Source organism: Myotis yumanensis, unplaced genomic scaffold (assembly GCF_028538775.1).
Source record: "Myotis yumanensis isolate MYYU_CA2020_CCGP unplaced genomic scaffold, mMyoYum1.0.hap1 SCAF_9, whole genome shotgun sequence".
NCBI classification, from domain to species: domain Eukaryota; kingdom Metazoa; phylum Chordata; class Mammalia; order Chiroptera; family Vespertilionidae; genus Myotis; species Myotis yumanensis.
Genome location: NW_027223760.1, coordinates 79,018,575 through 79,162,753, shown reverse-complemented (window position 1 = coordinate 79,162,753; position 144,179 = coordinate 79,018,575). Strand labels below are relative to the sequence as shown.

The following is a 144,179-nucleotide window of genomic DNA, read 5'->3' as shown; positions in this document are numbered from 1 at the left end:
TCCCATTGATTAAATAAAAGACTGCATTTTATTTACCCAGTCAGCCACTGATGGACATGTGGGTTGTTTAGGACACAGATTTTTTGAGTAAATATTCACTTTAAATTCTAAAGCCACTTCCGCAGGAGGAAGACCCTAAATAACCTAAAACTGCGTAGTGTGCAACATTAAGGCCACCTTTGACAACCTGAAGGCAACTCAGTATATTTGGAAAAAGAAATCACCTTTTTACACATGCAAAATGCCCCAACGTTTCCAGATGACAGCACATAGGGGAGCTCTTGGAACCCATTGGGTTAAGGCCAAAGTTGGCTGAGTTGTGCCATTTGCACCAAAGAGCCAAAGGGCAGTAGAACTCTCCTGGCCATTCACATGGGACTGAGGGCCTGGAAGGAGCGTTGGGAGTCGTGAGTCCTGCCTTGCGATCCTAGTCCAGGTCTGCGGCTGTGGGAGGGGCAGACAGCGGTTTTCCAGAGAGTCAGGGAGGTGGGGCCAAGAGTCAGGGAGGGGGGAGCCTGCCTCCCTGCAGGGGCTCAGATACCTGTCTGTCCCAGGGCACACACGTGGAGAGACACTGATTTGGGTATTAAGTGGCAGGTATACTGCCCTACTAGTGTAGTCTCTGCAAATTGCTTGTAAACGTTTTCCCAATGGAGGCATGTTTATTATTTGTCTTACTTCTATTTGGACCACCGGTATGTTTTGAAAATCTTGAATTACTAAATTTCTAGTTGATTAGATGATGGATAAAAGGGACTCTATTGTAGAAAGGGAGTAATAGATGCTTCTCATTTAAAGAAAAAAAAATTCTACATGGTATTTATTTTTCCAGTGGCTAACTTGTACTTCTCAATTTTACCAGTAAACATATGTGAGAAGGAAGACTCGTACGTGCTGGGACTTGTGGTCACTCAAGGACTGAGGATTCTCTAGGGTCTAATTTGCTACATTCCATCCTGTGAGAGAGAGACCCCCGGGGTAATGTTGCAGCAGGAGCCACAGAGGTGTGGCAGCCATGTGGCCGGTGTCAGTGGTCGAGAGAGGGTTTTGAATCACAGCCTGGGGATACTAAACCAGCTCTTTAGTGTCCCCCGGAGGCATCCTAACCGAGCCAGAGCACACAGCTAGAAAATACAGCCCCTCCCGGAGTCTGCATTAAAATACACAACTAGACCCACCCAGGCAGCGGGCTTTCCAAGATCCAGAACCTTCCAGAACTTAAATTCCCAGAGCTCAGTGTAACCTTCTCTTGTCTTCTATCTCCTCACCTACAAAGCACACATACCACCCACCCTGTCCTGACTTGGGTCTTCATCCAAATGCATCCAGACCTGCCAAGTCCTTGGCATTTTCCCCAAACACCAAAGTTCCTAATATGTCTCCACACACTGTATTGAAAAGATAAACTACTGATGTTATTCAATGATCCTTGAGGCACCTTGGGTGGCAGAGTCTGTCCTCAGAGTTCAAAGGGTAGAGAGTACGGGGTCTTTAAGCAACATTGTGAACATTTCAGCTGAACCCAAGCTGTCTCTTCAGGAGAGAGCTGCCTGGGACTGGGCAGCAGCCAGTGGTCAGCAGTGCTAACGCCATGAGCTATGGTTGCCGGCACCCCCTTTTGTCCTTTAAAATAAACCCTTAAAACCAAGTTCCAGTGAGGGATTTTACCCAGAGCAGGGGTGGGAAATGAAAGCCCGAGGGCCCTATAAGGCCTGAGAAACCATTTGGTCTGGCTCTGCCAACGCATTAGGGGTGAGTTAATTAAATGTTTGACCAAATACTAGTATAGCAGGCTGATTTTTAAGTTGATAATTTTGTATGGCCTGAGAGGGATGGCCCTTGGCAGGAACAAGGCTCCCTACCCTTGACCTAGAGCAGCGGTTCCCAACCTGTGGCTCACGACCCCTTTGACAGTCTAACAACCCTTTCACAGGGGTTGCCTAAGACCATCCTGCAAATCAGATATTTACATTACGATTCATACCAGTAGCAACGTTACAGTTATGAAGTAGCAACGCAAATAATTTTATGGTTGGGTCACAACATGAGGAACTGTATTTAAAGGGCCAGAAGGTTGAGAACCACTGACATAGAGGGTGAGCAGTCGGTGGTCTTTGCTGGTGATTGCCTTGAGTTATCAAGTTCCAAAATAAAGGAAGCTGGGCAGGAAGGTCAGTATTAGGCTTGGGAGTCTCCTCTGCAGACTGCTCGTTAGTTCTTCCTTCCAGGGGGACCAGAAAGGCATTTCCACCTTCGTCTTTCTCCCTGAGGCTCGGGTGTCTCAGGATAAATAGGAGCAGAAAGAGCGTGGCCCAGCTTCCTCATGGAGGAATGGGCCAGCTGCCCTGCCCTGGTATTTACAACGTGGTCTCTTTCCTTCCGTGACTCTGGGGAGTGTTACATGAAGTCCCATCATATGCCATTCTCATTTTTACTCTGCTTACGCCTTTCTCATTGTAGTAAAGGACCCAGCCCCTAATCACACCATTGCTACTCGCTAGAAATATTAATGACGATGATAATAATGGCGATGTGGCTACCACATACTGTCCATCTGCTACGTGCCCATCCCTGTACCTTGAGCAGCACAGGCCTCATCTCCCCGAGAACACGAGGCTGGACCCGACTGCCTGCGCTTGTGGTGTGACGAGCAGCGGGGAAGCCACAGCAGAGTGTTAGCGAGTGTCCATACCGTCTGTTGTTACCACTTGGAGAACTTGGATCGAGAAAGGGGCAACCTCTTGGATGGCTTTGAGGTAGACCTACTCCATCGTGGCCACCCTGATGTGACTGCCCCCTCTGCTGACCCCACCTGCCAGCACACACTGCAGTGTTGTTCCCAGCCTCATGGGGACTCTAGTGGGTCTGGATCTGCCCTTTGGGGGAATGACCAGAACAAGACTAACAGTTAAAGAAAACAAAAGCGGCCTGAGCCAGAGGGAAGCCATCACTTCCTGAGCTCCTGCTCTGCCTGGCGAGGGACTGACATGGGCCTGCGGCTCCCTCCCTGCAGCCCAGTCCTTCCTTGGAAAATAGAATAAGATCAATGAAATGAGGCAGCACACCGGCAGGCATTAACAAATAACATGACACTCCATTTAAAAACGGAGGGTACTTCAGTTTCCTGTAAAGCCCAGGACACGCCTTTCCTGGCCACACCGACACCAGATACAGCGCTCGGAAGCCCTCCCTCCACATGTGATGAAGCTGGCTGTGCTCGCATCACTCCGTCAGGCTCAGAGGTGGTGGTCTGGCCCCAGGAGCCGCATCCTGCCTGCTGCCCGGCCCGCAGTGGCGGGGTCTTTGTGCCCCCGGCCTGGCCCGGACACTGGACAGAGGCCTGCGCAGGGGGAGCGCAGGTGGCTTCTGGCGCAGACGTCCTGTAACCTGCCTGGCCTGGCCCGGCCTCCTGGGCTTCTCCGTGGCAGCCCCTCGCCCCTGTCACCACAGCCTTCCTGCCCGGGCGGACAGAGCATCCGTCATGAAGGCCCAGCGAGGCTCAGTCACCTCCACCACCGGGCCCTGGCCTCCCTGCCCCAGGGCTGTGCAACTGGAGGCACGTAGCAGATGGACAGTAAGTGGTCTTCACAATCGTCATTGAGGGTTCGCTAGGCTGGCTAGGGAGGGACTTTTACAATTAAAATAAAACAACAACACAAGAAAACAGTCGTCAAAGAACAAGCCTGTAGGGTCCGGAGGGACTCCCAGGGTAGCTAATTGGGAAAACCATTTGCCCCCTCAAGCGTCCCTCCCCCACCGCCGCCTTATCCAGGAGCAGCCGCCCTATCTGTGCATGGCGACCGTGGAAAATGCGCCCGGGCGACTCTGTGGGAAAGATAGGCAAGGCTCCTAAAAAATCTTCTCGGGGGCTTATCACCTTCTTCTGGCTCCACCGCGGGCTCGGGCCCGGCCTGGAGGAAACTGCCTGTCTGTGAGCCTAGACAGGGTCTCATCAACAACTGATAAGGCCTCTGGAACGAGCAGGCGCTGTGGGCTCCTCGTTCCCAAATGCCAGAGACGTTTGTCGAAACATACAGGGTCCAGTGACCTCTGTGCAGGAGGCCGAGGGTGGCCCTGCCCCCACCTGGGAAAGGAGAAAAGCTAGAGGTCACTGTGCAGGCCAGGGGACTGGTGTCAGCTGGGACCTCCGTGCGCTGGCCATGCTGAAATGCCAGATGCACTGATCACAACATAAGCTCCAATCTGGTCAGATTCTACACAACCACAAGTCTCCTGGGATCAGAATTCCTGCAGCCCTGTGTGAAGCAATGGATATGACAATGGCAGCCTCCCGGACTGGGAGATCTTGAAGTTCCCTTCCCAATTGCATGGCTTCACTCAACAAGGCACCGACTGGAAAGGAGGACATCTGATGTCCTATTCCAGCCCTGCCCTTTGACTAGACCCCAACACTAGATAAGTCTGTTTCCCCAGGAAAATGCAAATATTTGCTCAGACTGGCTCTTGTTATGTGAACAAGATTTATAAATAAATGGTAGAACACTATATAAATAAAGTAGTTTTGTTAAAAATACACTCCTTCAGGGGCGAGTGCCCTTATGCCCTCTGATCCCCTGAAAATCACTCGTTCCCACTTAGCATAGCATTCCTATTGAGCGGAAGTATGTGCAATGGAAAGTCACAAAGAAAAGACGGCTCTCACACAGAGAACCGTGAGGTCAGACATGCACTGTAACAAACATGGAGACAGGTAACTGGACGTGGAGGCGGAGCTGCAGCCAGCATTGTCTGAAGGCCTTCTTCGTGAGGTGGGGTGCCAGGCAGATACAGGGCTACCGTGAGCCCCAAAGGCCCACAGACACTCAGCAGCAGAGCCAAGAGGTGGTAGCTACTCCAAGACCCAGCCTTGGTGGCTGGAAGTGCTCAGTCTCGCCATTGACTGGTGGTGACTCTTTCTTTGATCTTTCCACTTCCGCTCTGAAATCACTTCCCCAGGTCTTTCCACAGTTGGCTAAGGCCTAATTGCTGCAATAAATCTCTTCCATAACTCGGTGGTTCTGCCTTCCTGGTGGAATCCTGACTGACAGAGGCCAGAGACATCTCAGAAGGCTGGTGCCAACAGGGACCTTCCATGGGATTGCGAGACAGACTGCGGGACACCAGTTACATTTGGATTTCAGAGAAATAACAAATGATTTTTTAACATAAGTCTGTCCTCAATATGGAATGGGATATACTTATATAAAAAAATTTGTTGTTTCCCTATAATGCAAATTGAACTAGACATTATATAAACATATATATTTATATATTTTTAAACAATATATATATTTTGCCCACTCCCCCTTAAATTTGTAAAGTTTACCTGATTCAGTCTCCTAACTTACAGAGAACGAATCCAGGACATGGCTATGCTCACCTGTCCTGATAGTGGCAGAACCTTGGGAAGAGCCAGGATGTGTTTCCCCATTGCATTGAGGAGAAAGCTGATATCGGGACTGGAGGTTCGCTGTTCTGGTCACAACTGCCCAGGTGAGAGGCATTGAATTTAGTGGATTTGGTAGCATATGTGGAGATGGTTCTGAGACGGGCGCCCTGTGTGGCAATGCAGAGGAAGTTTCTTGGACAAATACTTTGAATTTTGGGTTGCATGTGTGTATATATCAATTATATTTGCTAAGGACCTCAGTTGCCAGAATTTCTAAGACTAGAAGTTTTGTCACAAGTTTCTTGTGTTAATAAAGGGTCACAGAAGGGAACTGTGGGAAGGCAGACCAGCCCTCAGTGTGTTGAATGGCTACCTTGGTCATGCCTTGCATCCCTATTAGCATTGGCTACTTTCAGGAGAACAAGGCACCAGGAGAAGGGAGGAAGGAAAGAAAACACAGAGAGAGAAGGAAGGAATAGGTTACTAAATGGGATAATAAATGAAGAGCTGGATTTACTAAGATGCAAATAACAGATAGAAGATTCTATTTATGATAGTAGCCTCTTATAAAAATTGGGGAGGGGGATGAAGGAGGCAGGGGTAGGAGCAAATGAAAACAAGGATTCTGGTGTCAAGACCCTCCTTGTGGAGTTCAGACTAAGCAGGTCACTGAATGCTTTCTTTGCACACAGACATCCCACCTTTACATAGTTTAACTATTTTAAAATAGTAAAGGTTAACTATGAAGGGAAGTAGGCATTGTCAGGTGTATGTGGAAAGGAGGCTTGCTGTCTCATTCCCCACTTTGTGAAGTATGAAGAGTAATAACCATAATTACTAATCATCAACTGTGCATCAGGAACTCTGATCCTTCTAAATGACATTTATAGTGGGACATTCTGTCAAGTAAGTGTTTAGTCAAAATCTGGGGGTCACAGTGAGGAAAGATTACATCCAAGTCAAGTAGACCCTATCATTCACGGATTCTACATTCAGGAATGCATGTACCTGCTGTAATTTATTTGTAACCCCCAATCCACACTCACGCTTTCATGGTGATCCATGGGCACGTGTGACAAAAAGTTCACGTCCCTTCCATGTGCATGCATTCCCAGCTGACAACAAGCCGACATTGCCTTCTTTCAGCTCCCATACTGTCAATAGGAGTCCTTTCTGTGGGCTATTTAGTGCCATGCTTTTCACAATTTTCTGCTTTTTTGTTGGTGGTTTCATTGCTTAAAATGTATGTCTCATGTTCCTAAGTGCGGTGTGCCTTAAAGAGAAAAAAATTTTTCTCTTTCCTAAAAACTTCATTAAATGTATTGGAGTGACATTGGTTAATACAATTATATAGGTATCAAGTGTACAATTCTGTGACACATCATCTGTATATTGCATTGTGTGCTCACTACCCAAAGTCAAGTCTTCTTCCATCACCATATATTTGACCCCTTACCCTTTTCTACCTTCCCTCGACCCTCTTTCCCTCTGGTAACCACCATACAAACTAAGCTTTTTTCAATCATAAGTTATAGTTCTGTTGGCCGTGAGTTCAATGTCAACGTTATATTAAATAAGGTGTCTTCAAGCAGAAACGCACATTAAACAAGGCTGTATATTGATTAGTTGGTGAAAACGTTTTGACCAGAGGCTCATAGGAACCTCGCCTGGTACTTCCCCTAGGAGCAATCATTCAGAATTAATTAATTCAGGGGTCACAGCAGCTTTCTAGGATATAACGAAGACCAATAATGAGAATCGACTGCATAACATAACAAAGAACTTCAGAGTAGATTTTAAGCAATTCAGTTACTTAAAGTTTCCCCACCATGCTCACCCCGGGAACTTTCCTCTTCAGCTTCCCACCGCCAGCTCTTTCCCTGGGCTGTTTCCCTCTAATCTCGGTCCCCCTCCTCCTCCCTTTTCCATGTTCTGGGACCTGCTCTCCTTCTGGAGACTGTTCTGGAACCCAAGCCTGGATGTGTGGGGCAGAAGGGCCCATTTCTCTCTCCCTCCTTGGACCTCAGGTCACGCTCTCTGGGTCTTTTTTATTTTATTTTATTTATTTATTTTTTTTACAACAAAATGGTCCTTTAAGGCTTTACACAAAACAAAGAGATTTTCTCCTGACAAATTCTACCCACTTTGCAATGAACCTTTTTATGTCAAACACACATGCACGTGTCTATTTTTTTATGCTATCGGATGAGCCCACTGATGATACTGTGGGCACAATTACACCTCAGGTTTTACTTGGAAATAAACTTTCAAGGAGCCCATTCAGTCAACTTTGTACTTTTCCAGGGAGAAGAGAAAAGGCAGCGAGGTGGTAAGAATTAGAGAGCCTCATTTTCACATCAACACCTATTTTGAAAGGAGGCAGAAGAGGTGATTTAGACAAGGTGATTTTGCCCCGGGCAAGCCATGGGAGTAGCTGATTGGATACTTTTGTTTGTCTTGTTTTTCTGAACTAGTCCTGTCACCTAAGAAAAAGTTCACAGTCCCTATCAGGGCCCTTTTATGTCATCGCCAAACCGCTCCTGCCTCCATAGGAAAACTGAAGCAGGACTCCAGTCTGCTGTACAGACATGACCTCACAGGGTCTCAGATACAGGCCTCATTTGGGGTGAAATGATATTTTTTCTTTTGTGTCTTGCCACATGAGAAATCTGCTCTTAGAATGCAAGCGAGAAGACTGTCTGCTACTTCTTATTAGTGTGACTCCTAAGAGACCTGAGAAAACACGATTACAGCCATTGTTCAACAAAGAAAAACACTGGGTTTAAACACAGTAAATGCAGTGGGTTAGGCCATGTTCACTCCTTTTAATAATGTAAAAAGAGCCCAGCCGGTGGTTCAGCGTCAGCCCAGGAACTAAGAGGTCACCGGTTTGATTCCCAGTCAGCGCACATGCCCGGGTTGTGGGCTTGATCCTCAGTCAGGGGCGTGTAGCAGGCAGCTGATTGATGTTTCTATCTCTCTATCCCTCTCCTTTCCTCTCTCTGTAAAATCAACAAAAACATATTTTTTTAAAAAAGTAAAAAGAGGGTGAAGAGAATTGACCGGTAAGAGAGCAGCTGAATATTATGAATGAGACATGTCTCAATATACACAGCTACGGCGTCTGATTTTTTTCTAATTGAGTATTTCTCTGCCTTTGGTTCTGTAGTCACTGGAGTGTCCTCCGCTCTGCCTTTTCGGTTATGACGGGAAGCTCTGTGGGACTGTTGAGGTCCTGTGTAAGCCAGGGGCAGAGTAGAAGATAAGTCAGAAGTCTATGGGTTCACTGACATTTTGCAGTAGTCTTTCCTGGGAGGAAAATACACATTTTCCTACAACTTGTTTATCAGTTTTTATTTTAAAAATAAATTCTTTGATATTGAAGAATCGCAGAAAATTCCAGTGGGAGGAACCACAGGCTCAAAATAGATTGTGCTGGGCATGGAGCTCAGCAGGCCCTATGACAGATCGTGTAATAGAAGACAGAAGGGTTTGCTAATTGGGCTGGGAATTCCCGAGGGAGAGGAGTTGGTGACTCTGAAGTGATTTGGGAGAGAGTAACATGTTCACGTCAGAATTAAAGAAACTATGGAGCAGCATATAATGGTTTTGGAGATCATCAGTTTTGCATATGTTTAGTTGGGTGCTATTTTTTGGCAACAGCTGCTATTTTTTGCTTTAATAAATACAAATTATTTCAAAAGTTCTTTATCAACTATCTGTAGTGAGTGCACAGTGTATTTAGTTTGGGCATATTTGTGTATAAGAGTGTGTAGGAGGACGTGTAAATGACAAAAAAACAACCACTCAGCAATCTGTCTTCATTCAAAGTAAATTCTAGCTGGATTTTAAAATAATTCTAAATATACTAGAAATGGAATTCTAGCTCAGCATAGTGTTAGCTGATAACTCTGTTTTTAATATTATCTAACTTCTCAATAAATTGAATAGGAATATCAGAAAAATGAAGAAATGATACTGGTAAGAATGGTGAAATGATACTGCACTTTATACTACCCCAGACTCAGAGACTCCAAAATGTGCCAGAAACTTTCCTTCAGCGACTGAACACAGCTGGACTGCTCTTCCCTTCTGCCTGCAGCGCCCTCTCTGTCTGACACCTTCCTTCAGTCATAGAGCAAATGACAGGTGTCATCAGGTGGAAAGCACAGGTAGCAAACTTTCATTGGAGCATCGTACATGAGATAGGTAACCACCCTGAGAAACCACTATCAATATTCACAAACGTAGGGAAAACGCTGCTAGCATGGGAATTATGCTTCAGGCATCTCATAAGTTCAGGGCACCAGACAGGTGGACATCAGACACAGGGAACGGTGCAGAAAAGAGACACCTTAATTGAAAACCTAGGGATTAGATTGGGAACTGTGCACGTCCATTACTGTAGACTGAAAGGGGAATTAGGTGATCACATAAGCAGGGAAAAGGCAGGGCCAAGGGCTAGTCACACGTCCAATGTCTAGAAAGAGGTCATCTTCCTCACAATTCGTTCATTTCACAAATGTCCAGTAAGTCCCTATTGTATACCAGGCCCTGTTCTAGGCAATGAACTGAGTGAAGAGAAGAAAATCAATATGTTTATTTCTTTAAAGCACTGTAAAGCAAAGGAAAGAAAACAATGCAATAATGACTCAGAAGAAAAGTAGATACCTAGGAAATATCTACTGTAAACTTCAAAATAAAATTTCAGAAAATGAACTGGCATGTTCAGAAGAGTACAAGGGGAAATCACCTCAAGAAATAGGAACAAATCTATTTCAAAAAATTCAATAACAGGAGAATAAAATGAGCTAAAAAGTAATAAAATCAGGTATTACAGACTGCAGAGAAATAATGAAAAAAGTCAATACATATACAGAATAGGGAATCGAAAATCACCATTTGGATAATAGTACTTAACAAAGGAGCGATCATAACTATTACATAACCAAAAAGTTACATAAAGCAATAATCAAATATATCAAATAATATAACTTTTCTGAGCTGAAGAAAGACTTGGAGATTAAATGAACTGACTGCCATCTAGGTAAAAACTATCAAAAATTGGCCCACGCTTCTTGGAAAAATATTGAACTACAAAAATAAAGAAAAAAAAACTGCCATTATTAGGAGAAAAAAATTAGTTTCCTATGGTAGAACACAAACAAGGGTAGCCTCAGACACTTCTACATATCTAATTCTAGATGACATGAAAGCACACCTACAGATTTTCGAAGGAAAAATGTTATAACCTAAGAATTTTATACCTAGTTAAGTTGGCTTTCATGTATGACCAATGGAGAAGATTTTTCAGGGAGACGGGTTCAAAAATGATATAACATATGTATTATTTTTCTTGAAAATAATTGGTTGGAGACAAACTACCAACATTTAAGCATTGAAACAAAATTAAGTGATTAAGAATGGAGATGTGATAGTGTAACAATTAAAATAGTGATGCCCAAGTAGAGGAAAAGAAACAATAAAGACAAGAGCAGAATTTAATAAAATTAAAAAGCGAAAAACAATAGAGAACATCAATTAAAACCAAAAGCTGATTCTTTGAAACAATAATTATATTTGTAAAATATAGATAAGTTCACAAAGGAGAAGATAAAGAAAATACTAATTACTAACATTAGAAATTAAAGAGGGAATATCAATACAGACTTCATAACATTAAAGGGATAATATAGGAATATTATAACAACCTGATGAAGAAAAGTTTAACAACTTAGATGAAATGGTCTAAATCCTTGGAAGACACAAACTACCAAGACTCTTCCACAAAAATACAGATAATCTGACTAGTCTTATATCTCTTAAAGAAATTGAAAATTTGGTTTAAACTCTTTCCAAAATAAAAGATCCAGCATATATGGCTTCATTAATATATTCTAACAAAGATTGAAAGAAATTCCACACACTGTCTTCCAGAAAATAGAAGAAAACATGGCCCAAGTCATTTCATGCAGCCAGCGCTAACCTGGTACCTAACAAGACAGATAACCCAAGAAAGAAAACTAAGGGCCTATGTCCCTTATGAATACAGACATAAATCTTTAAGAAAACATTACCAAGTCCATTCTAGCAACATACAAAAGGAAATGCATCACAATAAATGGGTTTTATTACAGAAATACAAGGCAGGTTTAACATTAAAAAATCAATCAATATAATCTACCATATAAACTGACTAAAGAATAAAAAGCACATGATCATATTTCAATGGATGCAGAAAAAGCATTTGACAAACTTCAACACACACAAAAAAGATGCCAGAACTAATAAATGAGTTTAGCAAGATCACAGGATACAAGGTCAGGATACAAAATCAATTGTATTTCTCTGTATTAGTAATCAACACCTGGAAACTGAAACAATTTTAAATGCCATTTAAGTAGTTTGAAAAAAGAGAAACACTTCGGTATAAACCTAACAGAATGTGTAGGATCTGTATCTTAAAAACTACAAAATTCAGATGAAATATCAAAAAAGACTTAAGATAAAGAATACCTGAAATTTATAGCAAACATTATAATAATGAACAAGAACCATTTTTCTCAAAGTTAGAAGACAATAATGCTCATTATTACCAATATTAATGCTGTATTCAAAATTATAGCCTGTCAAAGGCTGGGTTCTTTGGAAGCGAATGCCAAGCTGTAGGTGTGGTGTACAAGATGTCTTTTAGGGGTCACACTCTCTGTGCTGGGCAGCTTGTCCTTCCCCACAAAACCTCTGGATGGTGCATTTCCATGTCTACAGCAGCATCAAACTTTTTTCAGTAAAGAGCCAGATAGTAAATATTTTAGGTATTATCTGCTAAGAGACAACCTAAAGAACATTATGTAGGCACTTATATAACAACCATTTTAAAATGTAAAAACCAGTCTTGGCTCATGGGTCACACAAAAATAGGTGGTGGCTGAATTAAGATTATGGGGTCATAGTTTGCTGATCCTCATTCTATGACATAACAATAAGAGAAGAAAAAGAAATAATAATCACAAATGTTGAAAGGAGGAGGAAAAATTATAATTATTTCTGATAATGTGATTGTGTTTCAGGGAAAATCCAAGGAGCTAACTATTTAAATTTTAGAATTCAGAAATATGGATAATTATAAAGTACTCACAAATTATAAAATACCATTAAACATGACATAGATCTATTTAAAGCCAGTGGGTCCCAAATTTTAAAGTACATCTTCTGGGAGGCTTTTTTAAATGCAGATTTGGGGCTCCTACCCCAGATTTTCTAATTCAAGAGCTCTGGGTTGAGGTCCAATGATCTATATTAAAAACAAGCCCTCTGGTTGATCCCAATATAAATGGTCAACGTATTTGTTTTAAACTTTCATATTAATCTCTTCTAATTTAATGTTCCTCAGCCTTTTGGGGGCTTAAGATACCTGTGAGAATTATATAAAAGTTATGGACACCCCACCTCCTACTTCACCTATACACAAAGGAGTGAAATCGGGGAATTTTGAAGGGCAGAGAAGAGTCAGCATAGAGAACTAGCCCACACAGAGCTGGTCTTTCTGTGCAGACCAATTTGGATCTTCAGGAGTCAGCTTTCTGTACCTTCTCACCTCAACACATTTCCTGATCACCCGCCCATCTGCCAACTCACCACCACCACCACCACCACCATCCACAACCACAGTCTCTCTGTCCACCTTGTGTCTTACAGTTAACTTCCTCTGTATGTACCTAGGGTATGTGCAGCCAGTGAGCAGAAGGTCCAGGAGGAGGAGGAAGTGGCAAATACAACTGGGAATCTTATAAGGTTGGAAACAGAACGTCAGGGGAAAGGTTTTGAACTTTATTCTAAAAATAATGTAGAACACGTAAATGATGGGGGGCTTGGGGGAAGTAGAATGACAAAAAGAGAGTTTCTATGTCAATGCAATGTCTTTTTAACTGAGTACAGGGACATTTGCATGTTTTTTATGATTATGACTTAGGACTTCCTTCACATCATCTCACAGTTGACTGAACACTCCCCTCTGACCTCTCCCTCCTCGGGGACCAACTCAGGTTTAATGGAAGCTTTTGTCTCTATCTCTGCCTTTGACAGCTGGGAGATTAGCGGGGACTGGGCTAATTAGTATTTAACTGTTCCCTAATGTTCCAGTGGGTTTGTCAATCACAATCTAGTTTAAAATGATTTAAAAGTTTTCAAAATCTTGAAAAGGGATGCTGTGTCAGGACTGATTGGATTTCCTTACAGGATGGAAGGCAGAATCAGATTCATGTGGCGATCCTGTCGGTCACATTCCCTAGCAAAACCATAGTTTGAATTGGAAATATGCCACAGTCCTCCTTAGGGGCAGGGGCCACAGCGGAACGAGAGTAAAGAGTGAATTGAAAGGTCTCCATGGAGACATGAGAGCTCATGGGTTTCTGTCTAAACTAGCCCCCAATGACATGCTGTCACATGCTTCCTGGTGGCTTAGGAGACACAGGAGGAGATAGGCCTCTTTATGTGACATTAGCCCCTGAAGTTCACTAGAAGGTACCATCCAACTTGATGGCCTACTTTTATGCACTCGGCAGTCAGCCATTCAATAAAAACTTTCCCTTATTTGTGTGCCTGGCAGTGACCTAGTGCTGAGAATACGGAGATAGAATGGACGCTGAGTGCTCACTAAAGGTCCCTGCCCTAGTGCTCAGCTAATGTTGGTTTTATTCCAACTTGGTTTAAAAGGAGGAAAAGTGAGCTCTGAAGTCAAACACACTTGGGTTCCCACCCCAGATCTGCCACTCATTCGCTATGTAAGCTTGGGCGAGTCACTTTAAACGCTCTGAGCTCTGGGTTCATCATGATAAAATGAAGGCAGTAATGACCTCCCAGTGCTCGAATGCCTGATGCATAGAGGCTGCTCAGTAGACAGAGGCTCTGCCTCCTCCGTTCCTCTCTCACACACCTACAGACATGCAGAGGACCTGAGTCCGGCCTGTCAGCTGCCCTCTCCTGTCCCCGGGGGAGGAGACACCAGAGACAGGATCTTCTGAGTGGGCCAAAACCAGTCAGATGGAGAGTCCAGGTTCTGAAAGGGGAAAGGCAGAGAAGGAAGGTCAAGGTGTAAGTCAAGAGAACACAAGCCAGAAAAACAAGAATATAGTGAGGGGGGCATGGGAGACAGAAACTAGGGATATTCCTGCCACAATGAAACAGGAAATGATGTCCCACAGGGTGAGGAAAGTCTAATTTTGAAATATTAAGGGGCACTATTAAGCAATAGATTATATTTTAAAAGCCTGGTCCTCACTCATGAAATGGATCTGATGTTAAACATAATTTGTAGGTATAAGCCTGGGAGGTAGCTGAGTGGCCCAAACATAAAAGCGTCTAAAGGTGGTATCTAGGACCTGGTGAACTTGAAGAAGTCTGCCAACAGCATGGACAATAAGTAATTTACTCTGTGAACATATTAATCTCTGATATTTGGTTGCAAGGAACAGCAACCCACACAAAGGAATCCAAGTAAAAGTGAAGTTATGGAAAGCATGCAGCTGGCAATTTTATGGCCACATAAGACCAGGGTAGACTTGGATGATCTCTCTGGGAACCCACAAAGCCTGGACCTTGTCAGCAAGGAAGGAGGCTGCTCCCTCATCTCACATTTCTGCTTCTCTCTGCTTCATTTCCTGCCTCCCTCTACACATTGCCTTTTCTTCGTTCTCCTAACTTGTGAGCTTGTTCTTAACCTTAACTCTACGCAGCATATCAATGACATGGTGATGACTCAGACTCTGACTCCACAAGTCTTTTCAGTTCAACTGTCCATATATTACAACAGTGATTTCCAAGTCTCTTAGTTAAATTCTGGAGGTTGAAAATCATCTCAGCTCAAGCCCAGCCTAAGGATTGTTTTCCTGAGGTGGTGATTACTAGCAGTCTACTGCTGTGACTGCAAGGTAGGGCAGGGTCTCAGAGCTCTGTGGGTAATTGAACCTTCTCCTATCCTAAATTCATGGTAGTAGAAACAAGCTAAGTTCAAGACTCATAGCTGGATAGCTCCCATAACCACCAGGACTGTTACCATCACCACCATCACTGTTACACCTACCACAACCACTACCATCATTTTTCTATCACTACAACCACCCACACCGTGATCACCCCTATAACCACAGCCACCATCACCACCACCTGCATCCTCAACACCACTGTTATCACCATCACCAACATCTCCACCACAATAGTTTGCTACTATCACCACCATGACTACCACTCCCTCCATCATTAAAACCATCCACACCTTCACCATCATCATCACACAACCACTACTACCATCATCACCATCTCTAGCACCACCATCACTGCTGCTGACACCACCTCCATCACTACGACCACTATGCCTGTCAACATCACCACCGGCACAACCACCTCCACTGCTTTGTCCCACCCCCATCACAGTCAGCACCTCTAACACCATTATTACTTTCACCTTCAACGTTACTATCAGCACTACAACTGTCATCTTCCTTCATCACCACTACCAACATCACTACCACCATCATCATTGCCACCACCGCTACCCCTACCTGTAAAACCTAGACTGGGAAACAAGAATTGTACTGTAGACAGCCTACTCTTAGTAGAAAGAAGGTTGAAAGAGGGGAGGTGCCTATGAATTTTCTAATTCCACCTGTGCCCATAAATCTCCATAGTTATCTAGCTCTGAAAACTTACAGGCATCTTGTCCCCCTACCCAATCAGTCACCAAGTACTACAGATTCTTATTTCTAATTTGCCCCTATCTCTTCCTACTTTCCCATTTCTGCTGCCATCATCCCTCATTTCACAAATGGATGGTGACTGCTGTTTCCTACCTGGCCCTCTGCCTCCAGTCTATCTCCCTCCAAAGCACATCTCATGTCCTGCCAAATGAATCTTTCTAAAATATTGATTTAATTGCTTTTCTACTCTTCTCAGAACAGCCAATTTTTTCCCATCCAGAACTAAAAGCTCTGGATCCAGATTACTTTTTATGTCTTATTTTCTGTTACTCCCCCTAGAACTTTGGAATTCTGCTTGGCCAACATGTTCATTCTTTTTCAAACCTAACACAGTCTTACCTATCCCCATTGTCACATGACTGCTCCAATGTGTCCTCAGCTCTGTCTTCTACAATCCTCTGTTTATGTATAAATTCTACTTATTTTTCAAAACTGGGCTTAAACATATTCCATGGCATTTAAGGAATTCATATATATATATATATATATATATATATATATATATATATATATTTCAGAGAGGAAGGGAGAGAGAGAGAGAGAAATATCAATGTTGAGAGAGAATCATCAATTGGCTGCCTCCTGCATGCCCCCCACTAGGGATCGAGCCCACAACCCGGGCATGTGCCCTTGACTGGAATCGAACCGGGGACCCTTCAGTCTGCAGGCTGACACTCTATCCACAGAGCCAAACCAGCTAGAACAGGAATTCTTCTTAAGCACATTAAAAGACTTGGCTGCAGGATGGCAGACTAAATCCCCATCTCCATCTCCTTAGCCCTAAGAAAAATGATGGTAAAGCAACTAAAAGGCATATACCTACCATAGCCAGTGCCTAGAAGGCTACTAGCTAACAGATCAGAGAATTGAACAAGTTTCCAGGTGACAGAATGTGAATGCAGGGGCATCCGAGGCTGGAAGCAGAGCAGGGGAAAGAGTGACCTTGAGGAACTGGGGGTATTGGAAGCAGCAGAAGCCAGAGCCTCTGGACTCTGGGGAGCACATACACACAAGAGTGGAAATAAGAAGCAGGGCTGGAGACCAGGGAATGAAAGAAGGGTCTATAAACAAAATAGGAAATGCCTCCATCCTTGTTCGACACTCAGGCAAGCCGCCATTATTCCCCAGCCAAAAAGCAAAGTCATTTTTCTAAAAAAGAAAGAAAAAAGTTACAATATGCTTGAAGTAAATTAAAGCAACTACTGTAGGGATTACAGTAGCAGCCGTCCTCCTGGCTTCGGGCAGGCCTTTAGCATAATAGTTAGCTTCCCACCTTTTCACCTCAAAGAGATGCCTGACGATAGCAAGCCCACGCGGTGAAAGGAGAATTCTGATTCACCTTCCCAATCCACACTCTTGAATATCAACAGACACTCAAAGGTATTCAAAGGTATTCAAGCATAATAAGATGTATATTAAGACATTTTAGGAAAAACAGCAATTTGAAAGAGAAAGTCCAAGAGAGACTGAATAGGACATAATTTATCCTTGAATTAAGTCTTCTCACTATAGGAAGCATCTGAGCCTTTCCATGTAGCTCCCTTGCCCCCACCTACCCCTGAGAGAACTGCCCTTGCGGAGGCATCCACTGGTGTGCAATGAGACCACTGGCTCAGTGAGGAGAGGGTATCAACACTGTCGCATAGAGTGGGGTGTGGTCTCTCCTCCTTGATGTTCAGAAAGTAACACCACATTTTGCTTATGTGGTGTTCAGGAGAAATTTTTTTCTGGCTTGAGTATCGGGAATAGCTTCCATCAAATTGTTTCATTCTCCTGTTACTAACATTGAGCTGAGTAACTGGTCTGGTTTCCATGTTCGTGTTGGTTACTAGGAAGCTGAGGGCTAAATCTGGGTTAGCACAGCATTCAGGATAAAAGCAGATGTCTCACTCCAGAGAACCACGGCTTCACCACGAACCAGCTAAAATGGCCCAGTTTTCATAAAGAGCTTAGAACAGTGGCTGGTACATATTAGAGTTTAACAAAATAAATTCTTCAATATCCATTTTTGTATTAGCCTCACTCATAGCTCCTCGTATGTCCTTACCTTTGTTTTACCCTTTTTCTTTGTCACCTGATTTCACCATTTCAATGGTTAATATGCCATTGCAAATACATAGCTATGTTTTTTTTTAAAACTTCTCTTGTTGGACCTTTAGGTTGTTAGTAACACTTCCCTGTTGTATATTTCATTAGAGATGGCATCTTTGTGCATCATATCTTTATATTTCTGGTATTTCCTGGGAGTAGAATGCTGGGGATTGGGATTACTGTGTCAAAGGGAATGAATGCATAGGAGGCTTTCGATTAGCATTGCCAAAAGTTTTATCTGTTTAATATTCTATCAGCAATAAATAAATGTGCTGATTTCATCACATTACCATCAAGATCGAGAATTATCTTTTAAAAATCACATAAAAATCAGAGGTTATTATTTTTTTTAAGACTTTCCTCTCGTGTGGTCAGTGTTGGTCCTCAACTTTGGAAATTCCAAGTATCCAGAACTTTCTTTTGCTCACCTAAGAAGCTATGTGTAATTCAAGAGTACTTCCAAAGAGCAGGGAACTTAAAGACAATGTTATCAATTGGCTGTTTATATGTACTACTATATAACATTTGTGTGCTATTATTTTCTGACATTACTATTAGCATTTCGGGGGTGGGGGTTGGAATGGCACTAATGGTATAACACTCCACCAGATGAATACTTCGCATTTTACTTGTCATTTCCATGTTGTTAGTCAGTTTATCCAGATTGTTGCTATTATAAATAACACTTCAATAGACATCTTTGTGCATAAAGCTCTTCCACTCCGTCTTCTACTTCATCACACCTCCCATCAGGTTGTTGGTTTTGAAATGTCACAGGTTTGCCCTGGCTGGCATTATTAAGTGGTTAGAGCATCAGCCTGTGCACCGGAGGGTCTCGAGTTCGATTCCCGGTCAAGGGCACATATGTAAATGAGCCCCGGTCGGGTTGCATGTGAGAGGCAACCAATCGATGTGTTTCTGTCACATCAATGTTTCTCTCTCTGTGTTCTCTCTCTCTCTCTCTCTCTCTCTCTCTCTCTCTCTCTCTCTCTCCCCTTCCTTCCTCCTCCTTCCACTTTCTCTAAAATCAATGGGGCAAAAAAATCCTTACTCCTTGGATGAGTTATAAAAAATAAGAAAGAAGTGTCATGGGCATTTTGGGAGTATGCCTAAGAGGGAGTTGAGTGATTTTGTTTGTATAATGGCACGTGGTTTTTCTTAAAGAGAGCCCCTACACATTGTACACATTTTCAAGCCTCCCAATACCTGCATCTGCTCCTGAATTTCTGCTTAAGATAGGTGAGTTGGAAAATGCCAGGATCCATAAACTAAACTCTGGAGTTCGTATTCCCAGCCTAGCAAAGTTGGTTTTGAGAAAAGTCAAGAGCTTTGCTGTGGACCAGCTCTTGGGTGCAAGAGCAGGATAAACGCTCTTAAAGCTTTATTTGTTGAAAGCTGGCTTTCCTGGACAGATGGAAAAGTCTGCCAGAGGCGGGCCTCGAAGAGGAAGGGAGAGGCTCCATCAGGATCCTTGCTCCGGATTCCAAGAACAGGATCCAAGTTCCTTTCATCTGGGAGGCTGTGCTCACAGCCTGCGACACCACCCCTATGATCGGCCTGAAGGCAGGGCTCACAGAGGCACCATGGCAGGGCCAGGATTCAGTGGCACCCAGACGCCAAATCGACATCAGAGAATTGCCCTGAGGTGGCTGGGATGCTCAAGGCCCAGGATAAGTCAACTGACACTTATCAACTCCATCCTTTAGGCCTTGATTATGGAAAAGGAGTGAAGAGATGAAAATATTATGTTCTCACAAGCAACCCTATCCCCCATCCAAAGCCTTTTGTTTTCCCTTTGCTCTTGTAAAAAAGTAGGTATGGGATAATGACAGAATAAAGAAGAGAAAGTGAGGCCCTGTAGGAGTGCAAGGCTGGAGAGAGGTACTTAAAGCTGGTCAATGGGCAAACATATGTCCATGTGTCATTTCTTACTGTTCCCTCCTGTGGTTTTGATTTAGGATTCTGAACCATTGGGACAGGTCTTGCTCCTTCACAGAATCCCATCTTTGATGTTGGGAGAAAAAGACCATAAAAGAAAGATAGAATTTGAGGTTGAAGGGGAAGAGTAGTGAGGGGAATAAGAGGAGGCTGAGGGCTTGGGAAAGAGATCATGGTCTTCACAGGGTACAGTCAGAAAGCCGCAACCTCAGACTCTTGAGTTTTGAGTCTTACAGTAAAGCGAGGAGAGACTTCAGGTCTTTTAAGACAGAACTTGGCATATGCAATAATCGTCAGTGAGCCCCTGCCCCTGCCCTCAAGGGCTGGGCTGCAACACTCCAACGCCATGTCTAAGGGGAATCTCACCCCAGACTTGAAGGACGCTAAATTTCTCCTAGTCCTTGGAATGTAATTACCATTAAGGTTGAAAAATGAGGGCGATGAACAGCGGTGGCAGGGTTTTTCAAGTTTACATAAACACTGGCTGAGCAGAGACGGCTGGAACATTGGAATCAAAGCATCCTTGTCACATCAGTGCTTTAAATCTCTAAGCAACTCCTGGAAGATCATCTGGTCTCTGGGAACACAGCAGCTGATAAAAGGCCCCTCTAAGCTCACCGCTTATCTGCTCCCACAGGCACAGCCTGCCCTAACGCTGCGTGCAGGGGAACCCAGCCAGTGGTGCCTGAGAAGCGCCTTCAAGCCACAAGACAGGGCAGACTGCTGGGGCGGTTCCTGCAGGTGTACTGGGCTCAGGACAGACTGCACACTGTAGGTTCTCTAGGTTAGGTCACAGGTTAATCCCCTCCTGCGCCACATTTCTTATACACGGTCAGATGAGCTCCCAGGGCTACAGAATAGCCTGTAGAACTTTAACTATGGATCAAAAACAGGTGAAGACTTTCATTTCAATATGGCGGGCTAAGCACACACATTTACCTCCTCTCTGTCAAAATCTACTTGAAATGACCCGAAGTACATAATTAAAAAAATAAATTCATAACAACCTGAGAAACAGGATATAATCAGTAGATCATAAATATTTTGGGGACTTTCTAGAAGTTAAAAAGCTAATAAGATCAGATTAATTAAGAAACCAGAGCAGAAAAAGCTACAACACAAAACAGAAGTGGAAAAAGGGTACTTCTGAAAAGAGAGCTGTTCTTCCCAAGAGTCTAGAATCTTCCAACTCAGAGAATACAAATACAGAACTGGAGGAAGCCCTGGCCATAGGACATCCTCAGGACAATTAAAAAAGGAACTGTCTGCTGAGCAGCTGGGTCTGTTGTCCCCTCCACCCCTGCGTGTGAACAGGCTGCCATGGTGTCTGCCTCCAGGACAAAGCCTTGGGAACACTTCCCATGGTGATAAGTCCCCCTTTGGAACTCTGGGGAGAGGGTGTACTAATATTTTTTTTTTTTCAGTTAAGAGAGAGAAGTAGAACAGAGCTCCAGAAAATTCTAGTCCTACATAATGGTCATGCAGGGAACATGGGTATGGAAATGGAGAAACTTCCAGGAACAAAAACACTAAAGTACTCTATCTAGTAGCAGGTAAAGTCTTCTTTCCTTTGACAAGCTATGGGACCCCCACTTGTCTTCCTCCTCTGCTCTAAAGAGAAATATTCCCATAGGCAAGCCCAGCAACAGTCATGTCTTCCACTCAGGGGAGAAACCTGTTATGGAAACAGATGTGCACGAAAAGGGAAAATCCACACCAACTCGACCACCCATCATCCTAGTCTTTCATTTATAAGTGCCAATGAGCAATTAAAGGCCACCAGACATTTGACAAAAACCAAAAGTAACAGTGAAAGAGCCAAGATAAATAGACAGCATGATCAATGTTAAGGAGAACAAAAGATATGAAAAATGGAAAAGAAACTTTAAAATTTTAATTAGCATCCTCCCAAGAGGATATTTCATTCATGAAATAGGAACAAGATGCTATGGGTGACAAAGCTCTGAGATACCTTTAGAATATCTAAATTTACAAATAGTAGACTCAATTGTGCTTCCATTGGTTTGGTTATTTGAGTAATTTTAATTGTATTAATTTTTTTTTTCTTGTGAGGAGGTCAACCCATTGTTTATCCTTGAATCTTTTAGTAATGGGACTCTGATAGATATTTAAGGACCCCGAGTCCCATCCTGTAAAACATCCAATGCCTTGTCCCCTTCCTGTTACTGATTTATCACAAGTATTATTATCCCAACAAGCTCATGATCGATAGGAACATCTTCATTTGTGTGTAAATGACATCCGTCCTCTGGGGCCAGTGCTTTCTCTCACTCCTACACCTGCAGGGACATAAAGAGATTAAGTGGGTCTTCTCAGTACATCCCATGAAATATTGATCAAAGGTCTAGTTGAAATAAGTGTATTAATGTAGACTTAAAGCACTCAAGTGAGCAAGAACACCCCGAGGGGAAACATCTCTACAGAGCAAGTGAGACAAAAATTGGATACTTTGGAAATGGTGAGAATGTTCCTGGGTACACAGATCCCTTCTGCAATGTCACACAGCAAAGTAGGACTTTTATCAAATGATCCCAGTGATAAAAGCCTGGCTCTTGGAGGGAGAGCTAAGGTGTAAGAGGAGAGGGGGTGTTAAAAATGGCATAAATAGGAGGCAAGCAATGACATCATAAATTCTTTCTCATCAAACTCACTTAAAATCATGAATCTTTTCCCCCTCCCTTTTTATTTTATCTCATTGCCATTCCCACCCAATATAAGTAAGAATGAGCCATCGTTTTCTGAGGGAAAAAGTATGAAGGAAAAGGATTCACACCAGTCCTGGGGGACCTGAATGGCCTGCAATTCACCGCCTACATTTAGTTTCTTTGGGGAAAATCATAGACTTAGCTTTTTGCTGTGGTTTTGGGGGTAAACTTACTCTCTTTTTTAGAAACCAGGAAGGCCATGTATATTTCTTTTATATAGAAATTATAGATTGAGTGAATGTAGGAGCTGGAAGAGATCTTATAGAACTGCCAATCCTTTTAATTGTTCAGATCTAAAGGAAAAGACTTATCTGGGGACTCACAGTGTTAGTGGCAGAGCCCAGGCTAGATCCTGGATTTCTGAACATCTACCAGTATCCCCATCATTTAACAGAATCCTTTCTCTATCCCAGGATATAAGGGACATCAAAGATGAACAAGAGGCAGGCTTGTTCATGGTGCTCAGGGCCCATGTGCAAGAGTTAGACACATCAACAGGCACAACAGGACATAAGTAGTACAGTTGAGATGACACAGGGAGCTCTATCAGCCCTAAGTATCAGCTACAATGTGAAACACTGGAATCATGCCATCAGATTTTCCAAGCTGGCATGGGGAAATGTTGTCATCCTTGGTTCCTGGATCGATGCTCAACCGCTGAGCCACACCTGGCTGGACTTTTTTCTTTCTTTGTTTTTTAACTTTTAAAAAACATATGTTTGTTTGTTTTTTATTTCAGAGAGGAAGGGAGAGGGAGAGAGAGATAGAAACATCAATGATGAGAGAGAATCATTGATTGGCTGCCTCCTGCATGCCCCCCAATGGGGATCGAGCCTACAACCTGGGCATGTGCCCTTGTCCAGAATTGAACCCAGGACCTTTCGGTCCACAGGCTGATGCTCTATCCACTGGGCCAAACTGGCTAGGGCAATGTTGTCATCCTTAAGAAGGAAATTTTCCTTGGATAAACACTTCTCTCCTGCATCCCTGCCCCATCTCTGCACAGAAGGCTGAGAATCTGCACATGGCCACTTCGCTCCCAGTCACTGGGATCCGAGGAGGAACGGAACACCCCTCAGGGCATCCTGGATGTCTGGGCAGTCTGGCCCTGCCATTTGTCCTGTAAGGAGCCAGGGCGGGTGGGGCTGAGCTGACTGGCCAGGCGGGGCACTCCTGCCTCCTGCTTCATGTGCTCCCTCAGATAACATGGATCTCAGAAAGAAAGCGGAATGCCTCAGAGGACCCTGTCTGTCTTGTGACTGGCCTGGGTACCACCTGGAGACACAGGGAAGGACTTTCCAGCCAGTAACTACCAACCAGTCTGACTGTCTAGAACCCCAAAGCCAACGTAGTCAATCAGGTCTAAATTTATTTATTTATTTATTTAATGAATTTAGTCATGTTACTCTATTATAATACCTCTTACTGGATAAAATGAATATCATTTATTTTACATATACATTTTTATTGATTTTTTTAACAAAGGCATCATGGATTTTCAATGGGGAAAGAAAAATCTTTTCAACAAATGGTTCTGGAATAACTGATAAACTAAGCTGGATAAAAGGAACCTCAGTCACTACTTCATACCACACACAAGGTTTAATTCAAGATGGACTGTAGACCTTCATGTAAAAGCCAGCATTTTAGAGCTTCCAAAGAAAACGTAAAAGAATATCTTCCTGAGTGTAAGCAAAATTTTCTTAGATGGGACATGGAAAACGGTACTTATAAAAGAAAAAAATAAAGATAAATTAGACTTTATAAAATTTAAATCTTCCGTTCATTAAAGAAACCATTAAGAAAATAAATAGGCAAGCTACAGGGTAGGAAAAAATGTTCGCAATTCATGTATCTGACAAAAGATGTATATCCAGGCTACATGGAGAATTCTCACAAATCAATAACAGAAAGATAAACAGCCCACGTTTTAAAAGATGGGCAAAAGATTTGAACAGACAACTCATCAAAGAAGATATATGAACGGCGAATAAGCACACGAAAATGTGCTCAATATTATTCGTCACCAGGGAAAGACATTAAAACTGCAGTGTGATGCCGTGCCACACCCATGCAAATGGCTACAATTAAAAGCCCCCAACGATGGGCAGGATGTGGAGCAACTTGATTTCTCTTAGATCACTGGTTGTAAACTTTTGGGTTTGTTGATCCTCCCTATTGGATCTGTGTTTTCTATTTTATTAATTTCTGTTTTCACATTTATTTATTTCCTTCTTTTTATTTGAATTTATTTTGATGTTCTTTTCCCACTTCAAATTCACGTTGGTTTGGGTCAAACTGCTTCCCAATGCCCTCTGAAAAGAATGTTGTGGTTTCCGGAGAAAGCCAATTACAAGTTGTCTACCTGGGAACTGAACAGGTCAGCTGGTTCAACTCAAGTTAAAAGTGTTCATCAAGAATGTTATTCTTTCCCAAAATAGTTCTATTATTCTAAGAAAGTAGGGTAAAATAAGCGATATAAGAAGACTAAAAGTAAATTATCCTCACCTCAGTCTGAAAAAAATAACAAGGACTGCCCCTCCCCCCCCCCCCCCCCAAAAAAAAATCCCACAGTAAACATCACTAAAAAGCTCAAATTCCCAACTAAGAAAGAGAATGCATCCTTTGGGCACAACAGGTATATCAATGAGTCTACCACAGTGACCTAAAGGAGGAAGCATTCTACCTACCACCCCATGAACCTGAACATGAGATTATTTTGGGACTCATTTGTGAATTTATGGAGACAAGTGACCCACAGTTTAATATGAATTCAGTGTTCAATCTACAGGCCAGATTGTCAAGTGGAATAGCATCCACCTATTGCCTTCTTAATCGTTTTCTAAGCTAATGATAAGAATAAAAGGAATCACTAAAAGCAGATGAGACTGTCTTTTCCAAACAGAATGAGTCATTTCCCTTGACTCCTGATAAATGTCTAGAGGTGCCTAAATATTGCTAAAGTCCTCCACGTCTTCTAAGCAACCCAAAATATAAGCACAGTTCTTTCACATTGGATAACTGCCCAACTACCCATCAGCTGTAGCTGAAGAAATAAAAATCTATGCTACGGAAAGAGAAGCTGAGAAACTCTTAAGATGACCATGTCCACAGCTTCTCACTTAAGCTTTGAAAAGTTAAGTTCCCTTCTCCTGGAGGTATTCAGTAAGAAAACATTCCTTGGGTGTCTGTAAAGATAAATAATTTCTGCCTAAAGGATGATATATAATTGAAAGTAAGGACAGAACATTAGAAATCTTGTTTTCAGCTTTGTCACCACCAAATCACAGCATCAGTGTATTAGTCAGTAGAGTTCCACTAGCTGCTGTAAAAAACAACTCCCAAAATCTTAGTAGCCTAGTTTTCTTGGCTACATATTTCTCGGCACTATATTTCTCGGTTATGTCACAGTCCAATCAGGTGTGTAGCCATCAATGTGATACTTTAGGGATACTAATTCATTTTATCTTTAGGGATGCCACTTCTTCCATCTTCTAAGATATCCCGAGTCTACCACAGGATCCTTAACATTCAAATAATGAATGAGAGAAGAGGACTGTACCAGGCTTAGAATGGCACACATCACTTGTGCTCACATCCCATGGGTAGTCACATAACTCTGACCTAAGCACAAGTTTGGTAAATGCAGTCTTCCTAGGGACCCAGGACAAGGAAGTGAGACAGAAGAGCTCCTAGGCAGTCTGGCAGAGTGAGAAAGCACATCATTCAAGCACTCTGGCACTCACTTTATAATGATATATAAAACTAGAGGCCCAATGCATGAAATTTGTGCAAGAGTAGGCCTTCCTTCCCCTGGCTGCCGGCACTGGCTTCCCTCTGGCACCCGGGACCCGGGCTTCCCTTGCAGCCCCGGGTTCGTCCGGAAGGTCGTCCAGTCTAATTAGCATGTTACACTTTTATTATTATAAATGAGCTGGTGGAGCAATAGGATATCTAAGTTCACCCCCCAGTTCTGGTATTCTGTGACTTTCAAATAGGACAGTAGCCTTAGCTTGATTTCACAGACACGGTCTGCCCATAAGAAGTGTATTACCACTTTGCTATTATCTAGACTTTTCTCCCTCTTCTTCTTCTTCTTCTTTTACTTTTTCTTTTTCTTCATGATTCTGGGAAGCATGGTGGTCAGCATGGGAGCATGGGGGCTGGGCTTTAAAAAAATACGTTTGTATTGATTTTTTAGAGAGAATGGGAGACAAAGAGTGAGGTAGAAATATCAATGAGAGAGAAACATCCATTAGCTGCTCCTACATGCCCCCTACTGGGGATTGAGCCCACAACCCGGGCATACACCCTGACCAGAAATTGAATTGAACCAGTGACCTCTTGGTGCACGGATCAGCACTCAACCACTGAGCCACACAGGCTGGGCAAGACTTTTCTTCTTGATACGGCATTTTATTATCTTTAGCACTTTAAACGATGCCCCCCCAAAGTGAGGGAATGGACATGATAAAGCTGCCTGAGCTATCAACAGTGGATCTGGGTCCCTGCTAGCCCTAATATTCCAGGACCCATCGAGTCACGCTCCTCCCTTAGCAGAGAAGCTGTCCGAGAATTCCTGGGATTGGAAAAACCATGGGGGTGCTTCCCCGTGGCTTCAGCCATCACATAGGCTGAGCCACATGGTTGTTGCTGCAGCTGTAAGAGAAATTAAGAGGCTAATGATGTTACTGCACTTAATGTATGTGTTTTGCTGAAGATTTCCAAAGCCTGGTTGGCAAACATCGCTGAAATGAGCATAAATTAAGACTCAATCATGGATGTGTATCTGAGCATGACTATCAAGATGTGAATAAGCATTTAAATCAGTAATAAATTTGAAATAAACTGGTTAGCTATCATGTAAATCAGCCCAAGTCCCTTTCCCTTGGTGTCTTATTCTCTTTGCTTTGTTTTCCATTAAGATAAGAGATATAGAGTATCAGTCCTCCTGATTTTTTCCACTTTACTTTATCATAATAATTAGTCCAGCTCTATTGTTAACATATTCTGAAAGTCAATCTGAGGAAAGTTTAGATAAGACACCACATTTTTTAGCTGGTATCTGGTGACAAGAAACAGGTAAATGCATTTGCTACTTGGAGATCAGATGCGAGGTTTTCACAGCTAGAACTGTAAATGTGTGTCAGAAAAAGAAGTTTGATATATAAATATTTTATTAAGTGGTTAATAAAGGGGCATTTTGGGAAAGGTAACTGCTAACATATCTCTTAAAAAACCCTTTTATAATTGTCTCATTTTATAATTAGGCCTTAAAAAAACAACTCTTTTTATAACAGTAGTTGTTCCTACAGCTAATGTATATAAACTAAGATTTTCTTTACAAGATCCTCTCCAGGTATTGTGCCACGTTTCCTGCTCTTGGCCTGGTTCTCACCGTATCCTACTACCTCTCTGTTTCACATGATCCTGTAACAGCCTCCCTCCACCGACCCAGTAGGGTTGGCACTGTACTAGTCTGTTAGGGCTAACAAAATATTACAGACTAGGGTGGCTTAAACAACAGGTTTATTTTCTCATAATTCTGGAGGCTAGAAGTTCAAGATCAAGGTGCTAGCAGATGTGGTTTCTTCTGAGGCCTCTCTCCTTGGCTTGCAGACAGCTGCCTTCTCGCCGTTTCCTCACACGGTCTTACTTCTGTGTGCTCATGTCTGCAGCCAATCTCTCCTCATAAGGACACAAATCATTTTGGATTAGGACCCAACCAGATGACCTTATTTTACCTTAATTACCTCTTTGAAGGCCCTAACTCCAAATAGAGTCACATCTGAAGTCATGGTAATTAGCACTTTAACATATGAATCTTGGGAGGGCACAATTCGGCCTATAACAGGTGCCATTCCTGTGTCTAAGTGCCCTGTGTCTCTCTCAGTCTTGGTGTGCATGCCGCTGTGTATATGCAAATGTCATACGTGTCTCCCCTACTAATTTGTGGACAGTTTGGGAACAGGAAAGGTGTTTGTGTTACTATTAAATAGTACAGCTCCTAGGATACCGTGGAAGCTCAATGTTGAGTGCATAGGTTATGAAGTCAGAGGACCCCACTCGGAGCCTGTGGTCTCATTTGCCAGCTGTGCGGTTGGTCGCTGAGACACATGGGAATAATGGGCACCTCCCCTGATTTTGGTGCAAATTCAATGAAATATGTCCCTGGCAAAGTGCCTAGCACATAAAGGAGCTCCATAAATGTTAATTGAATCTGAGGTTGTATCTTCTTCCAAGATGTCTATAAAAAACTAATTAATAGCAGTAATTACAAATGCTTAGTAATTAAATTGCTTTTAGAAACAATAATAATGAGGCATGCTAACCCAGACCATATATTATGTAAAGGATTTGCCATCAACAACAATAGTCCATAAATTTTATCTCACAGGCTGAATCCAGTTCCAAATCTAGGTAATTAAAAGCCTTTTAGCCAAGGACTCTGTTTCTTCCTGGCGTGCCATGGAGGATGCTGTGTGACACTTCTTGGGCAAAATAATGAATAAAATGATGCCCCCTAAGGGGTTGGGTCTGTCGCATTTTTCTCAGGACATTCTAGACCTGGGTGCTGCCATGGGCAAAGGACATTTTGAAACTTTGATGCTATTCAAGGAAGTGATTCCACTCTAGTTTCAGTCAAAGGGACGTGTTTAGGGTCAAGACAGATAAGGCTCAGGCACAGCAAAAATCTCTGGAGATACCAAAATCTCTCTGCCCCATTATGTGTGAGTTATCTGTTGTCCCAGCAATGCTGTGTAACAAACCCACCCACCCCTGCCACTCAGATCTCCAACTGTGGGGAGTGTCCTGATTTATGACCTCGGCTGCTGCCCTTGTGGATCCATCCCCATGTCAATGAGGCCACCCTTCCACTGACGGGCCACAGTGGGGCACTAAGGCAGGCCTACTTCCGTAACATGTGGGGTTCCTTTCACAAAGACGTTGGCTCAAAGACTCCCCATCAGGCCGTCCAGGACTTCCTTAGCCCTGTGCTACAGTCTGAGACTCTACCTATGCAAGCCTTCCTTCCCCGTTTCTTCCATAGAGGTCTCAGTCCGAAGGCTTCCCCCACCTTCTCCGGCTCCCTCTTCTATTATTCTCCAACAGCATCTCACCCAGTAAATCTCCTGGACATCGAATTCCATGTTGGCATCTGCTTCTCAAGGGACTGAACTAGAACACACTCCAAAGTTTAAGCACTTAAAACAATGGTCATTTTCCCCCTCCTAAGGCTACAGAGCGCTACTTCTGGCCGGAGTCATCCCAGTTAGTGGCAGGTGATCTGGGCACAGCCTGAGCCAGGATGGTCTCCGCTGAGGGTCCTCCCCTTGCTCATGTGCTCGCTCTTCCTCCCACTGCGCACATGGCGTTCTCTCAAGAGCATAAGTGCTCAGGCCTCTGGAGATCTGGGCTTGGAACTGACATAAACTCACTTCCGCTGCCTTCAGTTAGCCAAGCCAGTCAAAGGAGCCCAGACGCAAGGGTGGGGAACAGAGCCCACCGATAGGAGGAACCTTGCCAAGGGCCGGGCTGTAGGGAGGAGTGAAGAATTGCAGCCATTCTCGCCATCGGTCTCTCACACCCTATCTCCCCGTTAGCCCCGTTAGCACATGGCCATGCTGTGCCCATAACTGCGCTGGCCGCTGGAGAACTATCCAGGCCACTTGGCCTCTGCGTGGGGCTTAGCTGCCCGTCCCAGAGGGAGGCCACAGTCTCCTGGGCGGGACTCCAGCTGCCATGAGCCGCGTTAAACACCCTGAGAAGCCCCTCCTAGCGGCCCAGTCCTCCTCGTGGGGAACTGGGAAAGGTTTGCTCTGAGTGCACCGAGGGGTCTCTCTGTCTGTTCCCTGTCGGCCCGCATCAGCTTCAGGTCAGGAATGCTCAAGAAAGCCGGGCACGTCGCATTGAACTCAACCTTACTCTTCCGAGGAGCGAACGGACAATTAGGAGCAGGACCTGCATCAAAAAAGAGCAACCCAGCATGGAGCCCGTCTAATTAGTCATATGAACGGAGCGCTTCCCCTCCGCTTCCTCTGGAACGTACGCTTGTCAGGTCTCATAAGGCAGGCCCTGCCCCGACAGCCACTGAAGGGCCTGGGTGCCGGCAGCTTGGCAGGAGCAACACAGGCGCCCCTCTCGAGGCACCAACGTCCCTCCGAACGTCCCGATAGGTGTCCTCTGGCCGCTTCAGCTGCAAACGAAGTGGTGGAGGGAGGCTTTTAATTGTGCCGCCAAGATGGACCCACGAAGGCAAGCAAGCCGCTGCCTCTGGTTCAAACGCCGACCTTCTTAATACCTCTCCTCGCGTTAATGGGAAACTGAGCACCATGAAGGATTCAAGGTGAAGGCCGGACATGCTCCGCTAATCCCGGGGGCTGGACTGTTTAGGCTTCTGCACTTTACAGTTTTCTTCCCCCAAAGAGTGTGTGCCACAGAGGTCACCGGCCTGTCATCAGAACAGATTAGAGGAGACGTCCACCCGCACCTTGCTGCAGGCTGGACAGAGACCCTCCTGCTGTGGAGGCGCGTCCAGCCCAGACCCTGGGAGGGCCAGCTCTCCCGGGTGTGTATTTAGTACCTCGTTCCTGCTTGGACCCTCACCGCAGGCTGGCCTGGCTTTCCACCTTGTGGCTGCCTTGCATTCCCGGCAAGTGCTGGCTTTGGGGCAAACCACACCTCTCTCTGCAGGCAGCTCCTGGCCAGGGCCCACCGTGACCATGTGACTAGGAATGTGATCCCAGTGGCTTAGTGTCCTGTTTGGCGAGCCTGACCATCTGCCTGAAGTGGCCTCTCTATTGTAGCCGCATACACACAAGCGTGCTTTTATTTCCTCACCAGATGGTTAAGCAAAGATGCACACGGCGTGTCCGTGCCCAATAGTCCGGAGCACGAGGGAGCAGCACTTCCTCCCGATGCCCTTCACCTGCCCAGCTCTCTCGCTCTCATCTGAGAAAGAACCTCTTGTTTCATCAACAGGCTGGCTTCGTTGCTTCGCTGGGTTAGGAACTCCTACCCACTCTTCAAAACCTTCACTTAGGAAGCCTTCCCGGGCAACGTTCCCACACCCCCCGCCCCCATCCTTTGGGACAGGGGTGGGGAACCTTTCCCTGCCAAGGGCCACTTGGATGTTTATAACACCATTCACGGGCCATACAACATTATCAACTTAAAAATCAGCTGCTACATTTGGTCAGATATTTAATTAACTCACCCCTAATGCCTTGGTAGGGCCAGACCAAATGATTTTGTGGGCCTTATACGGCCCCTGGGCCCGAGGTTCCCCACCCCTGCTCTAGGACATATGACCTTGCTGTGACCATTTCCTTTCACACCCAACTCACCTGTGTGCCCGGAGACCAAGCCTCCGTTGAAGTAGCTGCATACCCTGGACACATGGAGGTGCTCACCATTGCCCAGGAAGGAAGGAAGGAAGGAAGGAAGGAAGGAAGGAAGGAAGGAAGGAAGGAAGGGAAACTGACTTCATTACTACTCCAGAAGCTGAGGCTCAGAGGAGAAAGAGGGAAATGGACCGTGACTGGGTGGTAAAATGGTCATGTAACTATGACAGCCTCAACAAACCTACTTACACCTTCCAAAGTACTTTTTGTTAGAATTTATCATTTTCAAAGGGGAATTTTATATCCTCTATTTCACTTGTATCTCACAAAGGTACCACAGTTAACAAGAAGGGGGAAAATACCGTGCAGAATGCCTTTTGAAATTGAAATGTCTGCGGCTCACAGACCTGCGGAGCTGACCCAGGAGTCCAGAGAAATCGGTCGCTGACTCCTAGTCTGGCAGGCTCTTCACTCCACTTTGCTGCTTTATCTTGGAAATGTAAACAGATCCCAAATTCGTTTGGTTTCTGTTTTAAAACAACACCTTGTGAAGGGCCCCAGGTGGTTATTTTTATCGGTGTAAAATCACTAATGTAAAATAAGACTTGCAATTGGCCTCAGTGATTCTCTTTCTGAAGCAATAGTTAAGTGGTTATGTCCCTTTTAAGAGGGCCAGTCTGTGTACTTAACAAATCCACGTCATTTATTCTGAGAGGTCTAAGGGGGTTTTCATTTCCAGGGTTCTTTTACTCTGGAGCCCTTCAAACTGGAAGGCTAACCACTCTGCATTATGGGAAGTCGTGAGTCAAGAAGGAAGGGCTCTCCGTATCCCCCACCCCAACCCTGACAAGGTAGATATCTGGGGTGGTTGTTGTGGGTTTGTGTTATTTAAGGAAAACATTGCTTTTCCCTATCACCATGACGGTTAAATAAGAGTTTATTTAAGAACATTTGAGATAGCCCTTCTAAAAAATCATCATTATTCACTTTAACCTACTGGTCAAAGAGTTGATCAAATTGGAATCATCTAGAACAGTGGTTCTCAATCTTCCTAATGCCGCGACCCTTTAATACAGTTCCTCATGTTGTGGTGACCCCCAATTTCATTGTTAAAAATTGAACATAATTAAAGCATAGTGATTAATCACAAAAACAGTATGTAATTATATATGTGTTTTCCAATGGTCTTAGGCGACCCCTGTGAAAGGGTCATTCGACCCCCAAAGGGGTTGCGACCCACAGGTTGAGAACCGCTGATCTAGAAGTTTGGCTTGGATTGGAGGATCTGCTCCTTAGCTTACATTTCTTAGAAAAGATTTCATCTTTTTCTACAAAATTTTGCTACTTTTAATGAAAGCAAAAATACCCAGCAGGGTCCACTGTGAAGCAGCTAAAACTTGAGTTAATGATAGATCAGCAGCTCCTCCAGATGCCCTGGACTTCACAGCCTTCGAATGGAATATTCACTTCCACTCGCCTCCTTGTTCCCGGTGGCCAATCCCTCTCCCAGAGCCGAGGGTCCTGGCAGGCCTGGATTATATGACCAAGTGCACAGATTGGATTAGGAAGGCAGCTTTGAGTCATTAGCAAGTAAGAAAAAGAAGAACACAAATGGTGCTTTTCCACTCAGGTGACCCACAGTGTCCTGAGTGCTGATTGAACAGTGTGGGTGACATGGCTCATATCACCATGCAGATCCACCACTCAATCAGGGGCCAGACTGTCCTGTTTCTACAGCCCCCAAAGCCCCACCGTTCTGGGCTCTCAGGATGCTGCTCCTTGCTGTCCAGGACCCGAGTTTTGATTCACAATCTGTGAGCCCCGAAGCTCACGTCTGGCCAACGTACCCCCTTCCTCTTTTCTTTCTTGGCTCTAATATAAAAGCTGCGTGTTTTGGAAGGTTCTTTCTTTGAAAGTTCACTAAAGTTAGAGACAAAGATAAAACATTCAAGATGGATGTCCATCAGGGAAAGAAAGAAGGGAAGAAGAAAAGAGGAAGTCAACAGAAAAAGGGTTTAATGGGTTTTCTAGACAGTTTGTCTTGCTACTATATACAGAATAGATAAAAACCCAACCCTGCTCTTTAAACCTATCTGAGCATAGATAGATCCTGCAGGTCATAAACGCTAAGTGAGGAATGGAGGGTGGTACCAGTTGGTTAGCAATCTGTATCCCTAAATCGCTGCCTTCGTGTGAAATCAACATGCTATAAACAGCATTCGCTCCTCCTTTACCAGTCACCTGTTGGAGATTAGCCAACAACAACAAAAAAATAGTCTTTATTCTACAATAATTAGATGATTCCTGGCATTTAAAATATATAGTATCATCCTTTGCTGAACAAAAAAAAAGACCAAAGTCGCACCAGCTCTGAGGGCAATTGTTTGGCTAATACCCAGCCCTCAGTGAATCTGTCACTGCATCTGCTAAAGCATCTCGATCAAGGGTTCTCTAAGAATCCGCCTGCAAAAATGATTCTAATTCACGTGGGGGTGGAGCAAGTGAGGTGTCCACCGAGGTTTCTTCTATAGAAGATCCAGAGGAAAATGACTGGAAACTCCTCCAAAAGTCAGACTCTCTGCATTTTTTGTTGTTGTTGTTATTAATCCTCACCCGAAGATACTTTTTCCATTGCTTTTCAGAGAGAGTGGAAAGGAGGGAGGGAGAGACGAGAGAGAGAGAGAGAAAGAAAGAAAGAAACATCGATGTGAGAGAGAGACATCGATTTGGTTGCCTTCAGCACGGGGCCCCGAACCGGCCAGGAATCAAACCTGCATCCCAGGTACATGCCCTTGACTGGAATCAAACCTGCAACTCTTGGGTGCAAGGGTGGAACTCTAACCGCTGAGCAACATGGGCTAGGGTAGATTCTGTATTGTAACAAGTCACCCTCCCAGGTGCTTTGTATGCAAATTAAGAGAGGAAGGGACAGCACACTTTTTGGGTAAAGAGCCAACTAATAAATATTTCAGGCTCTGCAGGCCACGTGGTCTCTGTCCAGCTCCTCCGCTCCGCCTCGGTACTGTGAAAGCACCAATAAACCTGGGGTCTGCAACGGATGGTCCGTGGGCCACTTCTGGCCAGTCACCTATTTTTATACAGCCCACTAGCCAAAAAAAAAAAAGAAAAGAAAAAAGATCTTTACATTTTTAAATGGTTCAATACAAATTAAAGCATAATATTTTGTGACATGTGAAAACTGTATGAACTTCAAATTTCAGCGTGCATAAATAAAAAGTTATCAGAACCCAGCCACATTGGTTTGTTTACGTATTGTCGGTGGCTGTTATGATGTTACAATGGCAGAGTTGAATAATCGTGACAGAGACCATATGGCCTGCAAGCCTAAATATTTACCGTCTGACCCTTTGCAGAAAAAATTGGCCACCCCCTGCAATAAAACTTTGTGGGCACTGAAATTAGAATTTCAAATAATTTTCTCATTATAAAATACTATTCCTCTTTCGGTTTCCCCCTCCAACCATTTGAAAATGTAAAGGCCATTCTTAGCTCTCGGAATGTACAAAAACAGGCACCCTCTGAAGCGAGCTGGGTTCTGCAAAGCTTCATTTGGGGAACACAGTCCAGGTTTCCTAAAAGGAAAAAAAATCTTCTCAGGCAAGGTTTCCCAAGCTCGAGTATGGCCAGTAGTCATCTCATTTTTCCTTAATGAAGTCACCCCTTTCCTGGTCTCCATCGCATGGTTTGGGAGGACTCCCACACCCCCCAACTCCAGGTAGGAGCCCCGAGTTGGTTAAGCCAATCAGTGTACTTGAATCCTTTGATCATAGTTTTGGGTTCAAGGCACATGATCTTTAAACCAGGGCCAATGAGATGTCAAGACCTTTCCTGGGCTCCTTGCCCTGCAGGTGCAGCTGAAGGAGAGAGACTGTTTCCTAATGGGCACAAACAAAGAAGGATGTCACCACCAGGAGACCTACTGATTGTCCTCTTGTGACCCCAGGGGAAAGCTCGCCCCAAAATAGGAACAACACCAAGAAGCCAGAGATAAGAACTACAGATTTCCTTTGCATCCTGGATCACAAGTTTCCTGAAACTATACCTAAACTATTATGTGGGTGGGCCAACAAATTCCCTTTTGCCCGACCATGTATCACTAACATTATCTATATTAATAAAAGGGTAATATGCTAATTAGACCAGATGTCTTCCAAACATCCTTCCTGACATCCTTCTGGACAAAGCCACGGTGGTGGGGGCTGAGGCAGAGGCGGTTAGGGGCGATCAGGCAGCCAGGCAGGCAGAGAGGTTAGGGGCGATCAGGCAGGCAGGCAGGCAGGTCAGTGGTTAGAAGCCAGCGGTCCCAGATTGTGAGAGGGTGCAGGCTGGGCTGAGGAACTCCCCCAACCCACCACCTCCCCCTCCCCCGCACAATTTCATTCACAGGGCCTCTAGTACAATATAAAAAGCATGCAATCGTTTTACAAAAAGAGAACTGTGGCATAAAGGAGAGTGACAGACAACAAGTCACCCTGAGCAGTAGAGGCCCTCCGATCCCTGCGAGGGATTTATTGTCACCCCTGCTGCTGGAAGCGGAGAGCTGGCTGGCGTGTTCTGTTTGTTTCTGGACTCACCCAGTTGCCACTGGCTGTGAAATGTTTGTAGAGTAGCAAAGAGTGGGGGCTAAAATCCGGGAGATGGGGGCGTAGGAGCCTTGGAGAAAAACAGACAAGAATTCAAACCTGTCCTCCACCACCTATTAGCTGTGTGCTTTATAGGAAGTTACATAACCTCTCTGCGCCTTACTTCCTATCTGTAAAATGGGGGGGGGGGGGGCGGTGTAAAATAAGATAATATACGTAGGGTGCAGATCAAGTAACCGTTCTTATGAGCCATCTGCCTTCCCTGTCAGAGGAAGATGTCCTTCTGGGCTTTTGGGGGAGCTGGAGGGCTGGGGCCGGAGCTGGCTCACATGGAGCACAGTCCTTCAGGATTGGGCTGTGTGCCCAGCACATCCCACTTAAGGACCATTCGCAAACATTCACTACTTAGAAGGTCACTTTAATAATTAGTCTTGCTTTGCTAATTACACTTTACTGATTAGAAAGGACCGACGACCAAGGGTTGACAATACTGGGGTTGCTGTGAGCGCTAATCTTTTAGCAGCCAGGACCCAAATAATGGTGACTGATTTTGCTGTTGAGCTTTTATCTTTAAATGCACTGTGTCAATAGGGCATTGTGATGAGAATGCAAAGAGGAAGCCCTGGAGGCCAGGGGGATTCACACTCCCTCCCCAGCATTCCCAGGCTTGACATTCAGCTCTAAACCTGAGCCCCTGGATCCAGTATCCCTGAGAATCAGGAGACAGTAGCCAGCTTCTAGGGAGTTGTTTTTTGTTTTATTAAAATCTGAAGTCTGTGGTTTGTAAAAACATTTTACTAGTAAACATTAGCATTAGCCTGTGCTTATGGAGAGCCTGCTCTGGGCTCAGCATCTACATCGATGTGCACAAGAGTGATGAATGCGGGCGCTAGTGTTCTGTCCATTTTACAGGTACGGCCAACGAGGCACAGAGACGAAGTGGCAGAGTCAAACTCCAACCCAGTCTGTCGTGAATACAACCAGCAGTTCTGTAAGGGATCTTTGGGCCTCTCTGAACTATTCAACCTTGTTCCCTCTCTTTACCTCTTTTTTAATAATGATAATAATAATAATAATAATAATAAACAGCCTTTAAAAAGGCAGACGCAATTCTAGTGGAATAATAGCAGTAACACCATGTATGCCTGTGAGGTAATCCGCATAGCGCTTAATGTGCATCATTTTAGTTCATTTTCATGACAGTCATACGTGCCCATTTTACAGATGAGAAACTGAGGCTCGGAGAAGTTCAGTGATTTGCTCCAACGCCACAGAGATAGTAAGGGTCAAACTGGGAGCCAGGAAATAAAAGTGTAGTAAACTGGCAGCCAGAGAAAGGCCGGGCTGAACCGGCCCGAGCCGAGCCGCGCCCCAGAAGCGCTGCAGCTGCGGCCCCGGCAGGCGCGGCCCGGGGACCCCGCCCCCACCCTGCCCCGTGCTAATGGGGGTAGAGCTCGGCGGCGCCATCCTGCAAGCCGCGTCTGATAATCGCCCTGATTACAGGGCAGGACGGCCAGGGAAGGCTGCCGCCAGCGCCACCGTCCCCGCCGGCTGAGCCGGGTCCAGGCGCAGGCGGGGCTCTGACTCGGACATCTGCGTCCCAGCCCCGGGGCGGGGGCCGGAGCCCAGGGTACCACCTCCGGCCTCGGGTCCTGGGTGGGAGCCTCGTGTGTCCGTAAGGCGGCCCGCCTGTCTCGAGCGGAGAAATGGGTTTGGGTCTGCCTCTCCGAAAATGCAGTCTTTCCAAGAGACCCCAGGCGTCGCCCCGGGAAGAGTCTTTGGGGTCGGATACCCCTGTAGAGTCACCAAGTGGGGCAGGAGGTGGAGCCTGCGGAGGGCGCCGTGGTCCCCTTGGCCTCTCCAAGGTGCAGGTCTGGGACCCACGCTGGCTGCTGGGATGGGGTGGGCTGGTGGGAGGGCACAGCGGACCCCAGACTAGAGGCGGGAGTGCTCTTTGCAAGCCCTGGAGACGCATCCCCGCCGCCTGGTTGCGGGAAGGATCCGCTTCCTGCCGTGGCATCGCCCCAACTGCCGAGGTCGCTCCTCCCAGCGCGCTCACCGTTCAGCCTCCCCCTTCACAGCTGGGGAAACTGAGGCTTAGAGCAGACCACACAGCTCCGGGGCCCATGGCCAGCAAAGGGCAAATCTGACTTCGAACCTCGAAAACCTGGCAGTCTGGCAGTCTGCCTCCAGAACTTGGGGGTCCTCAGGCAGTGCGCCTCACAGACTCCCACCAACTGGCCATGATCCCCAGGCCGACGCTGTCTCTAACTGCCTAGCAGCCTCCGTGGCTGCAACCTGCAGATGACTCGGTAGTTAACACCATTAAAGAAAAAAAAAATCTACAAAGGCCGCCTGCGCCTGCGGTCCTTGGAGACACGGAAGGACCTTCTCTAGGCTGGCGGTCCAGGAGGCTGCACGGTGCCCAGTTTGGAGGCATAAAGTCCCTGGTTCTGCTGGGCAGACAACAAAAAACGTGCACGTGTTTCCTGCCTCTGGGGCTGCGGTTTACAAACAGACCCAGAAAATTCAGCCCTCTCCACTGCCTCTGCTTCCAGAACAGCAAACCAAGCAAGTCAGTGCTGGAATTCGATGTGTGGGGGGAGGTTAAGTTAGCCTTCAGAGCCTCATTTTCTGCAGCTTTAAACATGCACATGCTAATGCAACCCGACTGACACTATTACCAACGTTACGTTATATATTTCTTGGAAAGCGAAGCGCAGCGCTTGGCACGCATTAAGTGCGAAATGGCTCTGTGTAATACACTGAAAACTAGCATCCAGAACCTGAGATGTACTCAAAGCGCCTTCAAACTACGTGAGTTCACAGGAGAAAAGGCCAAGGAGAGGCCGGCTGTGGGCCTCCAGCCTTTCCAGCGAGTGTTCGCAGCGGAGGCCGGTTGGAACGCGGGCTAGGACCTGGACCCTCCTCGCCATGGCACGTGAGGCCCTGAGTGGGACCCAGAGCAGCCCACAGCCCCAGAAAGCTGTTCCTGACATTCCCAGAGCGTGGAAACTGGAGCTGTTGGACACACTTCTTGGTCAGATCTAATCTGTATCAGCCCTAGATCACAAAGGGGTTTCTTCCCAAGTTCCAGGGTTCGTTGACCTCACGGGGGACATTACTCCATTAATCTTCACAACAAACTCTTGATGTAGGTATTGTCCTCAGTAACCATATTTTACAGATGTGGAAACTGAGCCAGCACAGCTTGCTCCAAACCGGTGTTTCAGATTCCAGACCCGAACACCTTCTTTTGCAAGGCTTTTTATTCCTTATTAGTTCTGTCTTATTTGTACTTAACACTGAGCCATGATGCCCCTACATCCCAAGAGTTCTTTTAGCTCAGTGTTGAGGAGAATGGATGTGTATGTTTTTTATATCCGTGCTATTTTATCCATCTCCAGCTGGGCTTTGAGTCCTTGTCGGGCAGGGATGATCATATGCAACTTATCCAACCACATCCCCACCCAATATGCCAGTGCCTGGTCTAGAAGGAATGAATGCCCCACATAGGCTGAGTTTGCTATGTCTGCTCCTTGTTTTCCCAAGTCTTTGTCACAATCTCTCTTTCTTGTGGTTTTTACAGGCTTGCTAGTGTCTCCCACCAGAAGGTGAGTTGCACAAGCAGGAAGTTTAGGGTTCTGGTGGCTGGTCAGTTCCTGGGACTCAGCACAGTACCCGGCCCAGAGCGAGCACCAGATGACACTGGATGAATGAGCAAATACTCTGCACTCTCTGCCTTTTGTTTGGTGCCTATGTCCTTGTTCCCTTGTGCAGTACATGCTTCAAGTCCTCTGGGAGCATGCTGGCTTTGGGAATAGGCGCCCAAGCCCTTCCTGGGTATATTTTGCCCTGGGCAGGGAATAAGATGAGCTTTCCTGGTGGCTTCTGGGGTGACTCACAATGGGAGCTGGCGGCAGAGAGCTTGGAGGGCTACTTCTTGTCTGTGTCTTCCTCACCTTGATCGTCTAAACCTCTGGATAGGCATGGATGGTTTGTAACCAAACAGCTCCAGGCCAGCTCCTGAAGACCCAAGGCAGAGGTGCCCCAGCAATCACCCGAGAGGACAGGGGCAGCTGGCTGGTGGAAGGCTGGGCCATCTTCCCCACCCAGCCATCGCTAAGTATAACTAGGTGACACCTCCAAAACTAGCGCTACTTGTGGGAGGCAGGGCACTGCTGGCAAGACAGCTGTGGCTGCTCTTCTCCGCAGTCCTCTCATTTCGTTTTGAGTTCGTTTTTAAACGTCTATGAACCTGCAGCTCAGGAAGCATGCTGGCGGCCTGTCTGGCTGCAGCGGCTCCATCCCGGCAGGCCCCATGGGGCGGGGGAGGGGGGGGTGGATGCTGGGCACTCACATTCATCCTCTGTCCGCTTCCCTCCTACTCATGGGAGTTCTCGCTTCACCGGGTCAGTGCGCCTGGGTCATGGCAGAAGTGAAGCTTGGAAGCTAGAAATTTGCGTTGGAATCCCTGCTGTAACGCTTATCATCAACGTAATTTCGATCAAATTCTAAACCTTGCTGATGGGGCCGGGACTAGGGTGAGAGCCCAAAATTTAAGGGGGCGCCAAAAAAATAAATATTATTTAATTAACAATTAAATAATATTTTATTTAAGTAATTGAATATTTTATTTAAGTAATAAATAATATTTTATTTAATTAAGTAATAATTAAATAGTATTTTAATGCAGTAATTTTAAAAAGCAAAACTCATGCAACAAATTCACGACAGAAAAAACGATCTAAGCTTTCATTAGAGACAGGGCAGGGGCGTTGGTAGGGGGAGGTGAGGCAGGGAGATCCCTAGAGGAGGGTCGGAGAGGGAAGGCGGGCGCAGCGTGGAGGAGGAGGGAGGGCGAGCTGCGGGGAGAGCGGTCAGCATCCCTCGCTCACAGGGTCAGAGCTCTGTCTTTGTTGCTCTTGGGATGGCGCTGCGAGGTTTACACCCCATGGGCTGTAGCGCGCCGGTCCTTCCCGGGTCAGAAAGCCTGCGGGCCGGGCGGTCCCCGCAGCCGCGAGCTCCCGGGAAGAACCGGACCGGGAAGCAGTGTTCGCGGGGTGGAGCGGGAGGGTCGCAGCCAGAGGGAGCATCGGGGATGGAGGCTGTGGGGCCCAGCGCGCCTGCCCTCTGCCCCCAGGCCCAGGACTGCCTGCCTGTGGACACGGGAGGAGGGCGGGGGGCTGGGGGTGGCGGGGAGGACGTCGCAGTACCCGGGCTGCGGCCACCAGTGACCTTTTCCCTCACCCCCTGAGGACACGGTCCTGGGCCTGGGTGTGACCTGCCTTGGCCCGCATGGCATCCCTTTCCTGGGCCCGATGGCTGGGCGCCAATGTGAGGACGCGCGCACACAGGCCCCTGCGACGGTCAGAGGACACATGCGGCCGCGGAGGAGCTGGTCTTGGCCTCGCCCTTGCACCCGGGCGCTGGGCTCAGACGCCAGGCTTGCTGCGGGGCTACAGGGGGGCGCGGCTCCGGGGCCGCTTGGGGGTCAAGAAAACGTAACCTCTTTAGGGGGTAGGGTGTGCGTTCGCGCCTGGTCCCCAGCTCCTGCGAGGAAAGGCTGTGCCCGCCCTCTCTGCGCACCGTGACATCGAGGCCGCGCCACCTTGTTCTCCCCCTGGCGCGGGGACGCGCTGCCCTCGGCCCCAAGGGGACCTGCGGAGCCGCCTGCGAGAGGCTGCGGCCCCCCCCCCCCCACACTGCCCCCCGGACTTCGGGAGTCTTTCCCCAGCGGCACACCGAACTGAGAAATCCCCAAATCCCAAGGCCCATCACTGTGCCTTTAAAAGAAATATATATTTTTTAAAATATATTTTATTGATTTTTTAGAGAGAGGAAGGGAGAGGGATAGAGAGTTAGAAACCCAAACCGGCCAGGGCAGAAATATATTTTTTTATGATTGATTTCACAGAGGAAGGGAGAGGGAGAGAGAGAGAAACATCAGTGATGAGAGAACCATTGATAGGCTGCCTCCTGCACGCCCCACACTGGGGATGGCGCCCGCAACAGGGCAGGTGCCCTGACCCTTGAACCATGAGCTCCTGGTTTGTAGCTGATGCTCAACCGCTGAGCCACAGGTGGGGCCGTCACTGTGCTTTTCAGCTGCCCGCCTGCTGAGAAACCGTCTCCTTCCCCCTTCGGTCTGGCGCTCACCCAACAGTGCAGGATGCCCTCTGGGCCTTCACCTGGTCCCACTGCCCCAGTGCAGCCCTCGCTCCCAGTGCCCGCGGGACGTCAGCGACAGTAGCGGACGGTCCCTGTCCTGTCAGCCCCGGCTCTGCTTTAGCTACAGTTAAGCGAGGGACACTGGCCAACAGCGGGAAACCTCTTACTTCCAGGGCAGCTCCGGAGTGGACTGACTTTTGAGCTGCGGAATCTGCAAATGAGAATTGGGAAGGGCGGCGTGCAGAAGGCATCCCCAGCCCTCCGTATAATGGAAGTCCGTATGATCAAACTCAGACCTATAACCAGCAGTTTAAATTCCTAGCCTCCCAAGTTCAACGGGACTTAAATAATGCTCCCTTACCACCCAGTGACCCCAATTCTCTGCGCCCGTTTCCAAAACTGTCTACAGCTCTGCGATTGATCGCAAAATTGCAGTTCAAAAATTAAGTGTAATAAAATTCTGTACTTAATGTTTTACTTAAATTGGGGTCACTGTTCGGTGTAGGCGCTTCATGCGCGTTACCTCATCAACCCGCAGCGCCGTTTTTCTGGGCAGGAATAAATTGTTGGTCCTATTTTATTTTTTTAAATATTTTATTGATTTTTTTACAGAGAGGAAGGGAGAGGGATAGAGAGTTAGAAACATCGATCAGCTAGCTCCACTGGGTATGTGCCCGCAACCAAGGTACATGCCCTTGACTGGAATTGAACCTGGGACTCTTCAGTCTGAAGGCTGCTGCTCTATCCACTAAGCCAATCCGGTTAGGGCTGTTGGCCCTATTTTAATGTAAGTGAGGAAACGGAGGCTTTGAGAGCTTTCGGGAACCCACACAAAGTCTCGGGGCTCACACGGGCTACAGGCAAGACAAGGTCTCCTGGAGTCCAAGGCACTTGCTGATGTCCACAGTAGCGCCCACGTCTGCTCTGTCCTAGGCCTGAGATGGGCCTGGAGGGAAGCGTTAATGGTGTTGCTTCCTTCCAGTCTCTTTGGTGGCTTCACCTGTTAACCTGCCCTAAGGGAGGGGGTGGGGTAGAGGGCCTCCGAATTCAGCGCTCACATCTCTGAGGCACCTCCTGACAGCAGCTCTCTGCCGGCACCGCCTGGTTTTTATAATGCCGTATTGATTTGCAAAGGCAATAAATCTACGGAAGGGACCCTGTGCCCCCGATAATTACGTTGTAGTGTATACATTTTACTGCGGTGATTTCAGCGCCAGCAAGATGCATAGCTTGTTAGGCGGCCCCAAACAGCTCACCTCTGGTGCCCAGCTCCATTTCAAGCGGCCTTCTCCGTTCCTCTGGTCTGCTGGGCTGCACCTGCCCCTGAGTGCCCGCTGAGCTTCTTTCTTCTTCTTCCCCTTTTACCTGCAATAGGATGGAGAGCCAGAGTCCCCTGCCTACAGGAGACCCAGAGCTGGCCAAGACTGGGGCAGCTTTCCCCGCCTCGGCCAATTTTTCTACAAATGCCCCTTTCATGACATTACTCAAACTACAGTCTGATCCATTAAGACAACTAAGAAAAAATACAGCATTCCCTGTGTGCAGAAAAAGCAATGGCAAGTTTTATTTAAATTGAGGTAAAATAAGTTTTTGAAAACTAAAACCAGCAGAGCACCTATTAAGTTCTACACTAATCCTGACATCACCCCCCCCCCTAAAAAAAACACCCAGGCACACCCCCCCCCTTCCCCACCACCACTAAGTCTTCCTTCCTGGTCAAACTCTAAGCATTTGAGGCAGGAAAGGAGCCAGTGTGCACCTTGCATTCGAAAGAGGGAAGTGTCACTCTTGTATTGAGGTGGGATTGGGGGGGGCGGGGGAGACTTTAATAACTGAAGGGTCTGGGTTGTCCCCAAACAGCAATGGACCAAAGACTCAAGAATGGAAACAGGTCGTTGGGCGCCCGGTTGGCTTAGTCTCTTTCTGACGGCGGCGGTTTCGTCGGAAAGCCTTCTGCTCTCAGCCTGCGTTAGCCCTACTGCCGACCTCGCAGGAACAGCCCAGAGCGGCGGCAGCGGCGGGGAGCAGGACCCAGGACCGCGGCGTGGAGTGCGGGTCCCGGGCTCCAATGAGCGCTTAGCCCGCTGGGCCGACTGCGCGGGCGACCCGCCCTGCGCCGCGCCAGACCCGGGCGTTCTCTCTCCAAAGACAAGAGAGAGGACGGCGGAGCCCCTTCCACGCAGAAGCCGGTGTTTGATGAACTCCCCGAACATGCAGCAGGCACACTTTGTCCGTGGGGGCTGATTGCAGAAACCGTGTCCCAGTCACCTCCGCGCAGCACCTGGTTAGAAACGACTGACGCGCGATGACAGGACCGGCTGAACCCGCGACTGTCCCAGGTGGCGTCGTTTCACTTTCCCAAATGTTCTCCAGCTTTGACTTTCCGCGTCCCCACGGGCTGATTTCAGCAGCCAGGGAGGGGAGATGCGGTGAGGAAAGTAAAAGGTGGTGGGAAATAGGGGATGTTTTCCTTTTTCCCGTTAAGACCCACCAAGAGGCTCTTACTCGCCAGACTGGCTGAAAAGGAGCGCAAATATTTACATGTGCAGCCTGGGTGTTGTCAGCCTGAGTTTACCCGGCTCCACTCCGAGGGGAGCGGATTACCCTGCGAATTCGGAGAATTTGAGTTATTTAAGCTGAGCAAGGCCGACACGACGACCCCTCCCCCCCCCCCCCCCCCCCCCCCGGCCCCAGGCCATGGGAAGTCCGGTCGCCGCCGAGTCTGCGGGGGCAGAGGTCCCGCGTCAGCCGCTCCCGCGCGCTGTGAGCCCGCGCTCTCCCGCCGCGCCTCCCGGGTCCCCGCAGGGGCCGCGCCCCGTACAGCCTTCGCCCCGCCTTCCCAGAGGTCGGAGCCCCGTCTTCCCGAGTCCCTCGCCCGAACGGGAACCCCGGGGGAGAGGCACCCCGCTGTGCAGCACAAACCCTGGCGGCTCCCAGCACCCTCTCAGCGCACCTTCGCCGGGCTGCGCCCCGCAGCCCCACTGCCAAGCAGCCAGTTATTGGAGACCAACCAGTCCCGGGACCCAGCCCTGGGGGGACCGGGAGAAGGGGTCTGGCCCGTGGGCACCAGCTCTCCGCGCCGCTCTCCTCTTTCCTTAGCGTTTCCAGACGCTCTTTGGGAACTTCGAGCGGCGGTGAGACAGATCCTTGGCCCCGGGGCGCAGCGAGAGCTCCCTGGTCGCCCTCCGGTCTAGGTTCACGCGCGGCGCCCCTCCCGGGATCTCGGATCTTAGGTCGCGAAAAAAGGCCCCCTCGCGACAGCGCGCACCTCCCTCTCGCCCCCCGACCAGCTGGGTGGTGGCACCCCTGGTCCCCAAAGGGTGCCAGGTTGGCGGCGGGTGCGGCGCCCCGGGCGCGCCCTCCCCGCTCGTCGGCCCCGCCCCGCCCCCGGCGGCGGCAGCAGGAAGCGGTGACGTGGGGCGGCGCTGACTGGCTGCCGGTCACCGGGGTCGGCGCCGCCAGCAGATTAAGGCTCGGGGCTGCGGGCACCGCGCGCAGTGTCCTCGGGGCTGCGCCGCGCGGCGATCCGGCTCCCTGCTGTCGCGCCCTGTCTCGGGCTCCTGCCGCTGGGCCCCCGCCGGCTGTCCCCGCGGGGGACAGGGAGGAAGCCGCGGAGGGGGTGCTGCGGCCCCTGGGTTTTGCGCAGCGGGGGCGCGTCCCCCGCTCCCGGAGGCGCAGTCTGTGGTCCCGCCGCGCGCCGGTGCCTGCGCGCCGGGAGGAGCCCGCGGTCCCTCTCCGTCCTCTCCGGCGGGTTCGAAGGCTCGGGGGCTCCAGCCCTTCGCGGCGGGGGAGTGGGGAGGCCGGTGGGCGCTCTCGGGGGGTTGGGACGGACTCACCTGGAGTCCCCGGCGGCGCTGCGATTGCACTCGGAAACTTGGCGCCGCGTTTCGGTCTTTGTCTCCCCGGTGGAGCTGGACGGCACTTCGGCCAGCCCCGTCCCCGGGCAGGACCGCGTCCTGGGGGCCATGGAGTTCACGGCGTCGCCCAAGCCCCAGCTCTCCTCCCGGGCCAACGCCTTCTCCATCGCGGCGCTCATGTCCAGCGGCGGCTCCAAGGAGAAGGAGGCCACGGAAAACACCATCAAACCCCTGGGTAAGTCGGCTGCCTCGCCGCCCGCCGTGGGCAGAGGCGGGGAGCTGCGCGTCCGTCCGCCCCGCTGTCCCGGGCTGCGGGGGGGCCCCGGAGGGTGACCCTCAGGCCACAGGCCCTAAATCGGGGGTGAGAGGTTTTTTCCTTTAAGGCCCACGTTTTCTTTGGGAGCTTCCGAGTCTGAAACAAGCGGGTTCGCATCTCGTTCAGGCGGTAGGCGCTTTCCCTCTTCGCCTGGAATCCCAGGAGGAGTGGGTGTGGGTGGATAACTGTTGGGATAACGACACTGAAGGATATATTATAATAAAAGTCATTTTCAAAGACACTTAACACCTGCTTGTGCAGTTGAATCCAAGGAGACTGCGCTCGACTTCACAAGAAACTAGTTTAATTTTGTTTTCCTCCCGACTGGGTAGGCTTAGTTCTTAAACAGGGTTAGTTCTTAAAACCACAGTCAGGGGCTGGAGGGGAAGCCAGTTCCCCCTGCCTGAGCCATTTTCTTCACAGAAGTTCTAGACTTATCAATAAGACATCATTTTATAAGTGCAGGCATTTCAGTAGAGGTTGGCAAAAACATCAGCCAGTCACCATTTCCCAAATTCCTCAACTTTTAGCTATACTGTTTATCCAGCAACCTTTACCATTTATAGAAGACTCTGGGCCGGGAGGACAGGGAGGAAAGGGATTATGTTCCCCTGAGCACAAGTGAATTATGTGGGGAAGAAACTGCCAGAGGTGTGGTTCACTGTCCCTTTACAAATGAGAAAGAAGTCTTCTCAGTGTCACCTCTTGGGGCCCCAGGAAATAATTATTTCATATCCCGACCAGCTGGGAGCCCTAAAACTGTGAAAAACATCCAATAGCAAACGGGATAATATTTTTCTTTTAACCCTCCCAATTTTTTCCTCCCTCCCCCCCTCCATTTTTCCCAACAATTTAACATCTCACATCCAAAACAACAACAATAATATGAAAGATGAAGCCCTAGAGATGAAACACAAGGGGCCTGGACAGAAGAAAAGAGAGAATTAAAACCCCTGTAGCCACTCAGAACTAAGGAAGAAGAAACCGGAAGGGCTCCAGAAAACATAACGTCAAAAAGTCTCTCCTCCGAGGCTCTCGCTTTTCCCTGGCTTTTCCCACCCACCCTCCCATCTAAACCTAAACCTGCCAAAGGAATGGAAACAACCAATCAAACAAACCCAGGCCGCGCAGGAAAAAAAAAATCAACCACCAATTCTAAAGTTTGGTTGTGGGACTTGCTAACGGTACCCACTCCTGTTTGGGGGCTCCCGGATTCTTCCTCGCTGCCCCTATCACCGTTTGGTAGCCAGCAGGAAAAGACCATTTCAGGTTAAAATTCCTCCCAGAAGGACAGGCAGCAGCCTGGGAAACAAGCCGGCTTCAGCGCCACTGTCCTCTCAGCATTGCCTCCTTGTCTATTTATTTTCCTGAGGAAAAGCACCGATCTACATTCTAAACGCTGCCCAGCTCACAGAGCCACCACCCCCTCCCTCACCACACACCCCGTCCATGGCTAAGCAGCCTCCTGGAGGAACCAGAAGTCATTCGGGTCCCTTTTAGGGGTCAGTTCCACAGAGCACAATTAGTGACTGTGTAAGCCATGGACTCCAGGCAAGAGCAAGACGGAAGGTTCTGTTGAGAGGGAATACGGTATGAAACCCTACTGAGCTGTTGAAGCCAGGGTGGAGGCCAAAAGTGTCTCCCAACTGCCCATTGAAACACTTTAAGTCTATTTAGAAGCATAGCCTCGGACTTTTCCTTTAAAAAAGCTTTTTTTTTGAGATATAATTGACGTCTGACATTGTGCGAAAGCATTTCCCTGTGGTTTTCTTCTTCTTCCGCTTCCTCCACGTCCCAGCCCTGACGCACTGGTTAGTCCGAGGCTGAGGGAGTTTGCGTTTTTCAATGGTCAGAAAATAAGAAAATTCCCAAGGCTCCCTCTTAATTCCCTGTGAAGACATTATGTGAATGAGCCTCTGAAAATATTCTTAGAGGATAAGATTTTCCCCATAGCATGGGTCTCTTGTTTTCCATTTGAAAATATAGGGATAAGATAAATAATTGGATGATTTTTAATTTAAAACGTTCCTAGGAGTTGGATTGTTATTGTAAAAGAAGAAAAGGTAAAAATGCTCTATTTGCTGCCCTAAGTCAAGGAGAAATACAGACAAAACATTTTATAGACGCGTCTACGATGTACGTACCTACATTTAGAACTGGTTTCAGTTCCTTGGGGGCACTTAGAATAGAGTTGTTGGGCGGTCAGTTTCACATAGCAGATTCAAGTAGTTTCTCTTTTTTTAAGGGATGCAAGATAATTGGGATAATTACAAAAGTCCCCCTGTATTCCATCAAAGTGACTGGTGGAGTCCCAGGCCCTTATCAGCTGTGGGGGGAAATGTTTGGTTCCTGGTAGTGGTATTCCCGCCTCCTGGTGGATGGCAAAGCCTCCTTCCTACTTTAATGTGCCTGCTAGCCTGGGTTTCCGGTTGGTTTCCTCAATTCTAACACCTTTTTTTTTGTCCAGAAATGGCCCAGAGCGCACACTCCTGTGATTTAACCAGCGAAATGCTAGCCTTTCGTAAGATCTCAGGCTGGGAGGGACATCGCGCACATGCTCTCATCCAGTGGTTCTCAACCTTCTGGCCCTTTAAATACAGTTCCTCATGTTTTGACCCACCTATAAAATTATTTGCGTTGCTATTTCATAACTGTAATGTTGCTACTGTTATGAATCATAATGTAAATATCTGATATGCAGGATGGTCTTAGGCGACCCCTGTGAAAGGGTCGGTCGACTGCCAAAGGGTTCGAGACCCACAGGTTGAGAACCGCTGCTCTAATCTAACATGCTGAGGCCTATAAATGAGCCAGGCAGAGAAGTGAAATGACTTGATTTTTTATTTTTAACCGCCTCTCCACTCCCACCCACGTTTCCTTCTTCTATGGAGAGGGGCTTTGAGAGGAAGGGGCTCATCTCTTCACTCCCTGGCTCTCCCTGGACAGAAGTCTCTCTCGGTTGTCCAAGGGGCAGCCCTGGCACCAGCTCCCACAGGCTGTGAAGTGTAGGACTTGGGAGGGATGCAAACAGGAGCCCTTGCTTTTTATCCATCGTGGTCACCCCTTTCCGGCCCTCACATGTCTATTCTCCCGTGTGGGCTTGAGTCATGGTGGTAACAGCCATGCCTCTGGAACTCACTCACTCGGTCCAGTAAGCGAGCAGCGGGCACGCCACTCCACGGAACCGCGTGCTTGGTTTATATCAGGTGGGTTCTCAGCAGACTTCCTGGAGTTTCTGAGCTTAACTTTTCCAAGGTCAAATCTGGGTCTCTGTTTCAGTTGTGCGGCTCTCCTTCCTGCATCTTTGCTCACAGCATTAGCTGTCACGGTCCATTCTCTTGCAGAACAATTTGTGGAGAAGTCATCCTGCGCCCAGCCCCTGGGCGAACTCACCAGCCTGGATGCTCACGGGGAGTTTGGCGGCAGCGGAGGCGGCGGCAGCCCCGCGTCCTCCTCGCTGTGCACCGAGCCGCTGATCCCCACCACCCCCATCATCCCCAGCGAGGAAATGGCTAAGATCGCCTGCAGCCTGGAGACCAAGGAGCTCTGGGACAAATTCCACGAGCTGGGCACAGAGATGATCATCACCAAGTCTGGCAGGTAGGGGGCCTTGTCGGGAGGAGCGGGTGGGCGAGTGCTCCCTGGGCGGCTTGGGGGCGTTTCCTGGAGCTGGGTGAATCCCTGCGGGTTCAGAGCGCAGAGAGGAAGTTGCTTCGCTCAGGGAGGGCTTCTTCCCGCAGGCTTACTGTGGAAAGTGCTGCTCAGAGAATCCCCAGGCTTTTGCTTTCTCAAGATCTGGCCGTGGGAAACCCCACCTCGGTCTTGATGAGAAGGGCACACAGGGGCCAGGAATGTCTGCCCCCCCGCAGGCCGGGAGGGTTTGGGGGTGCAGGCTCGGCATCTGGAGGGAGTCCAGGGTGCAGGGAGGCGGCTGAGTGCTGCAAGGGAGGCAGGTAGCTTCCTGTAAATGGACCTCAATCTTCAGAAGCCTCCAGTTCCCACTGAAGGAAAAGTAAAACCTGGGCGGCAGGATGAGGTTTGTAAGGATGGCACTCTGGGGAGGAGGGCGCTGAGGCCCTTGGTGCCTCTGCCAGGCAGGCTCCGGGCGGAGGGAAGCCAGGCTCTGGAGGTCGGTGGCCCTGGGCTCCAGCTCTCAGGACGCTGGGAAATACAGGCAAGGCCCCCCAAGCCCAGGCTGAGAATCCTGCTCCGCTCTCTGGGGCAGGAGCGAGTTTTCTCCCACCCCAGGGAGTTGCAGGGCTGGGTCGCTCTAGAGACCCTGGGTCAGAGCCCAATGGGCTCGCTGAAAAGCTAGGCTTTTCCGTAATCACAGACCTTGGGCGTCCAAAACGAAACGAAACACAACTTTCCCCAGCCATGAGACTCCTGTAAAGTTATCTAGCATGTAGGTCTCCAAATTCACGTCTCTGGCTTTACAGGAAGCAGAAAGGGTTTGGGGGCCTCTGGGAGTTGGGGGGGGGGCGGTCTTACCCTTCCCTTCCCTCTAACTCAGCGGCTCTTCGGGCTGTGCGAGCTCAGGCCCGGTCCTCTCTGTCTCTGTGTCAGGAGGATGTTCCCTACTATCCGCGTGTCGTTTTCCGGCGTGGATCCCGAGGCCAAGTACATAGTCCTGATGGACATCGTGCCCGTGGACAACAAGAGGTACCGCTACGCCTACCACCGCTCCTCCTGGCTGGTGGCTGGCAAGGCGGACCCACCGCTGCCGGCCAGGTTTGTGCCTCCAGACGTTTGCCTGTGAACCCTACTAGCAGAGTGCCTCCTGCCCTGGCGGTTTGAATGTTGAGCAGGTCTGTTTTTAAAGCTCTGAGCTCTGGTAGGATTCCCAGCACAGACACTCTGGGATCGACTATACAAAACACCAGCCAGTCTCTGAGAAAGGCAGCGTTTGTGCCTTTTCCTCTTAATTCATGTCAGAGTTTCCTCAAGTGGCAGTTGGAGTATTCGTTAGAAATCTGGGCCCACTTCATATGCCACTCATCATTTCTAGTAGGAAGTGGCTGTCCTAAAAAAAAAAAAAAAAAAAAAAATATCCAGTTTTTAACCCCTAGAGTGCCGGGGAGCGCCATCGCGCTCCTCCTGTCTTTCGCCACAAGTGCCAGAGCGCTATTAAAGCTTCGGAATGGCGCCCAGTTCTAAGTCTGCTTTTATTAGTGATGATGATATTGCTAAATATGTCAATCTAGTAAAGGTTTCCTTAAGTTTTTGAATATGTAACTTCATTTACTTGCGATTCATAATTTTTTCCCTAAACTGCTGTAAAATCAGCAAAAATGTCTTGGCAATTTTAGCACAGTTCCTAGGATATTGGCTGGCACTCAAAGGGTTAAAAAGTGCATTTTGGAAAAGGGGTTACTTATAGTAAATATTTGTTCACAATACAGTTATATCTGCACGTAAGAAATATCATTCTGGTCAAATGTGGTTGTTTTTGTCCAGAAAGGGTTCAGAGATTTTAAGTTGAAAATTTAAGTGGATGAATGTAATTCAACATCAGGTTAGCTTTTTTTTTTTTTTTTTACATGAAACATTACTCAATTGGGATATTAGGGATCATACATGTTTACTTTTGTGCTTTCATTGGTAATAATGTTTTCCCAGTAGAACCCTGTTTAAAATATCACACAGGTAAACCGTTATTATTGCTGCTTTGCCCAATTGAGCTTTGGGGGGTTGGGCAGGGGGGTCGGACCTCCTGTTCACATACTTGCTTCTGTGAACAATTAACAGCTATAGCGATAGGCTGCGTAGTGATAGTCTTAATACAAAGGATACCAGCTGACTTACACTCATGGTTCTAAAACCAAGGCTCACAGCTTTGAAGTTGTTTTAGGGCTAATGTATAGAATTGACTGAAAGTTCCTATCAGAGCTGAAACTTTATTTCAATGGGAAGATTTGGAACGTTGAAGGTCCAGGTGCTTCTTTGTAAGTGTGTAGTCTGGAGTCTTAGTCAAGGCACAGAACCTACACAGACCATTTCCACACACGGTTCACACGGAACATTAGCTTACTTGGCAGCTGATGCCATTACTGAGCCCACCGTGTGCTGGGCTCCCGGGAGGAGAGACCAGAGGAGCCTCCCAGAGCTTCCCATGCCCACGGAGACCAGGGAGGACAGCCCTAACCCTTCCAGGTCAGCACGTTAAAAACAGATTATGTGACTAAAGACATTTTAAAAATGCTTACTCATTTTTTAAACAGTTTACTATAGATATTAAAATGAACATAATTAGTATTCTCCACTATTTACTACTAAATAGCGGATTCACATTACTTTGAAGCTTTTAAAGGAGAGAGAGATTTTAGCAGATTCCTAACCATTTTTACAAGCATATCTTTTTTTTTTCCCCTTCAAAGTCTTTCCTCTGAGAAGTTAATCACTCTGACTTAGCATACGTTTTCTTCCTATCTGAAGGTAAGGGGAGCTGTGCAGGCCAGCAGGACTTTGAGGACTAGGACATGCTTTGTTTATGTTACTAATCTGCTCTGGTTGAAGGAGGAAAGCATGTACCAATACCCTATCTTAACTGAAGCATGTGTAAGCTATTGCTGGAATTTTAAGTCCCAGGGACCTTGAGAGAAGAGGGGCTTCCTGTATGTTTTTTTTCATTCATCTTAGTTCAGCTTATTTATGTTGAGATCAGATAAAACTATTTAGTGCAGAAATATTCAGTAGGATAGAAGTAGGATGGTATAGAAACATTCGCGGTAATTTAAGCAACTATTCTTTATTATTTAAAAAAAGAAATAGTGCTGTATTTTCTAGCTCCGTAAAGGAAAAGGAGGGGAACTTGGGAGGGCTATCATTTTTGTACCGACGCTGGAAATTCCTTGTGGTTTTGTTCTTGGACCCATTTTACTTGAGACTGAACTTCATCAGTCAGTTGTTCCTAATCAGAAGAAATACTGCTTGACAATATCATTTGACCGTAACAATGGGCAAGGCTTTATCCGAGATCTAAAATAGTGCTCTATTTTTGCGTAGAACGTTTCCTTTTCTTTAGAGTAATTGATGTTTAGGTGTGCTGAGCTTTATTGATATGACTACATTTGGTGAATTGATATTGAAGAGAGAACATTTCAGCAGCTTCTGGGACTTGACATGTTCTGGAGCCGTCTTTTTGGCAGGGAGGCTGGGACGGGGGGCTGCTCAGTAAAACAGCTGCACTGTAAAGGTATAGCCTTGGAGGGTGACACTTGACGGTTGTGTCGTCAAAGAATCCTTCAACTGAAAGGCAGTTTTGAGCACTCCTCCTAAAAAGAGCAATGGAACAAGCAGGCAGGCAAGCAGACACCTAAATGAAGCCTTCCCCGCTCTTGCCCGGGTCCAGGAAGAATCCTTACTTATCGCCCTCAGCCTTTCCTGGGCTTTGCTTCCGGGGGCTTTGTTTCCACATGTGCACCCAGTGCTTCTGTTCTCCATCCCCTTCTATGACCGACCACGACACCGACTTCTTGTTCTTCACGTGAACACCGCAAGGAAAGGTTTTGTGACCTTTTCCCTGGCCTTCGCCCCAAACGTAATGTTTATGTTTAGCTATAGTTACACTATCCTATAGACAATTAATATACAAGTAACCTGTTACCACCAGGAAGGAATCTGTCCTGTTGAATCGAGCCCATCTCCTTCCCCTCCTTGGTTCTGTCATCTCCCCGACTTCAGAAAAGCTTATGTCAAGTGGATACCATGGTTGGGATTTACAAAGAGCTGTGCTCAGTGGGACCTTTAGAGGTAGAACAAATGCTCTACATTTAACTGTGAAAGATTGCACGTAGCAGCTGATCAATAGATGATAAAGGCCTGATAAATACTTTTTTTTTTTTTTTTTTGCTTAGGCTGTTTACAAATGAATACACTGAATAATTTGAAGCATTCCCAGCTTGTTTTCATTCTCATCACTTAACAATGTTATGTCGTGTGGACTGTTAAAAATTCCCAGGTCCCTGTATTAAAGTTACTCTGCCTTGTATTTATAAAGAATATAAACCTTAAATTCAGTCACCTTCAATTTTAAATGATTGCAGTCTCTAGAATTCTTTTTTAAATTCTTTGTTTTCATTGATTTTTAGCAATGCTCATCCTGGGAACTTATTATACAATTAGTATAGCCTACTCTTTCTTTTGAAAATACCTATACCATTAGATCTCATATTTTACAGAAGTAGCCCAGGAACAGATAGATAGGAAAAACCCCACCTTTAAAAATGGCTTGCTCAACAGATGATAGAAAATTTATTAAGTGTTACCCCTTTTAGAGCATTGTACATGAAGAAACACATTTAGAGGTTTTAGAGTATTGCTATATTATTAAATCTGACATTATACGGGGTAAATAAAATTCACCATTTATACAGGGGTTTTGTGTTCCTTTAGAATCAGAATATTTTATAACCCACAGAGAGCAGGATTTTTAAAAAAATGCCTCAATGGAATCTCTCATAATTTTCTCAGGCTGTATGTCCACCCAGACTCCCCTTTTACTGGTGAGCAGCTACTCAAACAGATGGTGTCCTTTGAAAAGGTGAAGCTCACCAACAATGAACTGGATCAACATGGCCATGTAAGTAGGACACCTGGGACTGTGTGTTTTCCCCAGGACAGGAAGGGAAAGGGATGGAGAAGTCACACGAAACTTCCTCCCTCTAATCTCCACCTCGCCCTTTGCCCCTCCCACCCTCTCGCTGTGAATCCTCCCAGCGGTTCTCAACCTGTGGGTCTCGACCATCGGAAAACACATATAGCATATCAGATATTTACATTACGATTCATAACAGTAGCAAAATTACAGTTATGAAGTAGCAACGAAAATAATTTTATGGTTGGGGGTCACCACAACATGAGGAACTGTATTAAAGGGTTGCGGCATTAGGAAGGTTGAGAACCACTGCTCTAAGAGAACCTCCAAGTATTCATCTTGTTGGGAGGCCATTGTTATGCAAGGGGGCGGGGCCTTCAGCACCATGGATTTCCCAAGACTTTAGCAACTGCTTTCTGCCTTTGCCCATTAAACAAAGAGAACATGCATGTCGCAGGCTACTACAGCCCCCTCTTGGGTTATACATCTCAGTTCTGTCAGTGGTATGTCAGATAATGCAGCATAAAAGAGATGGGGCTGAGACCCCCCCCCCACTTGGGGGTTGCCCAAAGGGTGTTCCATTGAGCGCGCTCACGTGAGATGCAGTAGAACCACAGGGTTTATGTCCAGATAAGTTTGAAACCTGTTCACCTGCTTCCAACCTCTGACAGCACCACCAGCAGAGTTATGAATTAACCCCATTAGTCTGACTGGGTCTCGATAAACAAGGCCCCCCGGGGCAAATGGATGTTGGCAACGCCAGAAGCAATTTATTTGGTTTCAGGTCCAAGCCAACCATTTGAAATGATGTCTAAAGAAGTTTGGGAAAGTGCTTTTTACTCATTCTATATCCCCTATGTAGAGAGTCTTATGAATATTAAAGCACAGAGAAGTCTTGCAATTAAAAACAAAACAGTTTGATGATTTGGGGCCAATAAAGGAATTCATCAAAATGTGGAAAAGGAGCTACTGGAATGCTGAGCTCTTAGCAATAGTTAATAGAACAAACACCACTGACACAGGCCTTCGCACGTCTGATAAGATTTCTTTTTAAGGAACCATCTGTGATGTTACTCTGTGGTCTTAAATAACGAGCACTTCCTATCTGCTGTGTGATTTACAAGGGTTACACCCTCTAATCCCCACCACACCCTATGGGGTTAATACTGGTTTTGTATTTGCGATGAGGTTGAAGAGGGGAGAGATCACTGGCTCCAAGATTAAAGAGCTAGAAAGTGGCAGATTCACTATTTACCCAGTTCTGTCTAATATCACACCCCCGTTGTTAACAATCTGTCCTCCCAGCATATACAACTTCTTACTTTGGAAAATGTAGACATATCTCCTTTGATCTAACCAGACTAACACACACAAAAATATTTTAAAGACTTGATTTAAAAACAAATGTATTCTCTACATGACTTTCCCCCGTTGTTTTTGAAAAGATACTTGAAACGACCTATATTCTCTGAGGTTGGTTTGATAAAATGTGATTTACAAGGATGACTCTGCAGTATCCTGTGAAAATGACTTGCTTTAGGAATGGAACAGGGTAGATCCTACTCTTAACACTGAATTTGAGACTAGACTTGATGGTTCGATGGTTCTTTGCCTGCCTCATTGCAGCCGGGGCTGTTTAGCAATATGAACACCTAACATCCACTGTTCCCCATGTCTTTGTTGTAGATCATTTTGAACTCGATGCATAAGTACCAGCCTCGGGTGCACATCATTAAGAAGAAAGACCACACGGCCTCGCTGCTCAATCTGAAGTCTGAAGAATTCAGGACGTTCATCTTCCCAGAGACAGTTTTTACGGCAGTCACTGCCTACCAGAATCAACTGGTGAGTGCTCCGTTCACAGTTCGTCTCCTGAATAAGATAAGGACTTAGAAGGTTCTTTCATTTTTATGGGGAGAACAAGGATTCCAGTACTTGAAACAGAAGTTCTCTTTGGAGAGCACTATTGAGTATCAGCCAGGGCCTCTTCGTGTGTTGAGTGAGCCACACTCAAGGTTATGAAGGTCCATATTGCACCATCTTTTCTAGAATCTTTGTACTCCTGGTTAGGTTGTTCACTGCCTGCTCTCCGACCCAAACCTGCTCCTATCTGGCTTCTCAAATTTTCTTCTCAAGAAATTACCTGCTTCCTTTTCCTCTTCCTGATAGAGCCTCCTAAGGTACATAACCATACACTCATTGATTGCCCCGTAAAATATAGACGTTCCATTTTTTTCTGTGCTAAATTAGCACACACATTCTAGCCAACTGCCCACACTACTGATACTTTAGACACTTTCTGAGGCTTATTCAGCTTTAATTTACGGTGTGATTATTCTAGTAGAATGATTTTAAATGTCTCTTTAGATAATAAACTGTAGCAGGCAAGCAGTGTGTATTTAATTAACATCAAGATATTTAATTTATAATATTGAGTTATCTATTGTCTACTCTCTGTTGTACCTCACATTTTTTCATCTATATGGGTTAGTTCAATTCAGTAAACATTTATCAAAGTCTTAGTAGGAACTGGGTGCTGTTGGACGCTTCCCCATATATTTTCTTCTCTCGCGGTAAGCATCATCTTGCAGACAGGGTAATAGTGACATTCTGTAATGAGGAAGTCAAGGCTGAGAGAAGATGAGAAAGTCTCCCACACCCGGAGGGACCAGCTGGGATTCCTGTGCTTCAGGAGGAAGAACCCACCTTGTCAGGTTACTTGACAAATTCGGTGGTGTGCACCTCGCTAGGTCTTTGCATCTTGCTTTCATTTGAATAGTTATGGGTCACCAGGTCTATGGCTCTGCTCCTGTCTTGATGTTATATTTTGGGTTCCGAGTGAATGACTGTTAGAGTGGGATGGTCCATCAGAGAAGACAGGGTCTTGGGTCTCTCGGGAAAAGCGACAAGAAGAAGCTGAGCCCCAGCTGGTTTGGCTCAGTGGAAAGAACTTTGGCTTGCGGACTGAACGGTCCAGTTCCAGTCCAGGGCATGTTCCCCGGGTGGCCGGCTTGATGCCCAGTAGGGGGTGTGCAAGAGGCAGCCAATCAATGATTCTCTCTCATCACTGATGTTTCTATCTCTCTCTCCCTCTCCCTTCCTCTCTGAAATCAATAATAATAATAATAATAATAATAAAGACCAAGCTGAAAGCCCAGATAGCCCTACTTAAATAAGGAATTGAGAGCCCAGAGCAAGGATGTGGGCCGATGGCTGAGAGGAGGTGTGACTGTAAGGTGTGAGCACCTGTAATTCCTATCAACTTTGAGGAGGTTTCATGTCACCACTATGGCTGCTGTTTTTCTTACCTGCGACTGGGACTGAGACCTGCCCAGACCATCTTAGGGAAGTCCTGTGAGCATCCAATGACAGACTGTGCATAGTCATGCCTGGAAATCGTAAAGCACTCTATAAGTGAGGCATGTGGTTACTAAGGACTGTCTCTGGAATGTCCAAAGAGGATCTCTCACCATTGGCATTTTAAAATGTTAGTGGCATATTTTTTAATGAGATACATGAATGCACAAATGTTATCATACTAATCATCTTAAAGTGTGAAAGCAAAACTAAAGGAAGTTTCACAGGATAGCATCTTAGATTTGGTTCATAAGTGAAGGAGCTGAGTAAATGTTAGCAGGACCTCTCAAACCAAGGTTCATGAGACTAGGAGGTTATTGTTTACATAATTATAACTGCTAATATTTGGGTACTTACTGTGTGCACGGCACCATTTAAAGTGCATTGTTTTATTTAATCTCCACAGTGATTTTATGTGATGGGAACAACAGTATGTTTGTGTCACCTTCTAGGGATAGCTCCCCCAGGTGACCTTCCCGCACTCCTCTCTATTTGAATCCAGGTGTTGAGTGCAACCGTCAGTGTCCTTATCTCTAAGCTTTAGGTACCTGGTGTCCTCTTGGCTTGTGACTCCGAGGGACCCCGAGACATCCTTTTTAGAGGATTTCACCTCTTTATGATCATTTTTTTTTTTTTCGTTTTCAACAAGTGCTCACTGCTTACCTGCCAGTGTAATGAGATGATAGTGATCTGAAACTGGCGGTCAGAATGGCCACTAGCACTGGCTGCATCTGGCAGAAGCCATGTTTGTTAGAAAATGTCAAATATGTGAAAGTCAAACAAATGGTAAAGTGAACCTCACGTCCTCCACCCAGATTCAAAAATTAACATTTTGTCACTTTGCCGCCTCCTCCCCATTTCTATCTCTGTATGTATCTATACTTCCTGTTCATTTAATCATTTGATACTAAGTTGCATGCATCATGATAGTTCACCTGTAAATACTCCCACAAATACCTACTGATATGAGAGTATTATTTTTGTAACCATAATATCTTTATCATAGCTAAGAAAATTATTAAGAATTATTCCTTAATATCATCTAAAATTCAGTTAATATTACAGTTTTCAGGATGGATCAACAAATGTCTTTTATAACCCCCTTCCCCTCTGAACTAGATAGAATCCAACTAAAGTTCATGGTTTGGATTTATTACTTTTAATTTAGAGAAACCTCTCTGCATTTTTCCTCAGTATCTCATTTAATTCTGACACCCCTGAGGAAGGCCCCCCTGAGCCCCACTCTGTAGATGGAAAGACAGGTTCAGGGTAGTTAATACACCTGCCCAAGGTCACAGATCTGGATCTTCCTTCCTCCTTTTCGGTGGCATCATGCCAGATTGCAGGCCAAGGACATTACCACTGACAGTGTCAAGGCTTGGAAACTGAGTTTGAAAATGTTGCCCAATGAAAATAGTCGGTTTATTTCTATGCATCTCCCTTTACCTGATTCTTAGCACAGTGCCAAATTTATATTTGAAATTCAAGTAATGGTCAAAGATTTGATTTTCAAGCCAGTTTGAATGGTTTATAAACCTCATAAAACCAATCAAAATCCATGTTTAATAAACATATATGGGGTGAATAAATCAATTTGAGGATTAGTATTTTCTTTAGTCCTATACAATTTTCTAAAGTTATCCTTGATGCTTTCTAGGCCTCCCACCTCTGCTTTTTCATTATTATGTCATGTTTGTGTACTGGCTTTCCTGAAATAAATATAGGGTGTCCCCAAAATGTATACACACACTTTGAATAATTATACAGAGTTTATTAACATACATTTCATTTTCAAAATTGAGCTACTGGCTGTTAAAGTGTGTATATATTTTGGGGACACCCTGTATATAGGAGATACAATAAATATTCACTGAGGATAGTAGAAATATTACAAGTTTTCTATGCACAAAAAAAAAAAAAACAAGAGAAGAAAATTTAAAAGTTCGCATTCAGGATCACCTTCATATGTCTCAACCTTTAGATAGAGCTGGTATTTTCACATCTATTAAAAGCCAACTCAGAGTTTTCCAATTTGCGAAAAAGCATCTCATTTATTATGGCTGGTGGTTTTATTTATGAGTAATGGAAAATGGGACTTTTACAAATTATTATTTTTTTTGCCTCTGGTTTTGGCGAGGAAATGATCACATTTGTCTACATTATTAGATAAAAGCTAAACACATTATACTTTCAACAAACTATTTTATAATTTAAGATTTAAAGGTCATACATTGTTTTGAGAGCGGCAGACCACTGCCGTAGGGTTGAAGTGTAGGTCAGGTTTCATTTTTAAATGCCTTGGGACAGATCTTTCCCTGATAATTGGAGAAATGGTCTCTGAGGGCCAATTTCACCTCGCGCCTGGGAACCAGAGGAGACCAGTGATGTCACGTGGACGGTCAGCCACGGGAAGGTCCCCTTCTCTTTGGCACAGCTGGCAGTCAAACTGCGCCCCCACCCCGAGTCATGCTTACATTTGTCCACAGATAAGGTGCTGAAAGAGTGGGTGTTTTGTTAGGACAAGCATTGTGTTCTGTTATTAAGATCATATGTGGAAAAGGGCATATGTTTTGACCTGAATTAGTTGGTGATTTGCATATAAGTGCATGTACACTTAACTACAGGATTTCTTCAGCACAGTGTGCTGTCCTTACTTGTTAATGCCTTTTCCTCACACCCAATATAAGATATTGCTGCTCTTTAAATTTGTTTTTGAATTATAAGCCATACCTGTGGTTTGGCTAATCAAAACTCTACATACTATGTTCACTGGTTGACTATTTTTGGGTCCTTACCTTTGACACGGGTGACACTGTTCAACGGTGTTGCAGGCTGCAGGTGTTCTATAAAAGGGGGCAAACCAAATGATGTCCAACTGAATCACTGTGTGTAACTCAGGTCCCTTCTCTCGTCAGCTCTCAAATGTGTGACTTCTCCAGTTGTTCCAAACTTCATAAAGGGATGTAAAACCGTATCTTCAGAGATGAATTTCTATATAATGACTGGCTTTTATTTAAATGTCCATGGGATAAAACCTGTGCCTGATCTTTAAAAATGCATGATTACCTAGAACGTTAAAATTCTATCTAAAAATTATTTTACCTTAAGATAGAAAATCCAGTAAAATAAAATGCTTTCACCACCCCCCGCCCCCCATAAACGGAAGAAGAGTTCATTTAGTCCAGCGGTTCTCAACCTGTGGGTCGCGACCCCTTTGGCGGTCGAACGACCCTTTTAGAGGGGTGCCTAAGACCATCCTGCATATCAGATATTTACATGACGATTCATAACAGTAGTAACATTACGGTTATGAAGTAGCAACAAAAATAATTTTATGGTTGTGTCACAACATGAGAAACTGTATTTAAAGGGCCAGAAGGTTGAGGACCACTGATTTAGTCTCTAACTGGTAAAAAGATGATGTATATTTCTGACTGCTTTCTCTGGAAGCGAAGTTCAGCAAATGCTTCTGGGTGATGATAGCTGACGGCCCAGGAGACTGAGAGTCGGGTGATAGCGCAGTGAGCGCCGTGGCTGGTGAAGAACTGGAACCCGTGGTCCCTGCGCTGCTCACAATACTCACAAAACCTGTCCAAGATGCGAGTGTGAATCCAGCGTCCCCCACAGTTTTAGTAATAAGAGCTCCATTCAGCTCCCCCCTAACTTCCAAAAGCAGCTGTTTTCCCTGGAACTAGATAACATGGGCCATAGAGGAAGTAAATAGCTGGTTATGCCTCGAGTTCCTTTTCTAATTAGTGCATTCGAGTGAAATCATTGCTGTGACCAACTGGTAAGTCGAGGTGTGTGAGAGCACCCTGCATTGTTCTCTAAGCTTTCCTGTTGTTTGAAATTGTATCAAAATGTAAGGGGAAAAAGTTACCACTGATACTCCTAGGGCTCATGAAGGAGGGATTTAAAGACTATTGGAAGTATAGCGTTCTCAACATGAGAGAAAATCTCAAAGAAATCTGAAAACTCGTTGAATCTAATTCATGTTCTCATTCAAAGCTTAGGTGGTAAGATGTGGTGACATGCCAATTGAACAACATTACGTGTTGGGACTATTTATTCTCCACGACAGTGCTACAAGCATCACCCTTACCTTTTGGAAATATAAAGACCAACAAATACAATTTTCAAAATGGTTTTCAGGGACAAAGTGGGTCAAAAGTCTTTCTTTAATTATTACAACAGATAGAGAATACTTCCTGTCCTTTTAGTTAGTAAATATTCAAACATAGCTGAATGTTTCACATTTTAGAGGGATGGTGTGAAAGGACTTCTTTCCAAGTCCTTGGTTTTCCTTTTCTTTTATTATGTATTAGTTTCAGGTGTACAGACTATATACTTGACATAGTGTTCCCCTCGATATTTCCAGTACCCCAACTGGCAGCATACAGTTATCATAATATTATTGACTGTATTCCTTATGCCGTACTTACTGCCCTGTGACTTTTTTGTAACTACCGATTTGTGTTTCTTAGTCCCTTCACCTCTTTCTCCCAGAGCCGTCCACCTCCCCTTCCCCGCCGGCCACCATCAGTCTGTTCTCTATCTATGAGCCTATTTCCATTCTGTTTGCTCGTTTATTTTGTTCTTTAAATTCCACCTGGAAGTGTAATCATGTGTTCTTTGTATTTAGTTTTTCCAGCAGATATATTATCTGCCACGGTCTCCAGGAAACTTCATTCATTGGTAGATCCGTTTACTTTGTGACTTTATAAATGAGCTTGTTGTGAGTCATTGAGCTTAGAAGCAGACTTCACTGTATCGCTCTGTCGCACAGTTCCAGTTTGAAATTCCCACCTGGGGTCGGCTCACCCTGAAGGTCGCTCACACGGCAGTGGATGCGATGCCACTCTCTTTACTGGCACCTGAGTCACCTTGGTTCTGCTCAGCCCGGTGTCCTCTGCCTGCTCCATGGCCTTTGAAGCTCTGCTAGGGCCGGACCATGTATTTATCTGTGCACCATCCAGCGTTTCGCATAGGACATGATAAGCAATCCATCTCTATTAACTCTGTGCTGATGAATTACTGTGAAAGCAGTGTTTCATGAACTAGCAAGCGCTTTAGAAATATAAAGTACTTTAACATAATTATCCAGTAGAGAGAGACACAGCTCCTGTCTTGGAATTTAACATCTTGGTGGTATTATATCATCTTAGGACATACCGATTGCTTGGGCTTTAGAAGATGTTTATAAGTTGATTTCAAACAAATAAAAATGTTCTCCTTCGTCCTGGAAACTGAGCTTCCAAAGGAAACTCTGCTCTGAAAGACCGGCTCGGACTGTCCCCCTTTGGGGTCCGAGGCTGAGTGAGAGAGGTTCTCTCCAGACACCTGTGGTCACACCTGGAGCCACCGCGGGTCTCCTGTGTGTTTCCCTGTCTGCACCCTCCACGTGGCTGCTGCTACCCACTGGGAGCAGGTTTCTCACTTAGCTAGCTTCTTTCCTTCCCTGTTTCCACTTCCCAGGAACTGAGCTGAAAAGGACATTAGCGAATTTGTGTGAGTGGCTGCTCTGGAGTGAATGGGCATGGGCTGAAAATGAGCATTTCTCAGGCATGGCCAAGTGCCTGACAGGGAAGTACGTTCTCGAGTCAGGAGAGTGTGGGAATTTCTACTCGAAGGGGGAGAAAGAGCACCTTTGCAGCTTGTACACTGGTCAGCTCACATTAAGAAAACTTGAGTCGGAGGAGAGATTAACCAGTGAACTTCTACGCATATGTGCATAGCCCATGGACAGACAGCGCTGCAGAGAAGGCCTGGGGAGGGGGTGGGAGTGAGGTGGAGAGGGCCCGTGGGGGGAAATGGGGCATCTCTAATACTTTCAGCAATAAAGATGCATTTAAAAAAAGAAAAATGTGTCAATACCTAAGTACCTAAAAAAATTTGAAAAGGGAAAGAGAAAAGCCTTTCTTTGTAATAATAAAAGCAATTCTTTAGGTGTTAGTGGCTTGAAGTGAACAACAGAGACACTGATCTGAGGAAAAGTTGCTTTTGGCAAAGGAGCATGTCATCTTACTGGGATGGTGGGAACCCCTTACACCCACAACTCTTCCCCAGTTGAAGAGTATTTTGTGTGTCTCTCTGAAGATTGCTGTGGGCTCTCGCAGTGACATGGATGAGCTGTGACTCCCTTAAAGGGCCCTTGGTTCTTTTTCACACACCACAGAGCTGGGTCAGTGCTAGGATCCTGCCAGCTCTGACACATGGGACTTGTACAAGCATCTTTTAATCAGGGTTTCCTTTCTTTAGTCACTTATTTTTTGCTTCAAACCTAATGTATTATTCTTTGGAGATGCAGTGCATATGGTTGAATACTTCAGACCATGATTCTTTTTTTTTTTTTAAATATATTTTATTGATTTTTTTACAGAGAGGAAGGGAGAGAGATAGAGAGTTAGAAACATCGATCAGCTGCCTCCTGCACATCTCCCACCAGGGATGTGCCCGCAACCCAAGTACATGCCCCTGACCGGAATCGAACCCGGGACCCTTCAGTCCACAGGCCGACGCTCTATCCACTGAGCCAAACCGGTTTCAGCAAGACCATGATTCTTAGTAGCAAATAACTTCCTCCCCAATGTAAGCAAAGAGTCTATCAATGACATTGAATAGGGGGACAACAAAAGACTGATTCATTTGAGTCTAATCATTTGAGTCTAATTTAGTAAGATGGAGGCGGGGTGCTGGGGTAAGTTTATATTCTAAAAGCTTTATAGCATCTATTTATGTCAAGTATCTCAGGGTAGAATTAAACATGAAGCTATTACTGGACATTTAATCTTTTGATTTATTATGATATACACACACACACATACACACACACACACACACACACACGCCCATGGTGTTAATAAATGATGTTGCCAAGTCAGCATGAGGCAGTGCTCTTATTTTTGTCCCCCATTCCCCACTGGTGCTGGCCTTCTGGACAGCTGCCCCCTCCCCAGTGGAGCCCTAGCCGATGACGACTGTCTGAATACTTCACATTGTTCACAAGAGGCCCGCCCCCAAGGGTCTCCATCCACTGACCCGAAGCCTGTTCTCAGATACCGCCTTCTCTCCGAGGCTTTCCCCGACCATCCCCTTGCCTCCCTCCCTCCTGTGAACTCTCTCTAGCCATTTCGACCTTTCTCCCGATCCTGACAGACACTGGATATTCTTATGGAGCCAGGATGGAAAAGGAACGAACACTTTCTGCTTTTATTTTCTGGACCTCAGAAATGACCTCGTTGTGTCACCCCTTCTTCCCCTTCCAGATAACCAAGCTGAAAATAGACAGCAACCCCTTCGCCAAAGGATTTCGGGACTCCTCCAGGCTCACTGACATCGAGAGGTAATGAGAATTTTCTGTTTACTTTCTTTGTCCAGATAAGATAAAGAGAAGAGCGAGTCTGTCCGGGCACACGCCTTTCAACGCCAGAGAGCCATGACCTCCCCTGGACACACTCTCCCAGTCTCTGTCCCCTTCCCCTCCAGCCCTGAGCCTGTAGATACGGGAGTGTTTAAGCTGTGACAGCTGCGCAGCCGCATCTGCTCTGTGCTCAGCTTCTCCGTGAAGTGGTTCCTATGGTCGGGACATTATTCAGCTGTAAAAATAGGGCGTTGTTATCAAAGTCTCAGTCCTCTGGGTGCCGTTAAGCTCCACGTCTCGAGTGGCATCTGCAGAGAAATGGAATCTCGATACCTCTGAACTGGGTGTATATTTGCTAACACCACGAATCCAAGGGTAGCTTGGGATTTTGACAAAAAGGGAGATGCCATTTAATTCAAGGCACACCTTTTACCCAGAGCTTAGACTGCTGCTGCTTCATAGGAGAGCTGTCAGATCTCAGGACCTTTAAGACGACAGGTGACAATCATGTGCCTGGAACTCATCCCGCTTGTAACTTAATTCAAATGGTTCACACAGTGAGACCATCTATGTGATCAGTAATGACTACGCTGAGATCCATGGTTTGCTCAACTGGAATGTCAAAAAAAAGGGTTTTTCAGAGAGAAGATTTTTTAACCTGATTGTTTATATCTCTTACACATACTATGTAACTTTCTGTACTTACTCTGTGTGTGTGTGTGTGAACACTTAAGTTCTACTCTATGAACAAATTTTAGTTATGTAACAGTGTCATCAGCTCTAATCACCATGTTATACACGAGACGTCAGACCCTCCTCATGTCCTGTGCTTGTTCTTTTGTGTGGCCTGAAGTCTGTATTGACAGGTGGGGTACCCTCTGTTTTATTTTATCTCCAAATCTTGGTGTGATTTTCCTACCAACTGCTACACTTTGCCACACTCTTCATTATCTACCAGGTGGTTACATCTTCTGACCTTAGCACTTCTTCCTAACCTGTGTTGGCAACTCAAATTAAGGGATAATTACATGTTTTAGCAACACTTGTCTGATCCTTCGCTCAGCCTTCCAAATGGCAGATCATAGGGGGGTGGTTTTAATTTTGGGGGAGCAGACATGGAGGAGGCAGAGAAGCCAGTAGGAGAGGCTGAAAGTGGGCAGCAACCGTGGGATTTGAATAGGAAGAAAGATCCATTAGTTCAGTGGTTCTCAACCTTCCTAATGCCTCGACCCTTTAATACAGTTCCTCATGTTGTGGTGACCCCCAACCATAAAATTATTTTCGTTGCTACTTCATAACTGTAATGTTGCTACTGTTATGAATCGTAATGTAAATATCTGATATGCAGGATGTATTTAGGCGACCCCTGTGAAAGGGTCGTTCAACCCCCAAAGGGGTCGCGACCCACAGGTTGAGAACCGCTGCATTAGTTGGAGAGTTTGAAGAGTGGTTGGGGAAGTTGAGATCAGAGAAAGAAGCTGGAACTTGTGGCGGAAGATCCATTGCGAAAGCAGAAAAGGCAGTGGGTGACCCTCCGGTTAGTTGGGACATAGGCGGGACTTAGGCCTTGAGACCCACCTCAGTAAGAGTGTGGTATCAGCAGTGTGGGTAAACACTGAGTCCGTGGACAAGGGCTACTCAGGAGGCATGACCCTTTGAATCTATTTCTGGAGGGCCACAGGCGCCGGTTCAGATTGGGATTCTGCAGGTGGCATTGTAATCAGTGAACCTTCCTCAGGGTTAGTCTGGGGTCAAGCAAGAATGAAGATGGTGGCTCAGTGGGGGCGGTAGTGATGTGTTTTCACAGTGTAGGCTGTACCGTCTGTCTCAGATCAAGGGCGAACATGGTAAATTGGGAGACAGAGTCTTGGGTTAGAGTCGCAGCTCTGCCTCTGACTGCCTGAGGGGTCCTGGAGAAGTCACCTGACCTCTGAGCCCGTTGTCCTCATCTAAAACACAGAGAAAAGCACCCTGTGGCTCCACAGGTTTCTTATGAGAAACAAGGAAAGTGACGTTTATGAAAGCAGCTTAGAAATGCAGGTTTCTTATCTTACTAGATGAGCATGGTTTTTGCCCATCCAAGTCTCCTTCTAATGGTCTTAATAAACAGCTCCTGGAGTAAGCATAGCCCCCTGGCCGCACACGTGTTCATGAGATGGGAGTGTCCAGACCGCCTGCCCTTTAGAACGGCAGACTGGCTGATGCCTGCAACACGTTTTCCACTTCCTGAAGCAGCATCCTGACTTCAGGGCGCTCACACGCACACGGCGCTCAGTAGCTCTCGGTGGTCTGAAGGCTGCGAGAGCAGCTGGAGTGACTTAGCTGGAAATGTGCAAGATAACCCAAGTTGTGTGAAATCGGCCAAGGTTTTGGATTTCATTTCCAAGTATTTTAAGTCTGAATTTTCCCTAAACAGCCTTTGGGGATGGGACAAATCAGATCAATTGATCTTTAGAGACCTAAAGGAATTAAATTAGTCTGGAGTCAGTTACTGCACTAAACCACCTAGTAATTGAATTGCTCCTTGTAACTGATTGAAAACAGCCCCATCTGTAACAGCTCAGGGAACTTTTCTCTAGAAGGGATCTGAGAGAAAAATACACTTTTTTATGACACGATGACAGAATTGGCACTTTTCTAACCTAATTGAATATGATGTTGGGAGTATGTGACCTCAATGATTTCCAGTTTCCTGTCCCAGATTTACAACTGCTGTGGGGCACCCAAACAAACACGCCTGTGAGGGTGTTTCCCTTACACCTCCAGCTCATCGTTTTGAGCTTTAGTCCCTCTACAACTGCATGAGCTTTTGGGAGGCTCTAAAGCAGCGGTCGCCAACGTTTCAGACCTCACGGACCACCAGTTGGCGACCGCTGCTCTGAAAGGCATTGGGTTTTCTTCATCTTATTTGACGAGGTTCAGTTCGGATACTGAATGTCTCACATACTTCACGTGTCACCTTACTCTCAGGGACAGCACCGCCCTCATCTGTAAAAAGAAAGCCGCCTTGTTCGCCAGAGTAGAAAGTATTTTCATTAGGTGCTTTGCACAAATACCTACAATGGACAGCTAAGAAGCAAACCAAACACCCAAAGAGAATTCTTAAAGTAATGTAATTTACAGTTATTTTACTTCAGGGAAAGAAGTATCTGATGATCCCATAAAATAAATAACCTGTAGACAGTCTGTTGGCATCTTCTTTTTTCTTTCTTTCTTTCTTTTTTTTTTTTGGTGGAGGGAAGGGGAAAAGGACACTTCTGTGCTAAGAGTGTTCTGTTTTGTTTTTGGCAGTGGGGCGGGGAGAGGACTTGCTTTTGAAAATAGAATTTTTCATTAGAAATCTGCCCAGTTTAGTCTGTAAAATGCTATTGATTCCTATGTCTTTGGCAACCTGCCATTTTACTCAACTTAAAAATACTAGTTTTAATAATTTTTCCTTTTAGTCTGTTGAGTTTTCCAGTTAGATTGCTATATCATTTATAAAAATGATAATGTTATATTTTTCTTTCTAATAATTATATTTTTTAAAATGTCTTTTTCTTGTTTTATTGCACTAAAATTTCCAGGACACTATTGAAAAGTAATGATAATAGCATTTTTTTCTTGTTTTTGACTTATTTAGTCATGCCTCTAGTGTTTTCTCATAACATATGATTTTCATTGGTTTCAGATGGGTATCTTTATATTGAGGTAATGCCCTACTGTGCCTAAATTAAGAATTTTATGTTATCTTGAATGTTACTTGGAGTTATATTAAATGCTCTTTTAATATCTAATGAGACTATTTTAATTACTTTTATACTTTTAAATAACAGTGTAATTAATTATAGTTATATTGTCTATGTTGAGCCATTCTTGTATTCCTGGAATAAATCCTGTCTAGATTGTATGTCTTTTTCTTATAGTACATTTCTAGCTTTAATCTACTGATTTTGTTAAGACTTTTTATGTCACTCTTCGTAACAGATTTGACTTTGTCTCTTCTTGCCTTCTCTGTTAGATTTTGGTATCTGGTTTCTGCTAATCTGTTCAGATGAGCTGAAATACATTTTCCTCCTTTTTGTTAAATAGCAAAGATGTGATCCTTTACCTGAAGATTTTACAATCTTGCTCATAAATTCATCTGGGTGCAGTATTTTGGCGAATACTTCTTTACTTTCTTAGTTTATCCCACAGTTTATCAAATATATATTTAACTTCTATCCCACTTAATGCTTTTTGTCTTAATTCTACTTTGTCTAAATCTTATATTGCTATACTTACAAAATGTTTGCTTTCTTTTACTTGCTTTTTAATTTTTTTAAATTTTTTGTCACTACTTCCTTCTCTTTTGCATCATCAAATATCCTGATGTTTCTTTCATTAAGGAAAAACAACTTTCTCTTGATCCCATTTGATCCAGCTTTTGCTCCTTCTTACAGTAAAGCTCCTTAAAAAGAGTTGTGTGTGTTCTCTTCTCCAATCCCTCTCTTCCCTTTATCTCTTCTACCTTGCCGTTTAGACTTCCATCCCCATAACTCCCCCAGTCCACCCTTGTCCAGGTCGCCATGGCCTCCCCATTGCTAAATCCAGTGGTCAGTTCTCGGTCCTCATGTTACTTGACCTCAGCTAGGTCTGACACAGTTGTCCATTTTCTCCCTCTTTTCTTTTGGCTCCCAAGACTGCCCTACTCTACTGGTTTTTATTCTACCTCATTGGCTATCTTTCTCTCTCCCTCCTTGTTGGTTCTTCCTCTTGTCCTCCAAGAGGACAGTGATGTGTGCCAAGCCTCAGTCCTTGGACCACTTCCCTTCCCAGTCTGCTCCTCCTCTTGGTGATTTGACCCAGTTTCATGACTTTAAATACCATTATAGGCTGACTACTATTAAGTTTGCATTTCTGGTTCTGGTCTCAGTAGAGTTAAAGATCTGACTGGCTGTCTCTTTTACTCTCCCCTCTCCCCATACAAGGCCCTCAAATCTCACACATTCTAAAACAGATGCATCTCTCTTCTCCATACCTCTCCTCCCTGCGCCTCCCATCTCAGCTGCTGACAGCTGCACCCTTCCCGTTGCTCGGGCCAAACACTGGGAGGAATCGGGGCTCCTCTATCCTCTCACTGCCCACATCCAAACTGTCAGCTAATCCTTCAAACTAGACCCAGAGGAGTCCAGCTCCTTCTCACCATCTCCCTTGCTACCGCCGCACTCACCCAGGACACGCATCTCATTCCTAGTGTATTACATTAATTTCTAATTGACCTTTCTGCCTCCACTCTTTCTGCCCTTCAGTCCATTTTCAGTACACCAGTCAGAATGATCTTGTCAAAGAAAGAAAGTTGGATCACATCACTCTTGCTCAGAACTTTCTATTTTGTTAGAAAAGATAAGAATTGGCAACACATGGAAATAAATTTGGATATATATCATATCTGAGTTGAAATGTCATTATTAGAGATAACAGTTTTAGCTTCTATTAGACCAGAGAATGTGAAAATTTATCTGATATTCTCAAGAACAATAACACACTTAATTTCAAAATTCTCACTGGATTTCTTGTAGCCTTGATGGTTGTGTTCATGGGCTCAGATAAAACAAAAAAAATATGAACTGAAAATATGAGAATATGATTTTCCATAAATAAAAAATAATTTAAATGCAATGTAGATTTTTTTTCCCATTGGTGTTTACAATATAATCAAGCACTTTGAATTGAAAACTCAAGTCATTATTGGGCTCAGAAAATTTTTCTCTTCTTTCCCTTCTCTTCCTCCTCCTCCTCCAGGCTTCTAATTAGTCCTCTCTGTTCAGAACTTATAAAACTCCTATTATACATATGTTACATCTCCTAACTCTATGTCCTATTTCTCTTTTTTATTGTTTAGCATTTTTCACCTCTTTTACTTTTTACAGATATTGGGAGAATTTCTTATGAGTCTTCTAATTGGTTGATTTTGTTTTCTGCAGCATCCAGTATTCAGTTTACCGCCTTTACTGAGTTCTCTTAAAATGTGGTGACTGTTATTTCACCATTTCCAACTGTACTTCTATATTTCCAGGTTGTGTCCTTTTCATGACTACAGTCCTTGCTTTAACAATACAGGGTCTTCTTCTTTTTTAAAGTCTTTTTTTATTATATGTTTATTGATTTCAGAGAGGTAGGGAGAGGGATAGAAACATCATTGATTGGCTGCTTCCTGCATGCCCCCTACTGAGGGTGGGGGGATGGAGCCGCAACCTGGGCATGTACCCTTGGCCGAAATCGAACCTGGGACTCTTTAGTCTGTAGGCTGACACTCTATCTGCTGAGCCAAACCAGTTAGGGCAATACAGGGTCTTCTTAAAGCTGCTCCAAGATCTGCCTTTATCAACAACCTCGGCTGCTTCGGGGTGGGTTCAGGTGAGGCTGAGGCCTTGTCGTCTCTCCCCACCACCCCTGCCCCCCCCCCCCCCCCCCCCCCCCCCAGGTAGCTCTCCTTGTCCACAGACGAATGGCATGCTGGCTGATGCTTCCCTCCTCTCTTGTTTGTGGCTCAAATACCTAAATAAGGAGTTGGCACTCTCCCCAATTTCCTGGGCTCCCCTTGCTTTCTCAGTCCTGTCCGTGGGGCAGAGAATTAAATGCATAGGCTTATCAGCACATTGGTTCAGAATTCATACTGAGAGTCTCTGCAAAATATGTTTAAAACGCCCTGGCATTGAATAACACTTTCAAACACAGGACATCTGGACACACGCCCAGTGGGAATCAGGCCTTTTTGCTCCGAACTCAACAACACTCTGTTAGTTTAGATGAGGAAGGAAATCTCAGCAGAGTGAGTTGCAAATCTACTCTCCTGGGAAACGATAGGAGTCTTATCAACACCCAGCCACGGAGCAGCAAGCATTTGGGCAGATTTGATAAAGAGGTTCACAGTTTATGGATAATTCTAGGCCTTTCCTCATGACTGAGGTGCAAGAAAGAAAGTGGAGTGTGGTTCTGACTCAGCTCTAGGCGGGCTTGTAGAGTACCTGGGGCCGAAGGTTTTAGGGGTAGCATGGGGTCGGCGGGCACACCTCTGAGCAGGGAAATGGCTTCGAACATCCCTCTCTGGGACAGCACACAAGCGAAAATGGTCTTTACATTTTTAAACGGCTGAAAAAATATAAAAACATTTTAATAGAATTATTCAAAGATACTATGTGACAAGCAACAATAACATGGAATTAAATTGAATTGTCTATAAATAAGTTTTATTGAAGCGCAGTTATGGTTTCAGTTTGTATATTGTATGTGGCGGCCTTTGTGCTGCAGAGACAGAGCTGAGTGTACCTGACAGAGACCATGAGGCCTGCAAAGCTTAAAATAGTTCCTGTCCGGCCCTTACGAGAAACTCTGCTGATCCCGGCTTGGAGCTCCCAGGGGCGGTGGGAATGTTGGCAGCCGGGAAAACGCCTGCCCAGAACTGTGACCTCCTCAGGATGATTCTTCCTCTTTCCGGGTTAAAAGGCAGGGACGGAGAATTTCCTGTCGAGGCCCATGTGGTGATGCTCTCTGACAAAGCCGGCGGGATGGGCTCTGTGCCCACATTCACCCTGCCTGTCGTCCAGCGATGGCTGAGGCGACTCTGAGGGTCATTTTAGCAGCTGTCGTCCCAGCCAGAGAGAGATGACAGAACAGGATGGCGGGGGATGCATCCTTCTAAAGAGTCTGTAGGTTTCATCGTCAAGGTTATTTTTGTCCGTCGTTTAGTCTCTTATGAGTAATAGAAAAGAGGCTCCTAGTTTTTCTCGCTGAGGGTGCTAGGAACGCGCAAGGCCTGTAGGGAGCAGTGGAGGAGGCGTTTGGGTAAGTAGGTGTTAGCGAGAGTCCTAAAACATCGTCTATCCAGTGTGTTGGTAAGGACTCAGAAAATACTTTTTTACTATTTTCCAGATTTGCATTTTAAAATGGCAAAATAATATGATACTTGAAATGCGTAAGAAGCAAGTACTCAAACTTGTAAAATGTGAGCCTCCATCTCAGAATCCCGCCTCCAGCCACGCATATGCGCATGTGCACTTTGAAGATAAAATCCAAGTAATCGTATACTATTACTTTCAATGAAATCTGCTGAAAAAAAATAACATTCCCAAAGCAAAACCCCCTGGATGTTCAGGGCAGCCACTACTCTGAGGGGCAAGCTACTCGGAAGTAAGAGTACGAAAGATAGCAACTGGGGAAAGCTGGTAACAGTGGCCTCTGCCCTTGGGATGGCGGCTGCTCCCTGTGACCCACGGGGGTCCCCGGGGACCCACATTCTGCAGCAGGAGCCACAGCTTCCGAGATGGGGGAGGACAGAGGGTGTCTGTCACCTCCGCTGGGAGGGTCGGGCCTTGGGAATCCATGTCGCTCAGAATGAAGAGGCAGAAAGCAAGGAATTTAAAATTGAATTTTCTCTCTGGGATTAATGAGCGACATATAATATCCCAATTGTGCCTCAATAAAAATAACTTCAATTGCTGGTATACAGTTTATTCTTCCTTAAACGCAGACTAAAACGCGAGGAGAATATTTTAAATTTTATTTGGGGCATCCTAGAGTGTGCCCTAACATACCGTGTTTGAACTTGCGCAGGGAATGGGGCTTTGTAGGAAGCATTATTTCGAGGCGGAAATGATGTGGGGAGCCATCCCGTTGTTGACCTCTGTCATTCTACCAATGAGGCAAGTAGGGCCCAGAGAGTGCAAGCCATTTGCCCAAGTCGCTCAGTTAGTTCCAAGATTTGGAGTTAGAACTCAGGGTTCTTTGCAACCAGTATTGGACTTTTTCAAAATAGTTAAATTTTTTTACGTTGGTTTCTACATTTATAGGTTCATAAATCACTAGAGCCATGACGAGTCTTAGAGACCCAGCCCATCAGCTCCCCACACCCTCTCTCTGTAGAAGAAATGAAAGCCCAGCTGCAGAGAACGAGTCTGATCACTTAATTTCTTAGAAAAGAAGCTTTTCCTTTAAAAATCACCCCCAGTGAAGGTAGACTCGGTACAAGAGGCTGCATGCATCCAGTGAGAGCAATTTTTGTTTGGTCGCCGGATTAAAGTCTGCTTTTAAATAAAATCTATTAATCGAGTAAATGACCATAACCACAAAAAGGAAGGGATGGTTTTTAGCGGAACTAATTTTTTTCTTTCAAATGATAGAAGTACTCACTGCAAAATCCCTTTACCTAGCGAAGCCGTGTTTCTGCGCTTCAGCTCATTCCTCGGCCGCTTCCAGGAGGAAGCACTTGTTTATAAAAGTGTCAGACAAACCAGTGTGCCAGGTAGGGGAGCAGTTATTCCCCAGTTCATGTCACCTGCCCTCCTTTTCCCCTGGCTCATGTCGGCTTTCTGGGTCTGAAGAACATTTGTTTCCCGCCTCACAGTCACTGGAGTTGATTTAGAAGTCGAGTGACCCGTGTTTTGCCTGAGACCTTTCTTCTGGTTGTCAGCCGTGAGACTTAGGAAATGAAACGTAACAGCTTTTGTTTTATTCAGTGTAGTTTATTTAAGTTGCTAATGATAAAGTAAAATCAGAATTGTCTATTACTACTGAAAAGAAAAACGAGCAGGACTGAGTCAGATAAATGAAAATAAAAGTCTAAAAGCTTTTTCAAAGATTAATTTAGACTTATTTTGTTTTTCCGAAATGGATTGCATAATATATTTCCGTTTTCAAATTAAAATTAATGATTTATAATACATTTCAAATGGTATTATCTAAAGTTTTCATTTATTAAGTACTTTGTGGAAGCTATAAATATTGATATATCGTCTCCCAGTAATTTATAAAATTATCTGCATAAATCTTTAGAAAAATATTGTGACGAGGAGTTATTTACAAAGGCCCAGCAAGACATGATGCAAAGATGAGCAAATTGATGAGCAAGAACAACTTGAAATATTTTGTTTCCTATAAGTTAGATTTGATTTTAATGGATTTGACATTTTCTCCCAGGACACAGTTTTTTCTGGGTCCATATTTAGGAGAGAAAGTTAAAATGTAAATTGAAATAACATTTACTTTTTATTTAATTTCGTCTCTGACATGTATATATTACAGGCTGGTTTGAACGCAGCCTGGCACTTTGGAGCGACTGGAGGTCTCAGTTTCATCTAAAATGATTACGATTATGTGACCAGCGTTAGGGACACGGGACCTGGATCCTCAATAATAACAGTTATCATTGAATTTTGTTATCTATAAGCACTTACTGAGCACCGATTACATTCCAGGTACAAAATACAATCTGTTCATTCATTAATTCTTAATAATAACTCTAGAGCTAGGTCATATTAATGTCCTCATTTCACAGATGAGAAAACTGAGGGTTGGAGGAGTGAAGTAATTTGCCCACAAGCACACAGCTGGCCAGTGGGAGAGCTGGGATTTGAGCTTAGTGGATTGCAGCAAGCATGCTCCTAGCTGCTAGCTGGGGGGTTCTCCCAGGGGGGCCCCCAGGTCAGCAGCAGCAGCATAGCCTGGAAACACCCAGATGTCAACATCCCAGGCCTACCTCACACATACTGAATCGGAAACTCTAGGGTCGGGCAGACACCTGTTCTGACAAGCCCTCCGGGTAATCCTGATGCACACTGTCTTAGTCTGCTTGGGCTGCTAGGACCAAAACGCCATCGCCCGAATGGCTCACACAGACGTTTCTTTCTCACAGTTCTGGAACCCGGGAAATCCCACATCAAGGTGTGGGCAGATTCAGGGTTTGTAGGTTCGCACACAGCCATCTTCTGTGTCCTCACCTGGCTGAGAAGAAGGAACCAAACCAAGCTCCTCATCTCTTCTTATGAGACCATTCATCCCATTTACGAGAGCTCTGTCCTCAAGACCTAATTGTCTGCAAAGGCCCACCTCCTAATTCCATCGCATTGCAGCAGTTCTCAACCTGTGGGTTGCGACCATCGGAAAACACATATAGCATATCAGATATTTACATGACGATTCATAACAGTAGCAACATTACAGTTATGAAGTAGCAACGAAAATAATGTTATGGTTGGGGGTCACCGCAACATGAGGAACTGTATTAAAGGGTCGCGGCATTAGGAAGGTTGAGAACCACTGCAGGGATTAGGATTTCAGCACTGAGTCTTGGAGGGGACACAGACATTCAGTCCATAACACTAAAGTGTGGGAACCAGTGCCTGATAGAGAAAGCGCTGTTCTCTGCTGGTCCCGAGGCCCGCAGGGTAGCAGCAGACACTCATGCAAACACGCGATTGCCATCCATCTGGTACGTGCAGCAGAGGAGGACGCGTGAGGTACCTGCTGGTGCAGAGGAGCAGGGGAGGAGAAGGAAGGTCCTGTTCAAGGAGGGATCTGCTCTCCTGTTTCAAAGACAGAGGAAGGGCAGTCAGTTCCAAACGGGCAGAGTCTGTTGGTTCTGCTTATCTAGAGTCTGAGCAGATAGTTGAAATGACTTCAAATGGTTCTGATCATTTTGGCAGGATCAGCATAGGCACTGTAGCTACCCGCTGTCCTGCCCACCTTCTGAACATGCCTGTGCCTCTCACATGTTACTCTTGGAACTGATGGCTACAGAGTGGTCAGAAGAAATTTTTAAAAAAATACCTAAGATATGATGTACTCTTTAAAAAAATAGTTTTATTGGTATTTAGAGAGAAAGGAAGGGAGAGGGAGAGGGAGAGAGAAAGAAAAACATTGCTGTGGGAACAGAACATCGATTGACTGCCTCCTGCACGCCCCCTACTGGGGATCGAGCCCACAACCTGGGCATGTGTCCTGACCGGGAATGGAACTGGCAACCTTTCGATGCATAGGATGTCACCCAACCAACTGAGCCACACTGGCCAGTCTGCTAGAGAAGTAATTCAGTCTTAGATATTAGAAAGGCTGACCTTCAATTATAGTACCCGTTTCTTTTATCTGTTAAATCCAAAGTGAGTCTATTAAAACTACCATCTCTAGCTTTGGGATATAACAGCACTGAGCATTACAAGGCACTATTATAGCTTCCAATACCTAAATCACTTAACCCGTTAGGTGAGTCATTGTTATTTTTCAGGATACAGTATTTTAGAAATCTTCCCTGTTGTTTTCCAGGCTAAACAAATTCTTTGCACTTTTCATTTTGCTGGAAACTGGGGTTAGACATAAACAGCAAGGGCTGTCTACTCTTCGTAACGTCTTTGAAGAGATGGCCCTGATATGCACCACTGTTTTCAATCACTTAAAAGGCAGTAACTCAATTAGGCCATCCTTTGTATAAGAACTGCCACTGCTTGCAGTTCACTCCCCGGCCGGCACAAGTAAATCACTTCGATAAAATCCCCCTTTCCTCCCTCCTGGAGACGAGAATAAGCAACGATACCAGTGGTCTACCAAGGACAAAATGAATATAATGTGCCTCTTCTAGAAAAGCACCATGTTTCACCAGGCAGTGATGCATTGTGTTGATCGGAAAATGATTTTTCGTTTGTGTGTGTCGAGCAGATGCTAAACTGCTTTCAAGCTAAATGCTCGGATTGAGCAGTTGATGTGCCTCAGATGGGAAGAGGAATACGCTTCAGCGACACACCATCCATAACGGGCCCACGGATGGTTGTTCCTTCCTGACTGTGCAAAGAGAAAATACTGTCTAGGGCAGGGGTCCTCAAACTTTTTAAACAGGGGGCCAGTTCACTGTCCCTCAGACCGTTGGAGGGCCGGACTATAGTTTAAAAAAGAACTATGAACAAATTCCTATGCACACTGCACATGCCTTATTTTGAAGTAAAAAAACAAAACGGGAACAAATACAATATTTGTATTTGCATGTGGCCCGCGGGCTGTAGTTTGAGGACCCCTGGTCTAGGGTATTGGGAGCAAGTTCCTTCCTCATGTGAAATAACCGCATATATTAGCAGCCTGGCACGAGGCTCATACTAAAAGGACATGGACTTGAATGTCCTGTTAGTAAGGGTTGTCATTTCATTAAGGGTTGCTCAGCTCACTTGACTTTTGTCTTAATGACCCAGGTTACCCAAGAAGACAGTCCCTCTCCAGCACTGTAGTGAATTAAGTCCTTGAGTAAGTGACATCCTCTGGGCAGGCTGTGGGGGTCCAACATTATTAGCATGTGGACATACAAAGATTAAAATACAGGCGTCCCCCCAAAAATGTATACACCCTTTAACACCTGACAGCTCAATTTTGAAAATGAAATGAAGCAACGCTGCCTTTAAAATTATTCAAAGTGTGTGTGTACATTTTTGGGGGACACCCTGTATAGGATAAGTGGCAAATTGATTAATTAGGTCCATGTCATGCCAAATTATCCTTTCCCTTCATATAGTTATTAGCACAGATAATATTATTCCACTTAATATATTTACTGGTATCTCTTACTGAGTGATAAAATATTTTCATTTTAACAAGTCTAACTCAAGGGATTCAACAAGTGTGTTTAAGGGATTCTAAAAAGTAGGTAACACTCTTAAACAAGTGATACAGACTCACTGAAGCTGACCATTTTATCTCTTAGGGGAGATACAACTTTATGAAAGAACCACAGAGACCATTCCAGTCAAGTTCTCTGCTGCCGTCAGCTTCCATTCACTGAGAAAAATCCCCTTACTTGGATCATATGATTCTGAGTTAGGATTATTCAGATGGGTAGAATTAAATTGGAGGAAATGTAATCTAAGACAATAAAACGTTTACCTGCTTTAGTTATACTGTTATAAATCACTAGCATTTACTGAGTACCTCCTACATGCCAGACACTGTTTTGGGGCCACTCAAATGCCGTGTCTCATTTAATCCTCACAGTTACAGTTCTTACGGCTAATCCTGCTGCGTTTTCTTTTTTTCTACAGCACTGTTGTCATCATCTGATATGCTACACATTTTTTTTACTGTCTCTCTCTCCCCCCTCGTTAGGCATGGATTACTGAGTTTTGGTTACAGCTGTCTCCACAGTTCTCACTTGTAAATGCTCTGAGTGTCATCTTTCCCGGAAGGAGGTCTTTTGGCTGAGACACTGCTTTTCCTGACTAGCAAATACCTGTGAGACCCCTCTGCTCCCTGAGTACCTGCCTTTCTGTTTACTGGGCATGTTGCTCTCTCCCCTAGGGAGAGCGTGGAGAGCCTCATTCAGAAGCATTCCTACGCCCGCTCCCCCATCCGCACCTACGGAGAAGAGGACGTGCTGGGGGACGAGGTGCAGACGGCACAGACCCGAGGTAAGGTGCTCCGGAGGTGCCGCTGCTGGGAGCCCATGCCCAGCGCCCAAGGGAGAGAGACAGGTGCGGGGTGAGGCCTGGACCTCAGGGTACCCTTGGGCCCAAAGTATTTCAGGAGCCTCTTCAGGAAGGCACAGCCCCTGAGGGCTTGGCGTTCAGTGTTCTGCCCTTGAGTCTTAAGAGATGATGCTGCCCGAAGGTTTCCTGGGCTTTGGACGTTTAGTAGAAGAATCTCGAGAATCTGAGTTACTTGTCTGTGACCTAACCAAAGAGCGGGAGGGCTTGGGGGCGGTCCCTGAGTCTTTCTGACGCTTGGTTTTATAATCTGAAAATCTGTCCTACTTAGGTCAGGACTATCTCATGAGGATAATGACTAAAACTGGAAACACTTTAAAAAGAAGATTCTCCCCGTGCAGGGCATTATGGAGAGGCAGTGGCCCCAGTGGGAGGGGGAGGGGGACTGGAAGTTCCTCTGTTGAAAAGGCCCAGGGAGGAGCCCTCTGCACCTGGGAGGATGCCCAGCCCGGGGCACAGGGGTGTTTGCAGGGACAGAGCGCCCTCTGTCATATTTTAATGCCCATCACACAGAAAGTGCACACTCCGTCAAAAAGTAGGGCATCTCTTAAAACTTCACCCAGCCCTAACCGGTTTGGCTCAGTGGCTAGAGCGTCGGCCTGCGGACTGAAGGGTGCCAGGTTCGATTCCGGTCAAGGGGAGGCAGCTGATCGATGTTTCTCTCTCATCGATGTTTCTAACTCTCTATCCCTCTCCCTTCGCCTCTGTAAAAAAATCAATAAGATATTTTAACAACAACAACAAAAAAACTACACCCAAACACGTGACTAGAAGTTATCTGATGGGAAAATTTAATGTCAACTCTCCTTTAGGCATCTGGATGCTGCGATGTAAGAAAGAGTTACTTTGTAAGTTGTCAAATAGCTAATAAAGAACCGGGGAAGCTGGAAAAAGAAGAAAAGGGAACGCTCATGTGGGTTCTCTCAAAGGCTCTGGAAGCCCCCGTAGCTCTGGGAGTCGCCCCTGCCCCGCCCTCCTTACAGGGAGGCCTCCGAGGCTCCGACAGGTGTCAGCTACCTGCAGCTGCTTCGAAGGGAATCAGTCCACGCCCTTCAGGTAGAAGCTGATGTTTTGGCCGCTCTGGGAGTATGCAGGCCGTCTGAGGAGTTGTCTTTTTCTGTTTAGGGAATTCTCTGGTCCATATGTTATAAGTGCTTTTGTTTCTGGAAAGGTAGATGTGCCTCCTGGTTGACATGTTTGTCTTTTTGAATTCTAGATCTGGGACATATTTCTTAAAGTAAGAAATAAGATCCTTACAGTTAAATGATACAGGGTGTCCCAAAAATATATACACATACTTTGAATCATTAGTAAGACAGCGATTATTAAAATGTATTTCATTTTTAAAATTGAGCTATCAGCCCTTACAGCATGTGTACGTTTTTGGGGGGACACCCTGTATAATTCGCGGTTTGCACCTTGACGTCGAGTTTCCAGTCTAACGCGTTGTTCCCCCTTTCAGGGTCAGCCTTTACCACATCCGACAACTTGTCTCTCAGCTCCTGGGTGTCCTCTTCGTCCAGTTTCCCTGGATTTCAGCACCCACAGTCCCTGACTGCTCTGGGCACCAGCACAGCGTCCATAGCAACGCCCATTCCTCACCCCATCCAGGGCTCTCTGCCGCCATACAGCCGCCTGGGGATGCCTCTGACCCCCTCGGCCCTCGCCAGCTCCATGCAGGGGAGCGGCCCCACCTTCCCCTCCTTCCACATGCCCCGGTACCACCACTACTTCCAGCAGGGCCCCTACGCCGCCATCCAGGGACTGCGCCACTCCTCCGCCGTGATGACGCCTTTCGTATGACTCTTCCGAAAGCAGGAGAATCCCAACCCAGAATGTGCCAGTGGGTATGGAACGGAGGACAGGCTGTGGGGGTGGGGGGAGGGAGGGTGGGCGCGAGGGACCTCCAGGAGACACGCGATCTATTGAGGAGAGCTGGACTCCCAGCGAAGCCTGAGGGAATGCACCATGGACCAGGATTCATCTGGAGCTTTAGGGGGCGGGTGGTGGTGGTGGGGCTCTTGGGTTCAAGAAAGAATCAGTGTCAAGGTCTCAGCCAGCCTTGGTTGTGCAGCTGATAGGATATCCATTTCCCCAGACAGTTTAATCACACAAGGCAGATGAATCTGAAAGTGCATTTTCCTAGTGGTTAAAGACGCTGCGTCGATGCAGTCATGTGTAAAATCAAAGTGTGTAGGTTTCCTTTCTGCTTCCCACACACAGGTTAAAAGAACCTTCAGCGAGGCCAGCATCCCGCCAGCATGCAGAACGACAGGGTCCGTGCCTCCCTGTAGGACCTGGGCGCGGAGGGAAGGGTGGCGGCGCTGGAGCGTAGGCATGTGTGGCTTTGCTCTGTGTCGGCTCGCTGGGGAAGGCGCCGCCATCAGCTGACACATCCTGTTGTGTGAACAGTTGGCAGTGACTTTGCACTGTTCTTTTTGTGATAACGAAGGGCCAGGGCCTGGCGGGCGCTCTCTCACCATCTTGTCATCTTGCTTCCTCATCCCTTCCTTGCAAATCCTTGCCATGTAGGTAGGACAACTCTTTTGTACACAGTTTTGAAGCAAGAGGCTCTGTGTGCGACATTGTCAGGCTGAGGGCTTGTTTTTTACTACTGATTTACTCGCTGGGGCGTATTCTCCAGCGGCTCCCGGAGGACACGGAGCCCTGTCCCCTGCAGCGGCAATAAAGAGCCGGTGGCCCTGTTCCGGAAGGCGCTTCTGGGCCACGGGTGCCAAAGGCCCCTTCGTCTGTACTTCAGCTTTGGGAGGCCCTGAGGATGTTAACAGGCACCGGGCCACATTCTCGTGTGGTGGGTGGATCTGCTCTGTGGCTGGGTCAGCTGCCACGGCGGACTGAAGGGATTTGCGAGTGACCATTCTGAGCGCCTGTGTAGCCGCCAGTGTAGGCATCTAAGCTCACACGGAGTTAGCTGTCCGCCTAGCGGATCTGTCCTTTTCCTCACTGCTACACCCAGTGACTCCCTTTCCATGTTTCTAGCCTGTCCTATGAAATGACATGTTGCTCAATGACTCCCTGACTGAAACATTGGTTCTGAGTACATCTAAACTCGTATCCACTTTATTTCCAGCCCTCCTGTCTCCTTATCCCTCCTCTGATGAGGTATAGTAACTCATTGTATTTTAGTTCTATATAATCTCTCTACTACTTTGAGGCAACATAGATCCAAATAGTATTTACGGTCAGGGTAGTACAGTTGGTATTTTGCAACAGTTTGTGACCCTAATAGCAGGCATTTAATGAGGTTCATAGACCATCAGCTTTAGATACAATGCAGTTAAGCTGCAGGACACACCCGGTCTCCTTCACCAAGCTCCCCCAAACTCCATTTTAATTGAATTTAAATTTTCCCCGTAATCATTTTACTCGGTCTGACTGCAAAAGTACTGAGTCTGTTCGAAGAGATGGGAACTGTTGCTGCGGAGAGCAGAGGTGTATTTCAGAGCAAATGCAATGCACTTATCGCATCCGACGCCCCTGGGATTTGATTGGGTTGTTTTCACGTTAGGCTTCGCCACATCAGATACTTTTCTCGGGCACTTGCGGCTTATGAAACAAGGCAAGATGGCACAGCCTGTGTCTGGGATGCTGTCGCTGGACTTTGCAACGGCCGTTCTCTGCTGTCGCCTGAATTTACAGATAGAGAAGCATGGGCCGAGGCTGCCCAACATCTGGGTCCTGTGGCCGACACCGTAGGCCGATTTATAGCTTCTGGCATGTTATGCTATAGTAGACACAGGTAGTTTTTTTTTTGTTTGTAAGCACAGCACAGTGTGCGTTTCCTTTAAAAAGCAGTTACGAGTCATGTTTAAATCGCCGTAGAGCTTAGGATAGGGATTTGATGTTTAATTGTTGGCCTGTTGCCAGTGGCTCCTTTCAAGACAGTGGCTGCTTCAAGCAGCAACAACAGAAATAGATGCTATTTTACATGATGCGACTCAAGACCCTGGTAAATTACTGGTCTACTAGAGTGAATCGTACCTGAACTTTCCCTTCAGTGAGACAAAAGGACCATTTTAATACAATTTTGATATTTTTCCCAATCGGTGTGTCTCAGAGGAGGGTGTGTGTTTTTGTTAAATATGGGTTTACCCCAGTATTTCCTGACTTCATAACTTTACTTTGTAATCAAGCAATAAGACTTAACAATAAGCAGCGTGCTTAGAGAGAAGACCAAGACAGCAAGGCGTGCTATTGGAAAGTCACGTCTGGAATTTTAAGTGGGATGTCTTAGTATTTGGTTTTGTTTGAACCAGGAAAAAAAAAGCACAAGGACATGGCGCTCCACCCGTCAGTCACTGTCGCCATGGGAACCAAGGGTAGGAGTTTACCCCATCCGAGTCCTGTGAGCTTTTCAGGTTGTTGATCCTTACTTAACTCCTTGGGTATTCAAGATTTAAAACCGTTAAGGGTGTCTTACCAAAAGTAATGACAAGAACTAGACAGCGGAATGCCAACTGAATAAGAAAGAGCATGAGATATTTGGCGTGACTTCACGGTTTCCCCTCAGGTATCGAAAGTATGGCTAATGTGCAGAGCTGCTAGAAAGAGGCCCAGCCACAACTGCTGTATCGAGCCCAAAGAAATGAATTCATAGCTTTGTGGGGCCTGCATCTGTGATTTGTTTTAAAAGCATTTATCAATAATCCTAAGTTCTGTTATTTATCCTATAGAGTAAATCCTCCCCCTCCTCTGCCCACACTCAGCAGTATAAAGACAAAGACGTTCAGTTGTGTCTAACACGTCCCAAATTATTGGCTACGAGGTCTGCAGTAATGAATTTGTATTGCATTGCTGGTCCTTCTGAGTTTCCAGCAATGGTACGTTGTCCTGAAGGTGGACCACCGTTCCTGGTGGGTGGGCACACAGGAGGAGCGATACAAAGCTTCCTGATGACTCATCATCTGGCAAAACCCCGCTGTAGGGCTCTGATATGGGAGTCACACTGATTTGAGGGGCATCCCAGGGTCTCCCCTCCCCCACGCTTACCCACATCTCTATCGTTGCACAACATCCCAACCCCTCCCCCAAAAGAAAAAGGAAATCCTGTAAAAGCCCAAGAAATGAGTATTCTTAGGTAAAGCATCCTCACCCCATCCTGCCGCTGAGTTTTTCAGAAAGTTGTGAGGGTGGTTATCCCTGAAGTTCTCACTCGCCTTCCAGGCTGTCCTGCTTGTATTTAAGCTGAATTATATGGAGAAAATAGGGCTCCAATATAGTGGGTGGAGTGCCCTCACCACCCCATTAGTGAGGCAGTCAAGCTCCGCCGTGACTCGGTAACTCAAGTTCAAAACTTCGGCTGTGCAATGTGCAGGGTCACATGTAAGAAAAACATTCTTTTTACCCAGTCTTCCATTCACTAGGTAAGGAAAACCGTTTTCATTATTAAACATGTATGCACTTGATAATTATCACCAGATAATTTTTAAAAATATATTTTTTAAAATATATTTTTATTGATTTCAGAGAGGAAGGGAGAGGGATAGAGAAATAGAAACATCAGTGATGGAGAGTCATTAGTGATGGAGAGTCATTGAGTCATCTCCCGCCTGCCCCCCTACTAGGGATCAAGCCCACAGCCTGGGGATGTGCCCTCGACTGGAATCGAACCCGGGACCCTTCAGTCCACAGGCCGACGCTCTGTCCACTGAGCCAAACTAGCTAGGGCTATACCCTATATCTAGATGGCCTAGACCAGCGGTTCTCAACCTGTGGGTCGCGACCCCTTTGGGGATCGAACGACCCTTTCACAGGGGTCGCCTAAGACCATCAGAAAACACATATATAATTACATATTGTTTTTGTGATGAATCACTATGCTTTAATTATGTTCAATTTGTAACAATGAAATTGGGGGTCACCACAACATGAGGAACTGTGTTAAAGGGTCGCGGCATTCGGAAGGTTGAGAACCACTGGCCTAGACAGACAGAAAGCCCTGCACAGAATTTAGTGGTTCCTCTGGAGAATCCCACTGGGGTGGATGCTGGATTTTACACATTTCTACGTGATTTCAGAATGCAAGGATTTTATGTAAACAGGCAAAGGGAAGGTTACCAACTCACTTTGGAAAATCCAGATGCTTTCTTCACTACTGTTCATTCCACGCCAGCTATAAAACAGTCCAACGCTTACCTTTCTTCAGCATGCTTATATATGCGAAGGTTCACTGGCAAATGTTTGCTAGGCAGAGATTCCCAAAGTATCTTCGGGCCCTTCTTTCTCTGCCCATGCCTTAAATAATTCCACTCCCCTCACCCCCGACAATACGAAAATAAAAACATTTTGGTGAAATGCTACATCTGGACAAAAAATACAGTTTGTTGTATTTTACTTCTGGTACATGATAATAGTGTATTTAGTTGTTTGTTTGTTTTTTTTTCTTAGTTTCAGAACCCTAAAAGAAAGTCTTTGATTTCCTAAAGGAAAAAAAAAAATGCATTAGCCTTTTTAGGAAAGCTATCACCGGCCTATTGTTTGCTGTGCTCATTTGCTTCATGAATTGCGTGAGAGCAGTCACTATAATGAAGTGTGTGCGTGGGGGCTGGGGGGCGGGCATGGGAAATGTTTTATGAAAAAAAGAAGTTATAAGCCTAATACTATGAAGTAACATCTAACAAAGTTCTTTTTAAGTGCAATATATTTATTTCTGCTAGAAATGTATTATCAACATTATGTAATATTTGAAGCATTACATGTTATTTGTAAACAGCTTAAAATTATATATTACCCAAAGTTGTACAGAAGTACACTGTGTGCATATGAATTTCTTTCGTTAAAAATGGTGTGGTTTTGATACATATACACACATTTACACCTCTCACTGTCCGACACACTTTGCTCGGTGACTTTGGGTACCTGTTCCCACACCAGAAAGAAAAGAGGAAGATTTGGTAAGGTCGCAGGTCATGACTGTCCACTCCCAGGCAGACAGCCCACGGGACTACTACACAGGGTTTGGGTTTTGCCTTTGAAAACCCCACAAAGAAGACATTGCTCTCAAGTTCCCACTAGTTCCAGATGTCCCACCCTTGATCCCCTTCACTCATCCCTCTCCCCGTGAGCATTCAGAGTGCGGGGACCTGGCCCCTCTGCGCCGAATGATACGGAGACGCCACAGAGCTTAAAGGACGCCTGCCTCTCATTCCAGCCCTGAGCTCCTGGATGTGATGTAATGACATTACACAGCGGGCTGACACCAAATAAGATTAGCCAAACTCAGCCCTAATCCTTCTTCCACATGACAGTCCTTCAGAAGCTAACGTTATCACGCCTCCTGCTCTTGCAGAAGTCTAATCTGTTACCCGGCATTTTCTGCGTGTGCCAAACACCAACCTTGTAACAATCTTTTATTTGGAATAATTCTTAGCTTACAGATAAGGTGCATGAATAGTATAAAGAAACCCTGTACTTTACTTAAATTGGCCAATTATTAACGTTTTGACTCATTTCTTTTAGCATTTGCACTCATAGTAGTGCACATGCGCATATGCGTGCACGCGCACATACACACACACATGCAATATATACAAACTAGAGGCCCCGTACACAAAATTCGTGCACAGGTAGGGTCCCTAGTGGCTGCCGGCTGCCAGCCGGGGCCTCCCTTTGTTCCACGCCGCCCCCTGGTGGTCAGCGCACGTTATAGCGAGTGATCGAACTCCTGATCAGTTGAACTCCCGAGGGGACACTTTGCATATATATTGATTATATATATATAGATTTTATATATATAGATTGTTTTTCTGAATCATTTGGGAGTAAATATCACATATCATGCCCTATCATCCCTAAGTAATTCAAAGTGTAGTTCCTAAAACCAAGAAGATCCCATGAAGCACCCCAGTAGAGTTAGCAACCTCAGGACATTTAGCAGTGGAACAATGCTGAGATCTGCTGTCTGTACTCCAGTTATGTCCAGTGACCCAGTGATGTCCTCTGTGGCATATCTTTTCCTTCAGGACAGATCCAGTGCAGGGTCACATACTGCATTTTTAAATGTTTTTTTAGTTTCTTTTAAGCTGATACAGTTCCTCAGCCTCTGTCTTTCATGGCAAAATAATAATAATAATAATAATAATAATAATAATCCCTGTTGTCAGTGGTTTATAAGAGATTCCTTTTAGTTGGGGATCTGTATTAGAAACAGAGATCTGGGTGCCAGATGTGCCCAGTGGGGTGTGTTTGCTTCTTTTAGCGGACAGGAATCCGCTGTGGGGGGTGTGCAGGAGGCAGCTGATCAATGTTCTCTCTCATCATTGATGTTTCTATCTCTCTCTCTCCCTCTCCCTTCCTCTCTGAAATCAACAACAACAAATATATATATATATATATATATATGTATATATATATGTGTGTGTGTGTGTGTGTATAATATATATATATTATATCCAGAATATCCAATACAATATTGAAGAAGAACAAAGGTAGAGAACTGACAGTACCCAATTTCAAAACTTACCAAAAAGCTACAGTAATAAAGATGGTATGCTCTTGGTGAAACAATAGAGAAGATCAACGAAACAGAATAGAGAGCCCAGAAAATGCAACCACATGAATATAGTCAACCGATCTCTGAACAGATGGTTCACCAAAGAAGATAAACAGATCACAAATGAACATGAAAAGATGCTCAACATCACATGTCATTTGGGAAATGCAAATGAAAACAACAATGAGATAGCACTACACAACTGTGAGAATGTGGAATTAGATAGTGGTGACAGTTGCACAACCTTGTGAACATATTAAAGTCAGTGAATCCTACACTTAAAAGAATGCATGCTATGGTATGTGAACTATATCTCACTAGAGCTGTTACTTTAAAATGCAAAATAAAAAAGATAGCCAGCAAATCTTTTCTTTTCATTCTTTAGGGCCCAACTTGTCAACTTTGAGAACTTCCAGGGAAGTAAAACCTTGTGTATTTGTGAGTTAAGAGTGAGTGGTCTAGAATCTTCTCCCTGCCTCAATTTATTTTATCTGTGAAAAGAAGATAATATTGCCTATTTGAGAGCATTGTGTGGCCGTGGGCTCTCAGTTTATATTAGTCTATTTTTACCCGCCCCCCTTTTTTCCCCCAAGAAGAATTATAGCTGGTTCTTTGGGAAGATAATGTAAATAATTCTCCATCCTGAGTTTTGATATGGTAATAATTTCTACCTTTTATAAAACATTTACTATATTTACACACTTTATGTACATTATCTTGCTTAATTTTTGCAACAAATCTGTGAGGTAGGAGCCATTATTACTCCCATTTGAAGTATGAGAAAACAGGCTTAGAGAGATTAAGTGACCTTCAGTCAATGGGCAAGCCAGATCCCCAAGTTCTTCCTTTACTCATAACTAAGACACTGCACTAACCCCTCACACAAATAGCTGTAAAATATAAGAATTAAACAACAACACCATTTAGCTTGCCTTTTCTGAACCCAAGGTACACGGCCTTAACTAAGAAACACAAATATTGTATAACTCAGCACCTTTTCTCCTAACTGACTGTAAATCATCACTGGTAAGTGTCTCAAGAAGTGTTCGAACAGACTGCAGGCCAGAAGGGAATTTTGAAGTCCTACCTTCCTCTTTTGTGGGTGGGTCATAGCCACGCGGAAGCAGGACTCTGCTGCCCACAGGACAGTCAGCTGGGCTTGATGTAAGTGCCTACTACTTACTTAGGCACAGGGCCTAGTTGCCATGTAGCCTCTGAGAAGATGGACATTATTAGGAAATAGGAACAATGGAGCCCACTGCCCTTAGAGACTGGACAGCGAGCGAAGTCAGGGAGGAGCCAGAGGAAGAGACCAGGCGTGCCGTGGGAGCCAGGTTGGGGCTGGGCTGAACAGGTGAGAGAGAGAGGAGATGGGGAGGCTGTGCTCATCGGGGTTGGGGGTGAGAGGTGCCGCAACTGGAGGACAGGATGGGGGACACACTGTGGGGTGAACTGCAGAGAGTCAGACCCTCAGGCTGGAATCAGAACACAGAGCTGGAGAGAAGGGAAGCCCTGGGAAGAAGAGAATTTGGTACAGGGCACTGTATGACTCAACAGGTACGTCTTTCCAGCTACCCAAATATATGTCCACATTCTAACTAGAATCGAATGAGGCCGTGTAGTCCAAAGTCTTTATTTCATAGTTGAGGACATCAGAGGTAGAGAAATCAACAACCCAAAACATACTGGGCCCGATCCGGCAATATTTCTAGACCACTATGTCATAAAGTTAAATCTTAAATCAATCTAAAGTATCATGTAATATAAAACATAGCATCCAGATGCCCTATGTATCTTTGCCGTGTTCGCTGTTTTGCACTTAATCTGCCCATATATATTTTATAATTTATTCTTTAATATATTCTAAGACTTCTGCCTATTAGGATTGAATGTGGTAATTCTTGTATTAGTCACTTTGGTGGTAAGTAAAAATAATCTCAATATGTTGGAGTCGGTCCATGGAGCTGTCACCAGAGTGTTATATGTACATATGTATGTGGTTGTGTAATGTTGGTTGTCAATTAACGATGTATACTGAGGACCCTTCTGCTGAAGTCAGTGAGCATATACTATGCAATCGGGCTGTCTCCGCATGTAGGGGGTGAAGGAATTCTCCTTCATCCATTAATTCATGAAACATGCCTTTTAATGAAACATGCCTATGTAAAGCTGTCCAAGGAGAAGGAGGTCTAATTTCACCTGACATGGGCCTGGGGAACCAATGCAGCGGTTCTCAACCTGTGGGTCGCGACCCCTTTGGCGGTCAAACGACCCTTTCACAGGGGTCGCCTAAGACCATCCTGCATATCAGATATTTACATTACGATTCATAACAGTAGCAACATTACAGTTATGAAGTAGCAACGCAAATAATTTTATGGTTGGGTCACAAGATGAGGAACTGTATTTAAAGGGCCAGAAGGTTGAGAACCACTGAATCAGAGTATGGATGGCTGAGAGAGCTCCAGTTGTAAAAGGAGAATAGGCCCCTTGTAGACACAGGAAGTAGGCCGGAACCCCCAGAAATTCCAACTTATTACAGATGCCTTTTCTCCTTTGGACATCTGCATGACATGGCAGTGGTATGCAAAGCAGCGCACACAGATGTATGTACATTCAAGCTGTCTGCTTCGTGGTGGTTTTCCATTTTCTCCTATGAAGAAGGCCTGCCTCCACCCAGGATTTAAGCATGCCATACAAAGTAATTCAATGGCTGTGAAGTTACTGTTTAAAAGTGAATCAATCAAGATATGTAAAGGTTTTAGTCTAAAACAGTTGTTTTATAATATACTAGAGGCCTGGTGCACGAATTCGTGCACTAGTGGGGTCCCTCGGCCAGGCCTGCGGGATCAGGCTGAAACCAGCTCTCCAACATCCCCTGAGGGGTCCTGTATTTCGAGAGGGCACAGGCCAGGCTGAGGAACCCCACGGGTGCACGATAGGGGCTGGGGAGGGATGCGGGAGGTTGGCCAGCTGAGGAGGGACTGCAGGAGGGCTCCAGGGTGTGTCCTGCTCATCTCACTCAGTCCTGATCTGCCAGATCCCAGCAGCAAGCTAACCTACCGGTCAGAGCGTCTGCCCCCTGGTGGTCAGTGCACATCATAGCAAGTGGTTGAGTGGCCTTAGCATATATCATTAGCACATTATGCTTTGATTGGTTGAAGGGATGACCGGATGACTGGACACTTAGCATATCAGGCTTTTATTATATAGGATACATGTGCAAAGACATTTTTTTCAGCAGATGTAACTGAAGAAAAATTTGAAAAAATCTTTTAACATGTATATAGTACATGTTAAATTAGAAAATAAATAGCCACCAAAAAGCACATACCTATGGTCATCCTATTTTGGGGAGACAAAAATAGAGATACATAATGAAGCAAAAACGTTTCTTTCATCTTTGTGAATTTATTGGAAGACTTGCAAAAATATAAGATGCAAAAATGTAAAATATAAATCCCATTTGATTTACCTTATTTTATTTAAAAAAATTTTTTTATTGATTTTAGAGAGAGATAGAAATATCAATGATGAGAAAGAATCATTGATTGGTCGCCTCCTGCATGCCCCACACTGGGGATTGAGCTTGCAACCAGGACATGTGCCCTGATTGAGAATCAAACCATGACCTCCTGGTTGACCTTCAACCACGGGGCCCCACTGGCTGGGCTGGTTTACCTTTTTAAAACTTCTTAATTGAAATAAATAAAATTAGAAAATCAAATTGCTCTGAAAGAATCTTGTGGTTCAATTATAGCTGACATAATTATGAGATTCTAAGAATTTTGTTAACATCTTTGGGACTAATGATGACAGACTAGAGATAAACACTTGGATGGCAATTCCAACTCCTTGCACTATAAAAGAGAAAAAAGTACTTGAACGTAAAAGAAACTGTGAAACAGCACAATTACAAACCCATCTTTTGTGCAGAAAGTATCAAGTAAAGTGAAATTAGTATTTTAAATTATCAAATTTCAGGTGGGAAATTTTAAATTTTCAAAATGATGTTCTTTGAACTACCTCTATCTTTCCCATTCCATATAACCATGCTAGACAGAGACATAACTGAGCGATCCACTTAAATTTATATCTATGTATTTGCGTAAAGTAACATTTAAATTTGATTAAAATTATCTGAATCAATTAAAGCAAAGTCATTACTATATTAAATGCAAAACCAAACATTGGCCATGATGAATGTCTTAATTATTTTGAAAAATGAAATATGCAATGTAATTATTTTTATCAGAGTTATATTTGGAATTTTCCTAGATTTCATATTTAGTGAACTGATTTATTACAAGAACAGTGATATTTCTTTTTAAAAATAAAAGTTAAAACTACCTAAAATGTTAAATTCTGATTTACAAGTCGTTATTGCCACCTGCTGGTTATACAGTTTCATTGCATTCTTTTGCAAAAATTACCCATCAGGTTCACTGAAAGACAAAAGGGAAAACGAAAACGGAGGTGAGGCTTAGATATAGATGACTACATTCAAAATCTATAATTGAAGGAAATAAATGATTTGCTAAATCATGAGATCACTTCATTTCAAAGAGAATAAGATACGGTGAGAATATATTGTATTAAATCAAATAATAGTGTATTATTTTAATTGTCAGTTCACCACAGCATACTACTTTAAGTTATTGTCATGAACAACTATGTAGTTAAATATGACTGAAACAACTGCTCAAAGTTAGTAGGTCAAAATAAGTGACTAATGGTAGAGAAGTCATGAAATGATGAAAACCTATCATGATGCTAGTCAACTGAATAAAATTCAGTGCCCCCTTTCTCTTCCCCTAACGAAATCCATTCTCCACTGAGTAAGAGGATGCCTAGTTATTTAGGCAACTGTTTGCCAGTTTCCTGAGTTAACTAGTGAACCTAGAACTTGTATTACTGTTTAATAATAAAACTAAGATATAACTTAATGATAAAGAATCCAGGTAAGCAAAAAATTAAAACTAATACTCATCATTTTATCCTGAATATGATCAATCTAGAGCAAGATATAAAACTTTTTTTTATTAAGCATGTACTAAGCTTTTTATTATTATTAAGCACATACTAAGCTTTAGGTGCTTCAGCGTTTTTTTCAGAGGAGGAAATAAATAGTAGAGTGGCTAAGCTATTCGCTTTCGCACACTGCTAATTTTCCATAGACGAGTCCTTTATGCAAAAGGCCTGGACTGGAGCCTAGCATATGGTTAATTCTCCGTGTTCGCCATGTATCTGAATCATATACACATCTCCTGCTTCTTTTCCCTTTAACACTAAATGAGTATTTTCCTATATCATTATTCGTTCAAAATGACTTCAGTCAATTTGGTAATGAATGCTGCACTGTCCGAGTGTTCTATCATTTATTTGATGTTGAGGTTATTTCTAATTTTTAACTTGATAGAAATGACAGCACAATAAACATTCTTATAAAAATGTTTTAATGATAAAAATGACCATATTTGTACTTTCACGGGCGGTAAGAATATGCTTTATTTTCTTAGGACACCGAGGAATCCAAAGAATTGGAAACTCCAGGCAACGAGCAAAGAAGTTGATTAAAAAGGGAAACTTAGTTAATAGAGGCTGTGCATGTGGGGGCGTTGCCCCTGGGGGGTCTGCGCGTGGGGCGGTGCGCGTGGGGGCGGTGCGCGTGGGAGGCTGCGCGTGGGAGGCTGCGCACGTGGGAGGCTGCGCGTGGGAGGCTGCGCACGTGGGGCGGTGCACGTGGGAGGCTGCACGTGGGGCGGTGCACGTGGGAGGCTGCGCACGTGGAAGGCGCCCAAGGGGCGCGGGCCGCCTGGACCTCACGCCCCGCTCCAGGGTCTCAACGGCGGCGGGCCGAGTCGTTGAGGCCGTGCGCGCCGGGGAGACGCAGCCCGTGGAACAGGGACTATGAGAAAATGCCGAGGCAGAGGAGGAAGAAACCCGAAGCGGCGGCCTCGAAGGCGCGGCCGGGCTCTCCCCGCTCCACGCGGGCCAGGCGGCGGGGCCGGGCCGCCGGAGCCGGGGAGCCGGAGGCGGAGGCGGACCAGCCGGGGCCGCGCCGGCCCGTAAGCGGCGGCCCCCTGCCCGGGAGCGCCCGGCCGCACTCCCCGCGGAGGAGCCGCAAGCCGAGGGCGCAGAACGGGGTGCGGGTGGAGGTCCTCTCCCAGAGCTTCCTGCGGCGGCGCTTCCAGGGGCTGGGCTACCTCCTGGAGCAGCTGCGCGACAAGGTGCACCTGCTGCGGCGGCGCCAGCTCTCCGTGCGGACCACCGTGGGCCTAGGTGAGCGCCTGCTGGGAGCCTCGGGGTGGGGAGGTTTGGGGGTGCGTCTTGAGGATCGGTTTAACAGGCCAGCCTGGTAGCCATAGTGAATGACAAGGTCCAGGCTCCCGGAAACCGCGGACAAGAGCCCCGCCCCCTTGTTTTCAAGCACTTTTCAGGGTTCGCGGGCACAGTGAACACCCACGAAGTGTTTTAATCAGGGCACCCACTTAGTGGTTGTAAAAATGAGGGGTTCGCTCTTGAGGGGCCAACATGGTAAAGGATGGAGTCAAGGACACCTCGAGAAGCTCCGTGGAGAAGGGAGAGGGGGCCTCTGGGGAGGCGGCAGGGAGTGGAAAAGCGAGGTGCGGAGAAATGTGGTGGTGACCCCGCCGTGGGCATGGGGGGCGTGTGGGGTGCTGGTGCCTCAGGGTCTCGGTCACGTCGATGGCCGGGTCCCGGGGTCCGACCTCCTGCGGTCAGGGGCCTGGCATGATCCGCCTTATCGTGTTCTCAGGCGCGGGCCGTGGGGTAACGGGAGGGAAGGACACCAGCAATGTTGTGCGGACTTTCGGAAAGCTAGACGGATCTCATCGGACATTTTATTTCCTCTTTTCCTTAAATGTAACTTCTAAGAGTTTCACCAGTATATGTAGTTGTCTGGAGAATAAGAAAGAGGATACAAATGTAGTTGAGTAGGACATACAGTCTCTTTGTGTTTTATTTATGGGTTGTTTTTTAATTGATTTTGTGTTTGTTTTTGAGAGAGAGCGAAACCTTGGCTGCCTCTGCCCGCCCCCCTCCAGGGGTTTGAGCTGAAACCTTTTCGTGCCCAGGGCCAGGGTCTGTGTATTTTAAAGCCAATGGAGCCTTATTAGAGGGGCAGCTGTTCCGAGTGGGGAGAGACGGTGCAGGTTCCATTTCAGAGTGGTCCAGAGATGATTCTATTTCAATAAAAAGTGTTAACATATGTAGTGAATACCTACCTTTTCTGTAAAGAGCCAAGGAGTAAATATTTTAAGCGTCTCAGGCCACATACAGTCTCTATTGTCTATTCTTCTTCCTTATTTTTACAACCTTTAAAAATGTAACAACTGGCGGGCGTGTCAGGCCTTGAGCTATGACCTAGGAACCAGGAGGTCACAGTATGGTTCCCAGTCAGGGCATATGCCCTGGTTACAGGCTGGATCCCCAGTAGGGGGCGTGCAGGAGGCAGCCGATCCATGATTCTCTCTCATCATTGATGTTTCTCTCTATCCCTCTCTCTTTGTCTCTAAAAATCAATGAAAATATATTAGAAAGTATTATTTTGTTAAGTGACCATGCTTAGCTAGAGGACAGGAGCAGACAGTGGCTGTAGTTTGCTGGTCATGGTGTAAAACAAGCAAGTCTTCCGAGATGTATAGAGCAGTTGTGAGGAAGAGCCCAGGATGGTTAGGAATATGGAAGAAGACTGAGAAGTGTGATTGGGAGTCTTGAACATTGCGGTGTTTATTATTATTTTTGTTATTATTGTGTTATTGATTTGCACTGATTTTGTTAGCCAAGTTGAGTAATTTTTTTGAATCTTTAAGAGGTTGTTGGTGGTGGTCGGTAAAATGTATTGCCAAGTATATTTTGGGACCACCATGAGACATACCCTTATAAAATCTTGGAGGGGAGACAGGACATCAGGAATAGCTAAGTAAATTCACTCCTCTGTGACAGTAACAAAAAATACTTGGAGCATTATGAGAATCAACTTTTTCAGATCTTTGAAAATTAACCAAAGGTTTACAACACTCTAGAACAGAGGTTCTCAACCTGTGGGTTGCGACCCCTTTGGCGGTCAAATGACCCTTTCACAGGGGTCGCCTAAGACCATCGGAAAACACATAGATAGTTACATATTGTTTTTGTGATTAATCACTATGCTTTAATTATGCTCAATTTGTAACAATGAAATTGGGGGTCACCACAACATGAGGAACTGTATTAAAGGGTCGTGGCATTAGGAAGATTGAGAACCACTGCTCTAGAACGTGTTTGTTCAAGAAAACCTGCTGAAACCCTGTAAGAACAGGGGGATTTGTGGTGGTTTAAGTTGGCCTCCTGCCATCCCTTCTCTCCAGCTCCATGGTACCCTTAAAAATTAATTAACAGAGTGCCAGCCACCGGAGGGGTCACACAGTGTATGGAGCTCCTCAACAAGTCCACCCTCCGGAGGTCACAGTGGTGTCATGGTTTGACTTGCCTGGCAACTCTCTGATCAGCCTCCTTCCTACAATGCTGACCTGGGGACTCCAGGTGAGCCTCCCAGGCCCGGGTCTGGGGAAGGGGCTCTCGGGGGTGCTGCTGAGGAAGCATGTCCTGCCTTTGCCATCTTCTGCTGAGCACCAGGGGAAGTGGGCTAGAGTGGCTCCTGTGGCCCGAGTCACTTCTGGAAGGGTGGGACTGGTCATGTTGTGTATATGTGACTCTTTTGTTAAAAGTTGATGTAAAGAAATAGAGAATAACAATGATAATAAGACAGAAGGATACTGAAAAAAAATCATCAGGAATTTCATCACTCTTTTGCAAATTTTGTGAAGGAGACATGATCTCCCAAGTCTTCCCTTTTGCTCCTCAACTCCCCCCTGCAGAGGTAAGTGCTACTCACAATTTGTTTTATGAGCTTCTGGATGTTTTCCTAACTTATGTAGACAGACTTAGCCACCTTGCTTGTGTGTTCTCGCTAGACATACAGGGAATGCATTTGAAATAGTTGGTTTAAGGGTATAATTATCATAAGAAAGCAACTTTTAATGACTTTTTTATTTCTTTTTATTTTTCCAGGTATCTTTGTGGGAGTTATGCACTGGTAAGATTAGGTTCAGTTTGAAATAAATAAAAGCATTTTAATTAAAAATTGCCATCACTGTTCATATACAATAAGCCATAACTGTTTGGTGTGTGTATAGAACATCATCTGTATGTGTATCTATCAGTTGATACATACAGGTTACTTTTTTTACACTTTGTTTATTTTTAAATCCTCACGCAAGGATATTTTTCCATTGATCTTTTAGAGAGAGTGGAAGAGAGAGAGACATCGATGTGTTTGGTTGCCTCATGCACGAGGGCTTGGGCCAGGGAGGAGCCTGTAACCAAGATATGTACCCTTGATCGGAATGGAACCTGGCAGGCCAACGCTCTACCCACTGAGCAGACCGGCTAGGGCCAGATTACCTTTTTAAAAACTACATATGTGAAGCAGCATTTACAAAATGGGCATGTTAGGGGAATAGTAACTTATGCCTTACAATACTTGTGCTTTACCAAAGGATTCACTCCTGTATTTCTTAAATATCTAGATTTTCTAATGTACTCTGCATGTTTATTTCATCTAAAACCTCCCTTACTTTACAGTAACGGAGTGTGCTAGCTGACATAAGCTTAGATGTTAACTTGTAGTAACACCTGTCAATTGGAAATCGGGTAGAAATGAAGATCAAGACTCTCCATGGTAATACAGAGTTAAATGAGACGTCAGTGCACATGTACCTTATTTTGCACAAGTGACGTTTTTGGTAAAAATTATAGTAGTTTTCCTCCTACATATTTCCATTTTTACCTGAGCTCCGGAATTTCTCCTCTTGGGGCAGTGCTATTCTGGCCGTTTGGTCTGCAGGGAGACTCTGATGTTAGAACTGGGGCTGTGATGGTAAGAACTATTCCTGGCCGTTATTGGTAGCCTGGCACACGCCCCACATGTCGATGAAGGTGAGTGGAGACAGGATTGGTATGTGGAATTTTGCTTTGTTTTCTGTTCATTGGAAAGAGTCTGCTGTGTAAGTGAAGGAAAGCAAAATGGCTCCGTTTATTTTCTGTACTCCTTTTGCTCAGCACACACGCCCCCATCTCCTCTGCCTGCAGCTGTTGCCTTCAGCTGCTCTGATAAAACATCTTGATGTTCTGAGTTCTTTGACACTTGAAAGCTGATTCCTTCCTTACATGGAATTATCCTTATTTATAATAGCTTTAATGTAAAGTAGTTTTATTTAAAATGACATTCCACAGGCTTTTCAACACTTACAGAGGCATTTCCACAAGCTGGTACATTAGAGGCACTTGTGAAATTAACAAACCCAAACTTAACCTCCTTTCTGGTTGAGGGCCTGGAGTTGAGTTTCAGTGGGTGCTGTGCTTAGACTGAGTGCCTGAAGACAGACATGCCAGTAAACAAACTATAAAGTTAAGTCAATGTTTACTGTAAAAATTTATAACTTAGTTATTTTAGGATGTGTCTGAAACATGTTTTTATTATAATATGGTGCTTTTTTCCTTCTTTCTAGGATACATTTATCAATACTTTTTGAAAATGATCGTCATTTTTCTCACCTCTCATCTTTGGAACGGGAAATGACTTTTCGCACTGAAATGGTTAGGTTCTTTTTTTCTAATGAATTAATTTGTAGCTTAATTTATGGACATAATTAGCGGACAGTTATGAGGAACTGAAATGCGTTTTTGGTGAACTGCATTGTTCCTCAAGCTATGACTTAGGGCTGTGGTCGGCAAACTGTGGCTCTCGAGCCACATGCGGTTCTTTGGCCCCTAGGGTGTGGCTCTTCCTAAGCCTTAGGAGTACCCTAATTAAGTTAATAACAATGTACCTACCTATATAGTTTAAGTTTAAAAAATTGGCTCTGAAAAGAAATTTCAATTGTTGTATTGTTGATATTTGGCTCTGTTGACTAATGAGTTTGCCGACCACTGACTTAGGGTTATTACTCAAGTAGAAAGTGCTTCAGGATTCTTTTGCTTACCTCATTTTCTCTCCTCCTTTCCTGTTACGGACTTCTCTTTAAGATAATAAAGGTCAATTATAATAGTTGAGGAAGAGGAGAACAAAGACAACACTTAAGAAGTGATATAGGGCATCAAATGTGATCAGAAAATGCTGGCTGTCGGGTTAGAGTTGGGAGACCCCATGTTTTACTAGTACCTAACTTTTTCTCCCCCCCCTTTTTTTAGCTCTTGACTTCAAGATAATCTCTTTTAAGAGGGAACTTTAAAACCTCTAATATTTTTTTGTTGTTTTGATATACAATCTGTAAATTGTAATACATGGCTTATTACAGTCTTCTGCTATTATCATTTTATTAGCTCTAATGAGGTATAGAAACCTTACCTTTACATCTCTTTACCCTAATCCCTTTATAACATAATCATCTTAAGTATTTTCTCTACATCCATTGAAACCTACAGGACTTATGAAAGAATAGCACATTGGTAACCTAAAAAGTATGCCTTTTGAGCCTAAGAAGGCAGTAGTAGCAAGGAGGAACTAGGAGGCCTGTTATTAACCTTTTCCTACAGAAAAACTGTTCTGAAAGGAGTTATAAAAATAAATATGTTCAAACTTTACTTACATTGACAATTTGTGCCTTTTTAAGGGACTTTATTATTCCTACTTCAAGACCATTATTCAAGCACCTTCATTTTTGGAAGGACTGTGGACAATTATGAATGACAGGCTCACTGAGTATCCCCTTGTAATCAACACAGTGAAACGCTTCCATCTTTATCCAGAGGTGAGTGAAATTTGAGTGATTCTTTTTTATTAGATAAAAATAGTAAGTGAACACGGTGTTTGATAAAGGAGGGGACCTTTAAAGTTTATTGATTGTGTGTGTCCTTATAGTTGAATAAAGTATCAAACCCTCTCTTGGATTTGTTTTAATCTGTACTTCCCTTATTTTTTGTGGAGTTAAGAATATTTTCATGTTTAATAGACATTTGAACTTCTTCTGTCAATTACCTGTGTAAATATTTGTCACCTATTTGATGGCTGTTGTCTTATTTGTGGGCATAATTTACATATTTTATAGCGGAATCCTTAGTAATACATGCTGACATATCTTCCCTCTTTCTGGCTGCTTTCTCTTCACTTAATCAGCTCTGTTGAGGTGTAACTTACATGCAATAGAACACACCATTTTGAGTACACAGTTCTTTTAGTTATACATTTGACAGATGTATAAAACTGTTTAACCAAACCGCCACTGAGTTATAAAACATTGAAAATAATACCAAAAAGTTCCCATGTAACTGTCCTTTTCCATTGAATTGCTTTGGCACATATGTTAAGAATTGAGTGACGTTATTACGTAAGGATCTGTTTCTGGATTCCCTACTCTTCTGTTGTTCTATATGTCCATATTTATGCCAATACCACGCTGCTTTGATGGTTGTAACTTTATGGTAAATCTTAAAACAAGGTAGTTCTCCAACTTTGTTTTTCCGTGTCAAAATTGTGTTTCTGTGTAAATGTTAGAGTCAGTTTATCAGTTTCTCCAAAAATCTTATTGAGATTTTGATTGGGATTGCGTTGGATTTATACATATATTGGAAAGAGTCAGCATCTTAATATTAAACCCTCCAATCTATGATATAGAGTAGATCTCCAATCATTTTTGTCTCAGCGGTATTTTGTATTTTTCAGCCATACAGTCTTCTATAAATACTATTTTCACTGTTGTTAATGGTAATACTTTTATTTTTCCATCTTCTGTTGCTTTTGTATAGAATTTACAGTTGATTTTGAATATCGTCTAGCATCTGTCAATCTCTATCTTTTGATTGGTGTATTTTACCACTTTAATGTAATTAATATGTTTGGGCTTAAGTCTATAATTTTTTGTTTTCTCTTTGTTCTGGATTTTCATTTCCGTTTTCTTTTTCTGTCTTCCTGTGAGCTATTAGTACATTTTTTAGTATTCTGTTTTAATTTAACTATAGTGTTTTAATATTCTTTATATAGATTTCTAGTGGTTGTAGCTATTACATTTTATACATGACTTATTACAGTCTTCTGCTATTATCATGTTACTAGCTCTAATTAAACCTTACCTTTCTTTATATCTCTTTACACCTACCCCTTTATAACATAATCATCTTAACTATTTTCTCTACATCCATTTAAAATTACATCAGATGTTTGCTTTTTAGCCATCATACTTATTTTTTAGAACTCAAAAGGAGAAGAAAAGTATTTTATCTATTTAAAAAAATTGTCTCTTCCTGATAATTTCATTTCTGTTCATAGAATTTTCTTTAGTCATTCTTTTAGGATAGATCTATGACAACATATTTTCTTAGCTTTTCTTAATTTTTTATGTCGAGTTACCTTTAATTCTTGAAGGCTATTTTTGCTGGATATAGGATTCTGTATTGACAGCTTTTCTTTCAGCATTTGACAAATGTGCCACTTTATTCTTGCCCTCCGTGGTTTCTGGTGAGAAATCTACTTGTTGAATTGTTTTTCTTTTTTAAGGCAAGATTTTTTTCTCTTCCGTGTTGCTTTCACTATTTTATCTTTTTTAGTTTTCACAAATGTTCAAAAGTATGATGTTTAAAAATTTTAAAAAGTGTGATACATTTGGTGTGGATTTCTTTGGTTTTATCCTATTTTTGGTTTGCTCAAGTTTGGTTTGCCTCTTTCTCCTTTCCTCTTAGGACTCCATTGACACAAGCATGAGCTCTTTTGCTGTAGTCCAACAGGTCCCTAGAGATTTGTTATGATTTTTTTCAGTCTCTTAGTTGCTCAAATTGAGTAATTTCTAGTGTTCTATTTGCCAATTAAGTGATTATTTCCCTCAGTTTCCTTCATTCTATTGTTAAGCCCATCCATTGAATTTTTATTTTGGTTATTGTATTTTTCATTTATTTTTTCCTTATATATTCTGTTTTTTGTTTGTTTTTTGCTAAGACTTCATTTTTTTCCTAAGACTTTCTGTGTTTCCATTTGTTTTAAACATGTTCATAATTGCTCATTGGAGCAATAACTCTAATATTTTTGTCATCTCATTGTTGGAATCTTGATTTTTTTTCCATTAAGTTTGAGATTTTAATGTGATGAGTGATTTTAAATTGAAACCTGGGCATCTGAACATTTTAGAGATGAGACAGCCGCATTTCAGAGGCTGAAGGATTGCTTCAGGCCATGGAAATCATAACTTGTAAAGTGAAAAGTTGAGTTCAGTTTTGATTTCAAAGCCATGGTTTTCTACTGTATCAAGCTACATCCCAGAAAGGAGTATAATTCTAGGAGTATAATTCTTAGCACATTCATTCAATGTGGTAATGTTTTGTACTTGTATGATAAATGCACAAAAACAAAAATTACACATTTTAACAGAATGTCAGTTTTATAAAATTAAGTTATGAAATAGTAAATCTATGCTTTTTGGACATGAAAAGATGTTTACAAAGTTTTTTTAGTAGGAATAATAATAATATATGATTTTCAGCCTAAGCTGGTTTGGCTCAGTGGATAGAGCATTGGCCTGTGGACTGAAGGGTCCCGGGTTCAATTCCGGGCATGGGCACACGCCCAGGTTGTGGGCTCTGTCCCCAGTAGGGGGTGTGCAGGAAGCTGCCAGTCGATGATTCTCTCTCATCATTGATGTTTCTATCTTTCTCTCCCTTCCTCTCTGAAATATATATAATATTCATTAGTAAGAGTAATATAATATTGAAAAACTCTATGTGTTTTTATATGCCTGGGGAGAGACTAGAGCAGTGGTTCTCAACCTTCTGGCCCTTTAAATACAGTTCCTCATGTTGTGACCCAACCATAAAATTATTTTCGTTGCTACTTCATAACTGTAATGTTGCTATTGTTATGAATCGTAATGTAAATATCTGATATGCAGGATGGTCTTAGGCGACCCCTGTGAAAGGGTCATTCGACTGCCAAAGGAGTCGTGACCCGCAGGTTGAGAAATGCTGGACTAGAGGAATGATCACTAACCTTTTAAAGTACTTGGCTCTAGGCAATTTTTACTTTTACTTTGAACTCTTTTCTTTTTTCTTTTTAAAAATCATCTTGCGTTATTTCCCCCAACTCAATAAAATAATTTTTTTAAATCTACCAGGTATGACCATTTTGTTTGCAATATTTTGTTATATTCATTTGTCTTTATTACACTTTTTAAAGTGGATTTCAGATTGAGAAGAATTGGTTAAATCTGCTTGGTTAGAGTTTTAATGGGCACAGGAGCTATTATTCCATATGCAGTTGGTTAAATATTTTTTAGACTATGAATTAAATAAATTCAAGGGCCTCAGTAACATGTTATGAAATAGCAAAATACAAAGATTTATATGACTATTAATCATCATGTTTTAATATAGAATGTTATACTTGATTTTACAGCTACTATTATGTTAGAGTTTATTATAAGAGTATATTACAGGCATGTTGATTACATCAAAAATTTTTACAGATGTTCATTATTCTATAATGTATAACTGTAGTTTATAATGCGTGTGTATAATTTTAAAATGACTGTTTCCCAAGTGAAATGATTGAAATAAATTTGTCAAAGTTTATAATGTCAAAGGCAACCATCATGAAGTGATATTTTGAAAAAATTATGAAGATAATGTATTTTCCTTCACTCCTTTGTTTTTATCTGTTGTAGGTGATTCTGGCCTTCTGGTACCGCACATTTGTGGGAATAACGAATGTATTTGGGATAGAAACTAAGACCTGCTGGAATGTCACAAGAGTCCAACCTCTAAGTGAAGTTCAAAGCTGTGAAGGCATGTTTATTTTTCCTAAAATGCTGCTATGTTGTCACTAATGTTTGCATAAACATCTTATACTGTTAAGAATTATTGTAAACTAGTGATTGATTTTCTTAAAAGACTATAACTGATTCCTCTTTAAAGTAATTTTCTGAGAAGGGTATGTACTTACTAACATGGGTGTTTAGAATTAGAATATTAATATACCTCAGTGCAAGGCAGTCCTGACATTAAGTCATTCCTTTCATTTCAGAATAAGATACAAAAAAGTTTTAGGGTAGCTTGAATACCTAAATGTGGGGATGTAGATTAAACAGTGAAATATCTACCCGTGATAATTAATATAAAAATTTAGTTATGGAAACATAAAATCAGATATACAATAGCAGATTGATTTAGAAATATTTCCCACTCTTCATATGCACCTTCTACTTTGGTATCTTAGTCAAAGAGCCGCTTTTGGAACAGGTCACAGTTTTTCGGGATCTGTAATGGTTGCTGCTATTTAAGACGTGTGCGGTTTCTCACTTTACAGTCTACTGTGATGCTGTCCTTTGAACTGATATTCGAAGTCACATGTGTCTACTTGCATAGCATTTACATAGCTGTTTTTCTCTTCATTTCTGCATATTCTCCACAACATGACTGCTTAGTATATTTTATAAATATGTTTTAATAGATTTGTTTGCAATAACATTTCAACTCTCAGAATATTTTTATTGATTTCAGAGGGAGAGAGAAATAGAAACATCAATGATGGGAGAGAATCATTGATTGGCTGCCTCCTGCCCACCCCACATCAGGGATAGAGCCTGCAACCTGGGCATGTGCTCTGATGACGAATCAAACCATGACCTCCTGGTTTAAAGGTCGCCGCTCAACCACTAAGCCATGCTGGCTGGGCTATTTAAATTTTCTATGTTCTGTTTTTTCAATCATTAAAAATTATTTTCATAACAACTAATCTTATAGATTTGTTCTGAGGATTATGACATGAAGATTGTAAAGCACCTAGTCCACTGTGTGTTAATATATTTTATACATGTCTATCTATCTAGTCTTGTGCATGGGATTCATTATGTTAATGTTTAAGGTTCTGGCTATGTACATAATGATGGATCAAATAACTAGTTTATCTCATATACTCTAAAGCTGTTCCTTGAGGTCAGGGCCCATATCTTACTCATCCTAGAACCAAGCAAAAGATAATGCAATGGATTTTCTCTTGTAATTCATCAAGTGATTCTACAGACAGTTCCAGATACTGAACAGTAGCAGTATTTATTTCCTAAATAGAATGAAGCACCAACTAATTATTACAGTATAATAATAATAATTAATTGGGGGAAAGTATAAATGTAGCCACAATAAAGTATAAAATCTGAATGTAACTGATCTCATGTAAGGGGAAAGTACTAATGAACTATTAAATAGAGAAGCAATCTGTAAAGCAAATGCTTTCAGCAAATTTCATGAATTCTTGATCACAAAGCACTGCGGTCATTATGTCCAGTTACTTTATAGTCATTTATTTATTATACACTAAATAATCTGTGTCTTTTTAAAGGAGTGGGAGACCCTGCCTGCTTTTATGTTGGTGTGATTTTTATTTTAAATGGAGTAATGATGTCGATGTTCTTCATATATGGTGCGTGTCTGAGGTAAGACTACTGTATTGTAAGATCTTGTAGTGAGCTTATAAGGCCTGGCTGACATTTGTTGATTATAGGAAAAGGATAATTAATGAGATCAATTTATTAGTAGGAACATTTGTAGATTTTTTTCAGCTTATTAATATAGTGGAATACTGTACAACAGTGAGAAAGAATGAGAGCTGTGGCTAACACACCAACATGGACAAATATTATAATATTGAATGAATGAAGGCAGGCACAAAATGAAATCCTGCATACTTCCATTTGTATGAAACTTAAAAGCAGATGAAAGTAAATGATAGTGTGATATGTACATAGAAGTGGCTATATTGATCATCGCAGAAGTCAGGATAGTGGCTGTCTCAAGGGATGGCGAGTGGGGACTCGGATGCCATCGGTTCTGCCTCAATGACAGGTGGTAGCAGGATGTTCACTGTATAATTACCCCATAAATTCTCTAGAAATTTCATGTACTTTCCTATGTGTATGCCATATAGGAAAAATAGACTTAAGCACATCACAGTTTTTTGAGAGGGGGAAAGGATTCCTTAAGATTATGGTGTCAGGCTTAAAGATATTTTATTTTAGAAAGTAGTTTGTATGTCTTGTGCTTCATTAAACATGGAAAATGTTACACAAGACTAAGACTTTTTAAAATTTATATTTTTTATTGCTGAGCAATCGAAGAGTTATCATCTTCTCTAAATTAGTTACATAGTTCTGGAATGTCAAAGGAAGCTTCTGTCTTCAGGAAGGTCATGTAGATACAGCAGATGTTGACTATAGACGTTCACTAAGACTGGAGATATTGAATGGCATATGAGAAACACGAGAAGTAGGAATTTGTGGGGATAGTTTATTTCTTACTGTGGCCACCCTCCCCCACCGGCACCAACGTGGAAAGCAGCTGCTCCATTTCTGTTGTTTTGGTGGCTGAGGCTAACATGTTACCATGCATGTCTAACTTCATCACCTCTACACGTAATGTCTCCCCTGTCCTCATCAGAACAGGGAATTTTGTAACACTTTGCTTCAAAACAGCCCCTGGCATCTTATCATTATTACCACAGTTTAGTGCTCCTATTGCCCCTCCGCAGGATTTATTTTTGTGTGTGTGTTTTACTCTCTTGTTTATGTTGTCAAATCTTAGTTTTACCCACATGTTCCTAGTTTCTATATACAGTATTGTTCCTCTCAGACATTCCTTCTCTCAATTTCTTACTTTTCAAAATGCACCCTTTGAATTTACATTAGTGAAAACTTGCTAATGGCAAATCACTTCCCATCTGCTTTCCTCTGGTGTTTTTTATAAAAACTATTTCTTCCTTTTTCAGTCATTCAGCCAATACTTACTGTCTTCCAAGTGTGGAGCTGTGGATATAAGTGATGAAACACGTACAAACAAAAGGCCACTTGAAGAAATGGTTCTCGACCTTTGATGGTTACCCTCGATCTGATTTTTGTATTCTACATTGTTGTTTTAATTGGGACTCAAGAATATTTGCAGGAATTTAGACAGTTTCAAGATACTGCTAAATGAAACTGTTAGACTCTTGTTTTCATCCTTTAGTCAAAAGACAAAAATCTGCCTCCATTCTGAATATTCAAAGAATGCAATAGAGACTCTGAAGTGTGGCCTGTTTGTTAAATATTATCTTATGTTCACATATTATAAATTTTATTTAGAAAGTAAATATAAAATTCAGATTATTTTATATGTACTCTTTATATGTTTGTACATTCAACATTAAAGCACCAACAACGTACTTTTAAAATGTTTACTATTATTTTATAATTTATATGGCTTAATACTATGACATTTTAAATATGATTTTAAATTCTAAGATAATCTTGTGTAAAACTCACTATATTTTGCATGAATTATGATTGTATACTTTTCTTACAGTGGGACTCACTTTGGAGGTCTAATTACAGTATTATGCTACTTTTTCAACCATGGAGAGGTTTGTTTTCTAGAAAATAATTTTTAAGAAATAGAAGGGATTGTATAGGAACAAAGAAATATATCCATCAAAACAATTTATAATTGCATATTACTTAGAACTTCCCAATACTTTAAAGAGCCTTGTGTTGTAAATTGATATTTAATCCTGTTGACCCACATTTTTACATAATTAGAATTTGTGACCTGAAATGTCTTACCTGGTTTTTAGTGTATGCACTCATACACATATATTTTGCAAAAAAAGGAAATACTGTACTTGTTGAATTTAGGTACTCTGTATTGCATTTATTCCTGCCAAACCTTTTTGGGAAGATGGCTGTTATCCTCACAGAAGATTTGAAATAGAAATTTACAGAGGTTAAGATCCGTACCCAAGATTTCACATTCACTACATGAGGAAGCTGGGTTTCCCATTCATATCTGGCTCTAAAGCCTCATTTCTTTTATTGCATGATGCTGCCTTTTCAGTAACACAAAACACTGAATCAGAATAGAGCGCAACCAGTTCAGTCCAACAGTGAATGCCACCTTAAAAGAGTTTGTAGGAAGTTATTTAGAACTAGAGGCCCAGTGCACGAAATTCATGCACTGGTAGGCTCCCTAGGCCTGGCTGGCGATCAGGGCCTATCTGTGGGGTGATCACCCCCCCTGCTCCCCGTCCCCCCCCCCCCCCCCCGCTGGCACCTGCCTTGGCTGGCCTGGGGGCAGCTCCTGCATTGAGTGTCTGCCTCCTGGTGGTCAGTGCGCATCATAGTGACTTATCGTTCCACTGTTCGGTCAATTTGCATATTAGGCTTTTGTTATATAGGATAGGATGCATTCATTCAACAAAATATAGTGTGTGTAATGTGCCAGACTCTCTGTTAGGTGCTGAGGATGTGGCAGTGAAAAGTGAGAGAATCTGATGCCTAGTTTTCGGAAGCAAAATATGAAATATGTTATGGCACAGCTTATACACGGCATGACCTTTATTCATCACCATTGAGAAAGGTAGATGGTTAATTAAAGAAAACCTTTTAGACAAGGAAATAATAAAGTTATAGATAAATGTATTAAATATAGTAACATAAAGCAAACAAATGCCTTGTTATTCACCAAATATGTTTGTGTAAAGAGATGACCCCATGGTGTTTGTGAGTTCCCTAGTCAACATCTGTTTAGGCATTTTCCTGGGTGTGTATACGTCTCCTTGGGATACCAGGGTCGTCACTGCAGCCCTGGGGTGTGGGTCTGTTTTCCCATCCTAGACTCTACCGCTCCTGTACCCACTATCCTGTTTATCCTTTGTGTTTCCTACACGGCCTTACAGCGCTTTCCCGTTTCTGCACTTGCTAGTGAATGGCCCTCTACCTCATGGCGGTGTCGTTCAGAGAGCTCCAAAGACTGAGAAACTATACCAGGCATTTTCAGAAGTGAATGAGCGTGGTATTAAAGCACTAAAACCAGCCCAGCCATGATTTTTTAAAAGATATATTTTTTTATTGATATCAGAGAGGAAGGGAGAAGAAGAGAGAGAGAAAGAAACATCAATGATGAGAGAGAATCTTTGGTTGGCTGCCTCCTGCACACTCCCTGTTAGGGATCGAGCCCAGGCATGTGCCCTGACCTGGAATTGAACCGTGACCTGGTTTATAAGTTGACGCTCAACCACTGAGCCACACCAGCCAGGCCCCAGCCATGATTTTGAGATTAATACTGTTCATTGCAAAGGAATGGAAAGTGAATAAGCATTTTACTGATTTCAGGCTACTCGTGTGATGTGGACTCCACCTCTCCGGGAAAGTTTCTCATATCCATTTCTTGTGCTTCAGATGTGCATTTTAACTTTGATCCTCAGGTAATTTTTATTTATGAAACAAATCTCAGTATATTATAAGGTACATTTCTTAAAATATGCATCAACCTATTAAGTTATTCAAAAAGAAAAAAGAAAAAAATTATTCAAATGTAGGTGCTGTTTTTTTAGTCACTTTTAAAATAAGTTGAATAGCCAATTAAAATAATCTAAAATACTAAGTTTTAGATAACTACATGATGTTTTAATCATAATGTAAGTTTTTATGTGTATTTGCTAAAGATTCCAAGGTTTTGAGGAAACTATTATTTGCTCCTCCCTCCAAGCTTATGTAATCTGACTCATCATTTTCCCACCTGTGGTTTTGAGGGAACATGAATGTGTATTCTGCGAAAGGAGTGTCCCATGTAAGGTTGAACTTGGGACCAGGAGCATATATATTCAGATACTTGTGAAAATTTCTTAATCCCTGATGTTTCTAGCAGTTCCATCAGTTTCATCTCAGGTGCTTTTCTTGGACACATTTATTTTTGCTGGAATTAATTTTATAAGCATTTCAGACTTTAAGAGGTCTGAGAAACAGCAACAACAAAAACATAAACAGTAGAATCCCATTAATAACTTTATCCTTGAAATAGGTTTTCCAGTGAGCCTCTCACTGAATGGTATTTACAGATAAAACAAGGTCTGATATTTCCTTTTAAAGCTCAGATTCAGACTGTTTTATGCTAAACATTTTTATAATCCAAGTAGCACTGAAGTTCTTTTTAACGAGCTTTTAAAAGTTAACTACATCTTGTCTTCTAGCGAAGAGGAGGGAGTCATCGGATGTGGCCATTTTGCTGTTAGTTGATGTGTTCAGTGATGGGCTACTTTTAGGGCAAACTCATTGGTGTCAGTTCTCTCCCTCAGGCTCTCGCACAGCAGCGGCAAGTATTTCGTTGCGCTTTGCCTCTCCAATGTCGCTTTCATGCTTCCCTGGCAGTTTGCACAGTTCATACTTTTTACGCAGGTAAGATGATTTTAGGCCAATTTAAGTTGAATGCAAATGTACTTGGTTGTTTCTATACAAGTGTTACAGTGCGATTATATTTGTGCCCTAATAGATTTTCAAAAAAAATGGAGTAATTATGAAGTTCAGATATATGTGTGCTTTTGAAAAATAACAAATCATAGAGTCTACAGTCTATTAGTGTACTGCTTAGTTAGGCAGATACTCACGGTCAACATGCAAAAGTATTTTTTCTGATTATTTGAATTCACGCTTTTCTTGTTGGCATGGGAAGTGAGCTCTATAAACAAATCTACCTGTAGACTTTCTTTGCCTTAGGAATTACTTTGGGTGCCAAGCTACACAACTTGGTAAGGGCCAACCCTATTCCTCATGGTGGGGCTTCTGCTTCTACTCCAGCTTAAACATCAGCCATTCCGTCTGAAGGACAGAGTCTCACTGGACACCATTTCTCAACTTTCATCATATTTCTTGAGCGAATTGAGACCATATCCTGTTTCCCCAAACAACTCAGTACTTAATGGCAAGAAGCTGATCTAAGTTTTTTAAAAAAATAAAATTTTATATATATATGTGTATATATATATATATATATATATATATATTATTGATTTCAGACAGGAAGGGAGAGAGAAATAGAAACATGACGAGAGAGAATCATTGGCTGCCTTCTGCAAGCCCCCCCAGTGGGGATCGAGCCCACAACCTGGGCATGTGCCCTGACCTGGAGTCAAACCGTGACCTCCTGGTTCATAGGTCTGTGCTCAACCACTGAGCTACGCCAGTCGGGCTGAGTTAATTTTTTTATTATATCATAGAGGAGGGAATCAGTAGATGTGACCATGAAATGTGTAAGGTCTAGGTCTGGATTTATTCTTTGTGCCGGGTGTGCAAGTCTTCCAGCACTGTTTGTTAAAAAGGCTATCATTTCTCCATTGAGTTACCTTTGCTCCTCTGTCAACGCTCAGTTGCCTATAATTGTAAGCATCTGTTCCTGAGCTCTCTCTTTTATTCCTCTGGTCAGTTGTCTATTCTTTCTCTGATACCGTGTGTCTCAGTTACTGCAGCCTTGTAGTAAGTCTTAAAGTCAGTTAGTCTCCAACTGTTTTCAAGAGTTTTCTCTTTGCCTTTGGGTTTGAGCAGTTTTTACTATGATATGCCTAAGTGTGGTCAGGTTTATTTAATTTATCTCTTGTTGGGGTTTATAATAGTTTATAAATCAGTGCTTGATTTTTTTTCTATAAATTTTGGGAACTTCTCAGGTAAAATCTCTTTTAATATAGCTTTTACTTAATTCCCTTATCCCTTTCTGAGATGTAAAGTAAAATATATTAGATTTTTACAACATATACTCTACATCGCTCATGTTCTTGCATATATTATTCACCCCTTTGTCATTTTATGCTTTTTTCTAGATGTTTTCTTCTGACCTGTTTTTCAGTTTGTCACTTGTTTAACCTGCTTTTAAACCTGTCTTTGACTTCTTAGTTTTGGTTATTGTAGTATCTAGTTGTACATTTTCAATTTGTTTCTTTCTTGAATGACTTTCATGTACTCTCCTGGAATTTTCAATCCTATCTGTTATTTCCTTGCACGTGTCAAACATAAAGTCATTGCCTGACGATGTCAGACATGTTTTTGAGAGATTTGTGAGCTAAGAGTGGTTTTTGTATTTTTAAAGTGTTGTTCAGAAATAAAGTAGAACCCTAGCCAGTTTTCTCAGTGGTTAGAGCATCAGCCCATGCACCAAAGGGTCTCGGGTACTTCGGTTGCAGGCTCGATCCCTGGCCCTGGTCGGAGCACATGCGGGAGGCAACCAATCGATGTGTCTCTCTCACATCGATGTTTCTCCCGCTGTCAGTCCCCCTCCCTTCCACTCTCTCTAAAAATCAGTGGAAAAAATATCTGTGGGTGAGGATTAACAACAACAAAATAATCGAGAAAGAATACAGCAGGTGCTTAACCATCGTTTCATTTAATATTGTATGGTTATAACATTGATGAGATCCCATGAGAACTGACATCAATTAGCCTGTGGTTAAATTGTTTTCATGTATGTCACTGAAGCCTATTGACCATGTTAAGTGGTAACTTACTGTATAAAATAGAAACTATATATGGCCCACACAGTATGACATTCACTATTCGGCTTTTTATATAAAAAGTTTGCTGACCCCTGAAGTACATTAAGGATCTGTTTCCATTGTGTTTGTAATAATGCCTTATCTCTTCCTGTATCTAGTTAGTTTTGATGTGGTGTTGGACATTGTACATGAACAGTTCATTTGAGACTAGGTTGATATTAACATCTTCCAGAGAAGATTAGATTTGCTGCCAGCAGGCAAATAAAGACACTTAACAATCTTGAATCACCCTCATGTGATGAGAGAATGATAAAGGTCAAAGGCTTTCATCTTTCTGAGCACTGCTTGATTTCTGGCTCTTTTAGTATAGTTCTTTGAAGCCCCAGGCCAAAGCCTGTGGACTTAGCGAGGATCTCATTCTTGGTGTGCTTTCACTTCTGAGTCTGGAAATCTCCCACCTGCATGTCGACTGGCAGGCATCTACTACTGCTGGAACTGGCAGATGCCCCTGGGAGAAAAGTGCCCCAAATGGTCATGCTCAGCACTGCAGATTCCCATCTTTTCTTTGGTCTTAGCTTCTTTCTTTCTTTCTATTTTTTTTTGGTCTTGTTAGTAATTTGTGACTTCCATTCAGGTATTTTCCCTAGCTATTCTAGTTCCCAATGAGAAGGTTAGTTGAAATTACTTCATTATCATTATTAGAATATTAGAAATATGATTCCACTGTTACTTGTACTTTGCTTATGAATAGTGAAGTATTTGTTTTCTGCATTTTTTTCACTTTTGCTTTTTTTTATATCTTTATTTCAGATAGCCTCATTATTTCCTATGTATGTTGTGGGGTACATTGAGCCAAACACATTTAAGAAGATCATTTATATGAACATGGTAACATTTTTTGTACTTATAAGTCAAGTATTAAAATAAGATCTCAGGGATGCCTTCTTTCAAGTTTTATTTAATACATCAAAATGGAAATGTACATTACAGATACCATATTACAACATACTTTCAACAACAGAGTTGATGTTTTTAATCTCTGAAACTTTTATTTTTATGTTTTAATTATTATTAGTCACTATTTTTGAAACTGTCTTTTCCCTGAGACCTGAAATTTCTAGCACTGTGCATGAATATGACAGTGTAAATTTTATGTTTTTGCATTTTTGGTTTTATCTTAGTTTCTAAACACCTCTCCTTTAATAACATAAATATTTTCTAGCTAAGAACATAAAATAAAGCTTCCTTATTAATAGAAATCCTCAGGTAGTGCAACAAAAATAAGATAAAAATTAATACAACTAAGTTTTATTTATTATATTACTCCATTATTGAATCAATAGAAATAATATTTTTGCAGTTTTCTTTGTACCAAGTAGCAGACAGAGAAAAAAAATTAAATTTTTCTATATAGAATTCATGGTGTTGAAACCACTTAGAATCTATCAGTGTGTTGAAATTCTATTATCATTCAGCCAAGGCCTATTTATTAATCTTATTTATGCATAAAATGTTTGTATTGGAATGGCTGTGTGCCTGTAGACAAAGTCTGCCTTGTGCTATAGATCCAATAATGATGAGACATTTTTTCCTTCACTTTTCAGATTTCAGTTCTCCTTTGTTTCGTGTTGATGTTTGGAAATCCATTGTATTTATCTTCTTATTATTCTTCATCTTTGTTAATGACATGGGTAAGTATTTGTTACGCTCATGAAGTTTTTTTTGTGTTTTTTTAACCTGTGAAATAGGAGTTTTAATGCACCTCATATAGGTTTAGGAGAACAATGAGGGCCCTTTCCTGATTATTACTCACATGAAAAAATTTTTCTCAAATAGCACCTATTCTCTAGCTAGCTCATCCTTGGAAAAGAACATGGTACAAAATTTACCATTGTAGGGCAAATACCCAAGTAAATATTTTAAAAAAACAACTAGCAGGTAAGACTTACTTTTTTAAATTTTATTTTTAAAAAGTATTTATTGATTTCAGAGAGGAAGGAAGAGAGAGAGAGAGAAACATCAATAATGAGAATCATTGATCAGATGCCTCCTGCCTGCCCCCCACTGGGGATCGAGCCCACAACCCAGGCATGTGCCCTAACCGGGAGCTGAACCATGACCTCCTGGTTCATAGGTCGACACTCAACTACTGAGCAACACAGGTCGAGCAAGATTTACTTTTAAAACATACCATTAATTTATGATCAAGATTAGTTATTTCCTTCTAAGTCACTTCAGTAGATTCAGTACGTATTGCAGTGACACTGCCATTGCTCAGAATATTTTTGGAACTCCTCTGAATTGCCTTCACAGACTGTGGCACATTCTTTTGAATATCCTCAATGGTGGCAAAACTTCGTCTTTCAAGGGTGGATTTGATTTTTGGAAACAACCAAAGTCTTGTGAATAAGGTGGGTGATTGGGCTGGGTAATATATAGATCTTGATCAAAATATGGTGTGACATTAAAGTAATAAGACCTATTTTCTTGCACCCATACCTAAATTATCTTTGGGAGGTAGTTTAGAAAATGGAGTTCCAAACTGTTTTGAGCAATGATAACATAATTAGAACAGGTAAGTAGTCTCCTCATGTGACTGACTTTCACTGAATGACACCCATTTGGATATGTATTTGGAACGGTGGTTCAGTAAATCGGCTTTATTACTTTATAGTCACACTTCTGATATTCCTAAGCCAGAACCTATAATATTCTCCACTGGAATGTTCCTGGCATGTTCTCTTTCCACAATTACCAAAAATGATACCTGCCATGGTAATACCAAAATAGGGCACTTTTCCACGTATGGTGTATTGATGGAACCTTTTGGGATTGCCCTTATGTTTTAACAGTTTTTGCTTCCCGCACCTTTTTTTTTCTCTTCACAATAAGTAATCCATTCTCTTTCTCCCAAAAAATGCAGGCTTTTCATTTTCAAAAATTTGTCAAGCTTTTTCAGCATGACAAAAGATTTGTAGTGATGTGCCCATCCACCTCTTTTTAAGAAAGCTATTTTATTTTGAAATACAGAAAACTGCATGAAACAAGTGTTTTATGTACTGACAGTACTAACTTGTACTGAAAGTACTTATTAATGAACTGTTATTTGGAAAATAAACTGCCATCAAGTCAAAAATCAGAATTTTTCCAACCATCCTGTCCCAATAATGATTTGACTATGGTAATCATTCTTAGACTTCCTTTATATTTTCATTTCACTTACATCTCTATTTTTAATCTATAGGTTTCCTATATATCTGCCTGTTTTCTTTCCTAGGAAATGCAAGAGCCTAGGTCATTGAACATGTAGAGGATTCTATGGTCTAGATTTTACTTTTTGAATCCTCATGGTTTAGCTTTACATCCTCCTCCTTCTTCTGTATTTATAATGTGTTAGTAATTGAATCCAAAGCTTGGATAGGTTAAGGTTTTATCCCTTTAGCATAGTATTGTTCTTTTATCAGGAGGCACATAATGGCCAGAGCCTCCCTTTTTATGATAGTAGTCATCAACACATTGTACCAGATCCATTAACTCAATAGAAATTGCACATTGGTGATAGTCCAGTCCCTCATTTGCAGTTATTATAGGAAAAGTAAAGTACATGTCTAAATATGTAGAGTTGGGAAGAGATAGAAAAATATTTGAAGAAATAACTGCCAAAATTTTTCTAATTTGATGAAAATTATTAACTCAGAGATAAAGGATCTCAGTAAATCCCAAATCCAAGAAAACTGTAGTAAGGCATATATAATGAAATTGCTCAAAATCTGTGATAAAGACACAATACTAATAAGACGTGTTAAATATAGAAGAACAAAGGGTAAGGATGTCAGCAGATTTTTCACAAGAAAAAAAATGCAAGCAATAAGACAGTTAAGCAACATATTTATACAATATTTACAGAAAAAAATACTGTCAATGTACAGTTCTATACCTAGCAATATATGGCTCAAAAATGAGGGCAAATTAGACTCCATGACGAGATTTGCACTAAAAGAAATTTTAAAGGAGGTCCAGCTGGTAGGAATATAATATTAGGTGTCAGTATGGCACTGCACAAGTGAAGCTAGCGGTGCTGCTACAACACAAATACTATAGGCTGGGGGCTTATTTCTCATAGTTCCAGAGCCTGGCGAGTCCGAGACCAAGATGCAGCTGATTTGATTCTTGGTGAGGGCTCTCTTCTTCATGTGTAATCAGATGCCTTCACTCTATCCTCACATGAGGACAGAGAAATCATCTCCTTCATGTCTCTCCGTAGAAGGGTACTAATTCTATCCATTAGAGATCTAATTATCTCCCACTGGTTTCATTCCAGTATGTCACATTGGAGATTAGGGTATCGGCACATGCATTTGGTGGGGGACATAAGCATTTCATTGATAGAACCAAGAGTCTGATTTTTGAGGACCCTGGCTTTACACATGAGTCTCAATTTCTTACCTTTCATAACTACAAGCCCTCTTCTGCTGCCCTCCTTTTTAATACTCGCATGTAGTTGTAGCCTCTCTCTACAGTCCTCCCTAAAGACTGCCATACGTTCTCACCTAATTAATGTTTTCATTTTTAAAATCGCCTTCTTTTGTCTGGTATCTGGAAAGTTCCTTTTCTTTCTTAAAAGTCAAGTTAGGTTTTAAAAAATTTTCAAAAAATTTTATTTGGGAGTTTGGAGAGGAAGGATTTTTGACTTAAACCACTAATTTTTCTGGATAGCTTACATGTCCACTGGCATGGACACACCATCCACACACCATCTACCTCATCCAAGGAGTTGCCCTACACAAAACATCCCAAGTAATGCAGTGAGGAATTAACTTGATTCCAGAGGCAACTTTTTAGCACACACAGCATTTGTCCCTCACCCCAAGAAAAATTTGTCATTTTCAAATTTTGAAAAATCAATAATTAAGAAGGAAAATGGCTGGTGTAGGCAAGATAGAAGATGGGGGTGGCTGTGTAATTTTTGAAACATATAATTCATATAAAATATGATGGTTAATTTTATTTGTTTCATTTTTTTTATTATATGTACTTTAGGTGATAATTCTAAAGAGAAATAACATTCAAAGATTGGGTGTATCTGAACTCAACTTTTGGGTAAGATTCAACATTTTAAACATAATTTCTTTAGACTCTTTATTTCTATAAACTGAGCATGATAAAATTGTACTTAAAAAGGAATGATTTAATCAGTCTTATAAGTAGCTACTTGCTTAAGGTGGGAAATAGTCCTTAGCAACATCTACAAGTCATTTTTAAGAAACTTGTTCATTTATTTCAGTACTATTTATTTCTCCATAATCTCCCACCTCCTCTTATTTCAGCTTAGACACTGCTTAATCTTTGACTTCCTCCCAAGTATACAAATGGGTGGGCCATGTTACCTCTCTGTATGTGTATTTTGTTTCCAAGTAAAATAAGTATATTATTAGGGAGGCACTGCATTTACTAATTAACATAATATCAGCAGATGACATTCATGCTTTTTCTTTGATTGACTTCTATTAAAAATTAGAACCTGCCATATTGAAGGACTATGTGATTATATATTGTATATCAATAGGGTAAAACTGGAAAAGTTATGGTAAGATAAGGAAGTATATTTCAGAAAGCAAAAGAACAAAGTGGAATGTATTGCCAGTTTCTCCTTGCTTGAGGAATTCTCCCATCCCTTGTAGTGAACATGTAGGAATATTTGTAACCTTAAGTTATTGGTGACATGACTCTTTTAATATATTATTTTTTTTTTTACTTCAGAAAGAAATGGTAATTTTAAAACCAAAAAATCAACAGAAAAGTCAAAGTTTTCATTTAATAACTGTACTCAAAGAAGTTGAAAATTTCAATGATAAACTATTGAAAAATGACAACACAGGACAGTGTCTGTGAACATTTAGAGAATTCTGTCAAAGCATTTGCAGAGGCAAATTTATTGTTTTAAACATTTTCAGTTTTAGACTGGAAAGAATAAAAGTGAACTTATGCTTTCATTTTAGTAATTTGAAAGAAACAAAATTCTAAGAAGAGAAAAGTTGAGATGTAATGAATGTTCAGCATATATTTGTATTTTGAAACTTGTATAATTTTTATCATCAGTCTCTTGCATAAGGTAGAAACAAATCATGGTAGTCATCTAAACCCATGCAAAAGATGTCCTGGCTTTTAAAAAGCCAGTCAAAAAGGAAAAGCAAAGATATTTTGTGAACTGACACTTTTTCTGACAAAAAACCTATTTTGTTTCTCAAGTAATTCTTTCATGGTAGTGGAATAAAGATTATATTGCATATCTTACTCTGTCATAACTGGAAAATTTGAAAACAATGGAGGTCTTATTTTTATATTGAGTGAGAGTAAAAATAAACAAAAAATTGTCACTTATGATTGATCAAAATCTATTTTTAATATTCTTTACTGTCATGTGGCCACTTGAAAGAAAGAAAACACCTGTATATAACTATGTACCCTCATTCTGATCAAATTGGGTTCATCCCAGGAATGCAAATATGTTTCTGGAAAATCCATAAATATAAATTATCACACTAACAGATTAAAGGAGAAAAGTGACTATCATCCCATTAGATGCAGAAAATGAATTTAATACAATTGAACACCCATTTATGGTAAAAAAAAAAACAAAAACAACTCTTAGCACAGTAGAAATACCAGGGAGGGAGTTTTCTTAACCTAATAAAATTCTTTAGCTTCATTGGTTGTACAGGTGAGGTACTTGGAGCGGTTAAATTTTTTTCTATGCCATTTATTGATATGATTGAATATTTTAACTAGGTAATTTTTAGTACCTGACTTCTATCTATTTTATTTATTCTTTAGCTAATTCAGTGTTTCGGTTGGTTTTGTGGAACAATCATTTTGAAATTCCTGACATCTAAAATCTTTGGCGTTTCAGATCATGTAAGTACTTTCCAGTTAAGACATAAAACGTTTTCAAACATGTATACCTGGGTGAAAACTTTGGAACCGCCTATTTTTTTACCCCTTCGTTTTATATAGATTAAGTGCCTTCTTCAAGGGCCCCAAGATAATTATTGGTAGAGTAAATACTGAGAAAAATGTGTAACAATGAGTGCTGACTTAACCTTATAGGAAAAAAAATTAATAATATGTTTAGTAGTTAATTTGTTTATTTCAGTTGAATTATTTGTTTAATCATTTATTGCAGATGTTAGCACATGAGCAGTCTGTACTCAGCTTTGAAACATAGAACTCTTAAAATGCCAATATTTTTATTCATAATTATGGATTAAATGTAAGAGATGATTTGATGTCTTAAAAGATTTTTCTTCCAAGTTCTCTATCTTTTTATCTTCTGGAAAATACATGGACCACTTACCCCTCATGAATGGCATTTCTGCTTGTTTTAAGGCTAATGCCTTAACAATGGCCCTTTTTGAAACATAAGTCCCTACTTACAAATTAGTTTAAGGAATAGGAAACAGTGTATAAATTTACTTTTGATTTTTAGCACTTACTGTTGGGATATGAGCATACATGAACCCTGCATTAATCTACTCTGAAGTTGACCTTATCTAGTACTGTCCAGTTAAGACCCCTATCTAATGTTGAAATCACTTCAACTTTAACAAGGGGTGTGGTATCTACTCTCTAAAAGGTCAAGTGCTGTCATTATCCAATAGAATTGAACTTGCATACATGTGCATGTAAATACAACTTCAGAATGTAAAGATTTATTTGCTATTTATTGCTAGCTTTGCACAGAGGTTTGTTAGGGTTATTTGCTGCTGCTGTTCTCTGTGTATCTGACACCTTTTCTTTTTTTTTCTTTCCCCTTTTGTTCTTAACTTTTTATTCTCTGGGGAGTATATATTTTATGATAAACTTTCTTTAGTTCTCCTAGGTTATTTACTTACCTGTTAGGTTCATCAGTGGTTTTCTTTCCTGCCTCGCTCCACGTTGTCACCCGACTCTTTACAAATCTTACACACACATGCATGCACACACACACACACACACACACACACATCCTGGGTACGTGACTTCCTCTGTGACAGCAGTGAGAAAGAGTTGAAATTAAAGTGTTTTGGTTAAATTATTAGTCACCAGGCTTGCTCTAAATTAGAACAATATAGGAAACTCTCACTTATTCTTGATCCTGGTAGATGATGGGAACCATGAAGAACCACAGGTAATCATATAAGCTTGATATAAAATAATTTCTGTCTCTGTAAAATACTCTGAATTAAGGTTTTCCATACCAACTATTTCCCTGGTTAATCTGGCCGTCTGAGAATGCGGTGGAAAAAGAATTGTCTCCCCGACAGCAGGTAATAAAACAATCCGGAGAACATAGGAGTCCCACTGGGGTTTGTTTGGCGGTGCTTATTTTAGAGGCCTTGGGGATCAAGGAACTAAGTCAAAGTGGTGTGCGCAGTTGTAACCCTTCTGAAGGACAGCTGTCACGTTTAATGACTTGATTGTACGTCCGAGAAATTCGAGAAGCACTAGAAGTTGTAATCGGTGCATGAGGCTTTATGAAAATGACAGCGCATAGAAAATTGGTTCATGATTTACAATGTGTGGTAAAAGGGCTTAACATGAAACTGTTTTTTCTTGATAAATGATGTGATTATAAAATCTCATGATTAACTGCATGGTGGTTTCTGCCCAGCAAATATTGATTTTAACTCACTCTTTACATTATCATCTCTGCTTATTTTTTCTGACCTCTTTCAACTTTTCATTTCTCTTGACATTTTTTTTTCATAGTTCAGCATATAGCATGTATTGTATTACTCACTGTATTCTTTTTTTTTTCCTTTGAGAGGGACACCAGGTACCGGATTTATGTGCTCTGTAGCTTTTATTACCATGATATCAAACGAGTTGTTACTGACTGCAATTATTGGCATAATTTTAATTTGCTTTACTCTATTTTCTTCCAGATTCGCCTGAGTGACCTAATTGCGGCGAGAATCTTGAGGTTTACAGATTTTGATACTTTAATTTACACCTGTGCTCCTGAATTTGGCTTTATGGAAAAAGCGGTTTGTTGGTTTTTTGTTTGTTTGTTTTGTTTTGTTTTGTTTTTTCTTTCTCTACCGGTATAATTTTTTGCTCTGAAGTTTTCTTTTGAATCTGAAACTCAAAATTTTTGTTCAGAAACATCCAACTTTTACCCTATCACTTTTCACAGTAACTTTGGCTAATCAATCACATGGCCTTCCTCACCTGTTTCCTCATGTGTAAAAGCACTAAACAAGGGCTCCTATCTTACCAAGTTATTGGTGGTGGTTGAATGAGATAATCCAGGAGGGTGCTTAACATATCATGTGATCCACAGTGAATGACTGTTACGGCAGTTCAATCACTTGTAATAATCTAGGTCAGTTGGAGGTATGGGACTACCCAGAAAAAGTAAATCCAAATTCTTATTTAGGTTTTTTAAAAATTCAGTTTTATTTCATTTAATACCCCAAATACTACAGGAATTTTAAACAAGACGTTGCCAGCAAAGGGACACTACTAATCTTACTTTAAAATTTAATAAATGACTATTTTGAATAAATTGTTTTATTTCAGACTCCAGTGAGATACATAAGGACATTATTGCTTCCACTTGTTATGGTGATTACTTATTTCATCTTAAAAAAGGTATTTAACTTTTTTAACACTTTGGGTTAAAGATAAGAACTTATAAAGATTGATAATATCTCAGAATTCTGTCTTATTTTTAGGATGAACTCTTCCCCTCCCCAAAACTGTTTTTTATTGAAATCTTTTTTTTAAAATCTAGTATTATGTGGGGTTTTTTTTTTTTTTTTTTTTTAGAAAGCCACATTATAAAAGGTATTTTCATGTATCCTCTCAAAAGAAATGTATCAGTCACCCACCATGTAGCAAGAAGATGTTAACATCGTAGGTACAAAAAGACAGGCCTGTGCCTTAGAACTTATACCCTATGGGAGTTGGGGGGCCTTAAACTTAAAACCACACAAATGACTAAAGAATTATAGTTGTTACAGATGCTATGAAAGTGAAGTATAGGACAGTTTTTTTTTAATTTTTAAAAAATATGTTTTATTGATCTTTTACAGAGAGGAAGGGAGAGGGATAGAGAGTTAGAAACATCAATCAGCTGCCTCCTGCACACCTCCTACTAGGGATGTGCCTGCAACCAAGGTACATGCCCTTGACCGGAATCGAACCTGGGACCTTTCAGTCCACAGGCTGATGCTCTATCTATCCACTGAGCCAAACCGGTTAGGATGACAGTTTTTTTTAAAAAATATATTTTATTGATTTTTTACAGAGAGGAAGGGAGAGAGATAGAGAGTTAGAAACATCAATGAGAGAGAAACATCGATCAGCTGCCTCCTGCACACCTCCTACTAGGGATGTGCCTGCAACCAAGGTACATGCCCTTGACCGGAATCGAACCTGGGACCTTTCAGTCCACAGGCTGATGCTCTATCTATCCACTGAGCCAAACCGGTTTCGGCTAGGATGACAGTTTTTATCTTTCAAATATAAAGCTCATTCCAAGAAATTTTGATCCATTTGGAGACATGCACAGAAGAAATTTGTATAGCTGTTAAATCATTCTGTATGTGTTCATTGTTTTCATAACAAAAGAACATATTATCACTATAGAAGAAACAGTGATCTGGAAGCCTGGTTAAAGACAGCGGGTCCTTAGTTTTAGCAATTTTGAGCTAGTTTTGTATGGTTTACAAGTTGTCTTGCCTTAAGTCAGTATATATTTATTTTATGCTTTGGGCAGATAACAATAACATGATTTCTCTACCCCCACCCCCTACCAAGGGTGGTCTGTTGAAACTAGTTTTTGGTGTTTAGAATCAAATTGCTTATCTTCTCTCTGTAGTTCCAGTTCCCATGTTTCTCATTCCTTTGTTTTCACATATAATGTGAGTAATTTATGAGTGAGAAAGGCACCTCCTCCACATCTCTGTAGTTTCACCCCTGATCCAGGTCCTTAATGACTTAGACAACTAGTCAACCCCCAATGACTTGGACAGCTAGTCAACCCCCAATGACTTGGACAACTAGTCAACCCCCAATGACTTGGACAGCTAGTCAACCCCCAATGACTTGGACAGCTAGTCAACCCCAATGACTTAGACAACTAGTCAACCCCCAATGACTTGGACAGCTAGTCAACCCCAATGACTTAGACAACTAGTCAACCCCCAATGACTTGGACAGCTAGTCAACCCCAATGACTTAGACAACTAGTCAACCCCAATGACTTGGACAGCTCTTAACAACATGGACAACTGGTCAACCCCTAGTAACATGGAAAACTGGTCAACTCCAATGACTTGGACAATTGCTCAACCCCAATGGCTTGGACAATTGGTCAACCCCCAATGACTTGGACAACTGATCAACCCCAGTAACTGGGACAACTGGTAAAAACTGAATGATTTGGACAATAAAAACACTTTTTTTGCCCTGGCCGGATGGCTTAGTTGGTTGGAGTGTCATCCTGTGTACTGAAAGGTCAGGGGGAGGGTGTTCAGTTCCAAGTCAGGGCACTTACCCAGGTTGCAGGTTAGATCGCTAGTTGTGTTGTGTATGGGAGGCAACCAGTTGATGTTTCTCTCTCACGTAGATGTTTCTCTCTTTCCCCTTTACTCTCACTTTCTTAAAAAGTCAGTAAAAACATTGTCTCAGGTGAGGATGAAAAAAAACCAACTTTCTATTGGGTGTGTTTATGTTAATGAATGAGAACATTTTAAGTGTCAAATAATTTCTTAGAAAACTTTCATTGATTCTATTCACAGACTTTCCGTGATGTTTTATGTGTCTTATGTACAAACACTTATCAAAGGTAATGATATCACAGTTTTTTCTAAATCATATTATATTTATTAAATGACTTGCTGTTATCAATTTTTTAAATGAATGTTCATTAAACTTCAGCATTATGATTAAAAAAATTCATATTAGAAGGCCTCTACATCCTGTAAAGCTTTGCTATAAAACTAAAACATCTAATTTTTTTAATGAAACATAAAAATAGGCAGTCATATACTCTAATATGAGTCTAATATGAACTCTCTGAGGATAGAGCCAGTATCAGTGCTGTTCATTCTGTGTTCACCGCACAGTACCTAGAACACAGTAAGACTGCCCTAAACATTTAGTCAATTTCTAGCTGTAAATATTTAGTAAATTTATTAGACAACTTTCTGGAAATAAAAATATTTATAGACTTTACCCAGTAACTTTTCTTCTAGGAATTTATGCTAGGGGAATACTCAGAGATGCTCACAGTTTTATGTACAAGGATGTTCATGGTGTTTATAATTGTGAAAAATGAAAACAGTTCTGAAGTCCAGCAATGCTTAAAGTTTTGCATTCACTCTACATGGTTGAATAGACAGTCATCTTATTAATTTATCCCTTCAGAGGCACATTCTCCAGCAGTTAGTAAAACCTATTTTATATAATAAAAGCCTAGGTGGCATTGTGTGATGTCATCACAAGATGGCCGCTGGAACATTGTCACAAGATGGTCACCACAAGATGGCCAGCAGGGGAGGGCAGTTGAGGGTGACAAGGCCAGCAGGGAAGGGCAGTTGGGGGCAACCAGGTTGGCAGGGGAGCAGTTAGACGTCAGCCAGGCCAGCAGGGGAGCGGTTAGGGGGCGATCAGGCTGGCAGAAGTGGTTAGGGGCAGTCAGGTAGGCAGGCAGGCGAGTGGTTAGGAGCCAACAGTCCTGGATTGTGAGAGGGAAGGGGTCCCAGATTGGAGAGGGTGCAGGCCGGGACACTCCCTCCCCCCTCCCCCCCCCCCCCGCCGTGCACAAATTAGTTTTATCTTTTAAAGAGACACCTTGAATAGGATGACTGTAAGTCATGCCTTTTAGATTGCTCTGATTTTTAATGATTTACCTAATATATTTATTTCCTTTTATGCTGCTAAGTAGTTTAGAGAGAATCAAAATTTTAAGATCTAAGAAGAAATAAAGTGTATTTTTATGTAATCATAAAGTGGACATTTAGTAAATAGAGAATATTTTTGTTTTGTTCCAGAAAACAGCTCCTTGAACATGGTGAGGTAAAGCCTTCATTTTCATCTCTGGTAGACTTTGTGTATTCGATTCTAACTCAAGGCCAGTTAGTCAAGGTCTAAACCATGCTGCCGGCAACTGTCAGCACTGCTTGAGTGGTTCAGCCGTGGTGGTAAATTTCTGCTGATCCTTCTCACGTTTTAATCTGCTCTGTGTAATCTGAATGGTAGTAAGGATTGGGAAACTAGAAGTTTGATGTATGACCATGGAGCATAATTAAATAATTGCCCCCATTCATTTATTTCATTCATTTGACGATAACAAACATTACCTTTTTGCCTGCTGAGCTAGTTCAGCCATCAGGACGGTTACCCGTGGCTCTATCACTGGAGCCTGGGCTCCTGCCCCACACACAGGACGATCAGTCAGTCCACAAGCTTTAGCAGTGTTGCAGGTTACAAAAGACTGTATAGCAGGGTTCTTGTCCTCTCAAATGTGTGTAGATTTTCAATGGAGACATGAAAAAGATAAGGCAGCATTTTATATGGTGCTAAATTATTTTATGGCATGTAAAGGGGCTGGATATATGATTTCCTAATAGAACTATGAGTCTTAAAGGAAAGGTCAAATTTACCAGAGAGGGCAACTAAATTTGAACTTAGTAGGAATAGCTTACAATGACAATTATTTTTTGAATAGTTACTATGTGCTATGTACTCTTGCTGTTTAATGCTCATAATAATATTCCCATTTTGCAAATAAATTATGTTAATTAGGTGATACTACCTGATAAAGAGATAAACACTAACATAACTTAGTAGTAGTTTAATCCTTTGCTCACCTAAAGTTAAAAGCAGGAGTCCTGATTGGCAGGAACTAAGGACCCAGATTCCTTCCATCTGTGGCTCTGTCATTTCCATGTGGCTTCTGGGGTCGATGTGCTTATCTGCTCCAACCTGCCAGTGAAGGAGAGAGAGTATGGAAGATGGTGCAGGGGGAAGGGGGACTGGGGGGTCGTGAGGGCTGGGCCTGGAGAAGGTGCTCATATTGCCTGTAGGTGCAGGTCCGCTCCTGACTACCAGGCGGGTTGGGACACACAAGCTAGCTCTGTGCTTGGGTGGAGAAGCAGGGGGTCTTTCCCAAGGAATAGAGACCTAGGGAAATAAGTAACTTGCAACAGCTAGCTGGTAGGAAGACCTGCACTGGAACCCAAGCAGGCCATTTCCAGGGCTCTCAAAGTCAGCCAGCACTTACTGCTTCCCGATTTACATATATTCACAATTTCATTCTCACAGCAACCGGTTGAGGTAAGTACTGTTATTATTTCTGTTTCGCAGACGAAAGACACTGCAGCATAGAGAGGTTAGTGGCCAACTTTGTGGACCGAGGACATGAGCGAGGGTGTTGAGCAGCTTCCATCTGTAGCCTGTCACTCTGCTGCCCCCTAGTGTGACTGCTTTTATGTACATGGGCCACGTCACATTCCTCAAAGTTTTACTTGTTCCTGCACATCCACACTTCATGTTTTATCAGACAGTACTTACAACCCACCTCTTTTTAGAGACATACTATTCCTCAGTGTTCTGCCTTTCCCTCTGCACAGGCCCCTGGTTCTGCCCAAAGAGGAATTTTACACAAAAAATAATAATAAGGAAAAAGGATTGATTTTGAAATAAATGTTCCACATTCCAACTTTGGGTCCCATAATTAGGAAAAAATTAAGTAACAAATTTCATTTTTAAATATATTTACTTAAAAAGGGAAAGAAACAGCTCTGGGTGGAGTTTTGCAATTCTGTTTTAAATATAAATTATAAATTTCTGCTTCTAAAAATGACATGTTTAAATATTTTGAAAAACACAGAAAAATTATGGTTCAGAAACAAACTCTGTTAAACTTTTTAGACATATATTCTTGTAGATCGTTCCACCGCCCCCCATGCATGAATGTGTATATAGTAGTATGTATGTATACATACACAGGCAGGCACACACACACAATCCATATCATTCTGCATTTACAGAGTTTTACACTCTGAACACCTTTGCATGCCATTAAGTAATCCTCCGATATGTAACCTTTTAGTGGCTGTGTGCAGGTGGGAGTGCAGTGATTTAGTTACTCATTCCTCTCTTTTGGTCACTTAGGTTGTTTCTGTTTTTGCTGCTGGAAGTTCACTGCAGTGACCATCTTTGCAGAAGCGTTTCTGTGCTCTGGTTACTCCCGTCAGTTCCATTCCTGGGATGGGACGTTAGGTCGGAGGGGCTGGCTCTCTTCTGGGGACTAAACGCTGCTCAATTTCGGGAAAATGCACCAGTTTACTTCATTGTGTTTCATGGCATCCTCTCTAACACTTAGTATCCACTTATTCTATGTCAATTTTATAGATGAAAACACCTCATTACCTTTAACATTTAATGTGTTTGACTGTTAGAACATTAATATTGAGTTGCCATTTACTTCTGGTTGCATTAATTCTGTTTACTTTTCCAGTGCGGAATCGGTGAATATTTTAATGAATATGTCTGTTAGAAAAGTTTTGTTTGAAGCCTTTGCTTAGTGGAACTCCTCTTAATTAAAATGGGGTGTCCTACTAATTAATACATCCTTTATAATAATCCTATATAATAAAAGGCTAATATGTAAATCGAATGGCAGAACAACCAGTCGCTATGATGCACACTGACCACCAGGGGGCAGATGCTCAAAGCAGAAACTGCCCTCTGATGGTCAGTGTGCTCCCATAGGGGGAGCGCTGCTCAGTCAGAAGCCGGGCTCATGGTTGACAAGTGCAAAGGCAGTGGCAGGAGCTTCTCCTGTGTCCGCAACAGCACTAAGGGTGTCCGACTGATGGCTTAGGCCCGCTCCCCATCAGTCGGACATCCCCCAAGGGCTCCCAGACTGTGAGAGGGCATAGGCTAGACCAGCCGTGGGCAAACTACGGCCCGTGGGCCGGATCTGGCCGTTTGAAATGAATAAAACTAAAAAAAAAAAAGACTGTACCCTTTTATGTAATGATGTTTACTTTGAATTTATATTAGTTCACACAAACACTCCATCCATGCTTTTGTTCTGGCCCTCCGGTCCAGTTTAAGAACCCATTGTGGCCCTCGAGTCAAAAAGTTTGCCCACCCCTGGGCTAGGCTGAAGGACACCCCCCACTCCCAAGTGCACGAATTCTTGCACCGGGCCTCTAGTGTATTTATATATTTGTATAATCCCACTGCTTTTAAAGTAACCCAGGCGATGTTTTGCTGTGCTGTTTGCTGCCTTCTGAATGCCACGTGGATTTGTGCAGCGCTGCACATTTTCCTCTCTCTCCAGCTCCCTGCTCACCTGGTGCAGGTCCTTGCACACGCACCACCTTTTCCCTGAGGCCCAGCCTGGTCAACCTACTTCTCTTGCAGCCACTCCCCTGTGGCCTCACACATCCCCGTGCTCCCTGTCTCTGTCCCTTGCTCCGTGTTCTCTTCCATCGCACTCACCACTTCCCAAAAGACTGTATAGTAGATTTATTTTTACTTTGTTTCCTGTCTCTCTTTACTAAAACGTAAACCTCACAGGGGCAGAAATTGCTCTCTGATGTTTAGTTCACCATCGAATCTGCAACACCCAGAACAGTACCTGGCACATAGTAGGCATTCAGTTCATCTTTGTTGAATAAATGAATGAATATTAATAGACTTCTTGCTAAGTTTAAAGTTCCTTGTCCTAATGAACCATACTGGTTTTAATATACTTTGTATTTATTAATTTAAAAACCTGTGAAGTGACACTGTCGTGTTTTTGTTTTGTGTTTTTGTAGCTGATTTTCCACACATTGCAGCTGTTGGCATTTACTGCCCTCGCCATTTTAATTATGAGGCTGAAGCTGTTTTTGACTCCGCACATGTGTGTGATGGCTTCCCTAATATGCTCGCGGCGGGTAAGGCATCCATCCTCTCCTGACTGCGTGATGATAACTGTAGCAACTGCGGTGCTATTACCATGGCTGCGGAGTAACCCAAACCCCCAAAACACTAGTGTTGCCTTCAACGTTAGGTCATGCTTCCCTATAGAGTAAGAAAGGCAACTCCAAGTAGCCGTGAAAATTGTTTCTAGACGTCAGCTGATATTTCTAAGACACCCGATGAGGCGTGCTCTCCCTTCTGCCAGTGGCCTACCCACAAACATAGCCCTTTGGGTGGAGTTCAGGTCCGGGCAAGAGTTTCTTGGCCCATCAGCACCAGCCCTGGCTGCTCTTCGGACATGAGAGTAACGCAGTGTAATTGCTGTGGTGCTGTGCTGCCTGGTCCAGGGAGTCCCTGGGGAAGGTGTCTGCTACTGTAGCCAAGATGCTAGACAAAATAGCTGGAATTTTGAGACCCAGGTGCTTCTAGAAACACCTTATTTAGTTTTGATCATGAGCATCTTGTGAATGTCGGATGCTTTTCCTGAGAGGAATATACATGTCTGTGCTCGCGAGGTCTTCCCTCATCACTCAGGATGTCCATAAGAAGCAGGCAGATGTTACAGCATGTAGTCCCAGGACGCTTCCAAATGGGGATTTGCTGACCTTAACCCCAGGGGCGTAAATCAGTGCTGGAAGGATCCAGGGTTCCTTCCTTCATTCTTTAGAGAAGAGAGAAAGCTTCATTTTGTAACTGGACCCAGTAATTCCAAATACTTGCTGTTTTTAACAGTAGGGGATGGTAGTTCTGTAAGTTATTCGTGTACTTGGTATTATCAAGTGCTAACCCCCCTTGGTTTAAGTAGCCAGGGGAGCATTTATTACCCTATAGCACTCTTCATTTAAGGCGGGAGGATGGTGGAGGTGGTCAATGGGAAAGAGAAGACATCTGTAATACTGTAATTATACAGACAAATTAAAAATGAAGAATGAATGACAAACGGTTTCTCTCATTTCAGCTCTTTGGCTGGCTTTTTTACAGAGTTCGCTTTGAGAACGTCATCTTTGGCCTCCTCACAGTCATGTCGATCCAAGGCTTTGTCAACCTGCGCAGCCAGTGGAGCATCCTGGGAGAATTTAATAACCTGCCTCAGGAGGAGCTGATTGAGTGGATCAAATCCAGCACCAGAGCAGGTGTGCGGCTGCTAGTTACATACAGAGCAAGTCTTACGCGCACACATGTGAAAATGCACCCACACATACAGTCATTCACACCTGCACAGACTTTGAGCAGGCTGCTACGGCATTCACTGAAGCATAGCTTTTCAAAAGGTGGTTTTGTGCCCTCTTTCAATCCCCCTGAGGTAATGGTCAGAAAGAATTTTCATTAACATCAGGAATTAAGGGTTGTTCACTGCTTTGTGCTGTAACTTTTTTTAAAATTAAATCTTTATTGTTCAGATTATTACATTTGTTCCTCTTTTTTTCCCCCCATAACTCCCCTCCTCCCAGCTCCCACCCCACCCTCCGCCCTCACTCCCCACCCACTGTCCTCATCCATAGGTGCATGATTTTTGTCCAGTCTCTTCCCACATTTCCCACACCCCTTTCCCCCCCAGGAATAGTCAGTCCATTCCCTTTCTATGTCCCTGATTCTATTATAATCACCAGTTCATTCTGTACATCAGATTATTTATTCACTTGATTCTTAGATTCACTTCTTGGTAGATGCATATTTGTTGTTCATAATTTGTATCTTTACCTTTTTCTTCTTCTTCCTCTTCTTAAAGGATACCTTTCAGCATTTCATATAATACTGGTTTGGTGGTGATGAGCTGCTTTAGCTTTTCCTTATCTGTGAAGCTCTTTATCTGACCTTCAATTCTGAATGATAGCTTTGCTGGATAAAGTAATCTTGGTTGTAGGTTCTTGCTATTCATCACTTTGAATATTTCTTGCCACTCCCTTCTGGCCTGCAAAGTTTCTGTTGAGAAATCAGCTGACAGTCGTATGGGTATTCCCTTGTAGGTAATTGAGTCTCTTTCTCTTGCTGCTTTTAAGATTCTCTCTTTGTCTTTTGCTCTTGGCATTTTAATGATGATGTGTCTTGGTGTGGTCCTCTTTGGATTCCTTTTGTTTGGGGTTCTCTGCGCTTCCTGGACCTGTAAGTCTATTTCTTTCACCAGGTGGGGGAAGTTTTCTGTCATTATTTCTTCAAATAGGTTTTCAATATCTTGCTGTCTCTCATCATCTGGTACCCCTATGATTCTGATGTTGGTGTGTTTGTAGCTGTCCCAGAGGCTCCTTACACTATCTTCGTATTTTCAGGTTCTTTTTTCATTTTGCTTTTCCGGTTGGGTGTTTCTCGGTTCTTCGCATTTCAAATCTTTGGCTTGATTCTTGCGCTCCTTTGGTCTACTGTTGGGTGTCTGTATAATATTCTTTATTTCAGACAGTGTATGCTTACTTTCTAGTTGGTCCTTTATCACACCATCGAGGGTCTCATTAGATTTCCTGTACATCTCATCAAGTTTATCGACAGACTCTAGAAGCCTCTTGAGAGACCTCAAAAGTGTGGTTCTGAACTCAATATCCTCCCTTGATAGTTTTGTCCTGTTTCTTTGTCTCCTCATTTTTTACGCTTTCTTGGTGCACCCCCTAGTGGTCTTTGTGCGCAGTCTTGTTGTAGTTAAGCCTTGATTGTTGTAGTTAATACTAGAGGGATTTTACCTCCAGGCCGACTGGCTGTGAGAATCTGTGCTGTAACTTTTTAAAAGAATGTTTTTAGCCCTAGCTGGTTTGGCTCAGTGGATAGTGTGTCGGCCTGCGGACCGAAGGGTCCCGGGTTCCATTCCAGGCAAGGGCGCATGCCTGGGTTGCAGGCTTGATCCCCAGCAGGGAATGTTCAGGAGGCAGCTAATCAATGATTCTCTCTCATCATTGATGTATCTCTCTCTTTCCCTCTCCCTTCCTCTCTGAAATCAATAAAAACTAAATAAATAAATAAATAAATAAATGTTTTTATTGATTTCAGAGATAGGAAGGGAGAGGTGAGAGGGATAGAAATATCAATGATGAAAGAGAATCATTGATTAACTGCCTCCTGCATGCCCCACACTGGGGATCAAGCCAGCAACTTGGGCATGTGCCCTGATCAGGAATCGAACTTGACCTGATTCATAGGTCGACGCTCAAGCATTGAACCACACCAGCTGGGCAGACTTCAGTATATTTAAAGAAAAATATCCTAGCCTTTCCGTTATGTTCTTATTTTCTCTGTCATTGATGGTCTCTCCTCAGTGGTTCCAACTTTTGCTGGACAGACCTACGTAGTGTCTTCCTGGTGTCCCTGGGCTTGGGGGCCCTCCAGCCCAGGGCCTCTCAGCCTTGGCTGGCATTGCTGCCCTTAGGGGCTGTCCTATGCTTTGCAGAGTGTGTAGCATCAGCCTCTCCCTTTGGACACCCACAGACCTCTCCTGCACAGCGTGCAGCCACGCGTCTCCAGCAGGTGACGCTGTCCCCAGGAAACAAAATCACTCCTGGGAACCTCGGCTCTAACCCGGGAGCTTTTCATTATGAATCTTGCCACAATCCATACACATTTCTACTTCAATTGGCTTAAATATTTTCAAAGGCATATAAAGAGATTTCAATTCAAAATTATGTTTAGAATGCTTGGTTATATTTGAAAGTAAACGTTTATTTATGGTAGATCTGTTCTTATTGGTGATTTTATTGTGCTGATTAAAAATGATAAAATTTTTCATAATTATACAATGATTTATTACACAGAAGTACCTGCAGGTAAGTTTTTGGTCCTTTTGTCTCCAAGAGACAAAACTGGAAGTGAAGTCAGATAATGGGCATTGGTGAATCCCGATTTACACAAAAGGTTATACATTTATACCTGCCATTACTGCAAGTGTATGCATTATAAAACCAAATGGAAACCAAGACATCTTGATTATGAACATTTACAGCTGATCCAAGGGGAGAAAGCAAGGCTTTCCTCTGACTGGCTTTCCTCTACAGTTCACAACCCACAAAAGTTCTAAAAATGAGCCACGATACTTGCCCTGGAGCCTACCAGTTCCTGGCATTTTGACCATTTGCATGCCATAAGCTTCTATAGATGCAAGCAGCAGGCCTTTTTAATTAAATTCAAAATATCGTGATAGTTAACTGGTTAAATTGTTGGAGCAAGATATGAAATCCCACAATTCTTTCTACCTTAGCACAGTGCCTGATGCCACGGGAGCTGTGGTGAGAGGGTGAGGAGGGGGCTCTGACACGTCCCCGCTGTGTGGTCTTGGTCAAGTCGCTTAACCTTGCTGTGTCTCAGCTTCCTCGTCTACAGACTGAGAATCACATAGAACCCGCCGTGTAAAGTTGTGTGAATTAAACCGTGTGATCCCAGTAGCAATGTTTAGCACAGTTCCCGGCACCAGGATGGCACTTAACAAAATCTGGCTGTTATTACAGTGGACAGTCAGTCGATACTGAATGAAGAGAGAGAATGGGGCCAGTGGTCATTGTTTAAATGTACTTCTTGTTCTTCATTTGGCTTCAAACGTGATAGATGAGTAACTTGTGGTTTTCTTCAAGGCCTGTCATTAAGGAAGGCAATCTTCTTTCTCAGATGCCGTGTTCGCGGGCGCCATGCCTACCATGGCTAGTGTCAAGCTGTCCACGCTGCGCCCCATCGTGAATCACCCGCATTACGAGGACGCGGACTTGAGGTTGGCAGCTGGTGGGATAGTTCCGACACACTTGCAACTTGTGCTGACTCTCAGGACTGGGGAAAAGTTTGTACACGTGCACACACACGCTCTCATCCTCATGTCCAGGCTGGAAACTCGAAAATGTGCACTGACCGTCCAGAGATCACATGTGCCTCTGGACTCCGAAGCAGGCTCAGTGGGCCCTGGAAACTGACACAGCAAAAGCCAGTTTTTACAAAGTGAAAAATGTGTCACATCTTTATGACCAGCCTCTGTGTGTGCGTATGTGCATGTGTGTGTGCGCGCACGTTCCAGGAGCTCCTCCAGGAGCTGAGCTGGCCACACTCTTCCAGCCCCTGCTCTGGACTCAGCCCCTCCGCCTGATTTAAGAAACCCTTCTCCGCCTTACTGGGGGCCAATGATGAGCCTTTTTAACAGAGAAAGTACATGGAATTTGCTGTATTACATGCTTTTATGAAAGTTCAGGGTGTTCTTTTGCTAAGTGGTTTTGGGACCTCAAGTTTCCATTGACATCTGAAAATTATGTTTTTCTTAAGTGACTGATTTTCAGAAATCATTTCAATCATTCTAGTAATTGTCAGGATAATCTTTTCCTTTGCATATACTTTTGGCCTATTGTTAAAGGTAAAATTTTAAATTATTTAAAGTTTTATGTCTGGCTGTGGAGCTTGGGCATCCCATTTGCTTGAACTCCTAAGCAATATCTTATGTGTAAATGGCAGAGTGTTCAGAATTTCATAAAAACTCCCAGGTAGGGCTAAGCCATGTATGTACCGTGTTTTGGTGAGCATCCCTGGTTCCCAACCTTCTGTGAAGGTACTTTGTCTGACTGCTACCCTAGGCACCCACTGAATGAATGTTCTGTTCCCTACCTTCAGCTTCAACTCATATGCTTTCCAGAGCTGCTATAGATGAAACTGTCTACTGAAATCTATGTTTTCACTCTAGTTAGCCTCTATCAGAATGTATTCCATGAGCCAGAATAATTATTTAATGAATTATACAAAGCAAATTTAATATTCTGAATGATCATCCTCCTCTGTAACTCTAGACCCTAAACCGGTTTATAAACAAGCAGTACATGCAAGATTCAAACAGCTGTATGTTTTAGCATGTGCGGAATAGAAGGAGTGTGGAAACTGCCACCCCCCAAATAATTCTTGCTATTGGGGGCCATATAAATATGCCCCACCCAATGAGCATTGAGATTTCAGTTTGCTAGCGAAATTTCTTGACTCCATTCTATTACTATGCATTACAATTTCTTGAACCTGTTTTTAAATTTAAAGGGCCCGGACAAAAATAGTTTATGGCGTATATAGTCGAAAATCTGCAAAAGAAGTGAGGGATAAGTTGTTGGAGTTACATGTGAATTACTACATTCTAGAAGAGGCGTGGTGTGTTGTGAGAACTAAGTGAGTATGATCCTATGACATGTTTTTAAGCAACAATGGTTTTACTTTATTAAAGTAGTTCTGATTCTTTAAGAATTTTTATCCTAAAATAATTTTAAAATATTTTATTGAAAATTATTTCTTGTAGGAAAACAAATTATCATTTTAGTAGAATTTAATTTCAAAAAATTAGGGTATTTGAGTTTCCTGACTTTTAAATTTTAATGTATTATCTTAAATGTTTTTTCATAAAGATTTTTCAAGTTTTTATGATAATTTTTACTATTAGATGTGTGAAATAGAGGTTTGACTTTAAGCCGAGGCGATATTAACATTTGCTACTACAGCCAAATTACATTGGATTTATATGATTATGAGAAAAATTTCACATAGCTTAAAGGACATAAAAATACTTTCATTAAAATATTTAAATTTATGAATTTTGAATCTCTAAAAATCATAACATTAAAAATGTTTACTGAATATCTTGAGGCTTTTTTAAGACTCCTTGATCTAAGAAGTGCTTACTTGTATTAAGCCCAACATTGAACATTTTCATTTCTCCTATGGATAATTGAGAATTATGCTATAACAATGTTGAAAACCTAAGTGCAGAAATTTTAGTAGCTTATTTTTATATATCATTTTAACATCTAGTAAATGTATTAGGAAGAAATGGCATCTTGCAAAATAAGCAGGAACATTGTAATGTTCATGTGTGTGCATATCACATTAACTGAAATTTTATAAAACAAAGTAGACTTCAAAACAAGGCTTATCATCACAGAGATAGGTATTTTATAATGACAAAAGGATTAATTTACAAAAAAATTTATAATTATAAATGTATATACATCTAAGTAGTGCTTCAAAGAATACAAGGTAAAAATATGCAGACCTAAAAGAAAAACAACCCACAAATCTTCAATCATAGCTGGAAATGTGAACATTCCATTCTCTACTGAGAAAAGGAGGTAAAAAGCCAGCAAGGATATAAAAGATCTGAACAACAAACAGTGTCAGATACCCTGATCTGGTTGGCATATGTAGGCCACGAAAGGGAACAGCTGGAGACCACATGTCCTCTTAAAGGGGCGTGGAGACCACATGTTCTCTTAAAGGGGCGTGGAATGTTCATGGAAAGGGAAGGTATGCTGGGCTGTGAAAGTAGCTTCAGTGGGCTTAAAGGGCATGAAATTGTACAGCGCTGCATTAAAATCAGTAATAAATAGATACCTAGTAAATCTGCACATGATAGATACTAGGCAATAAACGTGTAGATAACTTATGGGTCAAAGAAAACACAACAAAGGAAGTATAAAAAATAATATTTTTTACTTGAATGAAAAGGAGTCTTTTAAAAAATGTTGCTGATCTAACTGGATACGTGTATAGAAGAAAAACTACTATGACCCACACTGTACCTCACACAAAAATTAACTTGATATAGATTGCAGAACTAAATGTAAAAGCTAAAATTATAAAGATTTCTTAGAACATAGAGCACTAACCATAAAATAGAAGTAAATTGTATACATGAAAATTGAAATCTTTTCCTCAAAAGAAAATGAAAATGCAAGTCACAGACTGGAAGAAAACAGTTGCAATGTATATACCTGATGAAGGACTTACAGATAAACTTTATATGAAGAATTTTTACAAATTAATGATAGCTAGAATCTGAAAATCCTGAGCAGAGATAGCTGCTGTGCACGACTGGGGACCCAGGCAAGTTAATTGACTACAAATTGACAGTCATCACAAGAACAAAACAGAGTCCAGAATCACGACCATTTATAATCTCCAGTGTCCAGTTTCCAACCCAAAATTTATCAGACCAGAAAAAAAAAAAAAAAAGGGCAGTGTGACCGATACTAAGGAAAAAGGTTGGTAGAAACGGGTTTAAATAGGCCCAGATGTTGGTTTTTGCAGTCAAAACCCGCAAAACCACTATTATAAATATAGTCAAGAAACTAAGGAAAATATTCTTTAGTGAGAAGTATTGCTTCATTCAGTTCACTCATAGAGCCACCAAAGTGGGAAAGGGTTGAGGGGGACAAACCTGGCATAGGAGCTTCCCTTTCCTGCCTTGTGTTACATGTTTCCATAGGAATTTATATTAACTTTTTAAAAATGTCTCATTTCACTACTAATGGGCCTTATGTTTGGTTGGTTATATCATTTAGAAAATATATTAATTTATATTTATTTTGAAAATGAATTTTTAAATATATAGTTCTGAACGTATATGGATTCTTTATTAGATTCAGTAACATATTAAGTGGAACGTGAAAATGCAACATATGTTTATCTCTATTGAACTTAGGCTTTTTGAAATGGTGCCTTAAAATCTTTAGTTTATTGAAAAATTAGTCTCTCCACATGTGGGAGCTGCGCCGTGATGTCTCTGCTTCCTCTGGGTGTGGATGCCGTGCTAACGTGGCTTGCTGTGCCCTGTCTCCAGGCCTGGCTGCAGCATGCTTGAGATTTGGGATTTGGAAGACCCCTCCAATGCAGCGAACCCTCCCCTGTGCAGCGCCTTGCTCAAGGACGCCGGGCCCTACTTCACCGTGGTGTTCCAGAACAGCATGTACCGAGTGCTGAAGGTGGCCTGAGGAGGCGGCCGCCCGTGGCACCGTGGCCCAAGAAGTGCATCGAACACAATCACTTTGGCTTATTTACATGAATAAGATCACAATCCTTAATAAGGGACCCTCAAGAAGAAGACAGTCAAATGATCTAGTGTTTCTGATTATTAAAGGGCAAATTATTTCATTGTTTCCCATTGAACGTCAGCCTTGTTAAGCTTGTCATCTCAATAATTTGTCTCATACCATGTGGACAGATGGTCATCTTAACATTTTTTAAAAATGTATGTGAACAATTATTTAATAAATCAAAGATACGTATGTCCTTTTGAATCCAATGAGGTGACTTGCTTCCGATTTTTTCTGGTACCAGGACATACTGGTGTCCAGACTCTCGAAACCACTTGGATCGACGGAAGCTGTTCCTGAAGTGACGCTTCCGGTCCTGATAGCACGACTTCTGACCTCTGGGAGGACATTGCTTATAACCAGGCCACTATTCAGGGTGTTTTCCGGCTTTTACTAGCCTTCAGGAAAGGTCTTTATCGCGTTTAATAACTTTCTATCATTTCAAGTTAAGTATTTTTAAAGAACAGCTAGCTTTGTAATGTTTTGAACTTCTCGAATTTCTTTATCCAACCAGATAAGTATTTTTTCACTGATTAGTTGTCAGCCTAAGTTCAACAAGTTATTAATCTGTCTTTAAAATCCAGTGGTTTTTCTTTTAATATCCAGATAAAAATTGCTATCATACATGACATGATTTTTGGGTTAAACATAATTGGCAAGGAAAATCCAGTTAACGTTTATCAAATGAGATTTTAAGATTCCAGATCTTGAATGAGGCGAAGGCATTTCACCTTGTAGGGCATAGTTCATCGGACATAATCTTTCTTCCTGGTCACCCTCTTTTGTAATAACATATTTTAAGCCCTCATTTATTTTTGGTTTGCAATGAGGAAGGTGATGTTTTATAAATTCTCTCCCTAAAATAAAACCTACCCAACAATAATGCTTTGAGAAGGGGTAGTTATCTTGAAGATATTGATGCTACATGCAAACATAAACACACTCTGCTGTATATTAAATATGCCACATCTAGAGTATTTTTTAGTGTACATCTATTTTAAATTAACATCTTGGAATTTTTGTAATTCCCTTATGTTCCTGGTCCTCATATTTGAGGTAACAAAATGACTGACTTCCATAGATTAGCTCACATATAGTAGGTAGGAGATTATATACAAGAAAGCCAATAAAATTATTTTTCAACTTTTATAGTTGTAAATATTTTAATACAGGATATAAAGCAGCTAAGAAAGTATGCCATATTTTATTTTAGCTCCTTCAAATTTGTTTTAGTGTGTGAGGCAAAGAAGAAAAAGAGACACCTAACATTCATGGGATTAATGTAACACATTGGATGGTGTTTTTAAAGGAAACATTTTTTTAAAGTTGGCAGAATTCAACAACAAAGAAATGGAACAAGTTGTACTAACTCATGAAATGTCCCATGTAGATATAATGTGTTAATATGGATTTATGTTATTTTCATGTGCTATGTATGTTTAAAAATTAAACCTTGAAGATTCTCTGCGTATTTTCTCCTTTCCCTCATCCTTTACCAAGTGTATGTCCTGAAATTGAAATAGTTCTCGAAGGTAGAAACCACAGGTTCCTGGATTTATTAACCATGTGTACATTAGGCAATGATACTTAGCCATTTTAAAACAGTTCTGCCTAGTCTCACACACAAGGCAGTGTGTGTGATGGCAATAGTATGGGCTTTGTAACCAGGTGGGTCCAAGTCTGAATCCTGGCACTTCCTTTACTAGGTGTGTTAGCGTCCATTCAAAAGGTATTTATTGAGTGCTTGCTGTATGCCAGGCGCTGTGCTAAGCTAGGTCATGTTTCTTAACTTTGAGCTGCTGTTTTGTTTTTGTTTTTGTTTTTTACCTGTAAATCAGAAGTCTCAGGACCTACTTGGAAGGGTCATTATGAGGATGAGTAAGAGTGTGTGAAAGGACTCCACAAATGTTATATCCCTGTGCTCCCTCTCCCCGCTCGATGAATAGCCAGTTCAGGAGTGTCAAGTTACATGGTGGGTTATCTCTGAATTCCAAACAGCCCTGCCTTTATCCTGTGTCAGTAAATAGCAATACTGGACTATAACCCCCATATGATAAGAATTCTGTTTTTGCAACCAAGCACATCTATGTATTTGATAGTTTTTGTCTATCAAACACCCAGGTTCTATAATAAACAGGAAAAATACAAATGAAATTTGTTATTTTTTTTAAAGGTGACCATTTTCACCGCTCGCAGCAGCCATTGCTAGGAGAATATTGGTGTGGCCATGAGAGGCTCGGCCTCCCTTGCAGGTCCAGACCCTCCCAGAAGGGAGGAAAGTCCTTTGAGAACGGCGGAGCCCAGACATGCAACCCGTGAAGGTACTGTGTGTACACACTGCACAGCTATGGGATGGTAAACACGGAAGAATGGCCATAGAATTCCTCTCACCAAGTCCAGCTATTTTAAATGAACAGTTGGACTTTGTTAGCCTCTCTTCACAATGTTGTAAAAAGCAAAACTATCTTAATCTAAAATATAGTTGTTTATTCCCATACTTAGTGAAAGGATGTACTGTCTTATAAAAAAATTCTTTTAAAATAAGTAGAAGGAAATACCCACTAAAAACCATTAGGGGGGCCCAACCGGCATGGCTCAGTTGTTGAGTGTCGACCTATGAACCAGGAGGCCATGGTTCCATTCCTGGTCAGGGCACATGCCTGGGTTGCAGGCTTGATCCCCAGTGTGTGGCGTGCAAGAGGCAGCTGATCAATGATTCTCTCTCATCATAGATGTTGCGCTCTCTCTTCTCCCTTCCTCTCTGAAATCAATAAAAATATATTTACAAATAAACACCGTTAGTAGGCAAAATATTTATTTATGTAGACTTAGCGCCATCTGCTGGCTATGTAATGTAACATTTGTCATGAAAGAGGTACAGAAAAGTGTTGAGGGTCTAGTTTGCATGTTTTAAGAGAAAATGGGAGAAATCCAGAGAGAAACAGAGAACTCAAGGGCGTGAACTACACCTCTTTTGTGTTGTGATGATCTCTGCAGGCAGTGATGGGACAGTAATTCCTGGTTCTTCTCTCCTTTGCCCACCACATCTCTACTATTTCTTCTACATCTCCTTCCTCTGATGCCTCAGGAGGTTCTCACTTGGGTCCCCACCTCCTGTCCAGGATGGCTGACACTCCCAATCTCTCACATCAGTAACAAGGAACTGCTTGAAATCGCCACCATCCCTCTTTCCTGCCTGTGCTCACACTGTCCTCTCAGCTTGTTAAAGTCTTAACCTGTTCTCCTCTCACTTCCTCTTCCTGCTCATACCTTTACCTCGGGGCTCAGATGTCTCCTTCTCCAGGAAGCCTGCCTGACCCATCCCCTTTGTGGTCTGCTAGTGCCACTCCCCTTGCCATGTTGTTAGATCATGTAAAAACCACCTCTGTAGCTTTGGGAATCTCTTACTGAGATATGAGCTACTTAAACATAGGGTTTACGTCATGTTTATTTCTCTGCTCCACTTAGCACAGTACCTGGAACAGAGTAGATGCTCAGTAAATGTTGCATGAAGAAATAACATGGAAAATAACTGGTCCAAACATAGGAAAAATTAAAGGTAGGGTGGTTGGTGATTCCACTGGGTAACTTTTGCTGTTTGCTGTTTCTACTACATACCTAACTTACTCCCCCAAATTGATCAACACATCTTTTAGGTCCCAAACTCTGTGTAGGGTGTTCTGAGGATCAAATACAACATATTAGTATGTAGATTAAGAGTGGGTTTGAATCTCTGCTCTACCACTTACTAGCTGGGCAATTTAACATTTAAACATTTTCTCATATGCAAAATGGAAATATAAAAGATATACAGGGGTGGGGGCAAAAGTAGGTTTATAGTTGTAATACAAATAATGCGATAATAAATTCATAATGCAAGAATATTTTGTGTACTCACACTACAAACCCACTTTTGCCCACCCCTGCACTCCGCTGTTAAAGAGAAAAACCACAAGCCCCCAAATGGCATCATTTGTGCTTGAGTCCTTGATGTCATGCCTCGGTTGAATAGTTGACCTAATTGTTTCATCCTCTCCCAGAAATAGAATCTTATTGAGACTGGAATTTTCTGGTCAACACCAGTAAGGTAATCTGTCATAGAGGCCCTCTCCATGCCCTATGGAAAGAAGAGGGGGTCTGCATAGTAAACCCCCCCAAAAGATACTGTGGTCTAAAAAACAATCCTTTCTGTTCTTTAGTGAATAGCTCCCCTGTCCCATCCCTCTCCCTATAAAACCCTTCCATTTTGCACAACCCCGCTGAGCGCCCTTCTAGTTGCTGGATCGGATGCTGCTCCGTTCATGAATCGCTTCATAAAGTCCATTTAGATCTTTAAATCTACTCGGTTGAACTCTGTCCTTTAACAGCTCAAAATGGTCTTTTAAAGAGAAAAACGAGGTAACGCATGTAACTCACATGAAACAGGAGTGCCCGGAGGCTGCTGTTGGTTCTTTTTGTTGTGGTTCTTGCTAAAGTCGGATCAGCACTGAGCTGGTGCGACTGGATGGGGTTCCTGTTCTCCACTCAGCAGTCTGTTTGTTCTCTAGGGACCGCCGGTGCCTTCGAGAGTCTGTTACCAATAGTTGGCTGTGCCCATTGGGGAAGCGTCACTATTGTGCTATTTCTCTGATAAGGAATGCCTTTAATTTTAAGAAGCCATTATGCTGCAGACAGAACATGCACACGGCCTAAATATATGCCTGCAGCTCATCCTGCAGAATTGCTGGGGCTGGAGTGTGGTTGTATCCCACGGTGCTAAGTTTTACAACTTTGTATTTACTCAGGTGGACTTTCCCTCCAGGTATAAAATAAGAACCCCAAGGA

At 43.0% G+C, this 144,179-nt stretch overlaps 2 protein-coding genes across 8 annotated transcripts; both read left to right on the top strand.

The window, feature by feature from the left end:
- Window positions 1-46,856: 46,856 nt before the first annotated feature.
- On the top strand, window positions 46,857-94,868 carry TBX20 (T-box transcription factor 20). Of its 3 annotated transcripts, none has more exons than XM_070424776.1 (9): window positions 46,857-47,109; window positions 50,535-50,790; window positions 51,757-51,921; window positions 55,663-55,771; window positions 57,473-57,631; window positions 66,409-66,485; window positions 80,571-80,680; window positions 82,218-82,602; window positions 94,787-94,868. In XM_070424776.1, the coding sequence occupies exons 1-8, from the start codon at window positions 46,983-46,985 to the stop codon at window positions 82,556-82,558; spliced, it is 1,344 nt and encodes a 447-aa protein (XP_070280877.1). In that variant the 5' UTR covers window positions 46,857-46,982; the 3' UTR covers window positions 82,559-82,602; window positions 94,787-94,868. The 3 variants fall into 3 exon arrangements, with proteins under 3 accessions (XP_070280877.1, XP_070280878.1, XP_070280876.1); XM_070424777.1 differs by lacking the exon at window positions 94,787-94,868 and adding an exon at window positions 82,979-87,487; XM_070424775.1 differs by lacking the exon at window positions 94,787-94,868 and having other exon boundaries at window positions 82,218-82,622.
- A 191-nt stretch (window positions 94,869-95,059) lies between these two features.
- DPY19L2 (dpy-19 like 2) lies at window positions 95,060-140,824 on the top strand. 5 transcript variants are annotated; one of them, XM_070425219.1, is made up of 24 exons: window positions 95,480-95,549; window positions 97,671-97,814; window positions 98,000-98,151; window positions 98,343-98,367; window positions 99,842-99,929; window positions 100,946-101,083; window positions 104,978-105,098; window positions 106,651-106,744; window positions 108,645-108,702; window positions 110,450-110,541; window positions 111,412-111,511; window positions 114,406-114,483; window positions 115,200-115,286; window positions 118,636-118,695; window positions 120,430-120,510; window positions 122,520-122,621; window positions 123,157-123,228; window positions 125,382-125,428; window positions 126,636-126,660; window positions 130,419-130,538; window positions 131,522-131,696; window positions 135,142-135,241; window positions 136,534-136,659; window positions 139,103-140,824. In XM_070425219.1, exons 4-24 carry the CDS (start codon window positions 98,360-98,362, stop codon window positions 139,251-139,253), a joined length of 1,923 nt encoding a protein of 640 aa, XP_070281320.1. In that variant the 5' UTR covers window positions 95,480-95,549; window positions 97,671-97,814; window positions 98,000-98,151; window positions 98,343-98,359; the 3' UTR covers window positions 139,254-140,824. The 5 variants fall into 5 exon arrangements, with proteins under 5 accessions (XP_070281318.1, XP_070281317.1, XP_070281320.1 ...); XM_070425218.1 differs by lacking the exon at window positions 98,000-98,151; XM_070425217.1 differs by lacking the exons at window positions 97,671-97,814; window positions 98,000-98,151 and having other exon boundaries at window positions 95,060-95,549; window positions 100,970-101,083.
- Window positions 140,825-144,179: the final 3,355 nt, after the last annotated feature.

Coding starts and splice junctions, on each gene's coding strand:
- TBX20 (XM_070424776.1), top strand. CDS start 46,983: ATGGAGTTCACGGCGTCGCCCAAGCCCCAGCTCTCCTCCCGGGCCAAC. Junction 47,110..50,534: donor AAACACCATCAAACCCCTGG/GTAAGTCGGCTG, acceptor ATTCTCTTGCAG/AACAATTTGTGGAGAAGTCA. Junction 57,632..66,408: donor CTGCCTACCAGAATCAACTG/GTGAGTGCTCCG, acceptor TTCCCCTTCCAG/ATAACCAAGCTGAAAATAGA.
- DPY19L2 (XM_070425216.1), top strand. CDS start 95,186: ATGCCGAGGCAGAGGAGGAAGAAACCCGAAGCGGCGGCCTCGAAGGCG. Junction 99,930..100,945: donor TGACTTTTCGCACTGAAATG/GTTAGGTTCTTT, acceptor TGCCTTTTTAAG/GGACTTTATTATTCCTACTT. Junction 120,511..122,519: donor TCTTTGGCGTTTCAGATCAT/GTAAGTACTTTC, acceptor ATTTTCTTCCAG/ATTCGCCTGAGTGACCTAAT.